The sequence below is a fragment of the Cotesia glomerata genome, linkage group LG7 (genome assembly GCF_020080835.1).
Source record: "Cotesia glomerata isolate CgM1 linkage group LG7, MPM_Cglom_v2.3, whole genome shotgun sequence".
NCBI lineage: Eukaryota > Metazoa > Arthropoda > Insecta > Hymenoptera > Braconidae > Cotesia > Cotesia glomerata.
In genome coordinates this window covers 25,407,798-25,551,976 of record NC_058164.1, presented here as the reverse complement: position 1 = coordinate 25,551,976, position 144,179 = coordinate 25,407,798, and the positions used below count along the sequence as shown (strand labels likewise).

Here is a 144,179-nt window from a genome sequence, read left to right as displayed (position 1 = left end):
ATAAAAATATTTAAAAAAGCGACTTATTACTTGTAAAAAATTGTTTTTTCTATAAATTAATTATTATTAATAATCATTTGAGCGATCTACGGAAAAAATCATGAAAAATTAATCCAAGGTCGCTAAAAGTAATTTATTCCGTTTTTTTATTCAGAAAAAATAAACAATAACTCTAATTGGCTAAAAAAAAAATTAATAACGATCTAATAACTTAGTTATACAACTATTTATGATGATCAAGATCATTATACGGATTAATGCGCATGATTCTTAGAATAGTAAAAAAAAATTCGAATTTTTAGTTTTAGCTTGTTTTATGACACTGACGCTAAGTCCAATGGCAAACTAGAGTCATTGTCAAGGATTTATGCACAATGCGATGATACTTTTGTTATCTACGTCTTAATTACTAATCTATTGTGCAGGCTAACAAAATCCAGAGTGACATTTATATTACTATTCACTTTAATCTCAGTGTAATTTCTTATTTTATTTAATTTTAATAAACTAGCGGAATTTATTCAGACAGAACGCAGACTATCATTATACGTCTGTTACATATTTCCTTTCCGATTCTCTAATGGCCTTGCTAAGACCTCGGAACCGTAACTATTGAAAGAGAATAAAACAACTCGCTGAAATTTATAGGATAAAAATGGACTTAATTATCATGTTCTTTGTTTAGATTTTAAAGTATAATTTTTTGTCGAAAAACATTTTTTTTTCTATAAAAAGCATTACTAGCTTGGACTTTTTAATGTAGCGCCATCTAGTAGTTTAAATTGGTACTAAATAAACTATCCAATATGGCCGCAAGTACCAGATGCCATATTTAACTTTAATTTGCTAATTATAATTAAACTACAAGGTATATTAAATTTTTAATAACATAATTATAGAATTTTAAGTAGCAGAAGTTAATTACAAAAAAAAATTTATTAATATTGATAAATAAAATTATATAATAAATAAAAAGGAAAAATTTGTGATTAATATAAAATACAATTTGTAGTTCTAATTGGTCTCTTTATTATTTATTTTATTGATAAAAAAAGTTTGAGGCTTATTATATTCTTTGGTAAGATTTTTCTACTAGCGAGAAGGCGTAGCCACCTATCGGTGAAACCAAGAACTAATTTATATAAAAATTACCAATCTTATACTTTAGACAAAGCTAAGAAATATTTAAGATTCAAAATAAGGTTCTATTTAAAATAATTTTGTTTTATTAATATTCTCCTGCTGAATAATAAAATAATTAATTGTCCAAATTTATATAAATTCAATTGCGAATTAAAAAAAAAAACGCGCTAATTACTATCATAACGTATTTTATTTTATAAAAAAATTTTTATACTTATATACTTTGGTTAGATTTTTCTACTAGCGAGAAGGCGTAGCCATCTAGCGGCAAAACCAAGAACTAACTTATAAAAAAAATTACAAATCAATTTGTTGTCATTTAGACAAAGCTAAAAAATATTTAAGATTCATAACAAGGTTCTATTTAAAATAATTTTGTTTTATTAATATACTTCTGCTAATAAAATAATTAACTGTCCAAATTTATATAAATTAATTCGCGAATAATAAAAATAAAACACGCTAATAACTATAATAATTTATTTTATTTTATAAAAAACTTTTATACTTATATACTTTGGTTAGATTTCTCTACTAGCGAGAAGGCGTAGCCACCTAGTGGCGAAACTAAGAACTAATTTATAAAAAAAATTACTAATCGATTTGCTGACAATATTTTTGAATCAAAACAACATTCTTTTATAATAAAACAATGCCTTAATCTTTTTTTATTAAATTTCAATCAATTAAGTTAATGTCATTAAAAACAAGCTTAAAAACGAGAAAATAATGAATTAAAACAAGATTCTGATAAAAATAATTTTATTTTTCCTATCACCAATATATCTTTCCACTCGACTAGTTTTTTATTTAATAAATAAATTTGAAAGGTATGTAAATAAAAAAAAAAAATTTTTGTAAGTCTGGTGACGTAGTTTAACAAAAAAGTTACGGTATATATTTATTAATACTTATTTATATTGGATCAACCTTGAATCAACCCTATATCGCATGATAGGGAGCCGTTCCCACTAATTTGCGGAAATAGTAATGTCAATGTAAAAATCATTACTCTATTAAATTACCGCGTAATTAAGATTACAGATGTAACTTACTTATATATTTATTTCTACACGCACATATCTTGTCACTAAGTTACACCACGTGACATCTTAATAAATAAGAAAAATATATATAAATAAATAAAGATGTTATGCAACTAAATGTGTATGTTTTAAATTTTTAAATAATTAGACATGAAATTTTTCGAATAAATCGACAGATTCCGTCACTATTTCTTAATCCTGGGGAATTTTTACGAGCATTAACAATGAGTTCAATTTTTTTTTTGTGACAGATAATTAATTTCTCAACTTATCTGATTGATTATTACAATTAATAATCAATAATTTTATTGCGAAATCCGTTTTGCAGAAATAAAAATAGTTCAGAACAGGTTTTAGTTTTAATTTATGAATAGTTCTTCGTGGTTTTGTTTGAATTTATTATTCACACGATTTATATCTAATTATTGTCATATTTGCATACGGATTATAAGATATGTGATGAAATTTTATTTATTAAAATAAAAAACATTTTTTTTCCTGATTCTAGATAAGTTATGTTTAAAAAATTCTATAAAAATCATAAGCTTTAAATAATTTGAGGAAATTCGAGGCTTTATTGGTCTGCATAGGAGTCAATCTAGCGACACGTGTCATTACGCATGATTACACATACTCGTTGCACATATACATGTATACAGAGAAGCTATGCTCGGGTAATACGTTTTATAAATTATTAAGGTAATTTAAAATTCAAATCAGCCTAAATTATTGAGAAAATTTTATTCAATTATTAAAATTTACTTGTCACTACAATTTTGCTACTTAAGTAATTTAACGATTAATCCTTCCGTCTTTTGAATTTTCATTGTATTTAATACGTTTTTTTCATTATCTATACACTGAAAAATAATGAAAATAAAGTTAGCCAACCTCTAAAAATTTTATCATTTGTTAAAAACTTCAAAAACTATAAGTGCAATTTTTTTAAAATATTTTTTAGTTATAATTTAATAAATTAAGCAAAATAAAAAAATCAAAAATGTCGGCTAAATTTATTATTATTAAAAAAAAATTAATTTGATTCAAGAGAAAAATTTTGAATCCAAGAAAACCATTTTGAAGAGTTGTATTGTCTTGAATCAAGACAAAGAATTTTTGAACCAAAAAGTTTTTCAATTAAACTAGAAATTTGAATAGCGCGCTACGCGCGCGCCTTTATTTTGGCCAATAAGGAATCAGGTCCTATTTTTTGCGAGTTTCGACTATTGACTAACTTCACACTCTTATATATTTTTATTGTAGAGATCAAAATGATGAAACTCTTTAAAATAATTTTTTTCTTGGATAAATATTATTATTATTATTATTATTATTATTATTATTATTATTATTGTTAAGAATGTGACTAAAAGATCGTTGCACTTTTTTGGCTGAGTTTGAGTTAGTTAGTAACTGAATAGTAGTTACGGAAATTATCTCGGATAGCTTAGCCGGTAGAGCGTTTGGTGCATAACCAAATGGTCCGGGTTCGATTCCCGGTCTGGGTTTTTTCGAATATTTTTCGGTTACTGAAAAATTCCCACGGTTTCATTATAATTGATCCTCGAAATTTGATACCACGATAATTGATCCCCGTAATTTTATCTCATTGTCAAATGATCCCAACCGAGTTATGCCCTTTTATCATGAACTAGAATTTAAATTTACACGTGCAAGCACGCACCTGACTATAGGATTTACATATCGATGATTTTCTGACGCAACCTCGTATCTCAAAAATGACAATTTTAGAGATCAGGTAAAAAATCCTTTATTAAAAAGTTGATGTAACGTTTTCATTGTTGCCGCTTTTCGTTGCTATGGTGACCAATTTGACAATAGTTACCATAATAACGGTTACTATGACAATAATTAGCACACCAACGGTTACTATGGTAACCATTGTCATAGTAACCGTTGCTATGGTGACGATTACCACAGCAACTGTCATCATAGCAACAGTTACTATGACAACATTTACCATAGCAACGGTTACTATGGCAACGCTTACCATGGCAACGGTTAAATATTAATGAGTTAAATTTGTGGAAATATTGATTAATTAAATTGTCGATAGTAAACATTTCGACGGAAGCGCGCAAAGTGCGTTCGATTATCTAGTAGCTTTTAAAAATTAATATTTATCTAAAAACAATATTTTTCAATTGTATATTTTAAAAATACTATCGTATTTATTATTAATCTGGTAAATATTTTTTTTCAGTAACGCGTTTATAATTATTAATTTTTCAGTTGAACCCTTTCATCTTCAAAAATCGAGATACGTGGTTGCGTTAGAAAACCCTTGATATATTTTCATGCTTATGATATATTCGACCAATCACATCACGAATAAATTGGTTTCACATACATTTCATCTCTATTTTAATATTCAAATTTTGTGTGTGTTTATTCGATATTAGACCATATTTTTGCAGGGATCAATTATCGTGGTATCAAATTCCAGGTATCAATTATCGTGTCACCATTCCCACTAAGCTCCCCCCTTTCTTTCTCCAGTTCCCAAATTTTTCTTTAATGACAAATTTAGCTCTAAATTATAGTTACAAAAGCGCTCCTTATAAAAATATTCCTTTCGGGTCATAATTTTAATAAAAACCTTATTATTATTTACTTAAATAATATACCTATAATCTAAAACGATTAAAAATAAGAACACCAATTATATTATGTATCAAATTTATTAAACCTTTAATCAGGTAACAACTTCATAATAACACTTATACCAAATCTTAACCTTAATCACTAATACTGAATATCTTAAAAACAACCACTATATAAATCATTTATCGTAAGTATTAACCACCGCATCCATATCCAACTGCGATAAAAGTTCATCGTCACTATCTCCAAAAGTGTCTTCATGATTATCAGTACCTCCATTGGCATTATTCGCTACCACATAATTTCTTTCCGGACTAAGTTGCATCTGGGACATCATTTCATCATCGCTGTCATCCAGCAAATGATCACCAAAGGTAGTCCCTGGAACTTCCTCAGTTCTAGCCAACTTAGTCTCCTGGCTTAGGTTACCTTGAGCACCAGAAGCTTCCCGCTGCACGGCGAATCCTTCGAACAAGTTATCGTCCAATTCAAAATCACTCATATCCATCAAAGTATCCGGAATTCCTCGGCTAACTTGGCTTCCTAAGTCTTGTTCCATCAATTTTGTAAGTTCCGGCGTGGTAATAAGCCTTGACTTGTCATTATAAGCAGCTACGATGCTTATGGGTGAAATGAAGAGTATAGAAGTAGTTAAGGACGCTTTTGAGCCTCGGAGATTCAGAATTCCAACGTCGCGAAGCAGAACAACAACTCCTGGCTGCAAAACATTGGAATACCTCGCGAAAATGTCCTTGTGCATCATTCCTTCGATAGAATCCGAAATGTCTTTAAGAGTAACTCGCGGATTAGCAGCAGACCAGTCAATTTTCTCGATAATTCCCGCAAGGATCGAAATTTTCTTGCTTCTTCCTAGATTCTTTATCGACGAAATGTCCTTACCGGTAAGGTAGTCTTGCGGCAATTCGTTCATCATCAGCCGCCATGCGCCGTCGGTAAACAGCTTTTTGGTATCCTGCGAGCAAAATCTAGACTCAGCCCTTCCTTCATCTGAATCATCGTTCAGGTTATCATTAAGCGCTTTGGATAAGCTTTGATTCTTTTTAGCAGCCGAGAAACTGAGCAGGCCTGCCGGCCCAGGAAATTTCCGCACTAAAGTCTTCGGAGGCTCTTTTGGCTTGGGTGATAAAGGTCGTTTGAAAGGGCTGCGGTCGTTCTTTTCGGTTAAGAGGTTCTTTCGAATGTTATTTGGCGTCTTTTTCGACATTGTGTCTAGAAGGAGGTTTTTTAGAGGTTCGCGCTCTTTTGGAGATGAAGGGGCAGCTGATCTTGACATTAGGTCTAGTAATAGGGTCTTACAAGAGGATTCTTCCGGTATGTCTTCAACCTCTGGAGGTCGATCGAATAGGTCCAAGAGAAGGTTCTTTCGGGAAGATTGCTCTTGCTCCGGGCTTTTGTTCTCGTCTGGACTTTTTTCGAGAGGTATAGAACATTGCTGGGTAAAGAGCATTGATTCATTGCTTTCGATTTCTCGTAAAGAGTCCTGGAAGTAAAGTTTTTTATCACTCGCCTGAAAGTTTTTTCAAGAATTTTTGCTTCAAGCTAATGCTTAGAATTTCAAGCTAATGCTGGGAATTTTTTTTAAACTTTCAAGAGGGCTTCAATTTTTTAGTAAAAGTGAAAACTTTTTTTTCTACACGGTCAGAAAATTTATTCTAATTTTTTTTTTTTTGATGAATTTTAGAATTTTAATTCAATTTTTGAGAATTATGTCAGATTTTTTTTATTTTTTCCTTTAGAATTCATTTAATTGAAATAAAAAAATTTATAAATTGTCAGATAGTCGCTAATTTAAGTATAATAATTTTTCATGATAAAAATAGCAGATAAATGATAATTATTTTGTTTATAAAAGAAATTTACAATTTACAAGATTTTTTCAAATTTTTATTCCATTTATTGGAAAATATTTTAGTCAAATTATAAAAAAAAAAATATTAAAGGACAATTTTGACGTTTAGAAATTTAAAAAAAAATTGAAAAAATCAATTTTGAATCAAAAAAATTTAGAAACTAAAATTGCAATTTTAAAAAATATTTTTTTTAGTTATTATTTAAATAAAGAGATAAAAGAATTAAGAATTGTTAAAAGGTCTACTAATTTTAGTATCATAAAAAAATATCTCAGAATTAATTAATTTTTTAAATACAAAACAAAAAAATAAAAAAATGACTGTTGATTTTATTGCCATAAAAAAAAAATTAAAAAATAAGGAAATTTTATTCTTGAAAAAATTACATTAAAGTTAGCAATCATTTGTCAATTTTTAAATTTTTCTTTTAACAAAATAATTTATTCTAAAAAGTTATTTTTAAAAAATAGCTTTTTTAATTTTCTTTTTAATTTCTACTTATCAATTATTTTCTCTATTTTTTATGACATTAAAGTTAGCAGTCACTTGATTATTTTTTATTTATTTTTTTAACAAATAAATTTGTTTCAAAAAATTATTTAAAAAAAAAAAATTGAATTTTTACTTTGTTAAAATTTCTGTCAATTTTTTTTTGCTATAATTTATTTATTGAAAAAATTTATTAAATTTAATAAATATCTGCTAAATTAATGACATTTAATTCATCAGTCATTTTATAATTTTAAAAAATTTTTTTAGCAAAAAAATTATTTTTAAAAAATTAAATTTTTTATTTTTAAAAATTTAAAAAATTTTTTATTTTTAAAAATTTGAAAAATTTTTTATTTTTAAAAATTAAAAAAATTTTAAAAATTTTTTATTTTTAAAAATTAAAAAAATTTTTTATTTTTAAAAATTATAAAAATTTTTCATTTTTAAAAATTTTGAAATTAAAAAAATTTTTTATTTTTAAAAATTTTTAAAATTAAAAAAATTTTTTATTTTTAAAAATTTAAAAAATTTTTTATTTTTAAAAATTTTAAATATTAAAAAAATTTTTTATTTTTAAAAATTAAAAAAATTTTTCATTTTTAAAAATTTAAAAAATTAAAAAAATTTTTTATTTTTAAAAATTTTAAAAATTAAAAAAAAATTTTTATTTTTAAAAATTAAAAAAATTTTTTATTTTTAAAAATTTTAAAAATTAAAAAAAATTTTTATTTTTAAAAATTAAAAAAATTTTTTATTTTTAAAAATTTTTTAAATTTTTTAAATTTTTTATTTTAAAAATTTTAAAAATTAAAAAATTTTTATTTTTAAAAATTAAAAAATAATTATTTTTAAAAATTTTTATTTTTAAAAATTTTAAAATTTTTTATTTTTAAAATTTTAAAAAATTTTTTAAAAATTTTAAAAATTAAAAAAAATTTTTATTTTTAAAAATTTTAAAAATTTTTTATTTTTAAAAATTTTAAAAATTAAAAAAAATTTTTTATTTTTAAAAATTAAAAAAATTAAAAAAATTTTTTATTTTTAAAAATTTTTAAGTCAATTTTTTTTGTCGGAATTTATTTAAAAAAAAATAATTCTTAAAATTTAATAAATATCTGTTAAATAAAATCTTTATTTACAAATCCAAACAAAAATAAAAAAATTAAATAAACAAATTTGTTAAAAACTATCACGAGTTTATAAATTCCGGGACCTTGACATATTAAAAAGAAGATAATAAAAATAAATCACGAATTCGTAAAAACAACACTAAAAATTCGATTGTCGTCTCAGGATAATCATAAAAACATTAAAATAAAGTAAACAGAATTTGGATAAACTCGCGCGCGGCCTTAACCTTCATTTTAATCTTTTCATTTTATTATTTTACTCTCAGAATAAATCTGGCGAATTTTGAGTCTGCTAATTATATTTTTCATATTAATCTTTATTATTTAATAAGTAATAATATATTAATAAAAAATTACAATAGAAATAAAACAATAAAACTTAGTAAATACCTCGTCGAAGTCAAAGTCTCTGTCAAACTCGGCCATGATTAATTTAAAAAAAACAAATATGTTTTTTTTTATTTTTTATAACATATTGAGATAAAAACAATTTTAATTATTCACTTCACTGATTTTAATAGTGTAGAAAAATAATTTATAGTTCTTTATTCACTTTATTGTGCTTGTAAAAAAATTGTGTAGTTTGTAAACAAATGTGTGCAGCAACTGAAGCGCCAACTGGTGTTCTGAAGTATAAACTTGTGGTGAGAAATAGAACTTATCAACCGCGGGCAATTTAAAAATTTTTTTTATTGACTATTTGAATTTTAAATTATTTTTCTAGTAATTTTTATTTTTTAATTAATTTAGTTTAAAAATTTTTAATTTAATAAATTTTCTTTATTAATAATTTTATAAAAATTTCCTTTTTAAATTTTTTTTTATAAAAAAAATTTATTAAGTAACTTAAAAAATTTTTTTTCATAAAAAAAATTTATTAAGTAACTTAAAAAATTTTTTTTCATCAAAAAAATTTATTGAGTAACTTTAAAAAATTATTTTTTTATTAATTTGATAATTTTTTAATTTTTTAAATTAATTAATACAAAAAAATTTTTTTTCAAATTTTTTTATGCTAAATTGTTTAGTAGTTTTAAAAAATTATATTTTTTAAAAAATTTTCTATTAAATTTAATAATTTTAACATTAAATCCATTTTTAATTAAATAAATTAACACAAAAAATTTTATTTTATTAATTTGATCGTTTTTTAATTTTGTAAATTAAATAATTATACAAATTAATACAAAAAAAAATATTTTTACTCTAAATTGTTGACTAATAAAAGTTATATTTTTAAAGAAATTTTCTATTTAATTTAATAATTTTTACATTTAATACATTTTTAATTAAATAAATTCAGACGAAAAAATTTTATTTTATAAATTTGATCGTTTTTTAATTTTGTAAATTTAATAATTATACAAATTAGTTATACAAAAAAATTTTTTTCAATCTTTATTATTTTAGAATTTATTTAATAAAATTTTTTTACTAAATTCCATCAAAAAATAATTTTTTTTAAAATAATTTTTATGAAATTGTTTTTATTTCTACAAAAATTACCAAAAAATCAATAAAAATGTTTTAAATCATTAATTTTTATATTTTTTTCCAAAAAAAAAACAATTAGGTAACAATAAAATCACTAAATATATTTATGCATTAAAAAATTCAAATAAAATCCATAAAAGCGCGCCAAAAATACCAAAAAAAAAATTTTATTTCTATGAAAATTCAAAATTTAAATTATAAATTTAAATCCCGCGCCAAAAATACCAAAAAAAAATTTTATATCTATGAAAATTCAAAATTTAGATTATAAATTTAAATCCCGCGCCAAAATTCCAACCAACCAGCAGCTAGAAACCATTCTAATAGGCGTAATAGGGAAATTTCAGAAACTATCGTTGGTACAAAATTATCCTACCTTCCCTTTGCACCAGAGGGCGCCAGTCCTCCATTAAGTGTACCTAGTGCGTGATATACTCCATGCTAACAAAGATCGCACTGTAGCGCTGTTATATATGTATAACCTGGGAGCGATAGTGAATATAGAAAGCAATAAAAAAGTTCAACTGAGTTACGGAATAATAAATTTAGTATACAGTCTATAGTCTCAAGTAAAATACGTTATTTACAATAATAATAATACTAATCTTAATATATATAATATAAATGATAAAAAAAAAATATTTAAAAAAGTGAGAATGTTAAGTGTTTTAACAGTTTTGTATCAATTGCCATCGATCTACTAGGTAAGCTACAAAAAAATAAATTTGCAACAAACGATTCGCTTTGTTTCGATTTTTTTCTCCATTTTCTTTTAAACTCTTTGTACAATTTCTTCCCTGCAATTGTTTGGTAGAGTTTAATTGTTTAGTTACAAATTAGTTACAAATGTAAGCTTTGTTGTAACTATATTCATGACTCAAAGCACTTATTATTAACATCCATTGTTTGTACATCGCTTTTAATTTTTTTAATAAATAAAAACTGCAAGCTAACCTTAAAAAAATTTTGGTAATTAATTAATTAATTAATTTAGAATAAAAATAAGTAATTAATTAATTAATTAATTAATTTAAAAGAAAAACAAGTAATTAATTAATTAATTAATTAATTTAAAAGAAAATCAAGTAATTAATTAATTAATTAATTTAAAAGAAAAAAAAGTAATTAATTTAAAAGAAAAACAAGTAATTAATTTTGTAATTAATTTTAAAGAAAAACAAGTAATTAATTTTAAAGAAAAAGAAGTAATTAATTTAAAAGAAAAACAAGTAATTAATTTTGTAATTAATTTAAAAGAAAAACAAGTAATTAATTTTGTAATTAATTTAAAAGAAAAATAAGTAATTAATTTTGTAATTAATCCGCTTAGTTTTAAAAAAAACAATTGCTAATTGCACCTAATTAAAATTAAGGACTAGGTGATAAAATTTTCATTAAGATCACTTGTCTTCTTAACTTACAGTTTTTTTTTTGGTTAAAAAAATTGTTAATAAATAATTAATTCGGAAATTAATCAAGGATTAATTTGTAGATGTAATTTTTGGAAGGTTTTTTTTTTTTTTCTTTAAGGATTAGGATAATTGGAATAAATTAAAAAACGAACAAAGAAAAAAACGCAACGGCATCCCCTCTAGGCAACCGACCTCTATTGATTGTTCCTCCGTACTACTGGCCTACTTTTATTCACCCTTTTTTTTCAACCCCAATATCCGAAGCATTACTTCCAGCTCTTGAAATTATCAATCTCAGTTTTTATTCGTTTCACGGTTAAGCTTCAATCCTTTTTTATCTTCAAACGGAATAAGTTAATCCCAAGAAGAAAATTTTGGGAAAAATTACCGAGAATTAATTTATGATTAATTTTTTTTTTGGACCATTTTATAAATGGTCTTTTATTCTTTATGCAATAATTACGGCAAAATTTTTATCAATAATTTCTTATGCAATATTTTATTCTAGCAATATCTTCAAATATATTTTCTCATAACAAAACTTCTCATTGCTCATCTTTTAGATGATTAATTTTATTATTTTGCTTATATTAAAATTTTTATTGTTTTTAATAGGGTAGAAGTACCGTTTTTGGCCAGTTAAAATTTGAATTAATTTATAAAAAATTCTGATATTATAACCGTATTTTTGTTGAATTTTAAAAAATTTATATTAAAACAAATTGAGTTTATTAATATAAATTAATTTCTATCGTTTATTTAAACAATAAGTGGCCATAATCGGTACAGTGGCCACAAACGGTACTTCTACCCTATTTATATTCAAAAATGTGTCATAATTTTATAATTAGATTTGTAATTGATATTAAAGAAATATTTATTTATTTTAAATAAAAGGACGCAGCACGGTAACAAGTTTTTATCCGAAAATTAATCACGGATTATTTTTCTTAAATGATGATTAATTTTTGTCAGATTAATTTATCTTGTGTTAAATTTTGTTTTGAGAAATTTTGATGTGGGTAATTTTTGCGGATTAATAAAGCCGGAGAGCTCATTTAATACTAATTATTATTATTAAAATTAAAAATAATAAAATTTGAATTTCTTTTCAATACTTTTGAATATTTTTTAATTATTTCTCTTATTAAGAAACATAATTAATATTGTAAATTAATTTGAATTTTTTATTTCTGACTCAGAAGAGTTCTTGTAGTTAAGAAATATCAATAAATAATTTTATTATTTATTTATTCTTGTAATATGAATATATATTGATAAAAAAATTAAGAGAAAAATTTTTGAGCAATAAAAATAATTTTTTTTTATTAAATAATGCGAAAAAAGGAAAAATTATCAAAATTTTTTCAAGAATTCTCTTGATATTTTACTAAAATTACTTTTTTAAGCCTTTAAAGTTATTTACAGATTAAAATCTTGAATTAAAAAATTTCGGTAAAAGTTCCGGGGAAGTAATTATACCAGAAGCCAAAAAGTTAGAATGAAGGCTCAAACTCCCTAAAAGTAATTATCAAATTACAGATTTTATCTTTTGTGCGTGGAAAATGTAAAGGAAGTTCGTCTTTTGATGGATATTTTTTTTTATATTTAAATGTCTAAGAATCCGTTCTTTTATGATGGAATTCATTTTATACTTCAAATAAATATGATGAAATATTTTACTTTGAAGATTTCAAGGATAAAGTCTTTAAATTTTGAAATTTTAATGGAATTTTGTTAAGAAATAACAAATTTTGTTAAAAATTTTTTGCTTTAATTTTTGATAAAAATTTTCTGCTTCAATTTTAAAAAAAAAATTTTTACTTTAATTTTTGTAAAAAATTTTCTGCTTCAATTTTTGATAAAAATTTTCGGCTTCAATCTTAGATAAAATTTTTCTGCTTCAATCTTAGATAAAATTTTTTTGCTTCAATCTTAGATAAAAATTTTCTGCTTCAATTTTTGATAAAAATTTTCTGCTTCAATTTTTGATAAAAATTTTCTGCTTTAATTTTTGATAAAAATTTTCTGCTTCAATCTTAGATAAAATTTTTCTGCTTCAATTTTTTATAAAAATTTTCTGCTTTAATTTTTGATAAAAATTTTCTGCTTTAATTTTTGATAAAAATTTTCTGCTTCAATCTTAGATAAAATTTTTCTGCTTCAATCTTAGATAAAATTTTTCTGCTTCAATCTTAGATAAAATTTTTCTGCTTCAATTTTTGATAAAAATTTTCTGCTTCAATCTTAGATAAAAATTTTCTGCTTCAATTTTTGATAAAAATTTTCCGTTTTTTTTTTTTTTTGGAATTTTATATTTCATTTTTCAAAAAACTTATCGGAAAAATATGATCCATATTTTCTTAGAAAATTATTAAGCATTATTATCAATCTTTTGGACTCAAATCTACAAAAATAAAAAGGTTAGCTTAAGTCACAAGAAAAAAAATTTAATAATAAAGAAAACAATAAATATTTTTGAGTCAAAAGAAAAAATTCTTAAGCTTAGATAAAATTTTTGTTCTAAAAAAAAGTTTCTTTTAACTTTGGTTCAAAAATTTTAGTCTTGCGCCAAATTATATTCTGCGTTGAATTTCTAATAGAGAAAAAACTCTAAAGACTAATTGAGCACCAGCAAAAAAAACAAAGTAAATACTTCTGAAAGCTAAACGCGTTGGAACGTAAACAATGGACCTATATTATATAGAGTCGGAATGAAGCAAGAAGAGAGAACGATTAGTCTGTAAATTAGCGACCCTAGAACACGTTCTGGACTGTCATTAAGCATTTCTCTTAAAGTACGCTCAACTAATTAAGCTTCGCAGAAAAAAGGCCTCTTGGATTGCATTAATGAAGGATGAAGGTCGCCAAGGTTAAAATTGATTGAACTTGGATCTTACGGCATGAAGCATGCATCAGCTGAAGACTTCTATAAACAAAACAAATCTGATCGTTATAAAAAGTATAAAAGTAATCTTTTACGCCAATCAATTAGGATTAAACGGTATCTGAGAGTGAATTATACCGAGCTGGCACGCAACTCAGATCGTTTGATGTAGTCACGTCATACACCCGATCTAGCTATTGTAGCTAACATCTACAATAGCAGATCTTAGCAGTACAACCCTTATTAATTGTATTTGTGCTATCATGTTGGATAAATGCCTTTTCAAGGGAATCCCCTTATTCGATAAGGTCAGGTGACTTTGGACAAGGTGAAGGTTGTTTACTAGTTTTGTCGATATTTACTATCAAGCTTTAGTCATTTTGTTGCTTGTTTTGATTGGCAATTCCTCAGCAATCTTTTTGAAGTCTTCTACGACCTTTTTTTGGATCAAATGATATGATCCATCAAAAATAGATTCAAAATGACCAAATATGTCAGCTGACCACAAATTTTTGGTATTATTGCGTTTACCATAAATTTACTGTTATAATTCTCAAATAATACGGTATTTTTGTGGTTATATTGGCCAGTTTTTTTCAACTTCCCGCTAAGAAAATTGAAAATTTTCAAAAATCGGGAAGTTATTGGTTTTATCCCGTTTTTCGAAAATCGAGTTTTCATCAGATCTCGACGTTTTGAGGTCCTAGGAAGCTTTCCTGACTATTCCCACGAGGGTGTCACTATGTCTGTATGTATGTACGTGTGTGTGTGTGTGTGTGTGTGTGTATGTGTGTAAGTATGTAAATCTCTTATAACTTTTGAACGGTTGAACCGATTTCATCGCGGTTGATGCCATTCGAAAGGGCTTCGCCAAACTTAGATTTCCTGTTAATTTGAACCGATTCGAACCGATAGATTTTGAGAAATTTGGAGAAATCTAAAAAAAAGTAGGAAAAAAAATTTTTTCTGCAGTGGTTTTTTTGGGATAACATTTAAACGGCTCAACCGATCGATTCCAAAAACTAATCAGCTCTCAACCTTGAAAAACCACGTCGATCTCCGCCAATCCGGTCAAAATCGGTTGATTCGTTCGAGAGATATCGTGAACGAAAGAAAACCGAAAAAAGTGTTTTTTCAGAGTTACTCCGAAATTTCTAGTTTGACCAATTGAAACTTAGAAATTATTTATAAGGCTTAAAAAACTACGTAGAATGCCGCCAACCGCGTAAAAATCGGTTCATTCATTCAAAAGTTATTGCGGTATGAACATTCAAAAAATAGTGTTCTATGAAACTTCTATCAGACTTTTGAGCTCAAAGAGCTCAAAAGCATAGAAAAGGTATCTTTTTGAGCTCGGAGAGCTTAAAACAACACACAGATTGTACTTTTGAGCTCGAAGAGCTCAAAAAAGCGGCCAGGTATTAACGGAATTAGCGGGAAGTTGCAGGGATGGCCTTTAGGGTCAACTGTTTTCCTAATTTTTTACTATAGTTATGCAGCATTTCTAATGCACTTTTGGTGCAAAACTACTAGAATAATACCATCTCTCACGGTTTTGGAAATACCGTAAAGATTCGGTATTTATACGATATAAATGCTGTATTTTTACCGTAATACTTGAGTTATTTTAGCCAGTTTTTTGTCGAATTATTACGAAAAAACTACGAAATAAATTCAGAATATTTACGGCAATACAATAGAAAAATTACGGTATATTAACAGCATTTACACCGTAAATGTACCGCATATTTACTGTATATCTGCGGCAGTATTGCAGAAAAAAACCGGAAAAGAAGATCCCTACTTTCTATTACCGGCAAAATACCAAAAATATGCTGCTTTACTACTATTTTTCAATAGCTTAAAATTTTTTTTTATAACATCATAAATTATCATGAATAATTTTTAAGAGGTTGATAAAATTAATTTCTCTGATTTTATTATTATTATCATTTTTTTTAGTCCAGACCGGGATTCGAACCCGGATCATCTAGTTACACGCCGAAGGCTCTACTAGTTGAGCTATCAGAGACACTATCCGTATCTATATACTCAGTCACCTAATAAAACTCACCGAGTAATGAACACAACCGTCCATATTACGGTAGAAAGCATTATATCTTTAATTATATCAGTATAAATGCGGTAAAATTGCAGTATATCTTTGGTATTTTTACCGTAGAAATACCATTTTATTATTTTAAAATTATAGTAATATTATAGTTAATACATGAATTTTTTACGGTAAAAGTTCTAGAGTTTTACGGTAATTTTATCGTATTATTTCTGAACTTTGCAGCAAAAGTACGGTAGAAATTCTGTATACCCGAGTCAGAATAATGAACCTACATAAGCCTACATGAGCCTACAGGACAATTTTTAATTGTTTTGATCGATATTTTTCTTTAATTGTTTTGATTGATCAATATAACCTCGCAAAATACACTTATACCAATATTAAATAGTACAATATAAATAAATTTAAATAGTAACTAAAAATTTATTGATAAAAAAACTTAAAAATTCAATTTATAAATTGAATAATATCGACCAAAACAATTGAAAATTATTCTGTAGGCTCATGTAGGTTCATGTAGGCTCATATAGGTTTATTATTCTGACTCGGGTAACTATAGTAAAAAAACTGGCCAAAATAACCACAGAAATACCGTATTATTTCAGAATTATAACGGTTAATTTATGGTAAACGCATTAATACCGCAAATTTACGGTATTTAAAAAACCGCGAGTGATTAAATTACCGCCACTGTAAATCCAAGTGTTTTAACAAAACACACATAAAGTAATTTGTTCCTATCTTGAAGCATTGTAGTCACTTTTAGAACAACACTTGTAAAACTCTAAAATTTTGACCGTAAAAAATCTATGTATTAACTTTAATCCTTCATAAAGAAGGCTAAGAAGCTCCTCGGCTGCCTAATTTTAAAACACAGTAACAACAAAATTTTTATACCTGATTTTTTTTAGTATTACTGCATTTTTAGGTAGATTTCTATAGAAATATAACTATTGTAGCCGGTCTCATGTTGTAATTTTAGGAAAATTTTATCATAATATGTTTTATTTTATCGAGTAATGTCGAAAAATGGCATTGGCTCAAAAGTTTATATATGTATTTATGTATGTATATATATATATATATATATATATATATATATATATATATATATATATATATATATATATATATATATATGTGATATAACGCGCCATGTCAGCAGGATTGCGCCCACAGTTCTCAACCGATCTTTATGAAATTTTGTGGGCTTATTCTGTGGATCAATACCAAGATCAAGTTCAAAGATGAGCAAAATCGGCCGGTTAGTTTACGAGTTGTGGGTGTTTGAAAATTTTTTTCATTTTCAAAAAATTTTGAATTTTGTATTTTTTATGAAAATAATCTTCCAGATGTAAAAAATAGATAAAATCTATCAAATTTATCTTAAATTTCATTTAATAACCTTCAATTTAAACTATTATTTGTTTAGTTTTGATGATTTTTTTAATTAATTCCGTGAATTTGAAAATTTTCAAAAATTTTTCAATGAACGTATTTCAGCCCTTTTTCTTTAAATAACTTTTAAGCCATAAAAGATAGCTTGAATTTATCAACTTAATGTCAAAATTCACATAATTATCTTCGATTTGAGCTATTATTCGTTACCTTTTGATACTTTTTTCAATTTATTTCGGAGTTTGGAAAATTAAAAAAAAATCAAAAATAAATTAATTTTTAGCTATTATCATCAAATAACTTTCGTCTGTTACAAATCCTATTTTTTAGGAAGATGTCTTTGAATATCTATTGGTTGTAGTCGGTCTCATATCATTATTTGCAAAAATATAATAAAAAATAAATTTTAGGACATTTTTGCCTTTTAATAACGTGTTTTTTTTTCAATATTCAAGCAAGAAATCTACCTATCCATGTCGGGTATGGCCGAATGGCGTTTTTTATAACAGACCTTAATTTCAAGTATTTTTCCTTAAAAATATTTATATTTAAGTATTTTTTAAACATAAATCAAATTTGTTATCAATTTGGCGCGCAAATTTTTTTTTAATAAGAAAAATTTTAAAAAATCTCAAAATTGTCAGTTACTGTGTTTTTAACCCTTCAGCACTCTCGCTATGAGATTTTCTCTCACGCTCATCAATAACTCAAATTTTCTTTCAAATTTCAAATGGAATGACTATGTGATTTTTTTTCTATCTGTCAAAAAATTAATATTATTTCAGATTGCAATATTATTATTTTAATTGTTCTATACTATAAAAAAATAAAATAAATTTTATTAACTCTGTGAGATATTTTCTCATCGCAATAGTAAAGTAGGGGGGTCAGAATTTAAAAAATCGGGTCTGATCGGTACAGTTCGGAGGTTCCCGTAAGAGTGCATTTGTGTTTGGATGTATTATTATTAAATATTATTTTTAAATAAGTCAATTTTTTTTTGTTTTAAGAAATTTATTTTATTTAAGTAGTTGTAGCGTGATAGGCATTTCAACAGAAAATTATGAAATTTTTTTTATTGAAAGATAAATATATTAATAATTCACTACCAAAATTTCAGATCAATTGACCGCACCGTTTTTAAGTAATTAATTTTCGAAATTGCATCTTTTACACGTAGAAGTATAGAGAGATGGTAAAGTTAGTATGAAATCTTCCGTACCACTCGAGCGGGCCAAAGATTTCATACCAACTTTACCATCTCTCTATACCTCTACGTGTAAAAGACGCAATTTCGAAAATTAATTACTTAAAAACGGTGCGGTCAATTGATCTGAAATTTTGGTAGTGAATTATTAATACATTTATCTTTCGATAAAAAAAATTTTATAATTTTCTGTTGAAATGGCTATCGCGCTACAACTATCTTAAGATTTTTTAAATTAAAGGGACTATAAGCATGCGTGCGCTTCCACATAAGGCGTGAGAGTTTTTCTCATCGCGCGAGTAATGATAGTAAATCGTTTTGCGAGAGTGCTGAAGGGTTAAAATTGGACAGCCGTCCTTTTAGGGTCAAATTAATCAAACTAATCAAGTTAATTTGAATAAATTAATTATCTCTCCTTTTTCTACTTTTTTTTTAGTATCCTGATAAATCTTTAAAATGTGAAATTATTTCCGTCATTTCTCTCGAAATTATAAATTATATATTTTCTTTTTATTGTAATCTCATGGATGTATATTGCTGATTGCTGATTGGTGTTTTCTAAATAAATAAATAATATTACTATACCCTGTTTAAGAATAGCGATTGAAAAGAATTGAAAAGCGGCCACTTGATGCAAACTGTATATCTATCTTTTCAAAAAAAAGAACTGAAATTATTGAAAAGAATTCGAATTTCATCATTTTTAATTCTTTTCAATCAATATTCTTAAACAAGCTAATTTTACAATAATAAAATTGTATTTATACGGAATACGGAAAAAAGAAAAATAGAAAAATTACATTACATAATGTAATATGGCGCTTCGTGTTAAAAACTGGAAAAATTACAGTTTTAGATTGTAATTATTAAAGATTTTATGAAAATTACATTGTAGAATGTAATATTTACGTTGAAAGCTCTGAAAATTAACATTTAAAGTTTGAATTTAGAAAAATGTTACTTCAAACTGTAATTTTTCTAGTTTTGAATTCAACGGGACACATTATTTATAATGTAATTTTTCAAGTTTTCTTTTTTCCGTGTAATAACATAAGTTATACTGCAATTTTGCCGCATTTATACTGATATAATTAAATAATAGCAAAAATTTAGTATTTTTTGTTAATTGCTACATTTAAAGTAACAAAAATGTGCAGATTATAAAATTTTCATTTTTATTTCATTAATTTGGACGTTTTTGATTCTAATCAAAGAATTATTAAAAGTAAAGCGTAGAAATTGTAGGATTTTTCAAATTTGATGAGTAAATATGCGGTAAATTTTTAATTATATCACCATAAATATTCTTAATTTTTTAGTAATAATTCAAAAAAAAAAAAAAAAAAAAAACTGGCTAAAGTAACTAAAGAGAGAGCATATCTCAAAACTTCTTTACGGATTGATCTATAGTCCAAAGCTGCTATCCGTTTCCAGTGTTTAGATAGCAAAATATCAACCCAGATATGGTTGGATAAAGTAAATATTTAATCAGTGAGTCATAGCTCTGTTTGCTCTCATCAAGCTTATTAGAAGCAAATATCCCGATAGAAAGAATCCAAAATTCGTCGACGGATCAGAAACTGGAATTAAAGCAGGGAATTTGTATCAAACGTGATTCCGAGCTAGACTATGGCTAGGGCACGTGTACACCTGTCTTTACCCTCTAGTTATCAACAGTGAGTCATCTTCGGTGTGTTCATTGTTCGCCTGTCTATATATCGACTGTCTATATCAACATGAATATGTTATGATGATAATTCGTCAGGAAAATTATCGTGACCTTTAAATGCTAGGCCAATGTACGTGTTTGACACTTTTGACTTTCAATACAAAATTTAGCCTGGTACACTGGTTCTCTGATGAACTGTCTCTATCGTTATGTACCTACTAGTCTAATTTTAGACCATTAGGATGTAAGAGAAGAGGAAGAATGTTTTGTAGATTTTAAAATGCGAAACTACTCCTCGAGACTTATATTACGGCTTAGACCGTTCTTTCATTGATGCTGGCGTCAGAATTCAGTCTTGACGTAGGTCTGGAGTTCTGCCAATTTTCGCAGAAACTTTGCAGATTCATTTTTCATACGCATTTGTCGATAGATACCGTTGGATTATTTAACAGCTTCTTTTACTTCCGGAAGCAGTTATAATCAGAGATAGGGCTAAGGAAAATTTTGATTTAAGTCTTTTTAAATCTGCTGTGTTATAGGCTTAGTAGTTTTTAATTCTGCTGGAAATATATCAATTTTAAAAATAAATTGTTAGACAAAATGTCGGAAACTAAAGAATATATTGGCTTAAAATATCCAGTGGCTAAATTATAAAAACTTACGGCGCTAATGTTATAATTTAAAATTCTGAGTTGGAAAAAAAAAATGGTTTGGTGCGACAACTAAACTAAAAGCTTGTCGGAAATTCGCCAAATTAATCTAAATAATCTATGAAGGTTATCTAAATAAAGCGCGGAATTTAAATAAATTTAATAATAATTCATCGTTTATTTGAAGCTTAACTGATTTTTTTAAATTTGCATTGTCAAAATAATTTTTGTAAAAAATTAATTTTGGCAAATGGAACACTATAAAAAAATTAGTTTCCCGCCAATTCTATACCTAAACGCTTGAAATTGCACTTATGACGTTTTTGAGCTCATAATTACAATTTGTGTGTTATTTTGAGCTCTCCGAGCTCAAAAAATAGCTTTTGTATGCTTTTGAGCCCTTCGAGCTCAAAAGTTTGATAAAATACTATTTTTTGAATTAAAACCGCAATAAATTTTGAACAAATAGACCGATTTTCACGCGGTTGGCGGCATTCGACGCAGTTTTCTCATCCCTATAAATAATCTTCAAGTTTCTGTTGATCGAACCAGAATTTTCAAAGTAATTCCAAAAAAAAATTTTATTTTGGTTTTTTTTTTTGACAACGATAACTCACGAACGAGTCAACCAATTTTGATCAGACCGGCGGCGATCGACGTGGTTTTTTGATGTTAAGAGCTGTTAAGTTTTTGGAATTGATCGAAAAAGCCGTTTAAAAGTCATACCAAAAAAAAGCATATTCAAAAAAAATTTTTTTTTTAGTTTTTTTGAGATTTCTCAAAATCTACCGGTCCAAATCGTTCCAAAGTATATTCAAAATTTAAGTTCAGTCAAGCCCTTTCGAATGGCACCAACCGCGATTAAATCGGGCTAAAAACAATAACTTCCCGATTTTTGAAAATCTTCGATTTTCTTAACGGGGAATTAAAAACGGCGATATTATCTCGCTAAGTGATGAATAAGTTAAACAGCGAATAAAATTAAGAAGACAAACATCCTGTCTGAAGTTGAATATTCTTCAGGCCGTATCAGGGAGAGTAGGTCGTTTCCATGGTAACTGGGTGCATCAGACCTGGTAAGCTGCATAGGACCTTTCAGGACACGCGTTCATTATCTCAATTGCTGATTAATGAAATAAAAACTTATGTTTGAAGCTTTAAATTTATCTCAGTTGCAAATATTGGAAAAAGCAATTGTTCTTTTGTGCTAGAAATCTTGAAAAAAAAGAAAGAGATCTGCAGTGCTGAGTTTTGTGAAGAAGTGTAAAGTTTTATAAAAATGTAAACCCATTGAAAAGTTTTCCGTAAAATATGACTGCTGTATCTATACATTATCCTGAAAAAGGTACAATAGAAAGTTGAATTTAAATTTATCAACACGAAAAATCAATGAAATACTTACAAAAAACTATAAAAATAATTTTATTCTAAATATATTTACATCAGTCGATTCCTATTCGATAACATAACATTCTTTAGCCGTAAGATTTACTGCATTGCCGGTTTACTGGTTGAGTCACGCAAAACCTTGAATCTTGACTCACCCATTGATTACAAGAAAATTTGTCCGTTTGTTGCAAAAGAAGACTAGTGGTTTTAAATAGAAGAAATTTCGTGGAATTGGCGCCCAATTTGATGACAAAAAAAAACTATCCAACAATATTCAAAATTATCGGACAGAGATAGGTTGAATGCTATCGGATCAATAAGATTAAAACGTGCGCAACAAACATTGGGTCACCCTGTATTATTCCAGGGATAGGGAGGTGCATGACCTAGTTACACTGAACAAAGTTATATAGGTCATAGACACCATTTTCATCAGGTCAAACTAACCCGCTCGCCTAGCCCCGTCATCAAATTAATTAAGATAACAATAACAATTATTATTGTGATAAATCATCAATATGCTCTAATGCAAAAATCAATTATCTGACACGTGTCTGACCCCAGGAGAAAATTACAGCCAGTTCCTGGAAGGTATTTCATAAATATTTAAGTGTTGAATCGATGACTATTACAAAATAGCATTTGGTTGCCAATTTGGTTAAATAAATCCAAGATTTTAGAAAACCCTATTATAGATAAAATGATGCAGCCGGTTATTTTCCAAGTTTATTAATGGACCGACTTTAGGTCAGTGATTATGATGATGCTAAAGCTGAAGAATGATTAGAGATGAGAAAAAAAGGGAACAAAAAAAGGAATCTCTGTTAGCTGTCATCATTGATCACACCGCTATTTTCTCGAACACCCGTTGGACGTTCTCCTCCCAGCAGAGTCGGTTTAGGTGATATGCGCAAGCGTGCTCTAGACTACTACTATCAACCACCTCAGCAACTGCACCACATATATATTATGTATGTGTGTAGGAGTACTACCACAATAGAAATGGGTATATACTATCCAAGTTTTACCTACATTCACCTTCTGCCAGTGGACGATCACCACTGTTGGTAGATTCGGGTAGTTCGCCAACAGACGCTGTCTTTTTAACGTCTTGCTCGGTCCGGTAGTGATACCATGGGATTGCTTTTATCACAAAATATGAGGACATAACCTCAGACAATTTTTTTTTATCACCTCATGTTTATTTATAGAGTTTTTATCCGTTAAAGATATTCACCAAGTGATATACTTAAGAAACATGCGGTGGTTTTTTTTTTCTGCAATTCGATAATATGAATATATTGTGATATTGTTTTTACAGTTATACTTGTGAAATATCCATCTCTACTTCAATCGATCACTTATCTTCATATTATACTGACCAACCATACTTATGAATAATTCATCAAATCAAATTGATTCTGTGACGTAAATACCTATAATCTTTTTTTAATTGTTCTATCGAAAATTCAATTAGTTGTTCAGAAGTTTTGCGTTGCCAAATTGGGTAATGTTATTTTGATGTCTAATACACTGATTATAAAACTAAACAATTAGTTGTGACAATAGACTGTTATTGTTGGATTACAGACGACAATGTTGGAAATCGGGAACAAAGGGAGAGAAATAAGGGCTTGTGCTCTTTCACAAAGACCATTCTACTAACCTATCCCGTACTAGCTTCAATTGAGAGACTACGGGATTCCCTTACATAGATTAACCCATGGCACGGCTGGAAAGTAAGTCCAAATACCCTTAGACGTAGAGTACTCCAATATCTTTTCCGTGATTATGCATCATTTGGCAAATGTTTTTTTTAATTAGCTTCTAGTCCTCTGTAAACTGAAAACGTTTTTTCCTTTTAGGATAAATCTGGATTTAAATATATTTCCTATGGAGTTATGGTAAATTGTGTGTGTTTTTTTTTTTTGTTACTTTCGCTACCATTTTGTTTGAAAGCTTTTATCACATTTGGCATCTATTACACCCAATTCATCAACCATTAGGACGTGTTCTAATGGCAAAGCTTCAACCAGCAGATTCGGTTATAGTTTAACGAATTGAAATAAGTAGATTTAGTAGCAAAGATAATTACTGTTTCAGTACCAAGTATAGTGGTGCACAAAGGAAACAGGTCGCAGAGCCGGCCCGTAAGTCCCACCGGTGCATCCTCGGCTGGGATGCCGGCTCTTCCCACTGGCAAGAATGTACTAGTGTCTGGTGGTACAGCTTATTCAACCTTGGGGGATCAGGAAATGATAGACAGTGATGTCAATGTTACTATTGAAAATTTATCATCTGGGAATACTGTTACACGTCCTACATCACTTCCTGTGCCGTCTTGTCAGCCTAGTCCACCCGACAAAATCGATTTGGAGTCCAACAATTACCGCAATAGGGTTAGAATCCTTTATCACTCCCTATTAGCTTATCAACATCCTAATTTAAGATTAGATTGTTGTGCTAATTGATTGTTTTTCTTTTTTTTTTTCGACTTTGCAGGCAAATACCAAGGTGAAATTGCTAGTGAGAAGCCATGCAATGAGGGAATCAACTTCGCCACCACGTGAACCCCACAATGGGGCTGCGTCGCCACGTAGCCCTCAACAATCTGATGCAGTTGAAAAGAAACTGGGGAACGGAAGCAACGGTGGTCTCTCACCCAATAATTCAAATTCAAAATTAAACAACGAGTCTATTTATAACAATAGTAACAATCTGAGTGCCGCCCAATCGCCAAAACAAACGCGAAATATCGCAACGTCACCAACTTGCCGTACTCCATCGAGAAATGGTCAATCTAGTCCATTACAGACACCAAAGAGTGCTAGTACATCACCAACGAATAATCGTGATAATAAAAATGACAATGGTCAACGATCTAAAGCTACCAGCCCGTTAGCTGTTACATCATCATCATCATCATCATCAAAGTGCAATAATTGCGTTAAAAACAATCACAATAATGATAAACCTGGATTATTACAAACGCCACCATCGCCTTCGAAATCAACTGGCGTTCAGTATTCACCGAAAAATCACGGACATACAAATAATTACAGTAATAACAATTGCCAGCAATCTAGAAATGATAATCGGCGTTCTCTTAGTGTTTGTAATAATCAGTGTTCAAATCAATGCTCTAGCAATACATTGACTGTCGGAAGTCGCACAAGACACAAATTACGGCATCAAAATTCATCCTCACAAGGAAGCGGTAGTTTAGACAGCGTATCGCCGTGCTTATCACGTGATAACAGCACAGAACTCTATACCGATAGCACTGGTATTGATCTCGAGCAGTTTATTGCCGTGACGATAAACCGTAATCAGAAGGACCGCTCGGTTTTGTTAAAGATAGAGCGTGAATTGATAGAATTTGCTAAAGACCACCACAAAGTTTGCCATAAATTTCCCAATATGTCGTCGTACAATCGGATGCTGGTCCACCGCGTCGCCGCATATTTCGGAATGGAACATAATGTCGATCAATCGGGTCTTAGTGTAATCGTAACACGTACTAAAAATATGAGAATACCCGACACAAGGTTCAAAGAACACATTAGGGACGATTTGATACTGACCGAAGAGCCACGTCGCAGTATACTTAAACGTGACTCTAGTTCGTTTGAAGACGGCTATAATTTCAAGTCGCCTGACAGGCTTTCGGGTGACTACTGCCGACGCAGCAAGAGTTTCGAAGAACGGGAGGAGGAGTATGAAAAAGTTCGCCGTCGGATATTCAAGGATAGCAGCGCTGAAAGCAGTGAAGTTGTATCCTGGCCATACTGGTCGTCTTCGGAAAGTTCCGATGCGTCGGCACGCTATCGATTGCTTCATCCTGGTGACCACTCTGGGCGCCACGCTCGTTTGTCTAAAGGTGAATCTTGCGACGGACGTGAAGCATTTCGTGGTGTTTTGCGTCCCTCAGTGTCTAAGTCGTTCAGTTTTGGTGGGTATACTCGTGGAATGCTATCACGTGGTGATAGTGTCACTTCGACTCGTAGCGCGGGCGCTAGACTAACTAAACAAGATTCTGGTGCTAGTATGTGCTCAAGATTGAGCCCTTCTAGCAGCGGATACAAATCACAAAGCCAACGGAGTGATACCACGATATCACCATCACCATCACCCTCGCCAATTCCGGCGAATTCTTGCAGTCATGTACAATCTAGTCAAAACAATAACAATGCCTCAATAGACACCCAATCCACTGAAACAGTCATTTGGGCGGTCACTAATATCTCAAGCGTACCACTAGGTAGCGTTATTATGAATCCACGCACCAACCAACCGTACACCAATTCAGATGGTACGCTTTATCGCTTTGATCCCGACAATCCTCCGAAGATATTCAGCGATATTGAAGAGATTCGTGAAAGCCCGTCGTCAGAGACCCCAGATAAATTTCCCGAATTACCTGAATCTCCTAGACACAATGTGCCAGTTAATAAGTATAGTTCTAAGAAGCATAAAAACTCTATTAAATCATCACCACCATCATCGGTTAGCAATAACAATGCTGTTAGTAACCGAGTAACTAGTACAGCTACGTCCCCAACTTTACCATACTCAGCTAGTCCTCCACCCGCGGCTCAACCCATTCAAGTTCAAGACTTTAACCAGCCAATTAAATCCCCGCCACCCTGCACTCACGGATCATTGAATCCGCAATACCAAAACTACCCTCAGAATACCGAATTAAATTACAATCCCCAGTATTTACAAATGCTCAACCCCAGAATATCATCCAACGGCCACCGGACTTGGCTATAAATCAGCAACAGCAGCAACAACCGCCTCCTCCACCGCCACCACCGCCCCCTGACATGGTCTTCGGGCAGAACAATGTCTACGGAAATTACCCAATGATGATGCAAACCACCGTTCATCCCCAATCGGAAGTAACTGATCTCTCCGGTTATTTCATGGGCATGAACGTCTATGAGCAGTCAAGAGCCGGGTCAGAAGCGTCGCAAACCACCCCGACGTTCCCAGCACCTCCACCGCCGCCTCCTCCACCCCTTCCGCCACCCAACGGACACAATGCTCCGAATAACCAAGCTTACTGGCAGCCGCCTAACCAAGGACAGCATCCTCAACAGCATTCTCATCCGCCTAACCAGATAGCCCCCCAGCAAATGTACTTCGTCCCTCCGTCAGGATCTACCTTGGCCTCAAACGACCGCTCTACGATCCAGCACCAAAGATTCCCCTCCAACTACACGTATAACCCCCAAACGATGACCCCACCTAACACGGGACCCAATTATCCAGTCAACGGCTACCCAATCTCCTACAATTCGATGCCAGCTGTCACTCCATCACCCACTGACTACTCCTACCAGAATCCTCTGTCCATGATGCCGACTTACTACTCAGGACAACCTGGAATGCAGCCTCCGATGATGTGGCGAGTCCCCACACCACCAACCACCCCAACGTCCAACCAAATGCCAGGTATTCCGGTGATGTACGTCAACTCAGGCACCTATCCTCCGCCAACGATGGTCACTGCTGGTTCCTACGGTCATCAGTTGTCAGGAACGGCTCCTGCCCCGCCTGGAGCCGTCTACATGACGCCATCTCTCCTCCCCAACCTGCCAAACCTCGTGTTCCGACAGAATGTACCCATGATTCGGGCGTCAACGCCTTCTGGGTCTCAACGGACCAGCAGGTCGCCCACGCCAGGTCACGAGTATCCTACCAACTCACCTAATGGACCCACTGTTAATGGCGTGGCTGGCATTGACAACAGAAACGCACAAGCACAATCGCGTTACCCACTGCCAATGTACCAGGGTCTTCATATTGTGCCAGGTAAATTGATTCATCAAGCCCTAGATCATCCTGATCAAGAATTCTAATGATCTTTTTGATACAGGGGACATTAGACTGATGCATCCAGGCATGGCGAACAATCCCCGGCTCCAGTACGCTCCTGGACCATCTCCACCAGTCGTTCAAGGTTGCCCTCGTCCCTTCAGACCTCCATCTTACTCTTCTAACTCTGGATGTCCTACGCCCAACTCTTTCGATGGAAGGAACCAAAAAATTCGCAAACAAAGGTACGAATTACTTCCTTTTGATTCTAAGTTTTGTGCTAATTTGAGGTTTGTTCAGGTCCAAGGTCACCACTTTGCCATCAAACGTCAGGTCCAATGTCTATCAAGTTTCTTCTATGCCTCCAAACCCGCCCAAAGATATGCAAGGTAACTTAACCAGTTTTAAATTGAATTTAAGTCTACTCTAGCTCTAATTTGAATTTCGCGTGCATTTATTCTTTACTGACTGTAGAAATTTTCAAAATAACACTTACTATACTAGAAAATAGCGTTTTGTGGGTTAAAAGAATTGTTTTTAGAGCTAGAAAAGATTTTTTTAACCTTCTAAATAAAATTTAGAAGTCTAATCTAGCTCTGATTTCAATTTTGCGGGTATTTTTTCTTTACTGACTGTAGAAGTTTTCAAAATAACACTTACTATACTTGAAAATGGCGTTTTGTGGGTTAAAAGAGTTGTTTTTAGAGTTAGAAAAGGTTTTTATAACCTTTTAAATAAAATTTAAAAGTCTACTCTAGCTCTGATTTGAATTTCGCGGGCATTTCTTCTTTACCGACTATAGAAATTTTCTAACACTTACTATACATGAAAATGGCGTTTTTTTTGTCAAAAGCGTTTTTTTTAAAGCTAGAGAAGATTTTTAAACCCAAAATATTCTTTTAAATCAATTCAAATGTTTTATTTGTATATTTACAAAGCTAAACCGATGGAAAATATGTCTTAAGGTATAAAATCGGTTTTTAAAATAGAGTAGAGAAAAAAGAGTAATTTTATAAATTTTACGGTTCAATTTTTAATTATTTCTTTCAGGAACCGTTAAAGTCACAATAAATCGCTAATTCATCGGCAATTGACTAGTTAATTAAAAATCACTTGAGGAATGAAAATATGATTAACAAAATTGCCACCTCTGGTACAAAAAGCAAAGAATAATAATTATTATTTTAAACAATGACTACAATGAACATACCGCAAAGTATGAATAACAATAATGATAATATGTATTATTATAATTATTGGAAAGAAAGTAAGGTTAAGTATTGATTAACAAGCAATGAAGTGATTTAAGTAATGGGTGAGAAGTAAGGTAAGGTTTTAAATGAACAATGTAAAAATGTCTTTTTTATTTTATTAATAATTAGGTTATTATTTTATTATAATTATTTATAATAATATATCATTTTGTTTGTTTTTTTTGTTTTGTTGATTTGATTAATAAAAATGTTTTTTCGATTTTAATTATTATAAAAATTTATAAACCATTAATAAAAACAAATAAATATGGAATTGCACTTACATCCCCAATTACAGTGTAAAAAATAACACGAGAATTATTAATTATAAGCTAAAGCGTTTATTTAAAATTATACTCGATAAAAATTAGCTATTAAATAATTACAGATTATATATTAAATAATATATACGATAAAAAAATATATATATATAAAAAAATGATAAATTATTTTAAACGCTATTTTACAGATATATAAACGATAAATTAATTTTTTGAAGGTTTAAAATTATAATTATTTATCTAAAAAATCTTTATAAATTTTTATAATTTCATTTTTTTATTTTTTCAAGGAAGATTTTTTAACAAATTCGATGTTAAAATTTATTTTTAATGTCACTGGATAATTAAAAAAAAAATAATTAGATTTTTAAAGCAATAAAAAAAGAGAAAAAAATTTTTTTCAAGGACGTTCATGCTTTTTATTTTATTTACTTGGAATATTTTTTAGGGATCTATTTTAATTATAATTTTAAATTTAAAAAATCCTGACCGGCCTTAAGGTTGTATGTTAAAAATCTTATTTTTAATCGTTAATAATTTTTTTAAATAATCGATTACAAAATTTATAATTATTTAGGGAGGATCATTAATTTAATTTATTGAAACTAAAAAGTATTAAATAATTTTTAAGGGGGTTAAGTAACAAATAATTTTATTTTATTGTAATAAAATCTATCTGGGTGATTTTTAAGATATTTTAATAATGCCTCTAATCGATATAAGTCTATATATAAATATTTCTAAAAATTGTCATTGAGCTTGCTAATTTTTACAATAGAAATTTTGTTATTAATCTTTTATTTAATACTCATTAAAAATTATTTTTTTATAAATTTTACGCGCGTGAATGTCGTAAAATTTAGGATAAAATTTGGGTAATTATTTACAAGTTTAATCCATTATTTTTTATTTTATTTTTTAAACTAAATTTTTATTTGATTTATTTTGAAAAATACAAAAAAAAATAAATAATAAAAAAAAAATGATGACAATTTTGAGAAATTTTACAAAATTTCAGAAAAATTTATAAATTTTTTGAAAAAATGTAATATTCATTTTTTTAATTAATTAAAAAATTAATTAATTTCAAAATTAATTAATTAATTTCAAAATAAATTAATTAATTTCAAAATTAATTCATTAATTTCAAAATAAATTGATTAATTTCAAAATAAATTAATTATTTCAATTCATTAATTTCAAAATTAATTCATTAATTTCAAAATTAATTAATTTCAAAATTAATTCATTAATTTCAAAATAAATTAATTAATTTCAAAATTAATTAATTAATTTCAAAATAAATTAATTAATTTCAAAATTAATTAATTTCAAAATTAATTCATTAATTTCAAAATTAATTCATTAAGTTGAAATTTAATTCATTAATTTAAAAATTAATTAATTTCAAAATTAATTCATTAATTTAATAATTAATTAATTTCAAAATTAATTAATTTATTTTTATTCATTTAATAAAAAATATCAAAAAAAAGATAATTTAAAAATTTTATCTAAAAACATGAAAGCCAAAATTTATTTTCAAGTTTTGACGCCAAAAAAATTCTTCAAAATCTTTATTTTTTTTTTTTTTCACGACATTTTTTATTATAAATGCGCCGTAAAAATAAGTAGGATAAAAAAAACGTTAATTAAAAAAAAAAAAATGTTAATTTAAAAATTCTGATTTAAATAAAAATAAAAATTTTTTTTTTTTTTTTAAATTAAAAAATGTTAATTGTTAATTTAAATATGGCTAAAAATAGAGTTAACCTTACTTGTAAATAATTATCAAAATTTGAATTAATATTTTATTTTTAAATTTACTTGAATTGGCGCGCTGTGCCAAGATGGCGTCGTAAGAACAGCTGTTGCTCTATTTTCACATTTAATTACTAAAAATTTCTTTAAAAATGCAAATAAATAAAGAAAAAAGGCTAAAAAATGAAATTTAATAAAAAATAAATGATATTTTGTAAATTAGGCAATAAAATATAAAATATTCAGTGACATTTAAAATTACTGTGTCAAATTGACACCGCAAATGCTACTACCACTGTTTAAAAATTTAGGTTATATTTTTCCAAACCGAATTAACTTTTTATAATTTACCAAAAAAAAAAAAGGTTGTCAGTGGTGGTAACATAAAAACGACAAATTGTTCCGTCTGACTCACGGATTGGTGTAAACATTGAGGCTCTAAAATTCGAACTGCAATTATATAAAAATAATTTTTATAATTACAAAAAAAAACAAATAATTAATGAGCTTTTAGTGTTTTAAAGTCTGTGATTAAAAAAATTATTATAAAAAAAAATCTAAAATAAATAAGAAGAATGATTCCATCCAGCTTTGCTTAATAACGGTGATTGTACTTAAGGTTAACGTGTGCCTATCTAGATTTTCGGGGATTCCCATTAGTCTACGATAGAATGAATACTCCTGGGATGCTAATTAAAATAAAATTTCATTACTGGTACACGATAAATTATTCTTTCAAATAAATAATATTAATATCGGAATTTTTTGTACCTTTGATTTTATTAGCGTAGTTTTAGAATCTAAATATTTTAATTTTAATTATTTATTTTTGGATCATTAGAGTCTATCATATCATCATTCATTTACTGTCTAGAAAAACTAATTAAAATAATAAATAGAAACATTTTTTTTCTCAGGAACTAGAATAGTTTTTAAAACAATAATTATTTTTATTTCTTCGTTGTTACTTGTAAAAATATTTGTACATAGAATCCAGTTAACTAATTAATAAAAAATGCTTTTTTTTTCTTATTGTTAGATTAAATAGAATAGTATATTAATAATTATATTATTATTATTATTATAATTATAAATACATAAATATATTATTATTAATTATTAATTATAGTAGAATCTCGATTATTTTTCTGCCGATGTTTTTTTGTTGCAGAAATATTAACCTAGCTTGTAGAAATATTGAGTTTCTACTGTAATTATATTTAAAATAAGTACTGTTAAATATAGTATTAAATTTTTTCGATAAAAATATATTTACATTTAATTAAATAAATTATTTAAACTAATACTAAAAAATACTTGTATCTCCTCTTCTTTATTTTCATTTGTTATATTGGACCAATTTAATCACGACAAATAATTTTTTCAGGTTAGTCGCTTTGCACATTAATAATTATTTAAATATATTTATATTATTGACCATTTAATATTATAAATAAATATAATTATTTATTTATTAATTACTGTTTAAGTTATGACGGCTCCCTGAAATTCTTTTAAGAAGAAATAAAGTATTACGTCATAGGAAGATTCAATTTTTGACACTAGATGGCGCCTCACAAGCTTTCTTGTATCTACTTATTTATATTTAAGGTTTATTTATGAAATTTTTTATTTTCATGTGATTTTATAGAAAATATTAATGACAATTATTGTATCACGGATGAAAATTAGGTCATTAATCAAAAAGACAGATAAGGGCTTTGGAAAATTTTTATATCTAAATTTAGTTTATTTTGACCTAAACTATCTACAAAGGAGCAGATTTAGCGATCATGCGCCACCTGTTGGAAGTTTGCAACACTTGATCAAATAAATTACACAATTTTTGGGTTTTAGTTTAAATATCAATTTTTTTCACGTAACTGAGAAAAATTTTTAGTATTTAAAAAGATTAATTAACAAATGATTTATTAGAAAATAATTTAATAAATATTTTTTAATAGGAAATTATTTCTTAAACATTCCTGCTGATTTTTGAGGTTTATTTATGAAATTTTTTATTTTTATGTGATTTTATGGAAAATATTAATGACAATTATTGTATAACGGATGAAAATTAAGTTCATTAACCTAAAAAAGACAGATAAGGGCTTTTAGAAAATTTTTTATACCAAAATTTAGTTATTTGACCTTAACTCTCTACAAAGGAGCAGATTTAGCGATCATGCGCCACCTGTTGGAAGTTTGCAACACTTGATCAAATAAATTACACGATTTTTGGGTTTTAGTTTAAATATCAATTTTTTCTCAATGTAACTGAGACAAATTTTTAGTATTTAAAAAGATTAATTAACAAATGATTTTTTAGAAAATAATTAAATAAACATTTCTTATAGAAATTATTTCTTAAACATTGTTTTGTACCAAATATTTCTTACTATTTAATAAACCATTTTAAAAATATTTAATAGGGATATTTAAATAGTTAATAATGATATATTTCAGCTAGGCTTATATTTTTAAATTTTTTATATCACAAAATCAGAGTTTAACAAAAAGAACATTTGTAAAATTGGACATAATGAGAAAATAGTGGGGTAGAAAGGTTGAGATGTTTCTTAACGTTTAACCTACAATAGTAATTAGACACGTGTCGCAAACAAACAATTATGGCGGCTCAGCGACACACATTGATATGTGTACAGGTGTCGTTGTTGCTCTACTAATCTATAGACATAACTGTTGGCTAGTGTCCAGCCATCTACCGACAAATTCTCCTAATAAATATTTATTAACTATTAATAAATGTTGTTTGGTGGTAACAAATATTTATTTAAACATTCCTCGGCCTTTTATTACCATCAACAATATTTATTTAATATAACCAACTAACTTATTTCACTTTAATAAATATTTTAATTATTAAACAATATATTTTTGCTCCCAAATTAAAAAAAAATCAATTATATTACTCCCTAACCTCTTTTATCAGCATAATTAGAATTAAAGGATAATAATAAAACAATTTTTATTAAATATCTTTATTTAGTCGTTTTATTAATTATTTACAAAAATAAAAATAACGCAGTCAGAGCGATAAAGGTCCAGAGTGTCATTAAAATCTAAACTCATTAAATTGTTTGTAAGTACTTATAAATACTTAAAAATGCCACTGTGAACCAATGCCACCGTATAACCTCAAAATAAATGAGACAAAACATAACCACGCTGCATTGAGTCTTGTATCTTAAAAATTGAACAAAGAGTAATATTGCACGTTGCGTATTTTTGAGAAAAGACGAGAAAGACCATCTCTTAAAGGGGCCGTTTTTCACTCAAAAAGCCTCTTTAGCGACTGTTTCTCAATAATTTCTCGTCTGAATAAAAAATTCTGATCATTAGTTAACATAACCTCACGTAACCATACCCGCCACCGTAACCCATGACTTTATATTCGTTCTATAGTATCTTAAACTACCAAACGCTCGGTTTAATAATTATTAATTTTGTTTTCGTTAACCTTAATTAACATATGAAGCGTTTAAGTTCAGTTTGAGACAGTTCTATGATTTCCTTCCACAATAAACATAGCAAAGTGTCTTTTACTATCAACGAGCAAACCATTTGAGCAAGAAATGTATTAACTATAGCGAATTTACGCTAATATACAATTTATTAGCTTATTATAACCTTAACTGCTGTGACTGTAAGCAGTGTGTTAGTATAAGGCCCGCTGTAAATAGACGAGCCGGTTTCAAAGTCGAAATGTTTTTGTGTCTCTTAGCAGCGTAGAACCAAGATGGCGGCTACCACAGCGATCATGAGAATCAACCCTGCGATAGCAATTCCACTGCGAAGCTTCTTTTGTGATATGCAGATGTGCCGTCCGCTTCGTCGAGATAGTCTGGCATGAATTTTCCATTAATAATAATAATTATTATTATCTTCAAACTGAAAAATTACCCTTTCTCGAAAGACATCATCAGTAAGTTCAGATTCCCTGCCAAGGTCCGAAGCTTCATTAACGTAGAGGCCGCTGTAGACTTCAATGGTCGCTATGAGTACCGCCCAAAGCGACATCTTTGGTCGTCTAATCTCCCGGTAGCTCTTCCTTCTGCTGATCCTCGTTGCAAAGATGGCGGCTGTGGGTAGTTTGGTAATTAGCGAACTCCAACCTTATTCCAAATTGATTAGAGTTTTATTTGGGCAACTTACCGTACCGGAGCATCCGTCGCCATGTTTGGTACACAGTCTCACGTTGCATTGGTAGTAAACGCTGGCAGTGTGTAAGGAAATTTATGAGCCTGAAAATTGACCTTTGCTTCGCGTTTTGTCCCTCGCTGTATGTGAATTGTCCCATTATTTCGCCGTCAATAGGACATCTGTAATGTTAAATAGGTTAGAAAGTGTTTGAGTGTTAACTTCACTCTTTTATAGGCTTTCTTTTGGTTTCATGATTCTTGATCCTCTGACAAAATATCTCCGGACAAAATATCTTAAATAATTAAATTAAACTGAGTTGAAAAAATTAACTTAACTGCTACTAGAATTTAAATTAGAGAAGCTAGCGCGCTCATATTTTTCAGCCAATAAGGAATCGGGGACCATATTTTTGCGATAATTCGATACTTACTTAACTCAGATAAATTTTTATTTTATCTATTTTAATTTAGAGGATATTGAAACAATTCATTTAAGCTCATCTAAGTTCATTTTTTCGACTCGGGTACCAATGCATAAGGATTTTTTAATTACTTTTTTCCATTGCATTATTAATTATTATCGTTGCCGAAAATCTATTTAAAATTTTATAGAACAGGTAACAAAATATATTAATAACGGATTTTGGATAGTATTATTATTAGATAACAACCAAATTTGAATACTTATTACTTATATGTATATGTATAATGTTAAACCTTGAAAATACAGATTCTTTATAAAACCAAAACCGTATTGTGCCTTTTGATCATGGATTTTTGTGATATTTAGTCTCAAGGATATTTCTCAGGGATATTTTGTCGGAGATATTTTGTCGGGGATATTTAGTTGGAAGATCAAGACGCTTGATCACGTTTTCCTTACCTCTTCATCATTGATAAGTCAAAGCTGCTCCTCCCAACCCAGACCGTCTCGACCATGCAATCCGAAATCTTCAACCCGAACATCTCTTGTTTGTCGATACCGATGACTAAGGTAAGCGGATCTCCACTCTTAACGTTTTCCGCTACGTGATGGCGGGTTGGATCTCCGCTGAATATCTTCATGGTACAACCCAGGTATTGGCGCCGTATCCTAGAATCAATTTTCATGATTAGTAATGAAGATGCTGCTGGCGCTGATGATGATGGTGATGATGATGATGATGATGATGATGATGATGATGATGGTGGAAGCAATATTTAGAAACATACCTGCAACGGCAGGGATTGGAGCATCGCAACGCGAGTTGGTCGTTCTGTAAACAACTTTGTTCCTCGTCTGATAACGGCACCCAACATGGAAACCTCTTCCTTGATTGGTAACCAGCTTCAAATGCGGTTGAACTACAATTGTGTTGAAGTACTCTATTCCTCCGTCGTCCTAGAACAAAGTTATGGTCGTTAGTAATCTGGTTCTAGGAATAGCACAAGCTATCATTTATCATGGAATGTAATTTAATAAAGAGCTATTGTTAAATGAATCATCAAAAAATGAACTATGTAATTTAGTATATTAGAGCGCAGATATCCTTGGCGAGGTCATTTGGAATAGCTTGAAGAAAGGGTCATTGGCATCTCGAATATTTATTTTCCTTTTAGCTCGCCTTCTTCGTACGCCTTCTTGGTCTTGTTGTGCTTTCAGCTTAACGATCCACTCTTATTTTATTTATTTTCTATTCTCGGAATATCTCCAGCCTCCAGGATTCGTTGTTAGGTTCGATGCCCGGTCATTTCGATTACCATTAAACTTACACCGGGAAAACTGAACTTATTTGCACTTCTATTCTAAATTTAGATTTGATTGGGCAACCTCATGTGAGAAGAAATTGGTTTATTATTTGCAAATAATTATGGGTATAGTTAGCAGACTGTAGTTTAGAGTCCTTTGAGATTGTAAGGATGTTGATGAGTAATCTTCTTGATGCCATCGCTTTTCGGTTAGCAGAAAGAGCTCTGATGAGTATCTCGCATAGAGCCATAGTAGAGAAAAGCAACAAGCAACAAGCGCAACAAGCAACCTCTATAATTTTCAACATACTTATAGTCGTAAGGTCTTGGAAGAAACTATACCAGATTCTTTGTGTCTCTACCGCCGGATGCATATTCTGTTCCGTGAGGCTCTGGTTCGCGTGCGATAAGGCTTTTCGGACCTTTTGAGCAATTTCTGCTACACTGCATTATAGCAGGTACCGGTTTTAAATAAGTGTTAACTTTCACTTCGTTGTGGTATTATATTTTGCACTAAAATCGCATTGCTTCCAATGGAAGCTATCTCGGATGTGCTACCCAGGAAGTGGATGAAGTGGAAAACTGGTTCTGATGGGGACTAATTAACAGTCTCAGTTAATTGCCGAAATATGGCTCCTTGGTCAGACACCTTCATATAAGCTAGGATCGTTTTTATTAGAAGTGGTTATTACAAAGTAGCAATGCAATCTTATGCAGTAGTTGGTTTAACAGCGTACCGGTCACATAACCTGGTCCAGTTAGGGAGCGCGGCAAAGGGAAACGTTGATCAGCCGCAGTTGGCTAACGTAATGTAAGGGATCGATAAACGCTGCTGCCAACGTAACATCATCACGCAATCGGAATATACTTTTGTGAGTAGCATTTTACAAACGCTAATCACTTTTGACATATCTCACCATGTGTACTCAGGTATGTGCCGTTAAGTATGGGGTGACAATCTTGTGCCCCGATTCTGGGCGCATTTGATGCTCCGTAATTCTTGAAGCAGTGCCTGCTCGGAAATTAGTTAATCATCCCGAGCTGTACCAATTTAAGTCGCCCAGCGTGCATAAACAGTTACAAACGTTCAAATCGTGTGAAACATCTTAAACATTTAAAACATCAGCTTAACGTATTGGACGCAAAAAATATAGATCCGATATTTTCTCAAAAAAGAATTTAATCGTTTCTTTACATACAAAAAAATTGGCTTTGGTTGATTGAAGGTAGCTTAGTAATCGAAGTCAAGTCTAGTAAAATAAGTGGACATTAATTCCTGCTGGTTCTCAGATTTTTATGCGCGCAATTTGAATTTCTAGTTTAAAAGAAAATATACAGATCAATAGTAAAAGCGAAAGTTAGAAAGAACCAACATTTACACAACTGCGTAAAAATAGCTTCATGGTGGCTAAGACTTAGCTAAAAAGCTTCCTTCCAAAGATTTGACTTGGGTTAATTTTTGCTTCTTTAAGCCTTATTTGATTAACTGAGGAAGCTACTAAATCTCAGATTGATTTTTAAGAGCTACATTCTTCATCCAATTTCGATGTCTTGGGATCTAAGCAAACTATCAGAATTTCAATTGGATTTTATTTGCATTTTGGAAAAAATATTTTGAAGATTTGAGAAGCGCTCGAAATGATTAAATTTAAACCAAAAAACTGAAATTCTCTCCAACCCGAATTACGAAAAATACATTTTTCGGTAGATCTCCATAAAATTCTAACTGTTGCATTGGCCTTTGTGTCAAAAATTTACATGAAAATTTCGTCCCTATATTAATTATTAAGTCGAGTAAGGCTTAAAAATGTCATTGATTTTGAAGTTTATATATTCTTTCTACAGACAATCAGCTTGAATGCAGAAAGTTCTAAAATGAGCTAAATTCATCAAATAGTTTAGAAATGCGTTTCATTTGAGAAAAAATCACGTGCTTTGGTGGTTTTACCAGGGAATAACTTTTTCATTAAAAAATGATAGATCGTTTTTCAGTTACATTTTATTTCTTAAAGCTTATTAAATTCTTTTTTAATTTAACCCTATAATAAATTCATACTTTTCAAGCTCTATTACAACAAACTTGAAGAAGTTGACCGTCATTAGGCAAATCAGCTTCAGACAAAGCACTTAACGTTGCGGCTTTGTAAACACAGATTACTCTTACAATTCTGTAATGAATCTTTTATGAAACTTTTGGTAGACTTGTGCTGTGCAACAATTAAGCTTTGAATGAGGAAGGTTCAAAATGATTATGCCAATCCATTGAATAGTTTAAGAAAGTGGCAGCTAATTTAGAAATTTTCTTAGATGTAAAAAAATCACGTGTTTGGTGACTTTTTATAGTAAATAATTTTTAATTCTAGAAAATGATAACTCGTTTTTCTCTGCATTTCATTTCATCAAAGCTTATAAAATTCTTCTTAATTTATCCTATAATAAATTCTACTTTTCAACAATTTAATTTAAGAAGCTGAATGTCATCTTAAATATTGTGATTAAAAATCATGGATTATAAATTAAATCTACCTTTTATTAGATTATTACTTATTTTCATTCCTTATTGGTTTGATTTGTGCTACAACACGTTGAACATGATGCAATCAACGTTTTTTAATCGTTCTGAAACGTCCAAATGAAGATTTCTAACGTCCAATATGTTAAATCTACTACTAAAATTTTAACTTTTTGATAATATCCAAGTGCCTCAAATTAGGGTGCGTCAAAATTTAATCTCTGAAAGCAACCTTTTAGGTTTGAAATTTTGTTTCTGCTTTTTAACAGCAGCTGTAGTTGGGAGAGCTTCCCGATATATTTTGGTGTGTCACACTGAATTGTGGGATGATTCACAGAGATTTTGAAACAGGAGTTTCGTTTTGGCCACAAATTTTGAAATTTTTAAGTCCCAGAAAAATTGCTTCAACCAAAACTCCCTGTTAAACAACCATGTAAGCATCAATTAAATCCTGACATATCAAAAATATCTCAGTGAAATGCCCAAACCTAACTCCCTGCTAAACTGTGAACTCAAAATTCCAATTTTAAAAGGTTGCTGTTATTTGAGGATTAAATTTTGCCGCACCCCATTGAAGAGTATTATATTGATGCAAGTGAAGCAAGATGTTGGAAATTTCGCCCTCAACAATTCCTGTTGGCATAGCATTGTTACCAAGGACCCAAGAGGCGCAAAGCCAGATATGTAATTGGCGCTGGTTGGCTCTTTGTATTCCTGCACAAACAGGGAGCTAGTTTTTGATGACAATCCTCTAGGATAGAACTTCCTCAATCCCATGGAAATCAGCGTGTTCCCTTCCACCGTGGGAAATAGTGGACGATTTACTCGATCTCGCTTAAGCAACATTCTCCGGATCCTGACAGCAGTTTCAAAGTATACTGCAACAGTCGCTGAAATGCAAACAGTACAATTAAAGCAACGCAGTGGATGAAGAATGAACTTCTCACATGAATCTCTTGTGTCTTCCCCACGCGAAGGTAGAATTTGGTGATTAGTGCTGCTAAGGAACAGAGTCAGTTAAATATTGTCATTGCCGATGAACAATTATGGGAAAGTTGTGAACTTGACTGAGGATATGTTTGTAGAAAATATTAAGCTAGTTATTGCTGGCTAGTTATAGGTAAGGATATACTTTTAATGGTAAGGATTTGATAACGGTTTGTTTGATTTAAACCCACCTGTTGGATTATATCCTTCAACTGTGGCTAATTATGCTACGCGAAATGGGCAAGAGGTATTCTAGCTTTGACGCCATTGCATTCCCCTGTGGAAGTTTATAATCATAATCCTACTGGCTTCCTGGTAAGCTTGTGGTGTTTATAATATATATACTATACTGCAAAAGAATTAATGCCTGGTAGAGGGACACTTAAAACGGGCAACCAACCTGACTAAGTTTGGCCATGGATAGATGGTTGTAACGCTGGTACCACAAGAGAACCAAGCCGTGTTAGTTATAGAGGAATAGTACTTTACGCTGAAGATATAAGAACGCGTGACGCTAACGCCATCGTCCTTATGAGTTCAACGAACTCTCCGGAGATGACATCAGTGCCTAAATCCCGCTTCCTTGTGTGTACCAATGCGTTTTTTAGCGCTTGACATCAACTGCTTTTTATCTTTAATCTCGACTGCGCATTTACTAAAGGAGGATTCATAAGAAAATGATTAATGATTACATATTTTTAGGGTCGAAAATTGTGTTGTTATTTTTAGAAATGATTTTTTAGGTTAAATATAATCTCTGTAGGAAATTTGATTTGTATCTCTTGTGTTTTTTCGTATCTTCGATACTTTTTAAGTTAGAGCTCAAAAACAATAACTGAAACAATTTTTTCGGGTAACCAATAACCTGTTAAATACTCAATAAAAAAAATTAAAACACAGTAAAAGTTTCCTGGGATTAATTAAATAATTAGGTAAAATTGTAGCCTTTTTACATGAAATAGAGATTCCACCAGCCGGTGGGAGTTAGGCTAAGAATTTAATGCAATTAATCTGATTTTACAAAAAAATTTTATTTTCATTGAATTTGATTGAAAAGAATAATAAGCTTTCGATTAAAACAATAAAAAAAAGCAGCTTTCCGGAATGCCGATGGAGATATTTTTAGATTTTTATAAAAAATCACTCAAGGAACTTGCGTTGTTTTGAAAAGTCTTGTATTTGACTCTGGCAACATCGCTTCGCGCAAAGTTACCTCATGCGCATAAGTGAATCGCGGTTTTTTAAATGCTGTAGAAAGATCTTAGTCATTTTAGTTAGACAGTAAACATAAATGAAATCAAGAAGCGGTTAGGGACACTCTTTGGTGTTGTCAAGTGTATACCGGTAATCTCAGAGTGCTATATTTTTTATTAGTCCAATTAAATGTTAATAATTATTTAATGAGTATACCATATCGGAAATTTATCATTCTCAACAAATGTTATTAATTAATTTAAAAATTAATTTTAAGATAAACTAAAAGTATTTCTACGTATTATTTTTTACAGACATTCTTTATAATTAGCAGGGTACTTAGATCTCCTTTAAAGTTTGAAATTCCCGCCAAAATTCAAAAGTTTTTGAATATCCCAAGCGGTTTAATATCTTCAATGGCGGCTTGAAGCCCTAACTAGCTGATTTCTCTCTCCACCAGTTTTGAGAATTTTCCATCGATTATAATTAACTGGTACGGATTTAAACGATTAATATTTTGGCAGGTTTATACAATTAAGTAGTATTAATCTCAATAAAAAAAGTTATTTCTACGTATTATTTTTTTTATAGACATCTCATTACACCAGGGTACTTTGATCTCCTTGGCAATGATTTCTGGGATTAAATATCAGAATTATAAAAAATTTATAAAGCTTAGTAATAATTTTAATTTATTTTGATTTTCAATCCTTTCAAATGCCAGATTAGGATAATTTCTTTGCTACTTTTGACATAAATTCAGTTTTAGAAAAAAAAATTCTGTACTCCATGAAATTTTAAATCCACTGATGCATAATTCTTACCAATAAAACAAAACCGGAAAGAAGTAGGAGAACCATGCATTTTTAGTAGCTAGTGAATGGAAATGAGTAAGCTATCAATGTTAGAGATTGGATAATGTTGTGTTGTACTTAAAAATGCTGGATAGCACTTTTGAGAATCCATTGACTTCTAGTAACGTGCTGACGAGCGGTCGAATAATAAAACAAAAACAGCAACAAATAACTGATAGTTCCCATAAAACATGCATCCGCAGGACATGAGTCTGGACGTGACCAATAGGCCCATTTCCCTGCAATTTTCATTGCGGGGTTTTATATCTGGTTAATCAATGTTTCTCTTATCCTAGATAAGATATCCTGGACAAGAAGAAACTTATTCCGACAAACCGTTCTTGCATTTCCGTTACATTCTCTTTATCCGCTTCGGCTGTAGATCGTGGATAGTCTCCTAGGATAACAATTGGCCAATCATTCTCCGATCCATAACTCGTTCTTGGCAACATACCATAACAACGAACGTGGAACAGATATTGTTTTTGCTCGGTTTTTGCTTACAACAATTATTTTTCTAAACGGTCTTTCTATCACTTAATTATCCTTCAAGGATGTAAGCTTATATTATTAAGACAATAATGAAAAATTTTGTGGCTTCAGTGTGTTTAAGTGATAAAATGGGTTTTTATAGTTAAATTTAACCTAATAGTCAATTTATAGATGATAAAGTATTTAGGGTTGCATTTAAAGAAGTTTCCCCATCTTTAGATACATAATCAATAGAAACTGACCCTTGTATCTGTCGGCGAACTATTGATATTTTGTAGAGAGGAAGTCTTCATCCCGATGATGAACATTTATCAAAGATCTTTCATTTAGAATCACCCCACATGTATTTTTTGATATATTTATCATACATATAATACAATGTTATGGTGTAATACATATAAACATATAAAAATATATGAAAAATTGATGTGGGTACTCAAACGAAAGGTTTCTAATGAGTGGTAACATCGGGATGAGCTCACTATCTTTAAAACTTCAATCATTTAAGAAAATACAGTGCAACTTAATCAATATATAAGATACATAATTAACAGAAATAATCTTGTATCTTGAGAACTATCGATTTATTTTAAAGATATAAGCTCATGTGCCTCCTAAGAAGTTACACTTCATCGTAAACTCTCATTTGAAAATCCGCATCAATTTGTGCATATATTTGGCCTTATGTATACATATATGCATATATATAGCAGCATATATATATATATATATGTATATATATATATATGCTAAGCTATGTTACTATACAAATATATGAAAGGCAATTTGATGTGGGTACTCAAATAACAGCTCTTGATAGAGTAGCAGCATTAGACAGATGAGCTATATTTTTAAAAAACGTCACTAAAATTAAAAGTTCAGTGCACAATTTAACAATATATAAGATATATAATTAAGAAATTGATCCTTTGTATCTTGTGAACGGTTGATTATTTTTTAAGATATAAGCTCATTCGATGTTATACTCATCAAACCTTTCATTTAGTACCAATATCAATTTTTTATATTTTATATATATCTATTTGTATATAATATCTATTTATATATTATATACTATATATATTATATATATGTATATATGAAAAATATATGAAAAAGATATTGATGTGGGTACTCAAATGAAAGTTCTTGATGAAGTGTAACATCGGGATGAGCTCATATCTTTTAAAATCTTCAATATTTAAGAAAATACAGTTCAATTCAACAATATATAAGATACATAACTCAGAAATGACCTAAGTATTTTGTAGAACTATGGATTTTTTTTTAAGATATAAGTTTCATTCTGATGATATACTGAGCCAGGCCTTTCATTTGAGTACCCACATCAATTTTTTCATATATTTATATATATTATATATTTTATATATATGTGATATATGAAAAATATATCAAAATGGCATGTAGGTACTCAAATGAAAGCTCTTGATGAGTGTAACATTAGTATGAGCTTATATCTTTAAAAACTTCAATATTTAAGAAAGTACAATGCAATTTAACAATATATGATACATAATTAAGAAATAATCATAGAGAGATTAACATTTTATGAAGATATGTCATTCATATTTTATCAATATCATTTTAGTATATGCATAAATATTATATATATGTATATGAAAATATATGAAAAATTGATGTGGGTACTCAAATAAAAGCTCTTGATAAGTATAACATAGTGATGAGCTTATATCTTTAAAAATGTCAATAGTTAAAAAGTACAGTGCAATTTAATAAAATTCATTATTTAATAAAGAAAAAATTTTATTTATTTATAGTTCACTAGTCACAGCAGTCACATAGTGACTGCAAAGTAGTTAGTTTAATTTAATTCTCAATCTTTTGAGGCTCAGAATTAAGAATTGAGATATGAGTGTCAGCGTCGTACGCTAGATTAGAGCAATCCTATCTAATAACAGTTATTATCTCTAAACTGAGGTAAGTGCAGACATTTTATAGTAAAAGTAGGTAATAACGATAATTTTGTTATAAAACAGTGTTTATTTTAATTTTTATAGGCCTTGAGACGCTGTTACACTTCTGCTGATCTCCACTCCCTTTCAAGCCTTTGTTTTCAGGCATTATCTTTTCACCCTTTTACTTCCATTGGTTTTAATTCAAGGTTACTGCTTTTCAACAAAATTACGTTTTATGGGACGACTGTAAAGGTTTTTTTTAATTTAAGTCATTTGAATCACAAATTACGAACGAAAGAGCATTCATGGCGAACAAAGGAATCAACTATTCTTCCATGGGAAACTAAGGTCCATTAATCTTTGATTTTTACAAATCTAATTGAAATAAAGTGTTTTGAGAATAAAGTTACGTTCTTTTGAGATAACTTTTGAAAAAAAAAATTATTTTTAAGAGTTTTTGGAATTTTTTGACAAAATTAACTAGTAAGTAAATTTTTGAGCTTCTCTAACCTTAAATATTGTGAAAATTTTCAAGGGTTACCTTTAAAATTAACAAAACAAAATATTTTGGTTTGGAAATAATATTCCAGCCTTTAAAATTTTTGAGAATTTTTGATTCATAAGTTTCAAATAATAGAGTAAAGTTTAATTATTTTTCAATAAATATTTCGGACTATAACAAAATTTTGAAAAAAATAAAAAGTATTTTGAATCAATAAAATTATTTTGTTGTTGAAAATTTTGATTAAAAAATTTTAAATATATGAGTAAAATTTATTTGTCAATAGTTCGAGATATTTGTTAAATTGCACACATTATTGCACACATTAAGAGCTTTCATTTGAATACCCACATGTATTTTTGATATATTTATCATATATACATATATATAATATATATAAATATATAAAATATATGAAAAATTGATGTGGGTACTCAAACGAAAGGTTTCAATGAGTGTAACATCGGGATGAGCTTATATTCTCTCAAAAACACATCAATATTCCAAAGAAAAGTACGAAACAGAGTACTTAACAATATCCATGATACAATACTAAGAAATGACCCAGGCCTGTAACTCATTGACAGCTTTTAGAGATACAGGCTCATTCCTGACATTACTCTCATCAAGACCTTTCATTTGAGTAGCTCACATCAATTTCACTATATATATATATATATAGCATGTTGCTATAGCAGCAGTTATATATAAGTATATATATATATATATAGCAGCAGCGTATACAGGTCGTAGTGAGTGTCGCAAAAAAACCATTATTTTTTTTTTTTGTCTCGAGTGAAAAAAATGTTAGTTTTGATGCTCTTTAAGAGCCTTCTCTCCAAAAAGGCAACTTAAAAAATTTCTTTTAAGATGTCACTCCAAATTTTTTAAAATGCAAAAATCAGAATTTTTTTCAGAATTTTGCCTGGCGTTACAGGGATAACCTTATAGACAAAAAAGACCAGGTTGTGAAAGTCCAGTTCGTACTTGAATTTTGAGAAAAGTCGCTCATAATTTTTTTCAATTTATTAGTGCATTAGTTTAGATTTTTTCATGAGCGACCTTTGTACTATTCAGGAACTAAAAATTCCATGCATTTTTTTTATTTAGTACAGAATAATCGATAAAAACTATATCACGAGATGAACTTAAAATGAAGCACAACATAGAGAAAATATAATTTTTTTTTAATATAATAACCTTATTTAATCAACTGCCAGGCGTGGAAAGTTCCTGAATCCCAAAGCTGGTCTTAGAAACCAGCTTGGTTGAGATTTGAACCTGCCATGCGTAGGTTTAGATTTTTTAAAGTTAAGATTTTTTTCAAACCAAAAGACCCCAACGTACCAACTCCCACCACTTAACATGTCGGCGATATGACCAACTAAAAGAAAAAAAAAAAAATTATGAGCTGACCTTCTAAAATTTAGAATTTTGAACTGAAACTTTTCAGAAAACTTATTTTTTTTGGTCTAATATAAATTATACCACGTAAACCAGAAAAAAATTAAATTAAAAAAATTCGATTTTTGAAATTTAAAAATTTGGAGCGACCTCTTAAAAATTTTTTCTCGAGCTGTCCTTTGGTGAGGGCTCTTAAAACATCATCAAACTAACATTTTTTCACCGAGACTCAAAAAAAAAAAATAGTCGGTTTTTTGAAAGCCACCCTTAATATATATGTGGTTATATGAAAATATGTATAAAATGTGCATGTGGGTACTCAAATGAAAAGCTTTTTGATGAGTGTAACATCAGGATAGAGCTTATAATTCTTTAAAAATGTCTAATAGTTCACCAAAAACAAGGGGAGTAATTTCTTTAATTATGTATCTAAAAATAGAGCATTTTTAATTTAAAATAATTTTTTTGAATTAAGTTAAATTCGTCAATTAAAAAATTTAGAGAATTTAACTTTCCCTAGTAAAAATAAAAGCGATTCCAAAAATTCTCTTCAAGTTGCAATAAAAACAATTGAGAAATAAGTAATAGCAGTGCGTGTAAATAAAATTACGCCACTTTTAAGAATAAAACAAACTTAAGTTAGTAGTTAGTTAAATTTGCATTGTATATTCAAATCTCCTTATCACAAATGTTTGACCAAGTCATTGTATTAGAGTTAGAGAGTACAAAGTGAAATCCTCCTTGGCACACTCTAGACAAACTCAACAAAACCGTGCAGTCTTTCCCTTTAACACTCGAGAGCAATAAGAGATGAGTAAACAAAGCCGAACCGGGAAAGTATCCTCTTTTTTCTCCCGCGCTTCTTTTGTCTCCTTCTTCTTATCTGACCATTTTGTTTTCAGTAATATATATAAACACAAATTTTTTTTCGCCATCTTGTCTGCCGCTCGTTACGCTCCTCGAGTACCTTTCTTGCGGGCGCCTATGATGTTACTTGGATACTTTCCCTCTCTTTTCCACACATGTCGGCAAATGTAAAACATTTTCTTAATATTATAGAAATACATCACATAACTTTCTATCTCTATCTTCTCTAGTTTAAAGGAAGAATCTAGGTCGCACGACTGCGCTCACCTTCGGAGCTCGGCAATGTCTGACAGAAGGTCATCAAGACAAATTCATTAAAAGCTTTAAACTAGTAATAATAAGTGTCGGTAATTAATCATCTTTATATACTCACTTAACTATTAATAACTTGTTACGCGGACGGTAGTTTTATTCTAGTTACTTTTAATTACTTACATGTTGATAAGCTTGAATATCCAGGTGGGATTTGAGCTCCCAGCACGCTTTTTTCTCCGAATATTATCGTTAAAATCTGAAAAAAAAATTTATCTTATTAGAAAAAACTATATTTTAATCATTAAAAATTTTAAACTTCAAATTTTGGGTTAAATATAAAAAATATGGAAAATTTATGAGACTTATTTTGTAGGAAATTTTAATCTCTACAAAAGATGTATCTTGGGTTTTTTTCATATTTTTAATATTTTTGAAGTTAAACCTCAAAAAATATAATTATAAAAATTGTTTAGGGTTACTGGGTGGCAATAACCTGATGCAAATTTAAAAATGATTTTTTGGTGTAAAAATTCGAGTAAAAATGATGAAATGTTTATTGTCGACAATTTAATTAATCAACATTTTTATAAATTCATCTTATTAATATTTAACCGTTGCCATAGTAACCGTTGCTATGGTAAATGTTGTCATAGTAACCGTTGCTATGGTAACCTTTGCTATGGTAATCGTTACCAAAGCAATGGTTACTATGACAACGGCTACTATAGTAACCGTTGCTATGGTAACCATTGTAATAGTAACCGTTGCTACGGTAATCGTTGCTATGGTAAAATAGTTACCATAGCAACAATTTCTATAATAATGGCTACCATAAAAACCGTTGCTATAATAATAATTGTCATAGTAACCGTTGCTATGGTAACCGTTGCCATAATAACCATTGCTATGGTAACATAGTTACCATAGCAACGATTACTACAACATAGTTACTGTAACATATACATAGTTACCATAGCAACGGTTACTACGACAATGGCTACCATAGTAACCGTTGCTGTGATAACTGTTGTCATAGTAACCGTTGCTATGGTAACCGTTGCCATTATAACCATTGCTATGGTAACATAGTAACCATTGCTATGGTGACATAGTTACCATAGCAACGATTACTATAACATAGTTACTATAACGGTTACTGTAACGTAGTTACCATAGCAACGGTTACTATGACAATGGCTACTATAGTAACCGTTGCTATGATAACTATTATCACAGTAACCGTTGCCATAGTAACTGTTGCTATGGTAACCGTTGCCATATTAACCATTGAAATGGTAACATAGTCACCATAGCAACGATTACTATAACAATGGCTTAGCCATTGTCATAGTAACCGTCTCTATGGTAACCATACCAATTGTTACTATGGCAACGGTTACTATGACAATGACTACCATAGTAACCGTTGTCATAGCAACCGTTGCTATGGTAACCGTTGCCATAGCAACCGTTGCCATAGTAACCATTGCTATGGTAACATAGTAACCATTGCTATGGTAACATAGTTACCATAGCAACGATTACTATAACATAGTTACTATAATGGTTACTGTAACATAGTTACCATAGCAACGGTTACTATGACAATGGCTACTATAGTAACCGTTGCTATGATAACTATTGTCACAGTAACCGTTGCCATAGTAACTGTTGCTATGGTAACCATTGCCATAGTAACCATTGAAATGGTAACATAGTTACCATAGCAACGATTACTATAACAATGGCTTAGCCATTGTCATAGTAACCGTTGTTATGATAACCGTTATCATAGTAACCATTGCAATGGTAACTATTGCCAAAGTGGTCACCATAGCAACGGAAAGCGACAACAATGAAAATGTCACATCAACTTTTAAAAAAGGATACCTTTTTTGTTGAGTATCAAAATTGCTTTAAAAAAGGCCTGATATAAAATTTTTATATTATATTTTTGATAATTAATCCACAAAATTAAATTTATAAAAAAAAACTAGTACCAAGGAACAAATTGAAAAACTTAAAATTGACATTTAATTTATATTCCGATTTAAGATTAAAGAGAAAGTCTATAAAAATGTCAAAATTGATTGGTAAATTATCGGATAAAATCATGATCATGATTTCAATTCAAAGTGACAAATACGTTTAGTTCTAGGAATAAAATCCTCGAATATGTTTTACAATTCCGATGATGTTTCTAAGGATGAATTAAAATGTATAATGTATATTTACGATATATTCCTCATCACGACATAACAATACGACATATATATGTATACAATATATTATTCATGTGTGTAGGAGATTCAAGGACATCCACTAGCAGCAAACCCACACTTAAAAACTATCTCTTTCCTCTTATATGTCCTTTTATAAACTTTTAGCTCTGCTGTGCTATTATTATTTTTTTTTTCCTTTCATTTTTTATTTAGCCACCAAAATAACTAGCTTTATTTATAATTATCGCTATAAATAAGGACATTCGAAAGCTAGAGACTAAATTAATCGATCCTGCGAAAATAGAAATTAATATTTTCACGGTTTGCTACCTTAACCACGCACGCATAGTTTTTATCCGTATTATTGCGAGAAAAACTCTGAGTATTCATATGGAAAGTCTTTTATTATATATTTTATATTAAAATATAAAGATTAGGAGGAGAAAAGTGTCGAGATGTGAGAAACTGATTCGTTAACAATCGGAGAAAGTTTATGTCAAATGTTTATTGTTGATAATTGCGATGAAAGTGAACTTTGTTGTTCTTCATGCCTAAAAATATAAATTCTTACTTTTTGTCGCATTAAATCGTGCATGATCATTATAATGCACATAATTTATATAAATAAAACACTATTAGAAAGAAAAATATCCCTGAACTTGTGAAAAAAATTTTTTTTTACATAAAAAACTGGATTTTTTCAAATTTTTTGAGGGACAAGCATGATAACTTTTGAAAAAATTAAAATTTTACTTCAAATTATTTTTTTATCTCTTCATTTACCTTTTTAGAATTTCCGTATTAATAATTGAAGATTAATTATTTTTTGTTTAATTTTAATTAATGTTTTTAGAGCTAAAAGTTAAAAAAATTTTTTTATGCTATAGTAAATATTTAAAAAAAATTTATTTATACAAAATAAAATTAATTTAAGATGAAATAGTTTAAAAATAAGAAATTTTTCTTGATTTAAATTAATTTTATTTTATTCAAGAATTTTTTGTCTTGATTCAAGACAAAAAAATCTTTAAAATCAGTTTTTTAATTCAAAAAAATTTATTTTTTTTAGTTTAAATTTTTAAGCAGTCTTTAATTAGTTCTTTTTTTGTAATTTACGCGTTTTGATAAAAGATGGCGTTAAATTTAAATTAAAAAAATTTTTGGCGGGAAAATTTAAATGCGCTTTAAAATTTAAATTTTAAATAAAATTTATTTATTGTCATTTTATTAAATAAATTTATTTTACGTTTGAAATAAATTAACTAAAAATAAAAAATGCTTTTAAACTTTGTTTAAAAAATTGTTTTTTTTAATTAAAAATTTATTTTTAAAAATTACGTTATATTTAGTGACAAATTTTTGCCGTGGATATGAAAGTCATAGTTTCAACAATCGTGTTTCTTGTCACTTATATATTTTATATACTCATACATATATATATATATATATATATATATATATATATATATATATATATATATATATATATATATATGTGTGTAGAAAGACAAGCTAAGAAACGAGTCTGAGCACCTGAAAGATCCGGGCCCGATATTAATTCTCTCAAAGAAAATAAAATACAATGCAATTGTGGGTGTGGTCTAGATATCTCCCGTCATATTGTACGCTCTATATTACATTTTACATTTACTCTTTTACGGTAACAATTTTATCCGATCCATTATTATAGTTAAACTATATATTCCAGTTAAAAGGCATTTTATTTGGATACTAATGTTGAAATAAGCCGCTGGGAAAATTTTTGAAAATAGGAACCGGAATAGAGTAAAATAATTTGTTTAGTTAAACAGATTTTTTACCGACTCATTTAAAAGTCAAAATGGCTGCCTGTTGCCAAATCTAAGCGCCATATTGGGCGGTGTAAAACCGGTTGGTTTTTTACGGTTTAATCTCTTGAAAAAAATACTCTGAGTCATTCGCTTGACGTTTCAATATACATTCTTTGTATTTAATAAAATTAGTAGCAAAATTATGAACTTAAAAATTTACTCTTAATTTTGGGTTAAAAATCAAAAATATCAAAAAGTTATAAAAGAGAGCATTTTTTGTAGCAATTTTGATCCTCTACAAAAAAGGTATCTTATAAATTTTTTATATCTCTGATATTTAATCCAAAAAATCAGTTTTAAATTTGCAACAGGTTAATGCCACCCAGCGGCCCAACACAATTTTTTTAATTACTGTTTTTAAGCATTAACTCAAAAAATATCGAAGATATGAAAAAAACATAAGACACATTTTTTGTAGAGAATTAAATTTTCTTTAAAAAAAGTCTTATAAAGTTTTAATATTTTTAATATCTAACCCAAAATTTGGAGTTTTAAATTCCAAAAAAAAAAAATTAAGATATCTTAGAAATGTTTTTGATCATATCTTTGATATTTAATCTACAATATTTATATAATTAAAACATAGTAAACATTTTTGTAAAACTCAACTTTTTGTTTCAATTTTAAACTCCAAATTTTGGGTCAAACATAAAAAATATCAAAAAATTATAAAAGAGAGCTTTTTTTGTAGCAATTTTGATCCTCTACAAAAAAGGTATCTTATAAATTTTTTATATCTCTGATATTTAATCCAAAAAATCAGTTTTAAATTTGCAACAGGTTATTGCCACCCAGCGGTCCAACACAATTTTTTTAATTATTGTTTTTAAGCATTAACTCAAAAAATATCGAAGATATGAAAAAAACATAAGATACATTTTTTGTAGAGAATTAAATTTCCTTTAAAAAAGTCTTATAAAGTTTTAATATTTTTAATATCTAACCCAAAATTTGGAGTTTTAAATTCCAAAAAAAAAAATTAAGAATTCTTAGAAATGTTTTTGATCATATCTTTGATATTTAATCTACAATATTTATATTATTAAAACATAGTAAACATTTTTGTAAAACTCAACTTTTTGTTTCAATTTTAAACTCCAAATTTTGGGTCAAATATAAAAAATATAAAAAAATTATAAAAGAGAGCTTTTTTGTAGCAATTTTGATGCTCTACAAAAAAGGTATCTTATAAATTTTTCATATCTCTGATATTTAATCCAAAAAATCAGTTTTTAATTTGCAACAGGTTATTGCCACCCAGCGGCCCAACGCAATTTTTATAATTATTGTTTTTAAGCTCTAACTCAAAAAATATCAAAGATATGAAAAAAACATAAGATACACTTTTTGTAGAGAATTAAATTTCCTACAAAAGAAGTCTTACAGAGTTTTTATATTTTTAATATTGAACCCAAAATTTGGAAGTTTAAATTCCAAAAAAAAATTAAGAATTCTTAGAAATGTTTTGGATCATATTTTTGATATTTAATCTACAATATTGATATAATTAAAACATTTAAAAAATTTATGACACTTTTTTTGCAAAAAATTTAAATTACCCCCAAAAAAAATTTTTTATAAATCTTTAAAAATTCAACGAAAAAAATAAAGTTTGATTAAAAAATATATCGAAGAAAAAAAAAATCATTAATAAAAAAAACTTGTTAATTACAATGATAAAAGTGAGTAAACAAAAACTCTAAAAGCCAGTGATCATAAAAACTAACAAAGAAGATACGGTTAATAATAAATATAATAAAACACCTAAATGTAGCGATTACCACAAACGGATTCACACCGCGACACAATTGCGCGTCAGATTGTTCACTAGGCCACAGAATTATAGTTCGAGTTAAAATAAGTAATATTAAATTATTTGGATTACGCAACGAGGTAAATTACAGGGCATTACCTAACTTTGTTAGGCTCTGCAGTCTATTGGGTGCGTTATTATTTTCTCAGACTAGACAAATTACCACACTGTTATACTGTATTACTGATTTTCGGAGCTCATATCAAGTACCTGTTCATCAGTTTTCACTTAATATAATTCTACTAGTCATTATTTTTTGGCCTGTTAATGTATAAGTGTGTACTTGATATTGTAATCAGTCAATTAATATTATAATAGAGAAGAAAAGCCAATTGATCAAAGAATTTTGGGCATTCAACTTTTAAATAACTATTATGTCAACTCAATTGTGTAACCTAACATTCTTTAGGCTTTTATTCTTTAGTCATTCATCTGTGGTAGGATATACGCATACACATTCAATATACGTGGATAGAATTTAATATTTCTACCTGACTTGATTTCCATATCATTATAAATTGTAAGTGTGAATCATTTGAAGAAATCGATAGTGTTAATAAATATTTTTGAGTTTTATAATATTGATTTTTTTTTTTTAATTATAAAGAATCAAAATATTTTTTTATAAAAAATTTTAATAATTATTTTATAAAATTTTTTAATTATTAAGAATCAAAAAAAATTTTTTCTTATTAATTTTTTATAAAAAATTTTAATAATTATTTTTTTATAAAAAATTTTAATAATTATGTTATAAATTTTGTTTATTTATTTATTAAGAATCAAAAAAAAATTCTTTTATTAATTATTAATTTTTTATAAAAAATTTCAATAATTATTTTATAAATTTTTTTTTTTCATTATAAAGAATCAAAAAAAAATTCTTTCTTAATAATTTTTTATAAAAAAATTTTAATAATTATTTTATAAATTTTTTTTTAATTATTTATTAAGAATCAAAAATTCTTTCTTATTAATTTTTATAAATAATTATTAAAAATATTTTTAATTATTAAATTAAAAATTTTTCTTATTAATTTTTTATAAAAAATTTTAATAATTATTTTTTTATAAAAAATTTTAATAATTATTTCTTTATAAAAAATTTTAATAATTATTTTTTATAAAAAATCTTAATAATTATGTTATAAATTTTGTTTATTTATTTATTAAGAATCAAAAAAAAATTTTTTTGTATTAATTATTAATTTTTTTTTTAAATTTCAATAATTATTTTATAAATTATGTTTTTTAATTATAAAGAATCAAAAAAAAATTCTTTCTTATTAATTTCTTATAAAAAATTTTAATAATTTTTTTATAAATTTTTTCCTAATTATTAAGAATCAAAAAAATTTTTTCTTATTAATTTTTTATAAAAAATTTTAATAATTATTTTTTTATAAAAAATTTCAATAATTATTTTATAAATTTTTTTTTTAATTATAAAGAATCAAAAAAAAATTCTTTCTTATTAATTTTTTATAAAAAAATTTTAATAATTATTTTATAAATTTTTTTTTAATTACTAAGAATCAAAAAAATTCTTTCTTATTAACTTTTTATAAATAATTATTTAAAAAAATATTTTTTAATTATTAAGAATTAAAAAAAATTTTTTCTTATTAATTTTTTATAAAAAATTTTAATAATTATTTTATAAATTTTGTTTATTTATTTATTAATAATCTAAAAAAATTTTTTTTTATTAATTATTAATTTTTTATAAAAAATTTCAATAATTATTTTATAAATTTTTTTTTTTTAATTATTAAGAATCAAAAAAATTCTTTCTTAATAATTTTTTTATAAAAAATTTTAATAATTGTTTTATAAATTTTTTTTAGATTTAAAATTGGTTACCTCTTATGAAAAAATACAATTTTTACTAAAAAATATAAAATTTCAAAGCGAAGGATAATTTTTAAAAGAATAATTATTTATTATTATTATTTATAAAAAAATGAGTGTTAGATTGCCGATGTGTTATCGATATTTATATTGAAAGTAGACTTACCGATATATAAAAAAAAATGTAACTCCACTGGTTCATACCTGAAATAAAAGAGAAAGCAGTTAATAATTTAATAATATAATTATTCAATTAATCCCGTCTAAGACCACATATAAATCGGGTTCTCTAATTTGCAAGTTTTTAGAGAATAAATTTTTCAACATAGGCATACATGAATAATAAATAATTACCATTTCGATAGTTAACTATTTTATGTAGATTTACGTAATGAATATTTTCCTTTTAAATTACATACAATAGAGATATTATACCGCTCGGCTTGTCAGAAAATTGTTTTATGCTTTATTATCCACTAATCGATTAGTTTTTTTCTTTTTTATAAGTATAATGTTATGTGGATGTGTGTAATTTGTATTTTATGTGGTGTTGGATGAATTTAATTATCTAGGCTTTGAGAAGAGTTATTAGATTTTAAAAATAGTCAAAAAGTTCCGGGTTCGATTCCAAGTCAATGTCAATTTATCTTTAATATTTTATTGTTTTAATTATTGACAATATTAATTTAAAATAATAATTTTTTTGATACAATAAAACATTTCATTTATTATAATAAAATATACAATATTTTATTCTCAATAATTTTTTTATAATGTATTGTCATTCTAAAAAAAAATTTGGCGCTAATATATACTCTGGTAAGGTTTTTCTGCTAGCGAGAAGGCGTAGCCACCTAGCGGCGAAACCAAGAACTAACTTATAATAAAAAAAAAAGTACCCGCTAATTTTTAAACCAAGCTAAAAAAACAAATTTAAAGACAAAAATTTCTTTAAAAAATATTTGTATTTAATTTACTAATTTTTTTTTTTTGATGAAATTATTTTTTTCTTTTAAATTTCATTTATTATAATAAAATATACAATATTTTATTAGTATTAGTTCTTTTATAATGAATTTCATTCTAAAAAAAATTTTTGCGCTTATATATACTTTGGTAAAATCTTTCTGCTAGCGAGAAGACGTAGCCACCTACCGGTCAAACCAAGAACTAACTTATTTCAAAAAAATACCCGCTAATTTTTAAACCAAGCTAAAAAATCAAATTTAAAGACAAAAAGTTCTTTAAAAAATATTTTTCTTAAATTAACCATTTTTTTTTATCAAATTATTTTTTTACAATTTTAAATTATTACAATAAAATTCACAATATTTTACTTTCAATAATTATTTTTATCATGTATTTGATTCTAAAAAAAAAAAATTTGCGCTTTTATATACTCTGGTAAAATTTTTCTGTTAGCGAGAAGGCGTAGCCACCTAGCGGAAAAACCAAGAACTAACTTAAAATAAAAAAAATACTCGCTAATTTTGTTTATATCAAGCTAAAATAACTAATTTAAAGACACAAAATTCTTAAAAAAAAAAAAATTTGCGCTAATATATACATTGGTAAGATTTTTCTGCTAGCGAGAAGGCGTAGCCACCTAGCGGCAAAACCAAGAACTAACTTAAAATAAAAAAAAAATACTCGCTAATTTTATATAAATCAAGCTAAAATAACTAATTTAAGGACAAAAAATTTTGGGCTAATATATACTCTGGTAAGATTTTTCTGCTAGCGAGAGGGCGTAGCCACCTATCGGCAAAACCAAAAACTACCAATTTAAAAAATACCTACTAATTTTTAAACTAAGCTGAAAAAAAAATTTAGAGACAAAAAATTATTAAAAAAAAAATATTTTTCTGGAATTAATTAAATTTCTTTCTTTAGAATATTGCAAAATTAATTTTTCTATCAAATGTCTGTAAAATTTTTCTATTTCTTTCTTACAAAAAATGTAAGAACATTAATTTTTAGATCTTTAATTTAACCAATTAAAAATTTCCGAATAAAATATCTAAAGCTTGTTTATAATAATCACGAAGAATAAATTTATAAAAATTATCCACACATATAATAACAAACTATAATACTTAACCAGGGAGAAAGTTAATACACACACGCGAGAGCAAACTTTTGCGTTCACTTTTTACGTTCTTAAATACGTGATATAAAACAAAGTACTAACTAAATAAAGTACCAACTCCTAAATCCCTCTAATTACTAAACCAAAACCAAAAATCAATCCAAAATCCCCATCAAAGTTCAAAACCCAGAAAAACCATCCAAAAAAATGTTTCACACCAAGGAATCGGTCCATCAACCGAAAAGGCTCATCATCAGTTACGTAACCGTACTTTTTATAAATAAAGTGGCCATACGATCAACAATCTACCGTGGAAGAGTAATTTGAACGCGCTGAAGCGTTGAAAAAAACTAGTGAATAAAAAAATTACCGTTTATTATTATCACTACCCATATCATTTAATTATAAATAACAGAATAAAGGCAATTATAAATGAAATAACATTTTTTAAATCGATAAAAAAAATTTGTAGACCGAAGCCTTGACGTATTTGGCGACGTATCATTACAGGTATTACGTGTAAAGCCGTATAGTTGTTCGTCGAGAGTAAGAGGAGTACTTCTCGTTAAGGCGAGAAGACGTTCCAAGGCGACGCTTTTTTAAATTTATTTTTAAACATTACCAATCCTTGAGCTTATTTTTTTATTGCATAATATTCTATGTTTTTATGTTAATTTATAAAATTATGCAGCCACCCACATTTGCATTAGATGACCATGGACGACGCCCATTGTTTTTATTTAATAAAAAAATTTTTTTTAAAATAAACTTACCAATTTTTAAAGGTAATTTATCCATTTTTTAAATTAAAAATCCCCGACTAAGTCATTAGTTACGAAAATGGCGATTTTAAGACCGGAGATTTCAACGAGCGACCAAAATGGCGTCGGGCTTAATTTAAATACTTAATAAAAAAAAAATATAAAAGAGTTTTATTTAAATAAAAAATAAATTAATGATAATTCACATCACATTCACTAATTTATAGAATTTTTTGTTTTTAATTTGGACATGGGCCGCCATTTCATGTCACGCATGGCCGGCGGGATAATTTGAATTTTTATTTTTGACCATAACACTCATTAAATAAAAATATCCACTTTTAGATAAACAATTTGTGGAAATAACAATAATAAATAAAAAATACGTGCGTTAAGCCCGACGCGAGACTCGAGACTAACTCTGAGAATTTACCTCTATCACATTTTACCTGGTGTGATGGTGTGAGTGCACACCAACCGGTTGTAAGGAGGTCTTTGTCTGACACAGCTGTAACTATACTGGGAATCGTTTTGTGATGGTTGGGAGTATTGGGAGGGGGGGGGGGTAAAGTATGAGGCAGGTAAAAAATAAAAATAGAGACACATACCTGAGACCCGACGACCTGGAAGGGAGATGGAGGCAGATGGGCGGAAGGACTGTTCTTGAGAGCGAGAGAGATGTTTCCGCTGTTTATTTAACCGTCTAGACCTTGCTGAAAAACCGAGAGGTTTTTTGGATTTCTATATTTGTACCGATTCCGTCATTGGTTGGTTACGTCACGGGTTTTATAATTATAAAGCGAGTGGGAGGGTTATTTCAATTAGAATTGTTGGATGAGTGATTTGATAAGGTTTGGAGATTAGATTAGATTATAGGCAAAGGTGTGCATGGTTTTTCGGCAGAAAATTTGTGGGTTAAAATTTTGCGAGTTAATTTTTTAAAAATTTTTTCGGCGGTTTATTTATTTTTTTATTATTATTGATTAAAAAAATTAGATTAAATTTTGAATTGTTCGCGCTAGGAATTTTGGAGTTATTCCGAAAAAACACTTTTTTTGGTTTTCTTTCGTTCACGATATCTCTCGAATGAATCAACCGATTTTGACCGGACTGGTGGCGATCGACGTGGTTTTTTGAGGTTAAGAGCTGATTAGTTTTTGGAATTGAACCTTTGAGCCGTTTGAAAGTTTTTCCAAAAAAACTACATTTGAAAAAAAATTTTTTTTCAGTTTTTTTAAGATTTCTCAAAATCTATTGATCTGAATCATTCCAAATAGTTTTTAAAATCTAAGTTTTGTCAAGCCCTTTCGAATGGCACCAACCGTGATGAAATCGGTCAAGCCGTTCAAAAGTTATAAGCGGTTCACATACTTTCACACACACACACACACACACACACACACACACACACACACATACATACAGACACTATGACAACCTCGCGGGGATAGTCAGAGAAGCTTCCTATGATCTTTAAACGTCGAGATCTGATGAAAACTCGATTTTTGCAAAACGGGGTGAAAACAATAACTTCCCGATTTTTGAAAATCTTCGATTTTCTTAGCGGGAAGTTAAAAATTAGGAAAACGGTTGACCCTAAAGGCCAGCCCTGCAACTTTCCGCTAATTCCGTTAATACCTGGCCGCTTTTTTGAGCTCTTCGAGCTCAAAAGTACAATCTGTGTGTTGTTTTAAGCTCTCCGAGCTCAAAAAGATACCTTTTCTATGCTTTTGAGCTCTTTGAGCTCAAAAGTCTGATAGAAGTTTCATAGAACACTATTTTTTGAATGTTCATACCGCAATAACTTTTGAATGAATGAACCGATTTTTACGCGGTTGGCGGCATTCTACATAGTTTTTTAAGCCTTATAAATAATTTCTAAGTTTCAATTGTTCAAACTAGAAATTTCGGAGTAACTCTGAAAAAAACACTTTTTTCGGTTTTCTTTCGTTCACGATATCTCTCGAACGAATCAACCGATTTTGACCGGATTGGCGGAGATCGACGTGGTTTTTCAAGGTTGAGAGCTGATTAGTTTTTGGAATCGATCGGTTGAGCCGTTTAAAAGTTATCCCAAAAAAACCACTTCAGAAAAAATTTTTTTTCCTACTTTTTTTTAGATTTCTCCAAATTTCTCAAAATCTATCGGTCCGAATCGGTTCAAATTAACAGGAAATCTAAGTTTGGCGAAGCCCTTTCGAATGGCACCAACCGCGATGAAATCGGTTCAACCGTTCAAAAGTTATAAGAGGTTTACATACTTACACACACACACACACACATACATACAGACATAGTGACACCCTCGCGGGAATAGTCAGGAAAGCTTCCTAGGACCTCAAAACGTCGAGATCTGATGAAAACTCGATTTTCGAAAAACGGGGTAAAACCAATAACTTCCCGATTTTTGAAAATTGTCAATTTTCTTAGCGGGAAGTTAAAAATTTTCGATTTTTTCAAAATTCTACAGTAGAATACTCCCTTAAGATTTCCCTTTTCTTTTGAATATTTTTTTTTTCAGTTTTAAATGACGTTGAGAGACTTTAAATATTATTATTTTCTTGTTAAAGTTATTTAATATTTTGTTCATTGTTAAATTTCATATGCTATTTTTATATAGTACTCAGTACATATCCTTTGTATTATCTTTAGGCCGTTAGAGGACTTTGTCCTACGGCCTTGTCAATAAATTACAAATTACAAAAAGAAGCAAAATAAAAACAATTGTTTTAAGATATAAAATTCACATGAATAAAATTTTTTTCACCTACGACACATTTTTTTTTCCTTTAAAATTAATTAAAAATGCAGTAATAAAAAAAATAGAAATATCAACTATAAATCAGAATAATTTTTTTTTTTAATTTAAAGATTTGAAAAATAATTTTGAAATAAAAATAAATTAATACAATCACGCAATTCTGGAAAATAAAATAAAAACAATTATAAAATATTGCTTAAAGTAAATGATAGATTACCAAATAATTTATTAAGACACTGTACAATAAAGAATAGTCGAATTGAACTATATTTCTATGATAGCCATTATTTCTAAGCTGTTTAATTTCAGAAACAGTAACAGATTCATTACTCAAAGGGTTGACTGTACATCTGTACATCCTTTTCACCCTGGGCCTGTCTTCTGACGTACTGAGCGTTGGTGTAGGGCTCGTAGTAGTAGTACTGGTAGTCAATTCGTTCGTTCATCAGGTTATGGATTTTGTTCTCCAGCTTACGCAGCTTCTGCTTCTCCTGCTCTTCCCAGATGAAGAACATTTGTTTCTCGTACTCTTGTTGATCTGATGGGAAAACGTAGCGGGCTAGCCATCTTGATATTGGATGCTAAAAAAATTTATTTTATATTTTATTAATAAATTTTAATTTCAATTGTTTTAATCAATTTTTTTGCCCTCCGGGCGGAAAGTGGCAACTTTCGTCCCGCTGCGCTAAACTAAGTTGCCACTTTCCGCCTTCGTCGGACAAAAAAATAGTATACACTCCTCGGGAAGTAAATAAGAAAGCCTCAGATCACATGTTTGTTGACCTCGGCTTCGCCTCGGCAACAACAATTACATGTGATCTGAGACATTTCTTACTTTACTTCCCTAGGTGTGTAATATACTATTATTGATTTAAAATTTTTGTTTCAAGTTTAAAAATTTTTTATATTAATTTTTAGAACTAAAAAATTATTTTTTTTAATGCAAATATTCATTGAATAAATTATTTTCAATTTTTTTTAATAAATTCATTTAAGTAATATTAAATTATTTTATAATTGTGAGTACTCTATATTTGACTATTGTGCGGCAGTTTACACGGATATAACGTGTCAACAGCAAATTAGGTTACAGAGAAAGTTAAATGCTTGTGTTCGCTGCATTTTCAAAATATCCAGGTATGAGCATGTAACACCGTATTATGCAGATCTGCACTGGTTAACACTTAAGACTCGGAGAGATTTCTTTTTGTCGTGTCTCGTTTATAAAGCCTTATATTTAAATCAGAAGCCACTTATTGGCAGTCTGTTACATATTCGTGAGCCTCGTCTCCGTAGGGGTGATGTGCGTCAGGATTATCTTGAGTTGCCGAGCTGTCATAGTACGAAATATGATAAGTCTTTTTTAGTTAGTGCAGTCAGAGCTTGGAATCGGTTACCTAATCAATGTACGTCACAGCCTGATTTTCAAACTTTCAGACAAGCCTGTTATGAGTTTTTGCTGAGTGAAGAGAATGTTTTTGATGGTCTTTAGAATTGATGGATGATGGGACGTAATAGCTAATGTAATTTAATAATAATGATTTGTTATAATTTGTTTAAAACTGTTTTACACTATTGTATGAAAATTTTTGTATTTATCTTGGAGGGCCGCAAGGAGTCTTGACTCCATGGCCTTAATAAATAAATAATAATAATGATAATAATAGTAAATATTTTTTTAACATTTCAAAAATTTTTTGAACCAGTAAAAACATTTTTTTTAGTTTAAGAAAATTAAAAATTATATTTTTTAGTAATTTATTTAATTTTCTAACTGAAAGTACTAAATAAAAAATTATTATGAATTTTTATGAAATTATAATTTTTTAAAGCTTCTAAAGATGTAATTTTTCAAATAAATTTTTTTTTGCTGTAATTTATAAGTTAAAAAATAAAAAAATTAAATGATCCTAAATTAGATAAAATAAAAAAAATTACCCGATAATACTCCCAATGTTTAGGTTCATATCCTTCAGGAATTTCCTTGAGCGTAGCAGGTCCAATGAAAACATTAATGCAAAAAACGGCAATCGAGAGCGGAACCACCCCGATCAAGGTGTAGAAATGCAGCAAGTCTTTTGTTTTATGCCAGTGCCAACGTGATGGTCCGAGGGGAAAAACTCGGTGGTGATCACCGGACATGTATCTAGTGACCGCTGAAAAAAATATAAAAATGTCAATTTTATTTAAATGGTCATTTATTAAATTATATAAATATTAAATTAATGTTAATTCAAGTTTAATTTCAAGGTACTATTTTTGATAATTTATTATAGAAAAGTTAAATCATAACAAAAATTGTTTTGGTTAGAATTGCGTAACGACAGTGCTTGATAATTGTAATAATAGCCTATAAGACCAAAAATTAAGATTAAAATATCAAAAAGAAGAACTAGAGAATGTTATATACCATTTAGCGGAGGCTGACTTGGTTTTATTAACTTGCTTGTAGACAAAATCTGTCCTGTATTACGGAGGAGTCCACTCCACGCCGCCATGTTTTAGATTCCGATCGACAAGTAAGGTAGAAAATAGTTACATTATTCTCGAAGACAATTTTTCGATTGGTGGTGACATCTATGAGAGGATGGGAAAAGAATTGTAAGTTGGCGGGAATTTTTTAATTTTTTTATTTTATTTAATAATCAAATTTGTTAAAAAAAATATGACACTGAAGTTAGCAGACGTCTAAAAAGTTTTCATTTTTTTTATTAATTAAACTACAACTAAAAAGGCCATTCGGCAGCCGAAATGGAAGTAGATTTCATAACAATAAAAAAAAACTACTAGGAAATATACAAAAAAAAAAAAATCTGTCATTACACAGATTTTCGCATCATATTTTTAAATATGACGAAATTCCTGATTTATTAATGGAAAATTCATATATTTTTTATTTCTTACATTAAAGGATAATCTGTAACATTCCTACAACGAACAGAAAAAACAGAAACGATTGCAAGAGTAAAATTTCTTAAAAAGATCCAAAGATGGATTTTTGCTTTAAAAAAAAATGTGAGCACATAAATTGAAGTTTAATTTCTCAGGTTTTAGAGGCAATTTACAGGAATCGAATAACTCGACGCGTTCAAAAGTTATTTGAGGGAGAAGTAGTGAAAGTATCAAATTTTCAAAATTTTTAAAATTTTAAATGCTGTAATTTCTAAACTATCTAACCGATTAAGCTCATATTTGAACTTGACCTTCCTAATAGTCGATAGAATAAGTATGTTGAGTTTCATTGAGATCCCTTAAATTGTTGACGCTATCGTCGTGACAAGCAAGCATATCGTATATATATATATGTATATATATATATATATATATACTATATATATATATATACATACATATATAAACTTTCGAAACCATATGTATTTTCTGACTCAGTTCGTCGAGTTAGGTCGAAATATAACAAAATTTATGGAAATTTACGTCATAAGGACAAATACAATAGTTAGATTTTTATGAAATCTACTAAAAAGTATTTCTAAAAAATTACACTTAGTTTTTCAAGTTTTTTATATGTAAAAATTTTTAACTTACCGCTAAGAAAATCGAAGATTTTCAAAAATCGGGAAGTTAAATTTTTGAAATGTGGTTTTTTTGGAATAACTTTTATACGGCTTGACCGATCAATTCTAAAAACTAATCAGCTCTTAACGTTAAAAAAACACGTCGATTGCCGCTAGCCCGGTCGAAATCGGTTAATTCGTTCGTGAGTTATCGTTAACGAAAAAAATCGAAAAAATCGTTTTTTAGGAATTACTTTAAAATTCCTTGTTTGATCAATTTAAAATTTAAAAGTTCTTCATGAGGCTTTAAAAACTGCGTTAAATCCCACCAACCGTGAAAAAATCGGTTTATTCATTCAAAAGTTATTGCGGTTTAAAAATTCGAAAAATAGTGTTTTATTCAACTAGCATATTTTTGAGCGTGGAGAGCTCAAAATGATATGAAAATTATATTTTTGAGCTCGAAGAGCTCAAAAATGTAATAAGTGTAGGTTTGTGCGCTTAAGTATGAAATGAGCGGGAAGTTGCAGGGATGGCCTGTAGGGTCAACCGTTTTCCTAATTTTTTAACTTCCCGCTAAGAAAATCGAAGATTTTCAAAAATCGGGAAATTATTGTTTTCACCCCGTTTTGCAAAAATCGAGTTTTCATCAGATCTCGACGTTTGAAGGTCACAGGAAGCTTCCCTGACTATCCCCGCGAGGTTGTCACGGTGTCTGTATGTATGTGTGTGTGTGTGTGTGAAAGTATGTGAACCGCTTATAACTTTTGAACGGCTTGACCGATTTCATCGCGGTTGGTGCCATTCGAAAGGGCTTGACCAAACTCAGATTTTGAAAACTATTTGGACCGATTCAGATCAATAGATTTTGAGAAATCTTCAAAAAACTGAAAAAAAAATTTTTTTCAAATGTGGTTTTTTTGGAATAACTTTTAAACGGCTTAAAGGTTCAATTCCAAAAACTAATCAGCTCTTAACTTCAAAAAACCACGTCGATCGCCACCAGTCCGGTCAAAATCGGTCGATTCGTTCGAGAGATATCGTGAACGAAAGAAAACCGAAAAAAGTGTTTTTTCGGAATAACTCCAAAATTCCTAGCGCGATCAATTCAAAGATTGAGATTCTTTGTGAGGCTTAAAAACTGCGTCGAATGCTTCGAACCGCGGAAGAATCGGTTTATTCATTCAAAAGTTATTGCGGTTTAAAAATTCCAAAAATAGTGTCTTATCAAATCTCTATCAGACTTTTGAGCTCGAAGAGCTCAAAAGCATAGGAAAGCAATCTCTTTGAGCTCGGAGAGCTCAAAATAACCCATAAATTGTATTTTTAAGCTCGAAGAGCTCAAAAACGTCATTGGTGCAATTTTAAGCGCCTAAGTATGGAATTAGCGGGAAATTGTAGGGATGGCCTTCAGGGTCAACCGTTTTTCTAATTTTTTTTTTAATTGTTTAATTGAAATTTTTTCACTAAAAAATTTCTAAAAATTTTGAATTGTCGGCTAACTTCATTTTCAAAAAAAAATTGCTTTTTTAATTTTTACAATTTTTACACACCAATTTTCTTTTTAATTCTATTTAAAAAATTTATTTATTAAAAATTGCATTTTTAATTTTTTTTATTTTCCCCATGCCAATTTTTAAAAAATTTTATTTAATAAAAAAATTTGTTTCAAAAAATTATTTTTAAAAATTGTATTTTTAATTTTTCAACATTTTTCCATGACAATTTTTTTTTTAATTTTATTAAATAAAAAAATTTCTTCCAAAAAATAATTAAAAAAAATTAGTATTTTTAATTTTTTTTTTAATTTTACGATGTCAATTTTTATTTATTAAAAACTTTATATAAAATTAAGTATTAAATGTCTGCTAATAAATTAATTTTTATAAAAATTTTTATCCTTTAAAGGATGATAAAGAAGAGATTGCAGATGGCGCATCAGTTGCGGAACTATTATAATAAAGCTATTATAGCAGCCATTGATAGTAGCGCGTCTTACCTTAACCACAATTAAGCCAATAGAATATGTTCTTAAAATTATTTCACGGGCCTGCAAGAAGATGGCGGCTCCGTATAAATGGAGAAGGGTGAAAAAATAAAAATAGATTCATAACCACTGATAAAGCCAAAAAGTGAAAATAAACAAACCAACAAAGTAATTAAGTGTCAAATAATGATTCTAATAACAATAAACAAGCATAAGACCTAAGTTATTTAAAATAATAACTTAGATTAGTAGAGTTAGTAATAATGACCAGTGAAACAAAGGAACAGATCAATAATGACGATGTAAGTAATCTTTTATTCTTTTTCTAGTAAATATAATAAATTATCCTGGTTAGAAAAAATAATTAAAAATTGATAATTATCAATTATTATCATTCAAAATTAATCTTTATTTTTTAAAGAGAATTTAAAATTATTGGAAAGATTCAAAAGTATCAAAAGTAATTAAAGTTTATGTTGTTTATATGGGTTTTTTTTTTTTTTTTTTTAAATACTATGCGTGTATTTTTGTTTGTAGCTTTTTAAAACCGATGAAAACAGCCTGAGTTCTTCAATAAGCTTGAGTATCGGCGAATGTTCCGTTCGCCTAAGAGAAAAGCCTCCGGTTGTTGACCAGGATGTTAACCAGCCTCAACAGAATGATGGAAAATGGTGGGTTAAAAAACCTAAAAAGGTGGAAGAACCTAAGACTAGAGTTTCTAAGGATGCTACGCATTCTTCGATGAAGGAGTTTCTTGAGAAAGAAAAAATGTGCAAGGTAATTTACAATTTTAATAAAAAATTTCGAAATAAATTGTAATTTAAAAAACAACAAATTAGAAAAACGGTTGACCCTGAAGGCCATCCCTGCAACTTCCCGCTAATTCCATACTTAGGCGCTTAAAATTCCACCAATGACATTTTTGAGCTCTTCGAGCTTAAAAATACAATTTATGGGTTATTTTGAGCTCTCCAAGCTCAAAGAGATTGTTTTCCTATGCTTTTGAGCTCTTCGAGCTCAAAAGTCTGATAGAGATTTGATAAGACACTATTTTTTGAATTTTTAAACCGCAATAACTTTTGAATGAATAAACCGATTTTCACGCGGTTGGCAGCATTCGACGCAGTTTTTCAAGCCTCACAAAGAATCTTAAATTTTGAATTGATCGCGCTAGGAATTTTGGAGTTATTCCGAAAAAACACTTTTTTCGGTTTTCTTTCGTTCACGATATCTCTCGAACGAATCAACCGATTTTGACCGGACTGGTGGCGATCGACGTGGTTTTTTGAGGTTAAGAGCTGATTAGTTTTTGGAATTGAACCTTTAAGCCGTTTAAAAGTTATTCCAAAAAAACCACATTTGAAAAAAATTTTTTTTTCAGTTTTTTGAAGATTTCTCAAAATCTATTGATCTGAATCGGTCCAAATAGTTTTCAAAATCTAAGTTTGGTCAAGCCCTTTCGAATGGCACCAACCGCGATGAAATCGGTCAAGCCGTTCAAAAGTTATAAGCGGTTCACATACTTTCACACACACACACACACACACACACACACATACATACATACATACATACATACATACAGACACCGTGACAACCTCGCGGGGATAGTCAGGGAAGCATCCTGTGACCTTCAAACGTCGAGATCTGATGAAAACTCGATTTTTGCTAAACGGGGTGAAAACAATAACCCCGATTTTTGAAAATCTTCGATTTTCTTAGCGGGAAGTTAAAAAATTAGAAAAACGGTTGACCCTAAAGGCCAACCCTGCAACTTCCCGCTCATTTCATACTTAAGCGCACAAACCTACACTTATTACATTTTTGAGCTCTTCGAGCTCAAAAATATAATTTTCGTATCATTTTGAGCTCTCCACGCTCAAAAATTTGCTAGAAGTTGAATAAAACACTATTTTTCGAATTTTTAAACCGCAATAACTTTTGAATGAGTGAACCGATTTTTTCGCGGTTGGTGGCATTTAACGCAGTTTTTAAAGCCTCATGAAGAACTTTTAAGTTAAAATTGATCGAACAAGGAATTTCAAAGTAATTCCCAAAAAACGATTTTTTCGATTTTTTTCGTTAACGATAACTCACGAACGAATTAACCGATTTAGACCGGGCTATCGGCAATCGACGTGTTTTTTTAACGTTAAGAGCTGATTAGTTTTTAGAATTGATCGGTCAAGCCGTATAAAAGTTATTCTAAAAAAACCACATTTCAAAAAAATTTTTTTTGCAGTTTTTTTGAGATTTCTTAAAATTTACTGGTTTGAATCGATCCAAATTGTGCTCAAAATCTAAGTTTAGTCAAGCCCTTTCGAATGGCGCCAACTGCGATGAAATCGGTCAAGCTGTTCAAAAGTTATGAGAGGTTTACATACGGACGTGCACACATACACACACACACACACACACACACACACACACACACACACACACACACACACACACACACACACACACACACACACACACACACACACACACACACACATACATACATACAGACATAGTGACAACATCGCGGGGGTAGTCAGGGAAGCTTCCTGTGACCTTCAAACGTCAAGATCTGATGAAAACTCGATTTTTGCAAAACGGGGTGAAACCAATAACTTCCCGATTTTTGAAAATTTTCAATTTTCTTAGCGGGAAGTTAAAAATATTTTATTAGAGAAAGATAAACGTAAAATGCTTTTTAAATATTTTTTTTAGTCACTTTTTTCTTTTCAAACTATTAATTTAAAATTAGTTTAATAGTAAATAACTTACTTTATAGTAAATAACACTTTATAGTAAATAACTTATTAAATTATAATTTGTAATATTAAAAATATTTGTTTTAAAAATTATTTATATTTTTGATTGCAACCTTCCTTAAAAATTTAATATCTAAATTTTTGTAATTTTCCAGATTCAAAACAACACATCAAAAGACAAAGATGACACCCTCTGCGACATCTTGGCATCAACAGCCTTCGACAAATACCCCTCAGACTTCGAGAACGCGACTGACGAGGACATCGGAAGTTTCCTGGAAGAAATGAGCAAGATAGCAGGCGCCCTGAGCCCTAATTCCGCCCCAGAACGCACAAAATCAACAGAATCCAGTAAAATAACAACCGAAGAAGAAAAATCAGTGGAAGAACTGCTAGAAGAAGCCGAAAAACTCGTCCGTGAGAACGTAGGGCTCTCCAAAAGCGCTTCCAGGTCAGACACCCTGGTTCCCGATGAGAAATCCCGCTCAGCTGACGACCTGGATCGGGCCCATAACCTGGAGGACGACATCTTCCAGTTGATCGAGCAAGAAGTCCACCGGGAGATCCGCAAGAGCCCCAGGAGCCCTAAAAAGACTTCCCCTAGCCCCGACTGCGAGGTAGTTTACGAAAACGTAAATTTGAAACCAAAAGGACTCGGCCTTCAACGTCAAAGATTCGAAGAGCAGAAGGTTGAAGTTTCCAGTTCTTCTGATTTAGATGATCCAATAGAGCGCCATTCTAAGTCAGAGGATCTTAAGAACACCAAGAAGGCCAGCCAGGATGACCAGAACCTCAGGAAGGAGATTACTGATGTTGACAAGGACTTCTTTGATGACTTGCTAAGAAAATCAAGGGACAAAGCTGAAGGGAAGATTTCCTCCAGTTCGAGTTTTGGCCAAGAAGACTTCTCGCACTTTCTCAAAATTCTGCAGAATCAAGATCACAGTGATGCCAAGCCTCCAGCTGAAAGCTTGATCACTTGTCTGCCCAATGATCCCAAGAATTCAACCTACCCAGAGAAGGAAATCACGGAGATTTTGGAGCGGGAGCTGACCAAGGTTGCTGAAGATGGAAAAGAAGGAAGTAAACGAGGTAAGTCGTCAGATAATTCACGATTGTCAAGGAAATCTAGCCGAGATCGCGGTATTGATATTACAAAGGTCATTAATAATCAAAACGAGCTATATTCCGTGGGATTGACTCCTAGATTAGAGTTATTTGCCGATGCAATTCCTAAATTGATTGCCGAAAAAACAGACTCTGCTTTTAGCGAGAATTCTGCAGTACCGACTGATAAATTTTCTAGCCAAGATTTAAAACTTCAAATAGTTCCCGTAAATTTAGCGACTAAAAGTAATTCTGTGACTAAGATTAAGAATCCAAAACCTGAAGCGAAAGGTTTAGGTCCTTCAAAAAGCTGCGATCAATTGTCGAGACCAATGAAATCCTTTCGTTCTTTGGACGACATTAATTCGCGAACAGATGCCAAAAAATTCCCGCCAAAATCAAAGCGAACTTCTTCGACGACTAATGTCAGTATTAAGCCGAATTTAACAACGCTAGCTTCTAGGGTGAAATTTTCGGTTAAACCGGTGAAGAACCGTACGTTGAAAAGAAGCGATTCTACGGATGGGAGGAATTCATTAGCGGGAGGAGATTCTAAGTTGAATTTTAAGAAAGATGACTGGGAGGTGCTGTTTAATGAGGAGAAGCACAAGAATGTGCTTCTGAGGAATCAGATCGAGGCAGAAGCTAGGCAGTACAAGCAACAGATAGAAGGAATGAGGGTGTCCTTTGAAGAAGAGCTTTTCGCGGTAAAGAAGGCTAATATTATTCTAAAAGCACAAATTGATGAGCTAAGTTTGAAGAGGACTGAAGTTCCGATTAGTTCTAAGGGAGATACGAGGGTTTTGTTGTTGGAAAAGGAGTTGGAGAAGCAGGAGAGCTTGTTGAAGACTTATGAAGGGGAGAACAAGCGCCTGATGGCGGAGGCAAAGAAGTTCCAGGAGGAAAAGCGGGTTTGGGAGAAGGGGGAGAAGAAAGAGGTTAGGAATCTTGAGGATGAGACGCTTAAGTTGAATGATATTATCAAAGATTTGAGGGAGGAGATCTTGAAGTTCAATTTTGAGGTCTCGGATTTGAGGCAGAAGAACAGTGAGGCTGCGATGAAGAATGATGACCTTCAGCAGCAGAATAGTCTGGTTTGTGAGGAGCTTAGTATGTACAAAGAGCAGCTGAAGACCAAAGACAGGTTTATTAGTGAGAAATTGAGCGCTTGGAGCGCTGAAGAAGCGGAGAGTAGGAGGAGGATGGAGGAAATGCGGATTGAGCTGAATTCTAAGAATGAGAAGCTTAAGTTTGCTAATGAGGAGCTTAGGAGGTTCCATGAAGCGATTGGACCTTTGGAAAAAGAGCTGCTGGATTTGAGGACTAGGGAGCAGAGTTTGCTGGAGAAGATTCAGGTGTCACGGAGTCACGTTGAGCGTGAGAAGGTTTTGACCCAGAAATTGAAGGACCAGGTGATTCTGGATAATAAAAAGATCTTGGATCTTAATAGGCAGGTTAGGGAAATGGAACGGATTTTAAAGCGGAAGAATCCTGATTCGGTGTCTGCGTTGATTCTTACGGCAAAGTCTGACAATGAGAGGATTAATATTGAGAAAGTAAGGCTGCTTGAGGACAGAATTGCGTCCCTTGAAGGGGAGATTCGAGCGAAAGAAGAGTACGGACAGGAAAAATTGACGGAGTTACAGAAGAAGTTTGTGGAAATGAAGGAGAAGTATGCTAATCAGGTTAAGGAGCTGGAGGAGAAGATTAAGGAGGGAAGCCAGAGGGAGAAAGTGAGGAGAGATGTGTCGGTTCAAGTGGCGCCGTCTGTGGAGAGTCGAGGAAGTGAAGCGAGGAGAGATTCGGAAGAGAAAAGAGAGAGGAGAGATTCTAAGAGTGGAAAAGTTGGTAAGGAGGATGCCCATTTGTTGGCGACTATAAGAGGACTAAAGATGGAGCTCCAGGGGAAAGATAAGATGTTCGGGAAGCTTACTAGGGAAATGGCGGAGCTTCAGAAGATGAATCGGAAGTTGCAGAAGGAACGGGAGAAGTTATTTAATGATAGGAAGAACTTTAAGATTGAAGAAAGGAAGATTTGTAGTTCAGGAGTGGTAAGGAGTGAGGATCACAATTCTAATTATCAAAATGGACATGTTAATGGCAAGCTTACGGGTTCGACATCTAGGTTGTACGATCCTTCGGTTTATTCGGAAAATGGAGAAGAAAATGGTGGAGGAAAACGTCTGCAGGAGGAGAATGAGTTCTTGAAGGAGGAATTGGCGAAAGTTAATAAGGAGTTTTTGGGACTGAAGACTAAGAGGTTGCATGACTTGAATCTGCTGCAGGATGAGCATGATCGGGAGCTGGCGGAACTGGTTAAGGAGTACAGTGATAAGTTTGGAGATTCTAAGGTTGTGAAGCTTCAAGGACAGATTAGTAATCAAGGAGCTGTGATTGGGCGGCTGAAGGAGCAGATTGAGGAACTGAAGGATTATAAGGAGCAGGTTCTGGTTCTGAAGGTGGAAAGGGAGCACTTGGAGAATAAGGTTAAGGTGCTGAATGAGAAGGTGAAATATTTGTCGACTCCTGGGACGGAGCAGCTGCAGCTTCTGCAGGAGAAGATCACCATTTTGCAGCAGAGACACGAGAGCAGGGAAATGACGCTGCAGAATTTGGTGAGGGAGTTGTTGAGGAGCAAGACTCAGTGCCGGGATTGTAGGGGTGAAAAAGGGAAGAATAGGCAGTTGTGCTACTTCAGGCAGGAACTTGATCATATCTTGGCGATGCTTCAAGAAATCGCCAATGTTTAGAATTTTGTATTTAGAGTTTGACTAGATTTTTTTATTTTGCTGTCTGTTTTTTGGGTTACTTTTTTGAGGATTTAAGTGATAGCGAGCCAAAATACCTGATGTCCAACCGATCGGTTTCCATTTAGTTTTGGGTGCAATCAAAATGGAGTTTTGGTTGGTTGGAATCACTGCCAAAGATTATGCCGTGTTTTATTTAACTAAAAAATAAAAACAAAATCTTGCCATGAAATTTTATTTTTAATAATCAAGTTGATCTTCCAAAAGTAGATGAACTTTCACAAATAATAGTATAATTTAATTCCTATAATGAATCTAGATATTCCTTATTTATTTTTAAAATAATATATTTTTGAGTATTTTATATTAGACTAAGAATATTATCATACATGTTTATTAACTATTTATATTTATAGAAAATTTCAACTGATAGGTTATAATTGACACGATCAACGAATTTCACGCTCAAAAACATTCTTTTTCACTTTAACCTAGGCACAAACAACGGACTACCGTTTCTATCAATAATTATCAGTATTGCACATATTGTTTGTAATTTAGCTTTAATAATAAATGTACAAAGTCTTCAGTTATTTATAATTCATTGCTGGATGGTTTGTGAATCTAATATCTATTAAATAAAATTTATTATTGAAACTTTGTCGAGTTTTTTGTTCCTTAACCTTGTATTTCACAACTTAGCAAGTAACTCACGACAAAATGGTGTCTGGAATCAAAATGGACGTCAGAACTTGCATACAGCGCTCCTGTGGTCGTTTCCGTAACTAGACCTTGGAATCGACGGAGGTAAGCTTGAAAATTGGTATAAGGGGGAATTTTTTAATTTTTGAATAAATAACAGGTAATATAAGACACAAAAAATATTTATTTATTCATCAATAACAGGATACAGAGAACTACACTAAATATATAATATGTAATATATAGTCATAATTTTTTAATAATGAGTAATAATTATCTGGCTGTAAATATTTTTGGAACTACAGGACTAGTTAGGATTTAGGCCAGAATATAGATAAATATAGAGTGCCAGAATTGCCAGTTATATTTCAGCTTAAGATAATGTTTACCAGGCTGCAAGACGAGCTTGGGGGATGATGGACCTGTAACAGAAATAAATAACCATCAGCACTACAGAAGAGTTTCAAAATAAATTTGTTAAATTACCTAAAGTAGCTAGCCTTGCCCTGGAAGATAGAAGCAGCGTAGATAGTAAACAAACCAGCTACAAGAGCCTGTTTGATAAACTCGTAGTCATATTTAGCACTAATTTCTGGCAACTTGAAGTAGTTAACTCGGATCTGATCTTCTCCTGATACCCTGATTGTATCAGCTTTGCGATCATCAGTTAGCCGTTCCCTAGAGATGGACTCTCGTCGAATTCGGCTGACTAACGGAGCACGTTGAGCATTGTTATCATGGACCCTCCGTTCATTTTGAGTTTTGCGAGTTCTTGAGCTTTCTGCTTCATGTTTTCCTATACTTTCTGCTCTAGTAGCAGAAAAACGTTGATCCCGTGCATCACGTCCTCGGATTTCAGATACCCTGCGTTCGTCGCGGACTCGGGAACCTTCAACAGATCTTTTTTTGCGATTTTCTGAGAGTTCTGCAGTAGAACGACGCTCATCTCGCGATTCGCGAGCTCTAGATGCTTCTACAACTCGTCGTTCACGTGAATCTAACGATCTAGAAGCTGCACGACGTTCGTCTCGCGATTCGCGAGCTCTAGATGCTTCTATAACTCGTCGTTCCCGTGAATCTAGCGATCTAGAAGCTGCACGATGTTCGTCTCGCGATTCTTGAATTCTAGATGTTTCTACAATTCGCCTTTCACGTGAATCTAATGATCTAGAGGCTGCACGACGTTCATCTCGTGATTCGCGAACTCGAGAAGCTCCAACAATTCGTTGCTCACGTGAATCTAGTGATCTAGAAGCCATACGACGTTCATTTCGCGATTTACGAGTTTGGTCAAGACGTCTAGTTGATTCGCGAGCTTGATCAAGTCGTCTAGTTGATTCACGAACTCTAGAAGCTTCAACAATTCGTCGCTCACGTGAATCTAGTGATCTAGAAACTCCACGACGTTCATCTCGTGATTCGCGGGCTTGATCAAGACGTCTAGTTGATTCGCGAGCTCTAAAAGCTTCAACAATTCGTCGTTCACGTGAATTTAGTGATCTAGAAGCCAAATGACGTTCATCTCGTGATTCTCGAACTCTAGATGCTTCTAAAACTCGTCGTTCACGTGAATCTAACGATCTAGAAGCCACACGACGTTCGTCTCGAGATTCACGAACTCTAAAAACTTCAGCAAGCCGTCTCTCCACTGCTCTAGAATCTACTCGTCGATCTCGCGAATTTTCCTGAGTTTCAAGCCGTCTACTCCGCGAAACGTCTCGGTTTCGTAGATCCCGAACTCTAGTCTCCTCAACTCGTCGATCCCGAACTGAAGCGCGGATTTCTCCGCGATTGTGACGGCTTTCAGCTTTCTGACGGCTTTCAGCATTTCGGATTCTAGCAAAACTCTCCAATTGCCTATCGCGGTTCAGTCTTTGGCTCTCTCTTAAGTTTCTGCTCAGTCTTCGACTCTCCAACCGAGCATCGACTTCTCGACGAGCTATTCGTCGAGCATCGACGCGATCTAGGGACCTGGATCGTGATATTCTTGACTGATCCAGCTTGTAGGGGTCGATTCGGTGGTCAAATTCAAGTCCTTTGGCAGCCGGGTCGTCAGCAAACGATCGGAAGAGCATGGCTAGCTCATTTGGGCAAGCGTCAACTCTGGAAATCATAATTAAAGAACAATTAGAAGTAATATCAAAGGAATTGGACAAGATAAGATAAATCGACATTCTAATTAGCAAATTGTCAGACTCAATTTTAGAAAATCTTGCATTTGTACGAAAAAACAATTAATTCAAAATTTATTATCACTTTAAAAAACAATATTTTGGTTTGGATTATTCAAATAATTTATAATTAGAATATTTCTACAATCTTATAAAAAATAAGAAGTTATACCAATTGCTAATTTAACCGTCGAAATGTTTGATGACTTACTCATGTGGTGCAGTGTGCTTCAGTTCAGGACCAGCCAGGCTTCCAGATCTTCCAGCTCGGTCTCTGGACACTAGGCCCAAAGTCATGCAAGCCAGAGACACCACCATCAGACCAACATACTGCCAGGAGCGAACTGGTAGAACTGTGAATCGTGTTCGCCTCATCTGCAAGGAAGATTAGCAGAATTAGTGATGATGATGATGATGATGATGATGACGGCGATGGTGACGATGATGATGGTGTAATGCAATACTTACTGTTGAATAGATTCCGCTTGTCGATTGTCGGTTCCTTGGTTGAGAATTGAAGGATACTCCACCAATGTTCCGAGTACTGTGATGCTCCAGCAGAGGAAACCCTCGTATTTATACTCTCGATCTAGTGCGAGCGCTATAATTCAATTTAATTCCAATCGGGAGTTATCAGCGGCGAACACATGCGACCACCTTTTGCTTGGTGAGCCGTGCGTTTAACCATAAATGTGGGGGCGTAATGTACCGGTTAAGAATCTGAAGCAATCATTCTCTTTTCAAATGCTCTGTCCAATCAGCCGGAAAATTGGGTACTCTATTTTTAAATTATTAGTGTCCTCTATAAAATTATTTATGAAGCATCTGGCGGTGCTGATAAGCTGGAATCGGTCAAGGTTGCTAAAAATAGATTGGGTAATATTGATTTTAAATTTTAAGTTTCATTTTAGATATGTTTTATTTAAAAATAGCTTTTAAATTTACATTAAAATAAATAAAATAAGAGGTCAGATATAAAATCTTGGATACAAATTTGATAACACTTAAAATGTACACGGAGAAATTAAATCCTGGTGAATAATAAAAATAATATTCTTTTTTTGTAAATCTTATGCTTGTAAGCTCTTAAGTTATCTTATAAATAAATATGTACAAATGGAATCTCATGTTTATATTTCTTTTTACAAAATTACCTTTAATTTATTCACGTTATCATATAATTAAAGGCAAATCAAAACTCTATTTCTGTGGAAAAATTAGGTGATAAGTTTGATTTTCATGCCAAAAAAATTTTTCCACAGATTTTTTGATCTTCTTAGCAGAATTCTATAATAAATAGGCTACAAATAATATAATCTATAAATATACAAGTCAAAACTGGCCGATCAGCAGAAGAACCCTAGCAATCCAAAAATGACAACCAAGCTTGGAAGAATCTTGATCCCAGCAGAAGTGACGACTTTTTTTGAGCAGACGGTTCTTTTTGGCTCAACCAAAGCAGTGTAGTTTGGAAACTCTCTGACTACAGAAGGCAACGCCAATTTATCGTCGCGCCTGCGGCAGAAGGTCATGTGCCTGCCTCGGTAGAAGCTTCGTTCAATGCTCCTAGCAAGGAGTTCCTCAGTCCAGGGCAAGTTTTGGAGATGTTCTGCCAAAGTCCTGCCGCGGAACTCTTCTGGGTTGTCAATCACCAACCTAGTGAAGATTACGTCCTCATCTTCAGTTTCCAAGAAGTCGTCCATGGCCTTCAAAGCAGACTGGGCTTCTCTGATGACCTCTTGGTCCACTTCATCTCTGGGTCTGACCGCTGGGTACACTGGAAGTTGCTGGACTGTAGACGGTTGCATCACTCCGTCAGTTCTGGAAGAAAGCAAATTAGTCAGCATCAATTCTAGCTAATGCAAAGCTAACATAATCATTAAGATTGGAAGCTTACCCAGAAGTCAGGAAGAGCTTCTCCAAATTGTCCAAAGAAACTCCCTTGAAGTCATAAACTCCGAGAGTCTTGAAGAAATCTTTTGGTGGAGATGTGCTATAGCAGCCTGCCAACTGGGTTCGCGGATAATAAACCACAAAAGCCAGGCACATTTCCTGTGTGGCGGCGTATCCGCCCATAGTCGGCCGCGTTCTGTCTTCAGTTCCGTAAACGCATTCGGTGACCAATTCATCACCGGGTAGAATTTTAACTTCCTCTTGCAAACTGTGGGATTGCTGGTAATCGAAATCAAAACGGTTCTCTCTGATAATGTGCGGGAGTTCTTTGCCTTCTCTGATGTGCTTTAAACTCATCTTCCTTCCTGCCAGATGCGAGTGCAGGACAACAGACACCGCATTGACCCCTTCTTTTGGAAGCAGCTGAAAAGATCATTCAAAGTTAAGCATTGTTCAATTCAAATTGGGTGATAGTTAAATTCAAACCTACCGCGTCGGTACAGCGAGTATCGCAGTAACCAGCAGTAGCATATTCCTTCTGCTTCGGCGGGATAAGATGCAACGGAGACACAGCAATCCCCGAAACGAATATCCCAGCTTCTTGTGGCCGAAGTTCTGAGGTCAAATGGAGCCTCACTCCGCTGCTATCAACCGCTTTCTTCAAGCCTGGGTTGTTGTAATGCACCTGCAACATGTAGTACGAGCCTTCTTGGTGCTCCGCCACTGGCAGTCCCACGTGTTCCGGCAGCCAATCACCTGAAACAAATTACCATCATCATCAGTTGGTATCCTAGAAGATAACCTCAAGATAATCTATCAATGGACACTACCTTTGCTGCCGCGGGTCCAAACGACGATAGGTTGGATGCAAGAGTCCCACTCTCTTGGCATGATCGACGTATAGCAAGCAGTCCCAACAATCCGTGCGTGCTCTTTCAACGTCGGGGATGTAGAAGCGCATTCGTAGAGGATTATGTGATGCACTAGATCTTCGTTGCCTTTGTCTATCAGCGGCTCATACTGGAATATAATTTAGATTATCATCAATACAAAAGGACAATTTGGATTAGAAGACTAAATTAGAAGACAAGGTATTAGATACTCACCCCGATCATATGGTGCTTCTCTCTAACCGGAGCTGCGAAAATCTTGCACCAGTAGACAGTATTGTCTTTTCCGTCCACGGCGAACTGGTTCAACTTGACGTCCCAATGTCTGACTCCAACAGATTTAGCAGGTGCTTTTCTGTCCGCTGGAGCTCTGATTCTCAGCTTGCGGGATCCTCGGGGCTCATGGTGCCACACTGGGGTGCTCAATTCGGGGTCTGACTCGTGCATCGCCCAGATCACTCTCACACTATCTTCCTATAAAGGTGAAGATAAAAATTGTTGATTATTAGAAGCTATAAAGTTGAAATTAAGGAGAAACTTATAGGTAGCTTACGGTTAAGTGGTAATCGTCTGGATCGCAGGTTTGCCATGCCCGTGAGAACGTAACCGAGGTGTGGGTGTCGTTCTGAAAGCCCTCGATTATCTTAACATCTTGGGAGGCGTCTGTGATCGGAGATGCATTGGCATCATCATCACCGTGTGAATCCTAAAAAAAAAAAAAAAAAAAAAAAAATGTGAATATGAGTAAGAAGATCTATTGAATAAGAAGATCCAGAATTGTAAAATCTCGTGGGAATTCTATTGGGACGAATTGGGGCTTAGATACACAAAGAGTTAACGGAAAATCCCAGCCAGGTTTTGAATCGCGGCTTGCTTGCTACCTGCAGACAGCTTTGAGGTTTTATGGGACCTAAGTATCTCATAAATTAAACTTGTACCTGTTAGTGTGGTAGGGTCTTGAGCTCTTCCTGCGAATAACGAATCTAAATTGCGTCATGCTCCGCAATTCCGTCACGGATCGGAGGATGTTAGAGAACATCTTGTTAACTCATTGATTTTTATCGCGATTATTCACTGCCGCTAATTAGTCATATGCTCGGTTCAAGGCCAGGATAATTTGACTTGAGGCTAAAAGTGAGGATTAGGATTAGAGGAGCTGACTGATGACTAGCAGATTTGGTCATTAAGCTAGTATGCTCTAGTCTTTCTAATGCGGAAAGAATGGAAGAGAAGTGATGGAGTGGCATTGAAGAAAAACATATTGGGTAGATTGGGTATACACCCAATAATGATGGCATCTACATGATCCGTGTGTGTAAGCAGAAGGTATGTTTCATTTTATTGATACGACCGGTTTACATACCATAAGATCACCAGTCGTAAATCATCGCCTGGATTATGTCAGGATGTCGCTTCAAGTATGCTAATGAGTACACCCTCTTTGAATTACTTTTATTGCATGCTATCCTTTGATATTCTTGAGATTTAGATTTAGGATTGTGTTTTAGTTTGGAGAAGGGGATTCATGGGAAATATGGGTGCGTTGAGAACCGAGATGGAAACAATGATTCCGGGGAAAATTATTTTAGTTATCATACCATCATTTTTTTCTGGTTTTTAATTCTTTGTTTGATTTATTGATGAGGAAAAAATTGTTTTAAGGGATATATGATTCTTGAGATGAATTTCGAGTAATTAAAAAAAATATATCTGCTTAAAGATTATATCTGATAGAGATCTCGGAAGGTCTAAAGGAAGAGTGCAAAATACGTTATTTGGCATGAGATCACTGGTTGCTTGTCCAGCCGACCCAAGGCCTCCAGATACGTCGGCCCCCCGGTGAGACTCTTCTATTCCCTTTGCCGAAGAAATACCAATATGTATATACATTTGGAAGGAAATTTTATGGTAAATTCATGAGAAAAATTTCATACTGTAGATATGTAGAATTATTGTTGGACATTTCAATGGAAAATTATTTTCATAGGTTTTATATTATTGAAAAACTAGATTTTAATAAGATTGAATGTTTTATTAAATTTATTTCATTGAAAATATATGTAGAATACTAGCTAATAGTCAAAAAAAAATTCCGAATATCATTAAAGTACATTTTTACAAATAATACTTAACTAATTGGATAAAATTAATTAAAGTTTGGAGAATCCAAAAGTGCACGGCTCATAACGCTCATTTATTTTTTGAGAAAAAAATTAATTGTGTAATTGATTAAAAGAAAATAAAAAATTAAGTAATTTTTTATAGGGTTTTTTTTTTTTTTTTTTTTTTAAATATCGATGCCCGTTTTTCTTATCATATGCGCATGCAGTTCAAAAAAATCTAGCTTGATCAAGTGGCGCCAAAATTTTTACCTGACAGAAATAAGAAAAATTTGTTTGTTTTTGTACGTGTTTATCGAAGTGATTTTAATAAAAATTCAATTTTAAAAAAAATACGTAAACTAGGCTACTGATATGAAGTACGGCACCAGTTCATTGAATTCTTAAACTAATAAAAAAAATCTGGTTTCGAAATATCAATTTGTTCGGGAATAATTGGTGTTACATCCAAAATAGGGTGACATCAGGACGTCCACGTAATTTTTTTTCAAAACGTTTTTTTTTTCTTCAAAATAGCAACATGAAATCATTTTAAAAAGTAAAAGATAGTTTAAAGCTAAATTATAGCTAAATTTGTCATTAAAGACAAATTTTGGGAACTGGGGAAATAAAGGATAAAGGGGGAGGGGGGACCTTACTCGGTAGGAATTTTCGGTAACCGAAAAAATAATTCAGACAGCCCAGACCGGGACTCGAACCCGGATCGTTTGGTTACGCGCCAAAGGCTCTACCAGTTAAGCTATCCGGGACATCGTCCGTAACTACCATTCAGTCACCTAATAATGTATTTTTAGTATCTTTGTAAGTGTTGTTAGAATAAACTATAATTAAGCAACAACTGATCACCAAAATGTGTAATTTTTTATACAGCTGATGTCTGAGAGCGATTGCAGCGCCGCCTCAAAGGAAGGTGGATAATACCAAAACTTGGAGAAATTTTGACTAAAAATTCCGGTTGATTTTTTAGTAATTTAAAAACATTTTATTTTACTGTAATTTTTAATATTAAATAAAAAATAATTATTCATTTTAATTTTTCACGTTTATTATTTTCCATCATAACTAGAATTTTATTTGCGCGCGCAAGCATATATTTTCATATATTTTCATGCTTATAATATATTTGACCACTTTACGAATAGTTTGCAACAAATATTTATCGTAATTTTATTATAAGGATCAATGCTCTTATAACCCTCGTCGCAGTTTCGGAATTACTATGAAATCACAGTGAATTCACAGTGAAATCGTCTTCACCGTAAATCTATTGTGGGTTCACGGTAATTTCATAGTGAATTCACAGTGATTTTGTGCCATTTCGTCACTATGGTTTAGTGGTGGTATCACTGTAGATTCATGGTAGTCTCACAGAGATAACACCGTGAGTTCACAATAGTTCCACAGTGAATTCATAGTAATTTCACTGTCGTTTTACCATGATTTAACCGTGACTTCAGAATGATCTGATAGTTGTAACACCGTTAGTTCATGATAGAGTTTCACTGTGAATTCATAGTAATTTCACTGTGAACTCATTGGGTCCGGGGTAAGAAAATTGTATATGATTAATATATAATTACATCTAATTTAAATATAATTATGTATAATGGTTTTTGTGATTATATATAATCATGTATAATTATATATAACTATATATAATCATGTATAATTATACATAATTATATGTAATGGTTTTTGCGATTTCGAATAATTATATATGATTAATATATAATTATATGTAATAATATGAGATGGTTTTGCAATTTCGAAAAAATTATTTATGATTCTTATATAATTATATGTAACGAAAAAAAAAAAATAGTCATTTCTATAACATATGCAGGACTTGTAGTTCACACGAACATATTTTCTCGCGATGTTCTCTTAGGTCAATTGGTAGCAAGTCAGTCTTCCGAGCATGAGGTTCGCGGTTCGATTCCTGCTCCCGACAGATATTTTTTTTCATGGAAATAATTATATACAATTATTTTTAAGATGGTGAATGCACTGTGAATTCACCATAAATTCACTGTGGATTCATTGTGAATTCACCATAAATTCACTGTGGATTCATTGTGAATTCACCGTAGATTCACTGTGGATTCATTGTAAATTAACAGTGGTACCACTCTAAACTCACAGCATTACCACTGTGAGATGACCATAAAACTACAGTAACCGAATGGCACAAAATTATGGTGATTTCACCGTAATTTCATCATGGTCGCACTATCTTTTTACTATAATCTCACTAAAATTTCACTGTGATTTTACAGTGATTCCGAAACCGCGAGGGAATTAATAGTAACTGATGACACTTTATTAACCCACTTTCTTTTTCTCCCCAATAATAATTACATCAATCAAAACCTTCCCGAATTATTCTACCATAAATCCTTTAATTTTTGCAACCGTTACTTCCGTTTGCCCCAACATCTAAAACTCCTTTACTTCCTTGCTTAAATTTTCCCCTTAAAATTATTTCAGAATTTTTAAAAGAGCAGAAGAAGACCTGGATGCAAATTCAGGCTAGACTGAGCTTAATAATTGCCTAAATTCAAATTTGTGCCACTCATTTGCGAGTCTTCGAAACAATTCAATTGAAATGGCTGAAAAAGCAACCGAAGGCTGTCTATCACTGAGATCTGACTTAGGCATGACGGAGGATACCCCCTGGACCCAATCGGGCGGATTCCGGTCGGGTGGATTCGAATCTGGCCATCTGCGGGGCATCCATCAACCGGGCCTCGGATCTCTCGAGAAAAAACAATAAAATGAATTGACGGAAGATCATTATCGAGATCAAGACGGAAAAGGATAATAGTATTGGTATCGTTTTAATTCAAGGGATAGACACGGTCAGGAATAAAAAATAAGACTTATTACGTATTTTATCTCAATCTAAAGTTGTTATTTGTTTTTTATTCGAAATGTCGCTTATATTAGTGGATAGTTGCCGAGATGGAAATAAATTTAATTAAGATTAGCCGTTCTTAGAACCGAGTTGAGAATCTGTTAAAGAATTTAAGAAATACAGGTTATGTCTGACCTCCGGCTCCTTTTATCTCACTCACTATTTTGTTATCTAATTCCCATAAAAATAAACCACAGGCTGACCACTAAACTATTATTTCTCACAAAAACCGCTTAAGAAGGCGAATAATCTGGAATTCAGGTGTCTTTTGTTTAAAGAATCAACTATTCCATAAAAAACGCCCTTTATCCCCATAAAAATCCCGTCCTCCGGCTTCTTAATCTTACTTTAATTCATCCTCTTTTTATTCATTTTCACCTTCTTCTCTTTTTGCTTTCTTACTCTTTCGGGCCCGGTTTAGTTACCAACACTCTTTTCTCTTTTTTGCAGCGACAGGTTCCGAATAACCGAGAACGCCGAATAAAACCAGATACTCAAAAATACTTAATCTACACTTTGTGTTTTGAATGTTTACAATTTTTATTTAAGAACAGCTTCAAATTTCAATTTAATTGTTATTTACATTTAAAAATTCAAAATTATGAGCTAAATATCAAAAATACGAAAAAATTATAAGGAATCTTTTGAACTTCCCGCTCAAAAAATCGAAGATTTTCAAAAATTGGAAAGTTATTGTTTTTACAATAAACAGTTTCCTCAAGCTTAGATTTTCTGTGAATTTGAATCGATTCGGACCGAGAAATTTTGAGAAATCTCAAAAAAATTGAAAAAAAAAATTTTTTTGAATAGGGTTTTTTTTGGTATGACTTTTAAACGGCTTTGCCGATCAATTCCAAAAACTAATCAGTTTTTAACATAAAAAAACCACGTCGATTGCCGCCATCCCGGTTGAAATCGGTTAATTCGTTCGAGAGATATATCGCGAGAGAAAAAAAACCAAAAAAAGTGTTTTTTTGGAATGACTTCGAAAATTCTAGTTCAATAAATATAAACTTAAAGATTATTTATGGGGATAAAAAAACTGCGTCGAATGCCGCCAACCGCGTAAAAATCGGTTCATTTATTCAAAAGTTATTGCAGTTTGAATTCAAAAATTAGTGTTTTATCAGACTTTTGAGCTCAAAAAGCTCAAAAACATAGAAAAGCTATTTCTTTGAGCTTGGAGAGCTCAAAATAACTACATAAATCGTATTTTTGAGCTCGAAGAGCTCAAAAACATCATAAGTGCAATTTTGATCGCCTAGGTATGAAATTGGCGGGAAATTGTTGGGATGGCCTTCGAGGTCAACTATTTTCCTCATTTTTTTGAACAAATCTTATCCCTAACAAAAAATGTTTCTTATCTTTATTTATATATCTGATATTTTCCCTAAAACTTTGAGTTCTTATTTATAAGCTAAGAATTTTTCTAAAAAAAATTTTTCCACTAGAAAAATTTCAAATTTTGAACAAAATATCACAGATTCAAAAAAATCATGAGACACTTTTTATTGTAACTTAAATTTGCTACAAAAAAAGCTTTCTTATCATTTTTTTCTATCTCCAATATATTGCCTAGAAATTTTTATTTTTTGTCAGCCTATAAAAATCTAAAATTAGTAAATATTCAAATTTTGGCGCGTAATTTTATGGCGGGAAAGCTTTTTAATTTCAAATCTAAATTTGTAAATTTTCAAGGTAAAAATAAAATAAAACATCAGATACTAAACTAAAGCTTCTTAAATTTCCAAAATCAAGGGTTTTATAATTCTTGATCTTTCGACAAAATATCTTAAACAATTAAATTACCAACATATAAGCTTGTAACCATGTTGTGCCCTTTTATCGTGGATTTATTTATTTATTTATTTCTTTTATTAAAACTCAACAGTTCAGAGGGCCAATAACAAGGTTACTCAATAGATACAGAGTTGAAGATAGTAACAGAGTATAAACAATATTATATAATATATAATGACTATACAAACCAAAGCTTTAATTCTTAGATGCTAATTAATTCCTTAAATTAATTAAATAATCAATGTTTTCAATGTTTTGACCAGAAGCTAAAGGAAAGTAAAAAATAGAAACAAAAGATAGTTACACATTCTTAGATATGATTATGATAGGCTTACAATATTTATATATTTATTTGTCATTCATTTATCAACAATTGTTACTGGATTTTGTGTGATATTTAGTCTCGGGGATATTTTATCCGGGGATATTTTTTTTTTTAGATATTTTTTCAGAGGATCAAGACGCCTGATACCAAAATAAAAACCCATAAAAAAACGTATACTTACCAAGAGATTGACAACACCAGAATGGTCATCCACCCAGGTCAGAATAATATCCGCTCCCTTCATGTGTCCATTGTCATTAAACCCAATCCCAACGTACCCCTTAGTCCTAGCAGTGACTCTAAATGTAACCACATCTTCTCCAGAAATGTCCCATTCCAGCAGGACATCACCAAGGTCATCCAGGACCTCGTGCCTGGTAAAATTTAACTTAACTTTTAAATCACCTCTTCGAACGCGCTTCTGTCTCTTGATTTCCCCTTTCACAAAACTCGGCTGAAAAACTTCCTCAGTCTTCCTATTAACACTTCTCTTCCTCCTTCCAAATCCCTCCAGCAAATCCAGCATCCGATTGCTCTTAACAAGCTCGAAATCTCTGTTCTGGTTCTGCTCTTTAAGATTAGGAATCTCCAGACCATCTACGTTCAAAATCTTGCTCTTAAAATGCTTTTTTCCAATTGTCCAGTTGTCATCGACATCCAGCTTCTGCTTCTTGTAATCCCCGATTTTAAAAGGCACCTTGGGAGCTCTTCTGGCCCTGGGCCGCATCGCCTGGTCCATGTCTTCGACATAAAGGTCCAGGAGGTCGGCTTCAACCGCCAGGAAAAGCGTCAGGAAAATCCACACTTTCATTGTCACTTTATCAAAACATTTCTTCACTAAATTTAAATTCACTCTTCACTATTCGACACTGACATGTTAAACGTACGACAGTTGTGCCGGTACTAATTTAAACACGCTACTCTGTCGGTTTCCTACCAAGAATTACATAGACACATGCACACACGCACACACGCACACCAATGCACACCCAGCCGGTGTGAAGCATCAGGCATCAGTTTCTGAGCCGAATTGACGCAGCTGCTTACCTGTTTAGCTTCGGGACTACTCGGTTGCCTTCGGCTACAACTGCTGTTTGTTCACAGCCCCCGAAATAAAATTCGACGGGAACCGTTGGGCCTCTAAGGCCCTCTAGAGCCTTCCCCACTCTTCGGGCTTGTTTCTTTGTCTAATGGGCCTTAGCTGGTTTTAACTTCAGGCCCTCAGGCAAAATCCCCCAGCTACCGTTTATTTTAATGACAATTGTCCTGGGACTGATATCAGGTAGGACTAATGTAATATGTAATATGTAATATGTAATCTGTTGCATATTTCTTTTTTGATTTAAATGGAGATTCTGGAGACGGTTGGATTACAATTTGGAGTATCAGAATTTATTTTACTTCTCAGGTATAAAATGGGCAAAGCCTGTTTATTTTGTCGAATAGAAGTTCCGATGGAATTTTGGGAATAATGGGACCCGAGAAATTGCAATGTTTTCTGGGAATTTTTTTTTTTTAAATATCTTAAATATGGGCTCCACATGAGGAAAATTTGGGAAGAGTTTTCAAAAGTTAAATTTTATTTTTTTAAGTTAAAGTAATTTTAAAAGATTAAAAGTTAATTTAAGGTATTTTTTAAAAGTTAGGTTTAACTTTAACAATTTTTAATTGATTTTATTTATAGAATTTTTAAAAGTTTTGTTTTTTAAAGTTGAAGTTATATTAAAAGGTTTGAAGATTTTTAGAAATTTCATTAATTTTTATAAGGCAGGTTTAAGGTAATATTCAGATCTCAGTTAATAAATAACAAAATACTTACAGGTTGTTTAAGATTAGTTATTTATTTAATATGTCTAAATTGTATCAAATTGTAACAAACCATGTTTTACATGTCAACAATATATGTGCAAATAAAGAATTATAAAATACAAATTTTTTATCTTAAAATCTTGCAAGCTTAGAATATCTAAGTAATTTTAGAAGTTAAAGTTATTTTAAGAGATTTAAATATTTTTAAAAGTTTTAGTAATTTTTAAAAGTTAGATTGAATTTCGACAATTTTTAATTGATTTTATTTATAGAATTTTTAAAAGTTTTGTTTTTTAAAATTAAAGTAATTTTAAAGATTTAAAGATTTTTTAAAGTTTTAGCTATTTTTTAAAGTTGGATTTAACTTCTACAATTTTTAATTGATTTTATTTCTCCGGAAATTTTATTTATACTGTCGAAAAAAAACTGCGGAATTCTTTATTTTTTAAATAAAAAATTTTTAATGATTATAAAATTAGAATTTAGAATTTTAAAAATTAAAACAACCTTTTTAGTTTGGTAAAAAAAATTTTATTAAAAATATTGCATAAATATTTTTTTTTTTAATTTTTAAAAGTAGCTTTTTTGATAAATTCTCTGAATAATAATTTATTTGTTTAAAAATCCTAAAAATTGCCGTATAAAAGTTAATTTCAGCAACATTTAAGTAATTAATTTTATCTAATTAAACGTAGAATTTTTAGGCATTTTTTTTAAATTTTTGAGTAAACATAATTCGTTTTATCAGATAAAAATAAAAAAAATAGTTTTTTTAAATTTTGAATTATAAGACACTAAAAAATTTAATTTTTTCACAGTAAAATTCACTCCGAGAATTTTATAAGTATTATTAAAAAAAAACTCCGCAAAATTTTTTTATTTTTTTTAATAAAAATAAAAAATGGTTAATTATTATAAAATAAGTATTTAAAGATTTAAAAATTAAAATAACTTTTTTAGTTTAATAAATAATTTTTAATTAAAAAAAAAATTGCATAAATTTCTACATGTATTTTTTATTAAAAAATTCTCTCAAAAATAATTCGTTAAAAAATCCTAAAAATTGATTAATTTTATTTAATTTAACCTAGTAATATTATTAATTTATTATTTTTAATTTTTCTCAAGATTTATCAACAAAAAAACAAAATAATCTTTATAAAAATTCGATTTATTATTTTCAAAATTTAATTTTTAAAAAAATATAATTAATATTTACAAAATTAATTTTCTAAATTATTTTAAACTTTCAGGTGAATAAAAATTATTTTTTTTAATTAAAAATTTTCAATTTTTCTAAAAAAATAAGCACATTTTTCGGAGCATCAGAACTTAAAATATTTTTCTCATTAAAAATTTCTATTTTTAGTGACAAAAAAATTTTGATCATTTTAGCCTCACTAATTACTTATTAATTAAAGCGCATTGTAATCCCTTAATTGCGGCATTTGTTCCTGAGAAATGATAATAAGGATGTCGATAAAGGAAGTTGTTATTTCGAAAATAAAAAATAAGTGTAGCCAGGTTCCAGGTTAAGACTTTTTATGAATATGATTTAAAAATACGGTGGAAAGATCTAGACAGTTTCCTGCGGAAGTGTTTTTGTAATCGGATCCAAAGTGAATAGAATCGAGCGGGCCGGACCGGAGAGAAATACACATATACATCCACATGAAATATATAATGTATAAATATATCAAGAGGGAGTTGAGTTTCCAGTGTATGAATGTATAGTAAGAGGGATGTAAAACCAACTGCAGCAGATGTGAACTTATGGCACGCGCCCCTCTAACCAGTGGCTCTCAATTGTTCCTGTACTTTATATGTATTGTCCAGGACACTTTTTCCAACGGCTGGAAGCTCAAGATGGAATTTGTGAATTTTTGTCCTTATTTTTCGGTTGGAAAATTTAGAAACAGGCGCAATAAGGTCAAGGGGAGTGGGTTAAAGGTCCAGGTTATTATTACAGTAGCGGCTAGAGTAGTTTTATCAAGCATTTGCCGCACGTGCGGAGCCAAGTGGATCAGATTACCCGCATTATGTATTTTTCACTTGATAGGAAACTCTATCCTTTGAATAAGATAGGGTTTACACGATCCGATCCGATCATTTATAAGCGAAACTTTATTTTTTTCGGAAGTTGAGGGTTATCTGTCTTAATGCTCGTAAAAATGTGCGTTTTTTTAACTTTTCAATGGGAAAATAATTTAAAAAAAAAAATAGAAGATTTTTAATTAGAAAAAATGAATTTTTATTTAGCTCATAGTTTAAAGTAAAAAATTATTAATAAATAATTTAGGAAATTTTAATTATATTTTTGAAAAAATTAAACTTTGGAATAATAAATCGAATTTTTATAAAGATTATTTTGTTTAAAAATTCTGAAAAAAATTAGAAATAATCTATATAATTAAGAGAATAAGCAAAATTTTGTGGCCAGTGTATTTGTATGATAAAATAGATTTTTATGGTTAAATTTGGTATTGTTGGAAAAGTATTGATCTGGAGTTGTGCCTTTTCAAGGTTTCATATCATTCTCACCAATAGTAAATTTATGATGATAAGAACTTAGGCTGCATTCGAAAATTTTCTATCTCTAGATACATAATTAAGAAATGACCTTGTATCTTGTGAACTATTGACATTTTTAAAGATATAAGCTCATCCCGATGTTACACTAGTCAAGAGCTTTCATTTGAGTACCCACATGCATTTTTGATCTATTTTTCATATATTTATATATATATATATATATATATATCCGAACAAAAACAGTTTCACTGTAAAAAAGTCGCGCCAAGTCCACGTTCATAAGACTATTAGGAAAAAAAAATTTTTTTTTTTTCTTTAAAAAAAGATACAAAATTAAAAAATCCAAGTAACCGATATGATTGTTTTTGATTTTCGGAAATTAAAAAAAATTTTATTGTAAATTTAAAAATTAAAAAAAAAATTTTAGAACGTATTTAGCGTGCGTGGTTGCAAAATATTTTACTTTTAATGAAATTCGTAAAATCTATTTACTAGGACTTTAAAAAAATTGAAATAGACAATGACGCACACCAAGTACGTTCTAAAATTTTTAATTTTTAAATTTACAATAAAATTTTTTTAATTTCCGAAAATCAAAACAATCATATCGGTTACTTGATTTTTAATTTTGTCTTTAAAGAAAAAAAATTTTTTTTCCTAATAGTCTTATGAACGTGGACTTGGCGCGACTTTTACAGTGAAACTGTTTTTGTTCGATTTTAGTATTTTTGTAATTATAATGAAAATTTACAATCGGTACCAACTTAAATCTCGTGTTGACTGCATTTTTACTGCAAACTATCCCCTTGAAGCTACAGTTTATGTAGATGTAATTCCAGTGCACTCTGGCGGCCGTAAATGTAAGCTGTGAATTACTTTTTTTAACTATAGTTGCTTATCTATAGGAGGATTACTACACATTTTTATTTTATCTAGTCTGTGGCGCTGACCTTTCTCCATCAAAAAAAAGTCAGGATCGAAATTTGTGAGCGAGCTATAGTATGTGCTGATAAAATTTAATAATTTCAAGTAAATAAATTGTTATAAGTGAATATAATTAATTAATACGGTGAAGTAAATTATGAATTACTGTTATGATAAACAAATTGGATAAAAAAAGTACCGTAGAATTAAATAAAATTTCGCAGCCTCAAAAAACCGTTCTGCTTACAGTAAACACAGTCGGTAGTCTGGCGCTCCGTTTACAACGGATTTGAACGGAACTTGGCGCCAGATTCTACCGAATCTGTGGATATATAAATTTCACAGCTTGCATCTACACCCGCCAGGGTGCGCTGCAATTATTTTTACATAAACTGTAGCTTCAAGGGGATAGTTTGCTATAAAAAATGCAGCCAACTTGAGATTTAAGTTGGTACCAATTGCAAATTTTTATTATAATTACAAAAAATACTGAAATCCGAACAAAAACAGTTTCACTGTAAAAAAATCGCGCCAAGTCCACGTTCATAAGACTATTAAGAAAAAAAAAAATTTTTTTTTTCTTTACAAAAAGATATAAAATAAAAAAATTAAAAAATCCAAGTAACCGATATGATTGTATATGATTTTCGGAAATTAAAAAAAAATTTTGTTGTAAATTTAAAAATTAAGAAAAAAATTTTGGAACGTACTTGGTGTGCGTCATTGTGTATTTCAATTTTTTTAAAGTCCTAGTAAATAGATTTTACGAATTTCATGAAAAGTAAAATATTTTGCAACCACGCACACTAAATACGTTCCAAAATCTTTTTCTTAATTTTTAAATTTACAAACAATTTCCGAAAATCATATACAATCATATCGGTTACTTGGATTTTTTAATTTTTCTATTTTATATCTTTTTGTAAAGAAAAAAAAAATTTTTTTTTTTCTTAATCCACAGATTCGGTAGAATTTGGCGCCAAGTTCCGTTCAAATCCGTTGTAAACGGAGCGCCAGACTACCGACTGTGTTTACTGTGAGCAGAACGGTTTTTTGAGGCTGCGAAATTTTATTTAATTCTAAAATACTTTTTTTACCCAATTTGTTTATTATAACAGTAATTCATAATTTATTTCACCGTATTAATTAATTATATTCACTTATAACAATTTATTTACTTGAAATTATTAAATTTTATCAGCACATACTATAGCTCGCTCACAAATTTCGATCCTAACTTTTTTTTGATGGAGAAAGGTCAGCGCCACAGACTAGATAAAATAAAAATGTGTAGTAATCCTCCTATAGATACGCAACTACAGTTAAAAAAAGTAATTCACAGGTTACATTTACGGCCGCCAGGGTGCACTGGAATTATATCTACATAAACTGTAGCTTCAAGGGGATAGTTTGCAGTAAAAAATGCTGCCAACGCGAGATTTAAGTTGGTATTAATTGTAAATTTTCATTATAATTACTAAAATCCGAACAAAAACAGTTTCACTGTAAAAAAATCGCGCCAAGTCCACGTTCATAAGACTATTAGGAAAAAAAATTTTTTCTTTACAAAAGATACAAAATAAAATCCAAGTAACCGATATGATTGTTTTTGATTTTCGGAAATTAAAAAAAATTTTATTGTAAATTTAAAAATTAAAAAAAAATTTTAGAACGTACTTGGTGTGCGTCATTGTGTATTTCAATTTTTTTAAAGTCCTAGCAAATAGATTTTACGAATTTCATTAAAAGTAAAATATTTTGCAACCACGCACACTAAATACGTTCTAAATTTTTTTTTTTAATTTTTAAATTTACAATAAAATTTTTTTTAATTTCCGAAAATCAAAAACAATCATATCGGTTACTTGGATTTTTTTATTTTTTTATTTTGTATCTTTTTGTAAAGAAAAAAAAATTTTTTTTTTCCTAATAGTCTTATGAACGTGGACTTGGCGCGATTTTTTTACAGTGAAACTGTTTTTGTTCGGATAGTCTTATGAACGTGGACTTGGCGCGATTTTTTTTATAGTGAAACTGTTTTTGTTCGGATTGCATTATCACCGATAAAGTCCCGAAATAAGTATGCCAGGAATGCGTAAAAATCATAAGTAACAATTGATCGGAAAAATCAAAGATATTTGGGCAAATGTTTTCTTTAGGGATATACTTTGTAAGATCTCATACATTATACCTCCACACATGCACTAGCACATAACAAATAAGTATATAAACGCATACAAATACAGAGTTACAATGCGATGCCGAAAGGTCTAGTGCCCAGTCTGTTATACTATATGCTACTCGACAGAGGTAGTAATAACAATAATATAATAGTAATAGGCTACGTCATAGCTTCTATTCCCACTGGGAATATATTGGGAGGTATATATAGTCTAGTTCTTTTTGCGGCAAGGGCAAGTACGCAACGACCAGCTGCGTTTACAATTGACATCCTCTTCTTTGTCTGTTATGATATTCCTCTATGTCTTTATCTTCCTTCATCCTATGGCTACTTTTCCCTCCGATTTTTTTCCGTCGTTGATTTGTTTATTATTCGAGTTAATCATTGTCTATTTATTTTAATTTCATCATGCTTAATATAGTTTAATTGTCCAACTTGTCGGCTGTAATATAATTTTTATTTTTCCTATCAAAATTTTTTTAATAAAATTAATTGATAGGAAATTTGGAATTATCTATGTGAGTGTTGATTTAGATTAATTTAGTGGGCCTCTCTTTCTGCCTGGGGGCTGCGGAAGAACCGCAGAATTTTTACAACCAGTAAACTACAGCCGGTAGATCCCAAACTGGTTTTCGCGGCCAATTAATTCGATTCTCGAGACACGCCGAAACTCGACGAGACTTTACTTCTAAGATGTTTATGTATATAGATATATACCGGGATTGGATGTATGTAAGCCTGGGGCTTATGGACAAAAAGATAATACGCAAGCCACAAATATATACCCCGGAGAAAGCCATTTGTATTTCATTAAGCAGCTATAGCTGCTCTTAATAATTACCAGAAGACCTAAATCTTTGATATCGCGATTTATTGGTTCCTTAAGTTATTTTATGAAGCTGGAAAATTTGATCATTTTTTACGCAGAAAAAACCAAAATTTGAATTTTTTAAAATTTTCAAATAAATTTGAATAATTTTATTAGAAAAATTTTTTTAATTTGCAAGACACTGAAAAATTTGCAGAAGAACATTTTTAATTAATTTAATTCGTATTTTTTTTAATAAAGTTATTCATAGTCTAGTCAACAAGTTCAAAAATGTGAAAAATAGAGATAAAGGTCCTAAAAATATGAGTGATGGCACATTCGATTCGGAATCACCTTTAGAAAAATGTTTTTGAAGGATTTTGGTGCAGGCAAAAAATTGCAATTGTTATTAACAAAATAAGATGAAAAAAAAATTTTATATTTATATTTATTACATTATGAAAAATTGAAAAATTAAAGTAAGGATCAATCTATGTCCAAAAAATAAAAAAAATTGAATTAATTTATTATTTAATACTTCCACATCGTGCATTTGATATATAAATGCTTAAAATTACGATATTATGCATCTGCATAACTTTACCTTATTTAGAAGTTGCAAAAAACAAAAAAAAATTTGTTTTTGAAATTCAAAAATTCACATTTTTGAAAAAAAACTAAAACCCCGTTTTAAAAATATCAGGATCTTTTAAAATTAGTACAAGGTACTATACAAAAAAAAAAATTAGTAAAACGGTTCACCCTAAAGGCCATCCCTGCAACTTCCCGCTAATTCCATACCTGGGCGGTTAAAATTGTACTTATGACGTCTTTGAGATTTTTGAGCTCAAAATTATATGCTTAATTAATCAATAACTTTTCAGAAAAACAATTAACTTTTTTTTTTTTTTATAAAATTGAGTAAAATTTCGTAAATAGCTTTCTTTAAAATAAAAATCTTAATCCTACACGGGAAAAAATTTCTGGGAAAATTTACGATACAACTATTGTAAAGCTGGACTATACTTTTATTACTATTAATTGTCAAATATTTTAGAAGAAGAAATACTATTTATTCATGATAAAATACGATATTACTATTGTAAAAAGTAAGAGATGAAAATTTCCAGTGCTGCCTCTGTATCTTTCCAATAGAACTATAGCAAATTTTACAATAGTTGAATTGGAATGTTTCTCAATTAGTGTGAGTGATGGCCGTGCACAGCGCTAGACTCCGAGTTTATGTAAATGTTAAAGGATATGGGTCTTAATTTACCTCGGATAGCGTAGAGGGAGAGTCTCTGGCTGCCAACACAGAGTTCTGGGTTCGATTCCCAGATAGTACGAAAATGTCGGTTTCTTTTTTCGATTACTGTACAGGTACCAATTAGTCCAACCTTCTATCTCTCTCCCTCCCTAATATTTCTTTTAAAAAAACCAACTGTGAATTTTTACAATAGTTGAATTGTAAAGTTCACAAACACATATTGTATAATTTGCTCTATAGTATTCGACTTTTTAAGACTCTTGCTAGTCTTATTTGCTGGATAAAATTTACAATAGTAGATCGTAAAAATTACTAAATGAGAAGTATAGTCCACCGTTACTATTTTATTTAGTAAAAATTACAATAGTAAAATAGTAAAAACTCCTTCAATTTTCTTTCCGTGTACTTTTCTCAAAATTATATTAACAATTCCATTAAATAACGAAAAACTGTAATAATTATGATTAACAACCTTGCAGTCACTACGTGACTGCCGTGACTTGTAAACAATAAAAAATTAGTAAAACGGTTCACCCTAAAGGCCATCCCTGCAACTTCCCGCTAATTCCATACCTGGGCGCTTAAAATTGTACTTATGACGTTTTTGAGATTTTTGAGCTCAAAATATAATTTATGTGATATTTTGAGCTCGCTGAGCTCAAAGAGATAGTATTTTTAAGCATTTGAGCTCTTCGAGCTCAAAAGTCTGATAGAAGTTTCATAGAACACTACTTTTGGAATTTTCAAACCGCCATAACTTTTGAATGGATCAACCGATTTTCACGCGGTTGGCGGCATTCGACGCAGTTTTATCAGCCCCATAAAAAATTTTCAGGTTTTAATTGATCGAACCAAAAATTTCGGAGTTATTTCAAAAAAACACTTTTTTTGGTTTTGTTTCGTTCACGGTATCTCTCGAACGAATAAACCGATTTCGACCAGCTTGGTGGCTTTTTATTGTATAGAGTTGATTAGTTTTTGGAATCGATCGGTAGATCCGTTTAAAAGTTATCCAAAAAAAACCACATTTAAAAAATTTTTTTTCTTAGTTTTTTTGAGATTTCTCAAAATCTACTGATCTGAATCGGTCCAAATTATACTCAAAATCTAAGTTTGGCCAAGCCCTTTTAAATGGCACCAACCGCGATAAAATCGGATGAGCCGTTCAAAAGTTATAAGCGGTTCACATACTTTCACACACACACACACACATATACATACAGACACCGTGAAAACCTCACGGGAGTAGTCAGGGAAGCTTCCTGTGACCTTCAAACGTCGAGATCTGATAAAAACTCGATTTTTGCAAAACAGGGTGAAAACAATAACTTCCCGATTTTTAAAACCTTCGATTTTCTTAGCGGGAAGTTAAAAAAGTTGAGTCAAATTTTTTATGGCGCTCGTTATTTTTGACGATTTTCCAAAATTCAAAATTTTACAAATTTAACATTTTCCAAAATTTTATTCTAAAATATTTTTTTTTCAATAGCCCCAAGTAACCTCTTTCGAACAAACCAATGGCCATTCCTGTATCTATAATAGCGTTGGAGATATTACAAAAATAAAATTGAAAAACTGTAAAAATCGCGAAATTTTGAATTTGCAGATCTTTTGAAAAAAATTTTTTTATTTTTTTTCCTTCAGCAGAACTTCTTTATATGATAACAGAAACCTTCTGAACAAAATTTGTCCAAATTAAAAAGAGTCGATTCCAATTATTGTACGATTTAATATTGAATTACCCATAACCTTTTTAAGTTTAATAAAAAATTTTTAATATTTAAAAAAAAATTGCATAAATTTCTACTAAAATTTTTAAACAAATAAATAATAATATTTGTTTAAAAATCATAAAAATTAATTAATTTTGAACGAGAATTGCGTTCAAAATGTTTTTCAGAAAAAAAGTAATGAAAGTTTGATTAGTTAAAATTTGGAATTGTAATTTTTGAACTATTTAACTAATTTGGCTCATAATTAATTTTTACTTTGATCATTGTCCAAAAAATTACTGTATTAATTTCTATTAACATTGTAAATTTCTATAAAATTCTAAAAAAATATTGAACATTTATAAAATCAACCTACAGCAGAGTGTTTTATAAAAAACCTTCCCAGGAGAATTAAATATTCCGCGACATGGTCATTGAAGGTTATAACACCCATAAAAAGGATTATTTGTATTCATAGTACAAAATAATTCTCGAACGTCACTGTACTGGTGTTGTCTCAAGTTCTACGCAGCTCGATATCGAATTGAAAATCTTAGCGGGTCTTGAGAAAATTTGTAATTATTTTTGTTCCCAACATAACAATTGTACGCTTTAAAACTCAAACAGAGTGCATGTTTAACAACCACAACTGTGTGTCCCGCGATCAGAATTCAAAGCGTCTTAATATAATTTAACATCCATACATACATACATGTGCGGTAGTGCATACGATTGCTTTCGTGACTGGATAATTCTCCTATCGCAATTATTCTTAAACAGAAGGAAGAATTAAAAAACTATGTTTATGCTTATGCATTCACCTGTTCGAGCGCTTTACACCTGCCCACTCTTCGCCCGCTTAACGTTGGATCAACATCTGCCCATTTAACTAATTTCGTAAATCCAAATTCTTTGTACAAACATTTTCTTTTTTGCCTCTTGCTCTAGGGTAAGTGTGGGTATTACTGCAGGTGTAGGTATTACTGCACATTTTCTTCTTTTAATTATCAATAAATGGGTTATGACTTTTTTGATTAAAAAAAAATTATTTCTGTTAATTTAAACTTTTCGGAAAATAACTGCATAGTGGTTTTATATGTATGACAATTATTCAATTTGTTATTAATTAATAAAAATTAGAAAAACGGTTGACCCTGAAGGCCATCCCTGCAACTTCCCGCTACTTCCATACTTAGGCGCTTAACATTCCACCAATGACATTTTTGAGCTCTTCGAGCTCAAAAATACAATTTATGGGTTATTTTGAGCTTTCCGAGCTCAAAGAGATTACTTTCCTATGCTTTAAAGCTCTTCGAGCTTAAAAGTCTGATAGAGATTTGATAAGACACTATTTTTTGAATTTTTAAACCGCAATAACTTTTGAATGAATAAACCGATTTTCACGCGGTTGGCAGCATTCGACGCAGTTTTTCAAGCCTCACAAAGAATCTCAAATTTTGAATTGATCGCGCTAGGAATTTCGGAGTTATTCCAAAAAAAAACACTTTTTTTGGTTTTCTTTCGTTCACGATATCTCTCGAACGAATCAACCGATTTTGACCGGACTGGTGGCCATTGACGTGGTTTTTTGAGGTTAAGAGCTGATTAGTTTTTGGAATTGAATCATCAAGCCGTTTAAAAGTTATTCCAAAAAAACCACATTTGAAAAAAATTTTTTTTTCAGTTTTTTGAAGATTTCTCAAAATCTATTGATCTGAATCGGTCCAAATAGTTTTTAAAATCTAAGTTTGGTCAAGCCCTTTCGAATGGCACCAACCGCGATGAAATCGGTCAAGCTGTTCAAAAGTTATAAGCGGTTCACATACTTTCACACACACACACACACACATACATACAGACACCGTGACAACCTCGCGGGGATAGTCAGGGAAGCTTCCTGTGACCTTCAAACGTCGAGATCTGATGAAAACTCGGTTTTTGCAAAACGGGGTGAAAACAATAACTTCCCGATTTTTGAAAATCTTCGATTTTCGTAGCAGGAAATTAAAAATCTCTTTTTATTTCTTGCTTAGTTTTTATTTTTCACTATTTAAAGTCATAGTACAGAAAATTAAATTAAAAAAATTAGAATTTACAGGATTTATATATATTTTACATTATTTTTCTGGAACATTAAGACCCATAGCACGATTTGTTTAAAAAAAAAAAAAAAACAAATTGGATAAAAGAATAAAGTGAATGATCCCGATAGGACAAAGACCTGCCGTTTCCGTTTGACGGTTCAAGCTTAATACAATATTCGGTGTTTTGCAAATTGAACTTGACCTTGTGAAAATCTAAATTCACACGGTGCCCAGTTTTAATAAAATTTTCTCAAGATAATAATAACTTTTTTTTTTAAACAAAAGTTTGACTCATTATTAACCCAAAATAAAATCAACAATGAGAGAAACAAATATTTTCGTTAAAGAATAAGCATTTAAAAAGAAGTCTAAATGCATGTATTACTGCAGGTCTTAAAGTAGCTTGCTCCTATTACTGCGTGTCCATTACTGCAACTGATCCAGTTACTGCGTACCTATTACTGCAGAACGGCTATATTTTAGGATTTACTTAAAAATGAACAAAAACTTATCAAAAATAAAATTTATTAGAGGTTGTCATGGCGTCTGTATGTATGTGTGTGTGTGTGTGTGTGTGTGTGTGTGTGTGTGTGTGTGTGTGTGTGTGTGTGTGTGTGTGTGTGAAAGTATGTGAACCGCTTATAACTTTTGAACGGCTTGACCGATTTCATCGCGGTTGGTGCCATTCAAAAGGGCTTGACCAAACTTAGATTTTGAAAACTATTTGGACCGATTCAGATCAATAGATTTTGAGAAATCTTCAAAAAACTGAAAAAAAAATTTTTTTCAAATGTGGTTTTTTTGGAATAACTTTTAAACGGCTTGATGGTTCAATTCCAAAAACTAATCAGCTCTTAACCTCGAAAAACCACGTCGATCGCCACCAGTCCGGTCAAAATCGGTTGATTCATTCGAGAGATATCGTGAACGAAAGAAAACCGAAAAAAGTGTTTTTTTGGAATAACTCCGAAATTCCTAGCACGATCAATTTAAAATTTGAGATTCTTTGTGAGGCTTGAAAAACTGCGTCGAATGCTGCCAACTGCGTGAAAATCGGTTTATTCATTCAAAAGTTATTGCGGTTTAAAAGTTCAAAAAATAGTGTCTTATCAAATCTCTATCAGACTTTTGAGCTCGAAGAGCTCAAAAGCATAGGAAAACAATCTCTTTGAGCTTGGAGAGCTCAAAATAACCCATAAATTGTATTTTTAAGCTCGAAGATCTCAAAAACGTCATTGGTGGAATTTTAAGCGCCTAAGTATGGAATTAGCGGGAAGTTGCAGGGATGGCCTTCAGGGTCAACCGTTTTCCTAATTTTTTTTCTTTTTTATGAGATTAATTTTATAGCATAGAGAATATTATGTAAATTTATCATTTAAAGAAAGTTCGAGCGTAACTAATGAGTCAAAATAATAATAAAATTTTTTTTTAATTTTAGTCTTCCCAATATTTGTCAAAATTCGTTATTTTAATTTAAAATAATTTAAACAATTTAATAATTGATAATTTTTACTTATTTAATTAAGTCAAGTAATAAATTGACTTTCGTATTTATTACTTGCCGGAATAAATAAACAGATTTGGCAATAGCTCGCTTAATTATACCTATAACAGAAACGTGGATGAGTGTGTGAGTTAAACATTTCTCTCTCTTTAACTATACTTCTATCCTTTTCTTTTTTTTCAGCTGTTGACGCGATGTTGTCAAATCTTTATTCGAATAAATGGCTGACGATAAACGAGTTACAAACATAAAATTTGACTTTAAATATTTCAAAAATTATATCGGTAATGTATTATTATTAAATTGTTTTTATATTTTGCAATAATCCAAGTTTCTTGTGGATAGTTTGTTATCCGTTAAAGTTGGGAGGTTGATATTGAAATAAATAATTAAAGTCTCGACATAAGTTTGTCCGCCATAAGAGCCCGTGTATAAGGAGATAAAATATGTGATTTTTTAAATTTAATATCTATGTAACTAAACGGTGAATCTTTTTTAAATTTTGGGATTAGATGAATGACATATTTATTTATACATATACTTAATTTCAAAAGTCAAAGTTGGAAATTATTTTTTACATTAGATTCGCTCGAACTTCCTTAAAATTATCAATATCGCTAATAATTCCCTTTCTTGCCGGTAGAAACTCAATTGTAGGTACAGTAGCATTTATTTGTATTTATAGTCGGTAAGAAGAGTGTCTGTTGATAAGGAAGTAAACGTTTGGAAAGTGAGTTAGCTGTAGGTAAAAGAGAATTATTGATTAGAAGGTTCAAGGTTCCGCCGATAGAGTTTTTTTTTAAGGATATAATCTTGAATATCGGTTAGAGTATTATAATCTATATTAAGAGAATAAGAAAAATTTTGTAACCAGTGTATTTATATAATAAAATGGGTTTTCATGGTTAAATTTAATATCGGAAAAGTCTTGACTTGAATTTGTGCCTTTTTAAGGTTTTATATCATTTTCACCGATATTTAATATATTATGATAAGTATTTAGGCTCCGTGCAAAAATGCTCTATTTCTAGGAACATTATCAAGAAATCACCTTGTATCTTGTGAATTATTGACATTTTTAAAGATATAAGTTCATCCCGATGATACACTCATCAAGACCTTTTATTTGAATACCCACATCAATTTTTCATATATTTATATATATTATATATATATGAATATATGAAAAATATATGAAAATGCATGTGGGTACTCAAATGAAAGCTCTTGATGAGTCCGATAGCGGGATGAGCTTATATCTTTAAAAACGTCAATATTTAAGAAAGTACAGTGCAATTTAACAATATATAAGATACATATTTAAGAAATTACCTTATATCTTGTGAACTATTGACATTTTTGAAGATACAAGATCATCCTGATGTTACACTCATCAAGACCTTTCATTTGAGTACCCACATCAATTTTTCATATATTTATATATTATATTATATATGTATGTATGAGAAATATATAAAAATGCATGTGGGTACTCAAATAAAAGCTCCTGATGAGTGTAACATCGGGATGAGTTTATATCTTCAAAAACGTCAATATTTAAGAAAGTACAATGCAATTTAACAAAAATCAGTATTTAATAAAGTAAAATTTTATTTATTAACTTCCCGCTAAGAAAATCGAAGATTTTCAAAAATCGGGAAGTTATTGTTTTCACCCCGTTTTGCAAAAAGTTTTCATCAGATCTCGACGTTTGAAGGTCACAGGAAGCTTCCGTGACTATCCCCGCCAGGTTGTCACTATATCTGTATGTGTGTGTGTGTGTTTGTGTGTGTGTGTGAAAGTATGTGAACCGCTTATAACTTTTGAACGGCTCATCCGATTTTATCGCAGTTGGCGCCATTTGAAAGGGCTTGGCTAAACTTAGATTTTGAGTATAATTTGGACCAATTCGGATCAGTAGATTTTGAGAAATCTTAAAAAAACTAATAAAAAAAATTTTTTCAAATGTGGTTTTTTTTGGATAACTTTTAAACGGATCTACCGATCGATTCCAAAAACTAATCAACTCTATACAATAAAAAGCCACCAAGCTGGTCGAAATCGGTTTATTCGTTCGCGAGATACCGTGAACGAAACAAAACCAAAAAAAGTGTTTTTTTGAAATAACTCCGAAATTTTTGATTCGATCAATTAAAAATTGAAAATTATTTATGAGGCTGATAAAACTGCGTCGAATGCCGCCATTCACGTGAAAATCGGTTGATCCATTTAAAAGTTATTGCGGTTTGAAAATTCCAAAAGTAGTGTTCTATGAAACTTCTATCAGACTTTTGAGCTCGAAGAGCTCAAATGCTTAAAAATACTATCTCTTTGAGCTCAGCGAGCTCAAAATATCACATAAATTATATTTTGAGCTCAAAAATCTCAAAAACGTCATAAGTACAATTTTAAGCGCCCAGGTATGGAATTAGCGGGAAGTTGCAGGGATGGCCTTTAGGGTGAACCGTTTTACTAATTTTTTATTGTTTACAAGTCACGGCAGTCACGTAGTGACTGCAAGGTTGTTAATCATAATTATTACAGTTTTTCGTTATTTAATGGAATTGTTAATATAATTTTGAGAAAAGTACGATTAAGTTTTTTATTTTAAAGAAAACTATTTACGAAATTTTACTCAATTTTATAAAAAAAAAAAATAATTAATTGTTTTTCTGAAAAGTTATTGATTAATTAAGCATATAATTTTTCCAAAAAAATACTAATTAAAAGAAAAATCATTGATATTTTTGAAAAATAAGTCGGGGGCATAAATAAATTATTTATGAAAAATTGGGAATCAAAAAATTCATACAAAAAATATTATTAATTTTTTATTTGAATTTATAGTTAAAAAACCATTTTTAATTTAGCAAAAACAGGTTTTAAAATAAAAATTCTCTAAACTTTTCTTAAAAAAATGATGCATAAGTAAAAATTATGACTTAATTTTTTGCAAAATGAGTATTTAACGTAAATACTATAATTTCTTATTACCAACGAATCGTTTACTTTACAAAAAACAAAAGAAAGTCATTTTGATACCCGCATCCTCAACCCAATGCCTCCACAATAAAAACACTGTTCAACAAAGATATCCAAAGCAAATTTTTATTATTAAAACGCAAAAAAAAACCAATCCTCCAAAGTAAAAAACTCTTAAGACTAAAGTAAAATAGAATGCTATATTCACTAGGCATACAGCAGAGGGGTTGGGTAAAAAAGTATGAGAAATCTCGAAGCTAACGCATTGGCATGTACCTACACGTAGTCGCGTGTGTCCCCGAGGGTCGTTAAATAATTCACCGCATCTGGAGCGGCAGTCGTTGTGCTCATACGAACCTCTGTGTGTGTGCGACACACGCTCAAGGAGCGATCAAATATTAACATGCACCTCAACGCAGCCTTCCTTCCTTCCTTCCATCCGGTAGAAAAACAAGGAAGATATCTTACCTAGAATTCGCGATTTGCTTCGGGCCAATCATAATCATGATCATGATCATCCAAGCGAATTGTCCAGGGTATCCAGTTGCAAACAGAAACCAGATCAGTCGCTGCGGTCTCTTTTTTCGTTTCATTAGCTGATACCCTCGAAGCTCTAACAAGGGTGGCGCCAAGTCGCTGGTCAACGAGCCGTGTCATCTGGCCTAATCATCATTCTAATTATCTCGGTAACCCAATCCCAAGGGGGAGACTTGGGACTGGCTTCTTATATCCCTCTGCTTGTTCTTGCTTCTTCTCAGTTGTCTATTCTCACCCCAACGCCTGAAAGTCTTGATCTCACCCAAAGACACCCAACTGGGGTTGGGCGCCATTATCTACGCAGACTTGCCCGCGACAACCGCCTATCTAAGTTTAACAATTAACGGAAAAATAAATTAGTCGCTAACGAGTCTGAGTTAACGTCTTCACCACCCGTTGGATGATAATCATTATCGTAGACATAGACAATGTATTGAACGCCCTCGGATTTCTTTAGTGTCACTGTTGACAGGGGTGTGTTTGTCATACGTCGATAGACGTCAACTTTTATGTCAAGTGTAATGTGCAGAGGGCGTGATACAGATATTGCCGTAGAAAGTTGCTGCCAGGAAAGTGTGACAAGGTGGTTTGAGAAGGGGCGAACACTACTTGAGATAAATATTTTAGGAATTTGTCCTACGTTGTTGTCTTGTTTGGGTGAACGATAAAGGGATTCGAGAAATTTGCATCCCTCTGTTACTTTTTACGTCATATTTTGATCCAAGCGACGGCTATATATTATCAATTGATTTTTAGGAGGGTAAAAGTTTTAGCTATGAGGTGTCTAGTGATGAAGATTTAATTAGAAATTCTGATCTGATGGATTTAGCGATGGTTCGTAGTAAATACTAGTGCGGTGTATGTGGGAACTGGGGTATGTCGTCTGGTTGCGAAAAGCGCTGCGTAACTGGGATAAAACGCCTAGTGAGTTCATTAATGGATTAAGAGTCACGATCGATACGAATTAACCGGGTTGGTACGTTGAATTGCTTTCACTATTTGTTTTTTTTTTTTGTATTTTTAACGTTATTTGTGGAGTACGTTGTTTTAATTCACTCAGGAGTAAGTCTAGTTGCTGATTTTTGATAAAATTGAAAACCCATTTTTTGATTTTTGGGATCAATTCTGCTTTTATGCTTAATATGGTTATATTAGGCTATAAATTAGAACCATTTTATGGCTTAGTAGTGGATTAAGCTCAAAACCTTCAAGAAATAATGTAGAAAGTCAAAAAAATGATTATTTTCAATTTAGAACTCACCTTATTAAATTTAAGTCTCTTATAGGGAGAAGATTAAGAGATCATGCGACATCTGTTGGCGATTTTCAACACTAAATTTGATAGAAAAGTTGTAGATAGGCAAATATGACTATTTTTTACCAGATATGAGCATATACAGTCATGTAAAAAAATGACTAAATTGATCAATTGAAAAAGTAAAAAAAAAGCTGTTTTTAGTAGATTTCATAGAAATCTAACTATTGCAATGGTCCTCATGACGAAACTTTTGAAAAATTTTGCTATATTCCTACTAAACTCGACGAGCTGAGTCAGAAAGTACACATGGTTCAAAAGTTTATATATATATATATATATATATATATACTAAAGGTGTTTTCATGACCGAATTGTACATATATAATGAGTGTTTTTTCATGCCGTCTAGGTCAAATAACTAGCAGATGTTGTTCAAGTCAAGAGATAGATACTTCCATCTTCCCTTATTGGTTGAGAGATATCCTCTCTGTATATAAGTTCGATGGAAATCCATCAAACTTGAATACTAGTAAAGCTGTAAGCTTGTAGTATCCATTCGAGTACTAAAGATGTTAATTAATTGAAAGAAATTAAAGAAATTATTTTGAATGAGAGTAAAGACAGACTTTTGAAAAAATAAATGGGGTTGGTTGCCAAGCCAGGAATCGAACCTGGATCTCCCTGATAATATGTCAGGAGCTCTACCAGTTAAGCTACCGGGCCCCTTCCACCATCCACCTTTCTCAGTCCATTCTTATACTCGCAATACTTACTTTACTATCCCTTCCCTTTTACCCGAGTTACGTACTATGATGGTAGTAGTACTTTTATTTAGGCAATATTATTAAATTACTAAAGGTGTTTTCATGACCGAATTGTATATATATATATATAATGAGTGTTTTTTCATGCCATCTAGGTCAAATAACTAGTAGATGTTGTTCAAGTCAACAACTTGAACAATATCTACTAGTTATTTGACCTAGACGGCATGAAAAAACACTCGTTATATATATATATATATATATATATATATATATATATGCGATATAACGCGGCTTGTCACGACGATAGCGTCGCCAATTTACAACGGATCTTTACCAAACTCAACATACTTATTCTACAGATAGATACTGAAGTCAAGTTCGAAGATGAGCTTAATCGGTCAAGTATTTTAGAAATGCCAGGATTTAAAAATTTTTAAAATTATAAAAATTCATATTTCTTCACTTTCTTACTCGAATAACTTTGGAGTGAGATAACTTATTGAATCTCTGTAAATTGCATCTGAAAGCTCATTAAATAAGCTTTAATTTGAGTATCATATTATTTCTGTACTCCCAAAATTATGTCTTATTCCGCTATGCTAATTATGAAATTTGCTATTGCATTCGTTTTATAAAATTTTTAATTTAATTTTTTTCATTAGAACGCTATCATTGTAGTGATTACAATAAAAATTATACGTTAAAATTCAATTGTAATTTTGATTGATAAGTAATAAATTGAAATCTACTTCCATTTCAGCTGCCGAATGGTCTTTTTTTTGGACTTACGTGGAAAATATGGATATTTAATGTAATCTTGAAGTCTAAATCCGGGGTTTTGATGTTGATTGTTATTTGTGATCAGCTGTAGGGTCTGATGTGACCTGACCCTTGTGCGATAAGCATGACAAAAAAGCGAATCATTGAACAGAATTAAGTTATTTGAAGCCCTCGTTGCAACATCTCCATATCTAATGTAATTCACAGTAGTGGCTTCATCAGCCTGGTCTCCAGCCCGGAACTAACTACAAATACCATAGCTGGATATCTAACTTTGTGTTTTTTTTTTTATATTCTTTCATCCCCTAGCTTTTTTTTTGCATTAGCAAGTTATGGCGACAGTATTTGCATGTAAACGAGTGAGTGTGTCGTTATAATTCTTTATTTTACAGCCTCCGTTACCTCATCTGGGTCATGTAGCCCGGGGATAATACATTGGCATTATGGAGCAGTAGAATGATGGTAATGGTGGGTTAAATCTTCTCATGTTTGCTCTTTGTATATATAAGAACCTTCAGCGGTACATCCCGAGGTAGTTAAAGGGATGTTTGTGTTTAGGTCGTGTGACGGTTTATCAAATTGCTAGTTTGTGACTTTGCGAATATGAGGGTCCCGGGGTGTACACCTTGCTGAATGGAGGCTTATAACAACAAGGTGTTTCTAAAGTTTGAGATCCTTAGATTTGAATTAACTTCTGATCCATTAAATCAGGCTGAAGTAACATTAAAATTGAAATTACTTAAGACGACAATTGCCGAACATTTACAATTGATTCAGATTGTTGATATGACGAGCGTGTAGCTACCGTCTCAGTGGTCTTCATATGGGGGATGAATTTTAAAACTACCCTTCTGGGAATTCTGATGTGGGTGTGAATGTGTGCTCCAAGAAATCAGACTAGTAGACCCTTGCGACGATAGTGGTGAAAGTACACGTCCTATGGGACGATGAAAATTGTCGGCTGATACTTGAATTTAAAGTGGATCACAATCGTACCTTGTAGTTGGTAATTTTAAATATATATGTGCTCTATTGGATTTTATGATTCTTTAAAATATATTTTGGGATTCATTTTATAGGAGTCGGAGTTTAATTTTTTGAACAGCTTGGCTGATTTGATCGCAGTTGGCGCCATTTGAGAGGGTTTGACTAAACTTAGATTTTGAATACAATTTGGACCGATTTAAACCGGTAGATTTTAAAAAAATGCCATTTGGCCATACCCGACATGGATAGGTAGATTTCTTGTTTGAATATTGAAAAAAAAACACGTTATTAAAAGGCAAAAATGTCCTAAAATTTATTTTTTATTATATTTTTGCAAATAATGATATGAGACCGACTACAACCAATAGATATTCAAAGACATCTTCCTAAAAAATAGGATTTGTAACAGACGAAAGTCATTTGATGATAATAGCTAAAAATTAATTTATTTTTGATTTTTTTTTAATTTTCCAAACTCCGAAATAAATTGAAAAAAGTATCAAAAGGTAACGAATAATAGCTCAAATCGAAGATAATTATGTGAATTTTGACATAAAGTTGATAAATTCAAGCTATCTTTTATGGCTTAAAAATTATTTAAAGAAAAAGGGCTGAAATACGTTCATTGAAAAATTTTTGAAAATTTTCAAATTCACGGAATTAATTAAAAAAATCATCAAAACTAGACAAATAATAGTTTAAATTGAAGGTTATTAAATGAAATTTAAGATAAATTTGATAGATTTTATCTATTTTTTACATCTGGAAGATTATTTTCATAAAAAATACAAAATTCAAAATTTTTTGAAAATGAAAAAAATTTTCAAACACCCACAACTCGTAAACTAACCGGCCGATTTTGCTCATCTTTGAACTTGATCTTGGTATTGATCCACAGAATAAGCCCACAAAATTTCATAAAGATCGGTTGAGAACTGTGGGCGCAATCCTGCTGACATGGCGCGTTATATCACATATATATATATATACATACATAAATACATATATAAACTTTTGAGCCAATGCCATTTTTCGACATTACTCGATAAAATAAAACATATTATGATAAAATTTTCCTAAAATTACAACATGAGACCGGCTACAATAGTTATATTTCTATAGAAATCTACCTAAAAATCTCAAAAAAACTACAAAAAAAATTTTTTTCAAATATGGTTTTTTTTGGAATTACTTTTAAACGGCTTTGCCGATCGATTCCAAAAACTAATCAACTTTTGACATAAAAAAATGACGTCGATCGCCGCCAGCCTGGTCAAAATCGGTTGATTCGTTCGTTAGTTATCGTTGTCGAAAAAAAAAAACCAAAAAAAATGTTTTTTTGGAATTACTTTGAAATTTTTGGTTCGATTAATATAAACTTAAATATTCTTTATGAGGCTGAAAAAACTGCGTTGAATGCCGCCAAACGCATACAAATCGGTTGATTTATTCAAAAGTTATCGTGGTTTGAAAATCCAAAAAATAGTGTTTTATTAAACTCCGATCATACTTTTGAGCTCGAAGAGTTCAAAATGACACTAAATTATATTTTTGACCTTGAAGAGCTCAAAAACGTAATAAGTGCAATTCCGATCAACCTTTTTCCTAATTTATGAGATAAGTTCGAATTTTAAAATCTTCCAAAACAATTTTAAAAAATTATCATAAATCAAAAGTAAAATAAAAAAATATCATCAGATTTAACGATTCTTCAGGGAAAAATTTAACTTTGGGGTCGATATCTTTCCCGTTGAATTTGGGTAGCTTCAGCTCGAATTGGTTGTAAAGTAGGTTGCAGCCTCTGATTAGTTTCCCATGTCAATGGTAGGGATCAAAGCCAAATAGTTGTGAACTCCAGGCAGTTATGGACACGAAAATTCAGAATTCAAAGCATGCCTGAAGAATGAATATCTAAGAAGGAATTATTTATAAAATCGTAATTTGCTAGCGGACAAAGCAGTGAATATTTGGTATAAATGTGTCCCAGTTGGGTATTGATGATCAGTGAGGTTCTAAGGGAATTTCGATCAGTAACCGAACCAGACATAGCCATTGGCCAGCTGGTGCTTGAGTCCCACGGGAAATGATGGCACTTTGCGAGGACCGAATGGAAATCACCTCAGCTAGGAGAATACATCAGCTGAAATAGACTCAGAAAGAGAATTCTGTTATTAAATTTAAGCAACAAGCCCGAGTAAATCTCAATGTCAGCAACACTTGGGAGCTAGGGCCTAAGGATTTTCGGCACCAGGGAATCTTTAATTATGCTAAGTAACGTCTTTGGAGGCAAAGCCAGTGAAGCACTCGTGCAACGGTCATAATATTTAATCACTACTCGTTTATTTTCTCCCTTTAAGCCCGTCTTGAGGTAGCAAAAAGCTTCGTAGAATTATTGTCCAAGCTATCTTTTCTCCAGCACTCTCAGTTCCACCAGAATAGAGACTTATGCTGCTGTCAGCTAGCATAAAATTCACGGAAGCATTTCGCCGATTGTTGCACAAACAAAAACTTGATGATAAAACTCCCAACAGTGTAAAAATATCTCCAAGCTAGACAGAGATGACAAAAAATAATCAGCGAAGTGAAATCCACCCTCCTCAACCCTTCCCATCCGATCTTAAAGATTACGGAACAAACGAGCACCTCGGTGAATGGGTGAATGGGGTGCCAACGTGGCTCAGGCATCCCTTTTAAGGTCTCCCAGAAACACCACCGACATTTCTTCCCAGGGTTGTCGCGATCTTTCCGCCCAACTGGGTCCGTCTTTTCAATAAACTAAAGAGTTTCATTTCTATCAATCCCACTCTGACATTTATTACCAAAGGCATACTATACACAATTGGTAAAAAACGTTTACGATCAGATGGAATTAGAATACTTTCTACCAGAATTTAATCCAGATTTTTCGCTACCACCCCTTATAGATGCAACAAACAGCGACTTTATGATCATCCCCGACAGTAAACTTGCCGTCTTATTTTCCCTTTAATAGCAGGGGTGAGTTTCATTTTTTGACACCCGGTGTATTTGATTCCACCCTTGTAATAAACCCCAGGGGTTACCTCCACACAGTACTAAGACTCCCTACATGTCATAGTCATATCGACACCTCACTCTCTCACTCCCAGCGTGCTACCCCCTCAACCCATAGCTCGAAGGGTGCCTCGAGGTAATTTACTTTCGTATTTTCTTCTTCATGACAAGATCCCCCCACCCTATATCTTTCTTATATTTTTTCCTTCCTCGTACATCAAATATCTAACATTCCTGTCTTGTAGCTTCTTGTACCCACCACTGTATTAGATACTTCCATTCTGCTTATTGATCTTCTCCTCACACCAATTGATACCTGAAGAAACCCCAAGACACCGGTAACAAGATTCCTCCTCCTACATGTCATTTCTTGGTTTCTTGTCTGTTAATCCCATTAATTTAGCTTTGTAGCTGCTTTTCAGGTCGCTGGCTCCTTCAGATGACGTGAATGCACCACTATCATCAAAATAGATCCACCCGAATTAGGAAAGGTCAAGGTTCAACGTAAAATTAGCAATAGTGATGGTGATGGTGATGGTGATGATGGTAACTTGATTTAGAATTCTCTACATCAGCGCTTGGAAATTCCAGCTATTGTCGACATTAACCAAGTCAACCCCTTCTGAAGGTGTCCTGTCAACACGTCGGGGACAAAACTTATCCTAAGAAGCCTTTAAGAACACAAACACACACCAACAAATTTTTGGAGGGGTTATAAAAGTTTCGCATGCGCAGATAACGTAAAAACTGCCCGCCTCCAAGTTGCCGCCCCGTGTCGCAGCTTTAGCACCCCTTTAACCCCGGTGACCCTCATCTCTTTCTCACTTTCCTTGAAACTTTGCTTGGCTTCTTCTTCGCTCCTTGAATCTTCCTCCCTTTGCCCGCCAAACCTCACCCTTTCTTTGTCTGGCGTTTCTTAAGCCTTCAAGGGTCACCCCCAAGACCTTTTTCTGGAGCATGTCTCGGTAAACGTGCTACCAACCACCTAGGTGGTGTATCGCCCATCACCTATCAGCCATCACACCTATAATAGTTTTTTTTTTTTTTTTTTTTTTTTTTTTGGGCGCCATGTGAATCATTTCTAGGCATTAGATTGTAAACAAATAATTGTTATAACGTTTGCGTGTGTACATGTGCTTGTGTGTGCTTAACCGGTTTATACAAAACCGTCGATCAAATCTTTCAATCCGGGAATCTAATTGGGACGCCACCAGGTAATTGTCCAACCTCGGTAATTGGTCCAATTAATTTGAAACGTAAAAGTCCGATTATTACCAGTTGGTGTGCACTCATCACTTTTCAGACACAAATAGCCAACACTCTGTGTCTGTCATTGTGATCATTACATCGCGAAAAAAATAAACAAACGGATGGTAAAATAAAATAACGAGTAGTGTAAAAAAAAAAAAAAAAAAATTACTGTCTAGATATATCATATAAAATGGTGGTGAAAATAGCACAACACTTGAAACACTATTTTCGGATTAAAAGTAATCGAACGGATCGCACCACTCAGGTTCGAATCGAAATGCATTTCGTTCATTATCTCTATATCAAAATTTTAACGCGACGATCTCGTTGAAAATATTTTTGTCCATACGAGCGATTATAAACCAGTTTTTATCCTCGGCATTCCCCTTGCGCTCAATGTTTTAACTCTCGACACTGGATGTTGATGCTCCAATGAAAATAATAAGCTAACGGGGTTAAGTATTATTTTAATGAGTGATTTGGTAAACTAGTGATGAACACCCAGTAGCATTGGTGGATGGAATAAATTACGAGTGGTGATTGAAAGAGGGGCTGTATGAAGGGTAGCAAACCGATGGGGGGACATTGTTGGTCATACGGGCTTAGGATTATGAGGGGGCTTTGGGGGTCGAGATTCTGCAGATACATTTTGATCGATAGTATCGTTTCGACGCTTGCATGACTCATTTCTGGGAATTGCCAGTGAATTTTAGAAAATTTTTCACCCTTGTTTGGCGAATTGCGCTGCTCCAGTCCTCTAGCCCCTATTCGAGGGTCGTCTTTGTTTGGGTTCATTCCTTCTGACAGTGTCGTTGCGAGATGTTTGCTATCTAGTGAAAAGTATTTTGTGAGAATAGTGATGCATAATATTTGTGAGAATGACGAGTTTGAATTTGGTAAAAAGGATTGTGGTTGATTTGTGATGGTGATGGTGATGGTGTTGATGGTGATGATGATGGTGGCTAATTTTTATCAGTGTCTATATCTTGCCGTTTATTTTTCAGATTGGAGCAACGAGGTTCATTATCCAGACGGAGCAACAAGGAAAAAAGGGCGACGAAGAAAGTGACAGAGGCGGATGAAGATGATGAAGACAGACAAGGAAAGATCGAGCGTTAATCGAGGAGGTTTGTTAAAAATGTGATATGTCAATGTGTATATCTATATTTGAACGGACTTGGGAAAAAAGAGAGGGCGAGAAAGACAGTGGTGGGAGTTGCCACGCGTGTGTAAGTTCGAGATACTTTTTCCCCACTGCTGGAAAAACGAATCCCCCACCGTATTGTGGAAAACAGCTCGGTAGTTGTGGGGGTTTCTCTGCCAGTTGGGAGCTGGGGGCTGGGGGCGGCCTCAAAAATACACCGCAACCACACCGCTTGGTTCCACCGCAGAAGCCGCCACCGCCTTCCACCGCCGTACCCAAAACGAGACCGCGCGAGTTAAACACCCTGACTACCTCAAGAGAGAACGACGAGTGAGAGGATATTACCCGAGCTTCCGACCAACCAACTAACCAACCGACCAGTTAACCAACTAGTTCCAGGATACACTGATCATTTAAGTGTCTTGACTGTCCGCCAAACCACTTTGCGACCGAGTCATCTTCCGCGAGCGTGGTTGTGATTGTGCTTTCGTTGTGAGGCTGTGATAGTGCGGTCAATTTACTGGCCAGTGAAGTCGTTAGTGGTCGGCAAAGCTAACTTACCGGTGATTCTTGCTAGACGTCACCATTGGGACAATTCAGCATCATCATCTAGGATTTTCATCATTGATTCTTGCTGATCTTGGTCAGCTTCTAGAATTCTGGACTTTAAGTCCACCCAATAAGCTTTTGAACGTCTTTCCGTGATGATTCATCAGCACCATCATCATCATCTGGAAGTCTAAAAGCATATTTAAGCTCGGTTTTGTGATTCGTAACCAACGAAAGTAAAATCAGTGTAAGTAAATAGCAAAACAGAAGACGGCTAATAAAACGGTAGCTTATTTGAGAATGTCTCAAAGACGGGAAAGGGAATGATAAGAAAGAACCTTTCGGATTCCAATAAAACGAATTTTCTCCGCGACTTGCCATTGAAGAGAAGAATTTGCAAACGGATGCTACTACAACTTTCCGTCTTAAACTTATCCGTCGCGGGATAATGAAATAAGGATCAAAGCGATCGGTTGTTTGTACTTGCAGAAGGGAGCTGAATAAAACAAATTCAATTTAAAATACGTTTGCGGGACAACTTGTCAGATTCATCCTAGTGAATTAATTGCCAATGACAGTCTCATGACGAATCCCCTGAGAGATGTCCGCCCGGAGGAGCGTCCTCTTGGTCTAGACTATCCGGATCAGGCCCGGCTTAGGCCCACGCAAAACGGGAACCAGCAGATCAACGCCATCAGCTCCAGGCTCAGGAAAACCAGAGGATCTTCACGGAGAAGAATGCATCTGGCGGAGAATCCTTCCACTACTGCAAGCTCTGTTCCAGACTACGCGCTCACGGCTGATCTTCTTGCGGAGCGGACCCTTGATGGGTTGCTGGCTGAGCATCCTGGAGAACTTATCCGAACAGGTTTCTTGATCGTCGCTGATGATGAGGGAGCTTCAAGAAATGATTTGTAATAGTGGGTTTTTGATTCCAGGGAGTCCTCACGTTGTCTGCACTGTTTTGCCCAATCATTGGCGGTCCAACAAGACGCTGCCGGTGGCTTTCAAGGTCGTGGCTCTAGGAGAAGTTGGGGATGGAACCATCGTCACCATTAGAGCTGGAAATGATGAGAACTGCTGTGCGGAATTGAGGAACTCGACGGCGTTGATGAAGAACCAGGTGGCGAAATTCAACGACCTGAGGTTTGTCGGTCGCAGTGGCAGAGGTAAGCTTACTTTTTTGTTATCCTTGCAAAAAAAAAATTTTGTTAAGATAACCTAAGATATTTTGTGGTAACACATGAATTTGTTACCAGGGATAATAAATTATATGTTAAAATAATGAAATTTAGGTTATAAGTTATTGATATGTTATAACAAAACAGTTTTGTTACTAAAGCAAAATCTTTAAGTTCGACAAATTACTTTAGTTGGTATAACAAATTTTTTTGTTGAAACAGCAAAATTATTCTATTTGTTGAAGTAATAAAGAGAATTTGTAATAATAACAATGAGAATTTGTTGGAATAACAAATAAATTTGTTACAGTAAATTTTACAAGAATACATTTAAAAATATGCTATAATTAGCTATAGCTGATTTGGAAAATATTTTGGCAACAAATTAGTTTTGTTGTTGCAACAAAATCACTTTGTAACAGCAACAAAATCATTTTATTGCAGCAACAAAGTCATTTTGTGACAGCAACAAAATTTTTGTTAGAGAATCAAATTGATTTTGTGATTTAACAAACTGTTAGTACAACTTAAAACATTTTGTTGATGCAACTAATCTATTTGCTATAACTACACTCATTTGTCACCACAACAAATTTTTAAGTTATCCCGTCTTTTGTTATAACAACAAAACAGTTTTGTTACTATAGCAAAATCTTTAAGTTGATTCGACAAAATACTTTAGTTGGTAAAACAAATTTTTTTGTTGAAACAGTAAAATTATTCTATTAAAATAACAAAGAGAATTTGTTGGAGTAACAATGACAATTTGTTGAAGTAATAAAGAGAATTTGTAATAATAACAAAATAAATTTGTCACAGTAAATTTTATAAGCATACATATAAAAATATGCTATAGTCAGCTATAATTTTTGAAAATATTTTAGCAACAAATTAGTTTTGTTATTGCAACAAAATCACTTTGTAACAGCAACAAAATCATTTTATTGCAGCACCAAAGTTATTTTGTGAGAGCAACAAAATTTTTTTTAGAGAATAAAATTGATTTTGTGATTTAACAAACTGTTAGTACAACTTGAAACATTTTGTTAATGCAACTAATGGATTTGCTATAACTACACACATTTGTTACCACACCATATTTTCAGTCATGCATGTGAGTTTACTAGAACTTGAAGAGGCAAGATGATTCCTTGTCATCACTTATTCACCTAGCAAATATATTTAGCCTTGTAAATCGAAGCCGGTGAATTTTTCAGTATTTATTTAAAAGCGTATTTCCATAGCATCAAAGCCGTACCGTCGGCGGACACGAGATTTTTAATTCTCATCTCGGTGGGTTGTAAATAATTCAGATCTCTCCTTGAGAAGAGAAAACCTTAAACCCCGGGTGATGTCTGGATGAAGAAGAGAAGAGAGCAAGTCTTGAGGTTCTTTTCTCGAGCGACCTAGGGTTGAAAGAAAAATTTAGGGAGTCTGGACTTGTAAATAATGCGTCCTAATAATCACAGCCATTACCGGTTAGAAAGAAGGTACAGACCGTCGGAGGAAATCGAGTGAAGAACCTCTGCTGAGTGATGGGACCCAAGTCTTGAAAAGATTTGTTTTATTTTTATTTAAAGTGTTTTCTGTTTTTTCTTCAACGTTCACTGTTAACGACTTCTTTAATTCGTTTAATTTCCCACCCGTTATTTCACGGTAGACCGATTTAGGGGGATGACAGCTCCTTTGAGTGCGCTATAACGAGGGGGCGTGTTACGTCGAAAAAATGATTTTTGGTATTTGTTTAAAAAAACATTTATAATGTTTGGCGCTCGATTATAAGCTCGGAGCTTAGCTAGAAAAAATCTCCAGGATTGTTTTTCCGGTGGAATGTTTTTTTCCCCGGATGAGGAGGACATCGCGTATGTGCATTTCGCGAATTGTTGGGCTTCCGTGGCACACAGAGGCAAGGGGCCAGAGTGGTTGGCTATAAGCGGCTTTGGTTTCCATGGCAGTAAGCCCTCATTACTGCATTACGGGCAGCCCCTAACTATCACGAGTATAGGTAACGGTTTGCCTCGAGATTCTAAGAGTAACCTGTACTGCCTCTGATTGTTCCCATTCCGTAGACCCTCGCTTGCTGTTGATCGGCAACTATTGTAATCGCCTATTTATTCTTCCGTCTCAATATTTTTTTTTTGCTAATCCTTGAATTCTGGTATTAATTATTTTTAATGAGAAGTTTTGATGGATTTTTTCGAGTCATAAGACTATTTTTATTTTTATTTATTTATTAAATTTATATGCCAAGGCTTAGTCGAATGGCAGTAATACAAAGTTTGGATATTATTGATGAGTAATAATTAAATAGTGTAGTTAGAATAAAGGAGAAATACTATAGTATAGTGCAATACAATAAATTAAATAAATAACATATAAGTATATTCAAAATTTGTAAAAAAAAAAAAAAAAAAAAAAAGCGGCAGAGGGATTCGAACCCGCGACCTTGTAATGATTTTTAAAACAATTTTGATTATAATAATTATTTAAATGCTCAAAGTGGGTGAAATATTGAAGATATGAAAAAAAGATACCTTTTTTGTAGGAAATTAAATTTTTTATAAGAAAAGTATCATGAATTTTTCATAATTTTGATATTGAATTATTTAAAAAAAATATTTGAGAAATTTTGATAGTGATGATAATGGAATTAAGATCCTAGTATAAAGGATGTCTATAAAAAAATAATACGTAGAAATACTTTTTTTGTAACACCAACCACGAAACTTGGATTTTCGAGCTATAGTTAGGAGGGGTAAAATGATGGATATCTGGCCATCTATAGTTAAGTCTACTTTTCACGCACACATAAGGATAAGTGACATCTCTCTCTTTATCTGTCTCTACATTTCCGCATGGATGCTAAAAAGTACTACAGGATATTTAGTTTCGTTTATTTCCTACAATCGTCCGCCAGGGAGAGTATAAATCGAAAAAAAAAAAATCTTGGCAACAAGTCGATTCTTGTAAGCAATTTTACTAATATTTTAGTTTGTCATTTATTTACGTGTGACAGTTCATAAATGAATAAAATTTTATTTGCATCCTCTCAAATCCGAGTTTCGCCGTTGCTATTACAAAAAATTTTGTTCGATACAAATCCGCAAAAGTTGGCATTTTGGTAATAAACTTGAAGTGATGACACTCGTCTGAGATTATAAATACATTCTCAACAAAACCTCGTACGTTTTATCTGGTCTCGCTTTGCTCGACCGATAACAACGTACTCGGTTTTGTTGAGAAAGCACTCATAATTTCAGCCTTGTGGCGTCACTTCAAGCTTACCAAAATACTTACCTTTGCGCATACGTATCGAAAATAACTATTTTATTGAATTAATACTACTTAATTGTATGAACCTGCAAAATATAGTCGTTCAAATCCGTACCAGTTAATTATAATCGATGGAAAATTCTTAAAACTGGTGAGAGAGAAATCAGCTGTTAGAACTGAAGCCGCCATTGAAGATATTAAACCGCGGGATATTCAAAACTTTTGAATTTTGGCGGGAATTTCAAACTTTAAGGAGATCTAAGTACCCTGCTAGTATAAAGAATGTCTATAAAAAAATAATACGTAGAAATACTTTTGTTATCTTAAAATTAATTTTTAAATTAATTAATAACATTTGTTGAGGAAATTTCCGATAAATTTACTCATTAAATAATTATTAACATTTAATTGACTAATAAAAAATATAGCACTCTGAATTACCGGTATACACTTGACAACACAAAAAGAGTGTCCCTAACCTTCAAATTTATTTATGTTTACTGTCTAACTAAAATTACTAAGATCTTCTAGCATTTAAAAAACCGCGGTTACTTATGCGCATGAGTAACTGCGCAAGCGGTGTTGCCAAGTCAAGTACAAGACTTGAAAGAACGCGAGTTCCGTGTTTTTTTATAAAAAATCTAAAATATCTCCGTAATACGTTCGGAAAGCTACTTTTTTATTGTTTTAATCGAAAGCTTATTATTTTTTCAATCAAATTCAATGAAAATAAATTTTTTTTTAAATCGTTAATTGCATTAAATTCTTAACCAAATACCGGCTGGTGGAATCTCTATTTCATGTAAAAATGACAATTTTATCTAATTATTTAATTAAATCCCGGAAACTTACTGTTTTTTAATTTTTTTATTAATTATTCTACGAAGATTAAATTTACAAATTCTTAGGAAGTTTTAAAAATTATAATTTTTTTTATCTCTAATATTTAAATTCTAAAAGAAAAAAGTTTTTGTGTACTTGATGAAGATAAAATTTTCTATAAATATTCTATCGACAAAAAATACAGTACTAATTCACCTAAAATAATTCATCGATAATAACAACATATGATTTGAAAAAAAAAAAAAAAAAAAACGGGATAAAAAATTCAATAAATCTGGAATAAATCTAAGCAGAAATATTAATCTGTAAAAACATAAACATGACAAATAATTTAAAAAATTTATCATTGTCTTCAAATCGGATCTACTTTCATAACATCGAAAGCTTTCTTCAATCCGATCAGAAGCCCATAGTTCAGGATTCTACCTGTCGATACAACCCTTTCCTCCACTTGCGACTCCGCTTCCTCAATCGCAGAAATTGTGAAGTAAAATTTCCGTTACAACGCATCAGTTTCTTTTTATTTTTATCCTCGCAATAAAACACAGGTAACGCCAGTATTTATGCGTTTCTGCTGTTCGTTTCGCCATCCACAATTGTTATGTGAGCCACTCACCCCAAGCCACCCCTTCCTCCTTACTCTCCTCGCTTCCGAAGTAGCAGCAGCAGTTATTCTGCTGGTCGAGGATTCTCATCGTCGAGGTTGACGTTAATCCCCCGTCTGCTGAAAAAATAAAACATGCAAGGAGTTTAGAGGGGCCAGAACGCTCCGGGTGAAGAAGGGGTTGACCATACACACCCCTGCACAGTTATGATAATTTTATTTCAAGCTTGCTTACTCCCGGACGTCTCAAAAGTCGCTAACAGATTAGAATTCGCGATAAATTTCTTTATTTCTTTAGAAAAAAATTCTGGACCAGCAAAAAAAAAATTAAAGCTGAATAATCTATATTATTAAGAGAATAAGGAAAATTTTGTGGACAGTGTATTTTATATGATAAAATGAGTTTTTATGGTTAAATTTGGTATCATTAGAAAGGTCATGCCCTGGAGTTGTGCCTTTTCAAGGTTTCAAATCACTCTCACCAATAGTCAATTTATGATGATAAGCATTTAGACTGCATTTGAAAATGCTCTATCTTTAGATACATAATTAAGAAATTACCTCTTATCTTGTAAAATATTGACATTTTATAAGATATAAGCTCATCCCGCTGTTACACTCATCAAGACCTTTTATTTAAGTACCCACATCAATTATTCATATATTTTATATATTTATATATATTATATATATGTACATATGAAAAATATATCAAACATGCATGTGGGTATTCAAATAAAAGCTCTTGATGAGTGTAACATCGCGATGAGCTTATATCTTTAAAAACTTCAATAGATAACAAAGTACAGTGCAATTTAACAAATATCTTGTGAACTATTGACATTTTGAAAAATATAAGCTCATTTCGATGTTACACTCATCAAGACCTTTCATTTAAGTACCCACATCAATTTTCCATGTATTTTATATATTTAAATATTATATATATATATATATATATATATATATATATATATATATATATATATATATATGTATATATGAAAAATATATCAAAAATACATGTGGGTACTCAAATGAAAGCTTTTGATGAGTATGATATCGGGATGAGCTTATATTTTTAAAAACTTCAATATTTAAGAAAGTACAGTGCAATTTAACAAATATCTTGTGAACTATTGACATTTTTTAAGATATAAGCTCATCCCGCTGTTACACTCATCAAGACCTTTTATTTAAGTACCCACATCAATTATTCATATATTTTATATATTTATATATATTATATATATGTACATATGAAAAATATATCAAACATGCATGTGGGTATTCAAATAAAAGCTCTTGATGAGTGTAACATCGCGATGAGCTTATATCTTTAAAAACTTCAATAGATAACAAAGTACAGTGCAATTTAACAAATATCTTGTGAACTATTGACATTTTGAAAAATATAAGCTCATTTCGATGTTACACTCATCAAGACCTTTCATTTAAGTACCCACATCAATTTTCCATGTATTTTATATATTTAAATATTATATATATATATATATATATATATATATATATATATATATATATATATATATATATATATATATATATATATATATATATATATATGTATATATGGAAAATATATCAAAAATACATGTGGGTACTCAAATGAAAGCTTTTGATGAGTATGATATCGGGATGAGCTTATATTTTTAAAAACTTCAATATTCAAGAAAGTACAGTGCAATTTAACAAATATCTTGTGAACTATTGACATTTTTTAAGATATAAGCTCATCTCGATGTTAAACTCATCAAGACCTTTTATTTGAGTACCCACATCAATTTTTCATATATTTTATATATTTATATATCTTATATATATGTATATATGAAAAATATATCAAAAATGCATATGGGTACTCAAATGAAAGCTCTTGATGAGTGTAACATCGGGATGAGCTTATATCTTCAAAAACATCAATTTAATAAAATAATATTTTATTTATTTAAGAAAAAAAATATGTGGTTTCTGAATAAAGTCAAAAAAAAAATTTATTTTAGGTTTTATAAATTTATAAAATCGTAATCGCAACAATTAAACCCCAAATAAAATCCAAGACACTTTTGTTTCTCTCTTCGGTATTATTTTTGTTGCCAATTAAAAATTAAAAATAAAAGCTCCCCTTAAGTTCGGAGCTAAAGCTAAGGGTGAGAAGGGATTTCTGCGGATGACTGCATTACTCCGAGTTTTTCTACCGATTAAGCATCACTTTTTTCCTGCTTCTTGCTTATATCGGTAGCAATAATTTACCTTTTTTATATGAATAAATAAATATATACATGTATACATATATACTTATTGTTTTATTTCCGTATTATAATTTTCGTACGAAAGTTTGACAGTATAAGGACTCGGATCGAACTCATCTTGTTTTCTGCTCTCGTGATCATCAATAAATTCATTCGTCCATTTAACGACGATATTCCGTCGTGAAACTTTTCTCGTAATACTCCCTCACGTTTCAATATTATCCAAATATTTTATACGTGTGCTTGCGGAAGATGGCTGATATATATTAATGTTAATTTAAGCTATTAAATCTTATCAAAAGGTATTCAGAGCTTATTTTTCTTCGTTAAAATTTTAAAATAACAAAAACAACTTTTTAAAATTTTACATCTTTTTTTGACTTTAGAATTCCATCAATTATAAGCTATAATTATGTGACTAAAACTAATACTATAGTAAAATTTATCTTATAATATAAAAGAATAACTCATTAACAACATCCCCCGAGTCGAAATTCGAGTTCCGTTTTAACCGTAATTTTTTCCCATCTCAATTTTACGGTCAAAACAGACTTGGCGCTGTATTGATAGCTCATTTTTACCTTAACTAGTGGAGTTTTGTCCCATTCTACCACGATTACGGTCAAACCAGGCTTGACATAATGATAATAATAATAATAATAATAATAATAATAAATAATAAATTAAATTTTAAAATTCTTAGGGGTCTAGGTTCAAATCCAACTGAAATCCCATTTATTTATTTTTAACTTCCCGCTAAGAAAATTGAAAATTTTCAAAAATCGGGAAGTTATTGGTTTTACCCCGTTTTTCGAAAATCGAGTTTTCATCAGATCTCGACGTTTTGAGGTCCTAGGAAGCTTTCCTGACTATTCCCGCGAGGGTGTCACTATGTCTGTATGTATGTATCCGAACAAAAACAGTTTCACTGTAAAAAAGTCGCGCCAAGTCCACGTTCATAAGACTATTAGGAAAAAAAAATTTTTTTTTTTCTTTACAAAAAAATACAAAATAAAAAAATTAAAAAATCTAAGTAACCGATATGATTGTTTATGATTTTCGGAAATTAAAAAAAATTTTATTGTAAATTTAAAAATAAAAAAAAAAATTTTAGAACGTATTTAGTGTGCGTGGTTGCAAAATATTTTACTTTTAATGAAATTCGTAAAATCTATTTACTAGGACTTTAAAAAAATTGAAATACACAATGACGCACACCAAGTACGTTCTAAAATTTTTTTTTTAATTTTTAAATTTACAATAAAATTTTTTTTAATTTCCGAAAATCATAAACAATCATATCGGTTACTTGGATTTTTTAATTTTTTTATTTTGTATCTTTTTGTAAAGAAAAAAAAAATTTTTTTTTCCTAATAGTCTTATGAACGTGGACTTGGCGCGACTTTTTTACAGTGAAACTGTTTTTGTTCGGATTTTAGTATTTTTTGTAATTATAATGAAAATTTACAATTGATAACAACTTAAATCTCGTGTTGACTGCATTTTTTACTGCAAACTATCCCCTTGAAGCTACAGTTTATGTAGATGTAATTCCAGTGCACCCTGGCGGCCATAGATGCAAGCTACGAATCACTTTTTTTTACTGTAGTTGCGTGTCTATAGGAAGGATTACTACACATATTCATTTTATCTAGTCTGTGGCGCTGATATTCCCCATCGAAAAAAAGTCAGGATCGAAATTTCTGGGCTTACTATAGTTTGTGCTGATAAAATTTAATAATTTTAAGTGAATTAAGTGTTATAATTGATTATAATTAATTAATATCAGTAAAATAAAGTATAAATTACTTTTATAATATATCATTTTGGAAAAAGGAGAACCATATAATTAAATAAAATTTTGCAACCTCGAAATACCGTTCTGCTTACAGTAAACACAGTCGGTAGTCTGGCGCTCCATTTACAACGGGATTTTTGAACGGAACTTGGCGCCAGATTCTACCGAATCTGTGGATGTGTATGTGTGTGTGTGTGTAAGTATGTAAACCTCTTATAACTTTTGAACGGTTGAACCGATTTCATCGCGGTTGGTGCCATTCGAAAGGACTTCGCGCTATGAGGCGTGCAAAAAACTAATTAAAAAACACAAATAAAGGATTTAGTATGCTGACAACACGATCTTGATAAACTTAGGTGTTAATTAATAACGAACATGAACAAAATTTTTTCTTAAAACTATAATAATAAATATGTTAGTTAATAACAAACATTAAATGAATTTGTTGTTAAAACTATTAAAACAAAATTTGACCCGGATACAAGTTAGTGCGGCTGAAAAGTTACTAGGAGAGAAAAATCGATTTTTTTATTGATTGAAAAAAATTTTCTTTACAAATTAGTAAAATATAAACTTTCAATAATAAATTAGGACTGAATTAGAGAAATTTTTAAATTAAAGTGACCATTTTGGCCAATGATTGAAATAAATCGACTACGTCTACGCCGTAGTTCAAATAATTGCTTCTCCAGTGATGTGTTTAACCAGACCGAAGTAAGTCTGTTTGATAAAGACGTCTCCCGTAAAAAAGTGTACCATATGTGTGTATATTTTGGATCACGCGATTTAGTTTATACAACCGAGCATATATGCGAGAGTTAATTCGGTCGTAGCCTTTCCCTGGTAGCGTTTTCTGTTCTCTCACAGCTCATGTGATACAGCTCGTGATTCCGGCAGTCAAAACGTCAGAATCTTAAAAGACTACAAACACTCGTGGAATAACGATCCTGAATAAGTCACCCTCCGACGGCTGGCTCGTTTTGCCAGCAAACAGGGGAGTTTTTAACGCTGCATGATCCTTGGGTAAACTCCGTCTGTGCGATGTGCCAGTGAGTTTCATATCCATAACACACATACATACACCAGCTTATAATATAATGTAAGATGTAAAATTTATAATGTATGATGTGTGATATGTATAAACATATAGTTTCATATTTCTCGCAGAAAAAAAAAATTACTAAAAAAAATTATTTTTCTTAATTCAAGAAATTTATTTTAAATTAATCAGACTAAAAATTCTCTATTTCTAAATACATAATTAAGAAATTACCTTGTTTCTTGTGAACTATTGACATTTTTAAAGATATAAGCTCATCCCGATGTTACACTCGTCAAGAGCTTTTATTTAAGTACCCACATCAATTATTCATATATTTTATATATTTATATATATTATATATATGTACATATGAAAAATATATCAAACATGCATGTAGGTATTCAAATAAAAGCTCTTGATGAGTGTAACATCGGAATGAGCTTATATCTTTAAAAATGTCAATAATTAAAAAAGTACAGTGCAATTTAACAATGTATAAGATACATAATTAAGAAATGACCTTGTATCTTGTGAACTATTGACATTTTTAAAGATATAAGCTCATCCCGATGTTACACTCGTCAAGAGTTTTCATTTGAGTACCCACATGTATTTTTGATATATTTTTCATATATATATATATATATATATATAATATATATAAATAAATGAATAATTGATGTGGGTACTCAAATGAAAGCTCTTGATGAGTGTAACATCGGAATGAGCTTATATCTTCAAAAATGTCAATAGTTAAAAAAGTACAGTGCAATTTAACAATATATAAGATACATAATTAAGAAATGACCTTGTATCTTGTGAACTATTGACATTTTTAAAGATATAAACGCATCCCGATGTTATACTCGTCAAGAGCTTTCATTTGAGAATCCACATGCATTTTGATATATTTTCATATATTTATATATATATATATATATATATATATATATATATATATATATATATATATATATATATAAATAAATGAATAATTGATGTGGGTACTCAAATGAAAGCTCTTGATGAGTGTAACATCGGAATGAGCTTATATCTTCAAAAATGTCAATAGTTAAAAAAGTACAGTGCAATTTAACAATATATAAGATACATAATTAAGAAATGACCTTGTATCTTGTGAACTATTGACATTTTTAAAGATATAAGCTCATCCCGACGTTACACTCATCAATACCATTCATTTGAGTACCCACATCAATTTTTCATATATTTTATATATTTATGTATATTATATATATGCATGTATGAAAAATATATAAAAATGCATGTGGGTACTCAAATGAACGCTCTTGATGAGTGTAACATCGGGACGAGCTTATATCTTTAAAAATGTCAATAGTTAAAAAAGTACAGTGCAATTTCTTGAATCCAGATATCTTTATTTTCTGTGCAGTTTAAAATCTCTCGACTGCTTTCAGGCCTCTTTGGTATTCCTTAGTTGTTTTATGCTCGGTAATATTCTTGCATGGTGTTTAACTTTATCTCAGACGTATTTAAAGTGAGGTTGACGTTATGTTGAAGCTACGAGGGGATAATTCTTCCAGTGAGTTACACATAATGCCTCATAAACAGCCCCTAAAACGCCTAAACGTCGACAATTCACGTCATCCTGTTGTGACGTCACCGAATTATAATAAACTATCAGCTTGTTACTTTATCATCATTTTCCTCAACAAGGATTATTAAAAATTTATTAAAAAAAATTTTTATTCACATTTTTCTAAGATTTTATTTCTTTATCATACAATTTCACAATACCCGCATGAAAAAGCTATATATCCTTCATCATGTACAAAAAATTATATTTTACATATATAAAAATATATGTGATTATATAAGGACCCATATGCAAAATTTTGCCGTTTCATATATACAATAATGATATGTGTAGTATTATGTATTGATGTTATACTCATAACATATATTTCAATTATATTTTCAGCTATATATGATTAAATATATCGTACATATTATAATCAACACTATATTATAAATAGTATAAGAACAATGTATTTTTCAGTATAATTTAAAATATACTTTAAATTATATGTTCAATATAATTTTAATATTGGCATTGGTACCAAAATTACAATAGAATGCTAAGGCCAAATAATTCTCTGAAAAAAAGTTATAAAAAAAAAGAAAATATTTCGTGATGTGTTACTAATTTACTGAAATTCAGATTTTCTTCGACCGTAAACTCGATTGATCAAGTTGCTCTTGAAACTTAAGATATACGACAAACTATTAATTTTTTTTTTTTTTTTTAATCTTTCCGTTTTGACCTATTTCGACATATCATAAATATCTGGTATTATGCATGGTATTTTATAATAAAATAATATATATTGCCATATAATTGAAATATTATAAATGAAAGTATACAGTAATAATCTATCTCAACATATATTTTTTGCCCTCCGGGCGGAAAGTGGCAACTTTCGTCCCGCTGCGCTAAACTAAGTTGCCGCTTTCCGCCTTCGTCGGACAAAAAAATAGTATACACTCCTCGGGAAGTAAATAAGAAAGCCTCAGATCACATGTTTGTTGACCTCGGCTTCGACTCTTCCAACAATTACCTGTGGTCTGAGACATTCTTACTTTACTTCCTAGGTGTGTAATATACTATTACGAAAAATATATTTATCTATTATATAGTTTTCTATATAAGTAATTTTTATATAATAATAGTATATTTTATAACATATACTAAGTAATATACAGCACTAATATATTTGAACTTATATTGAATCAAATATATCTTCATTATATTAACAAAACATTTATTATTTTATATATATAATTTTGCCGCTATATATGATCACATATTCCCCATATAACTTTCCATATATGTTCAGCCATATATAGTTTTTTCATGCGGGTACAGTCAACGCTCTCTGTATTTGACTCACCCATACAGGACCATTCTCTGTATTTGACTCGTCCTTGTCCATAAGAGCGGTCAAATACAGAGAGGTCCAATACAGAGAGCGTTGACTGTATGATCTTAAAATTTCTTCCAAAAAATCTTCGCAGCTTCATTAATTCGACTTAGGAACATTAATTGGGCGCCAGATATCAATCACGAATGGTAGGTCATCATTATACCTGCCTTTATACTTCAATCTATTGGTATACGTCGGATCTGGAATATTTTACAAATAAATATTATCATTATTTTATTGTTAATTGGCCATAGAGTCAAAGCTCCTTTCGGCCATCCAAGATACAGAAAAAATATATAAATATATATATTATACAGTATAACATAATATATAAAATATAGTACATAAAATAATAGCAGCAGTGTAAATAATAGAAAAAAAAAAACCGGTAAAAAAGAGCAGATACTCTCCTCAGGAGGAAAAATAATAATAATTACATTAATAATTATAATCATTGCAACCACAAAGTTAAAAAGTTACCTGACATGGGTGAAATTCTCATTGAAGCGTCAGCTAGCTCCATAAAGCTGACAATTACCATCAAAATCAATAAGTACACTTTAAAACTCCCTTTAAAGTTAATTTTTAAAATTAAAAAGTGATATTACTTTAATTTCACCAAAAATTATTAGCCGTCTTATCTATCCAAGAGCACAGAACGCATTAAGCAGTTTATCTTAAAAAAAAATTACTTTTACTTGTCATTAGAGACGTATAGATAAAGCTAAATTTATACATCCGCTACGACTGCGAGTTAAATTATTTTTTGATCTAAATTTATTAAAGTTGTTTCAAAAATAAAAAATTGAAGAGATCAGAACAATTTAGAGTATATCAAAAAAATTTTTTAGTAGCCTTAATGACTTAATTTGTAAGCAGAAGAACTCTTGAAATTTCTATGGTCCGGCTAGCGGACCATAGAAAGAGAGGCTAGTTATAAACACACGCTTTACCTATTGACAAATTACGTATGTGCTTGTGTGAGTATGGAGCAGCATAAAGCCCGTGTTAAATGTCGTGGTTCACCATAAAAACCAAAGCGTCACCCTCGTGTACTCAGCCCGGCAATAATAAAATAAAACAACGTACTTTTACGTCCCTCTAAACAGTGAATATACAAATATTTGGGCATCCACGTGGAATTTGTAGTTTCCCATCTCTCTATCCACTATTTATCCAGGCTGGCGCCTTGTTATAAGGTGTACAAGCCATTTGTCGCGACGTCTCTTATTTTTCCATCTTTTTTTTTTGTTACACCTCCCCAACCGACTGTTTACACTTTCGATTCTTATTTTTTTCTAATTCTGCCCTTTATAAGCACAAAGAGAACTTAGGTGAGATTTACGAATAAAATGAACCGTGGCTGGAAAAAATAGCGGTAGCCGAGAAATAATACTGGAGAATTGCTCCCGGAATTGGATTTGAATAATGAAAGGAGGGAAACCGAGAAACCAAAGCGAAAGCCGCACCTTTATGGTTTTTCATTCGTCCCGCGGTTCGTAACGTCCCGTCGAGCCGTCTTGCCTCTACAATTCTGGGTTATACGTTTATGGCTGGAGGATGAATGCATTTAGACGGAAATTTCATGAAACGTTAAGCGATAAAATATGACAACAACTGGGTTTTAAAATTTTTAATCCTTTGACAAAATATCCCCGGACAAAATATCTTAAATGATTACAATTTTTGATAAAACAATTTAAAACAATAGATTTAAAAAAAATTATTGCAGAAAAAAATTTTGTTAAAATAACCTAAGATATGTTGTGGTAACAAATGAATTTGTTAACATAGGGATAACAAATTATATGTTTAGATAACAAAATTTAGGTTATAAAGTTATTGATATGTTATAAAAACAAAACAGTTTTGTTACTATAGCAAAATCTTTAAGATTCGACAAAATACTTTAATTAGTATGACAAATTTTTTTGATGAAACAGCAAAACTATTCTATTAAAATAACAAAGAGAATTTGTTGGGATAACAATGACAATTAGTCGAAATAATAAAGAGAATTTTTAATAATAACAATGAGAATTTGTTGGAGTAATAAATGAATTTGTTACAGTAAATTTTATAAGAATACATTTAAAAATATGCTATAATTAGCTATAGCTGATTTGAAAAATATTTTGGCAACAAATTAGTTTTGTTATTGCAACAAAATCACTTTGTAACAGCAACAAAATCATTTTATTGCAGTAACAAAGTCATTTTGTGACAGCAACAAAATAATTTTGTTAGAGCAATAAATTGATTTTGTGATTAAACAAACTGTTAGTACAACTTAAAACATTTTGTTGATGCAACTAATAGATTTGCTGTAACTACACTCATTTGTTACCACAACATATTTTTTAGTTATCCCGTCTTTTGTTATAACAACAAAACAGTTTTGTTACTATAGCAAAATCTTTAAGATTCGACAAAATACTTTAATTAGTATGACAAATTTTTTTGATGAAACAGCAAAACTATTCTATTAAAATAACAAAGAGAATTTGTTGTAGTAACAAATAAATTTGTTACAGTAAATTTTATAAGAATACATTTAAAAATATGCTATAATTAGCTATAGCTGATTTGAAAAATATTTTGGCAACAAATTAATTTTGTTATTGCAACAAAATCACTTTGTAACAGCAACAAAATCATTTTATTGCAGTAACAAAGTCATTTTGTGACAGCAACAAAATAATTTTGTTAGAGCAAAAATTGATTTTGTGATTCAACAAACTGGTAGTACAACATCAAACATTTAGTTGATGCAACTAATAGATTTACTTTAACTACACTAATTTGTTATAACATATTTTTCAGTTATCCCAACAACTGACTAAAGTTATTTTCAGGAAAAAGTTTCACGCTGACCATAATGCTGCAAACATCACCACCCCAAGTAGCGACACTGTCCAAGGCGATAAAAGTAACCGTCGATGGACCACGAGAGCCTAGATCTAAAACAAGTAAGTAGTAATCATTATTTTTGATTACCTAAAGGACAATTCACCAAAAAATGTGACAAAAGCTTGAAAATTATCATAAAGCAAAATTATCAAAAAGAGAATCTAAAGCATGCCTCTCACGTTCCAGGACACCAGGCCTTTCATCCCTACCACTTCGGACCACGGCCATTTCCCTTCGGACATCCGCAGGATCCGTTGGGATTCAAACTGTCCGGTAAGTTCTTAGGCGTTGGCTCCAAGCTCGAGGCACTATATCACTTTAAATTTCTACATCTACTAGCTCACTAAACTAGTCTTCTATCCACCCCAGGCTCTATCACTGATGTACCTTGTACAGAATTTCCCATCCTTATCGCTCTTGCGTCCTAGGTCTCCTTGCACACCCTCAACACATTCCTCTCGCTTGATTCACTTCTCGCCGAGGCACCCAAGCTTGCAACGTGTCTTCTTGTCGATAGGTAACGAAGTTTGCAACCTAACTCCGCTCCCATTCCTCGGTAGATTCAGGTAGATGAGAAGGGTGGCTCCTTCTATCCTTATATTCCGTCCTTATTCGTTACTTGGTGGCTTACTTCTACTGATTCCCTCGCTCGAGCCGTAAAGGGTGTCAAAATTGAACTGCCGTCAGACTCAAAATTGAGTTTTCTCACGGATGTACTACCCAGAGACTCTGATTAAATACAGTAGCTGGCCTTTTTATTAAACTCATTCAAGTAAAAAACATCACTTTTGAAGATAGACTACTTTTAGCTTTGCTGTGGCAGTATCACGGGAAGTTCTTGATCGATTCAATCGTTTAGTTCCATAAATTGTGCAGAATCTTAGATACTTTGGATTCTATAAGCCAGGAATCAAGCGATACCTTTGTTGGGATGATAAACGCCGCACGGAAAAAAATGAATAGTAGATGCAACATGATGCAGTCTTGGTAAATGAACATGAGAAAAATCATGTGGCAGTAACATGATTTGTCATGTTTCGGCTACATGGCAATCATGTTGCGGTAGCATGAGAAATATCATGTGGCAGCAACATGATAGCACTATTACACACTAATATTACATACAATATTATAAATCCGAAAAAATCTAGTTGCTTAATGATAAATAATTTTTCTGAACCATAAATATTTAGTTGTTGCAGCTTAATTTTATACTATTAAGGCTACATGAAAATCATGTTGCTGCCACATGATTTTTCTCATGCTACCGCTACATGATTGTCATGTAGCTGAAACATGAAAATCATGTTGCTGCAACATGATTTCATCATGTTTATTCACCAAGACTGCATCATGTTACATTTACTATTTATTTCTTTCCGTCTGAATAAACATGATGAAATCATGTGGCAGCAACATGATTTTCATGTTTCAGCTATATGACAATCATGTTGCGGTAGCATGAGAAAAATCATGTGGCAGCAACATGATTTTCATGTTTCAGCTATATGACAATCATGTTGCGGTAGCATGAGAAAAATCATGTGGCAGCAACATGATTTTCATGTAGCCTTAATAGGAGAAAAATTGTATATAATTTGAATAAAAAAAGATATCGTTTACAAACTGTATAATTCGATAATTTACTCTTATTTTCAGCTGCAATATTATAAATCCTTAAAAACCTAGTTACTTTATTATAAATAATGTTTCTGAAGCATAAGTATTTAGTTGATGCAGCTTAATTTTGTGCTATTAAGGCTACATGACAGATCATGTTGCTAACACATGATTTTTCTCATGCTAACGCAACATGATTGTCATGTAGCCAAAACATCATAAATCATCTGGCTGCAACATGATTTTTCTCATGCTAACGCAACATGATTGTCATGTAGCCAAAACATCATAAATCATCTGGCTGCAACATGATTTTATCATGTTGCATTTACTATTTATTTTTTTTCGTGCGAAATGTTAAAATGGTTGGGCGCCAAATGGGCAAAATATCGATGTTATGACAGTAATTCAGGTTTTGAGTGTACACCAGTAGTTTATTTATCATAAATTAATTCTCTTTATCCGTTGGTAGTGTTTGTTATCCATATTTTCCAGTCAGTCAACAAAATAAACAGTAGAGGAGGTTGTAAAAACTTTAAAACGTTTGAAATTCCAACTGGATTAAAGCCTGGAAAATTTTGATGGGACTAGGCGCTAGGCCTGCGGGGATCATTTGAGGACAGAGAGTAACTGATACTGGTGCACCAACAGTGTATTGTTTCGGCATGATAAGCGGCTTAACGGAGCTTCTGCGTCCCCTCCTCTTTCCCTTCGCGTCTCCGCTATAGAACTCACCACCCTCCGGGCATAAGCATCCCGGAATCGCGTCACTCTCGCTCTTCCTGGAAAACGATAGATTTCTGGTCCGTCCCATGCCCCCCCCCCTCCTCCCCAACTGATCAATTTCCATTCTATTCATTCACCGTTTGATTGAAATTTTTATTACTTTCTCTTTTTAAGCTACTCTCCCGCAAAAACGCAAAAACGCCGCCTGATGGCTAATTGCTGAAACTTTATGCAGATAACCCGTTGATACTCATGTAGGTGCATACGTTAACCCTTTGGCGAGCGAGTTCTCATGCTGACCCACAGGTTGCGCCACTGTCCAGTTCAGTCCAGTCAATTCCCACTCCAGGCAATTGGCGTGTGTATCGTGTATCATGCGGGCATGTATGATGGTAAATGCAGGAACACGTCAACAGAAGAGGGTGTATCGTTGGCGCGAAGGGTAAGTTTTGTAGGGTGGTTTATTAGATATCCGCGGCTCGAGGGGTTCAGGGTTGATAAGGAGCTACGACGCCAATGAAGTTTAGTGTAACAGCAAGTGAGCAAGGTTACACAGGAGCTGAGACGGGATCCATCGAGCGACTGGGTTGTTAAGGTGCCCATTGAGGTGTAACTAGGGTGATGTTATTAAATTTCGTTCGGGCTACCTCAGCAGCTTGGGGATGTATTTTATAGGGTTTCCTCAAGGGTCCTGACGTCGACTCAAAGTCCGGCACATTTTAACAGTTCTTCAGTACACCCCATGTTTCTTTTTTATCAAATTACGCTACGAGAGATGACACTTGAAGTTATTGTTTCCCAATTTGATGGATTTGATACATAAAAATGATTTTGTTGAAATAACTAAAGACGGGATAACTGAAAAATATGTAACAAATTAGTGTAGTTATAGGAAATTAGTTGCATTAACAAAATGTTTAAAGTTGTACTAACAAGTTGGTTAAATCACAAATTTGTTGCTCTCACAAAATAATTTTGTTGCAATAACAAAACTGATTTATTGCCAAAATATTTTCCAAATCAGCTATAGCTGATTATAGCGTATTTTTAAATGTATTCTTATAAAATTTACTGTAATAGATTTGTTTGTTATTCCAACAAATTTTCTTTGTTATTATTACAAATTCTCTATATTACTTCAACGAATTGTCATTGTTATTCCAACAAATTTTCTTTGTTATTTTAATAAAATAATTTTGCTGTTTCATCAAAAAAATTTGTTATACCAACTTAAGTATTTTGTCGAATCAATTTAAAGATTTTGCTATAGTAACAAAACTATTTTATTTTTATAACATATCAATAACTTGTTATAACCTGAATTTTGTTATTTTAACATATAATTTGTTACCACACATATCTTAGGTTATTTTGACAAAATTTTTTTTGAAAAGCATCTAATAAATTTCTTAATGAAAATTTGAATACCAAGGCTTGAGATTATCAGGCGTTCAGATTGTCCAGACCCTCGTTCAAAGCTTCCCATCAGAAAAAGTGATAGGCAGTGATAGTGAAGGGGAATGAAAAATCGCGAGCTTGAGACTCGAGTTAACAAGAATGGCACAAGAAAGTCCCTAGTCTTTTCTTTCCGTTACGCGTCTCTTAGCGTTCACTCACCAAACCCTCCTCATGTCAATTAACCGCTTTGGTGGGATGGTTAGACCCGGAAAAATGGCAACCCCTGTTTCAATAAGGTAGCCTTTACCTCATTTAGGGTAGATTGTTACGACGCTCACTTTAAAACTCCTCCTTGTAACAGAAAAACTTTCCTTATTTTTTCATTTCCGATCAGTTCGCCTTAAATTCGCATAATTTAAATCCCCCAAAACAGGCTCGTTATTCCGGACAATTCAAAAACTACTTATGAATACTCCTTAAAGTTATAAAATTAAACGCTAGAATATTATCATCGATTCGTTGGTGTGTTACTTTATGTGCGAGCCTGCTTTCTAGATTGTAGTGGTGTAGTGTTGAAGACCTTTAGCAGGATAGCGTTTTAGGGGTAGAGACGCGATAATGAGAACGGGCGTAAAGGGTGGGTGTGCAAAGACACCCGGAGCGACCGCTTCTGCAACTAACGGGCGGAAGGAGGGCTGAGAAAAGAGAACGAGAGACATAGTTTTAACACAAGGGGTTCACTAACTCTCTAGATATAGCTTGGAGACCTAGGAGGCTAGAGGAGAAGGAGGGTCTTAGATTTTAAGGTAGAAGAGTGTAGAACGGGACTAAAGAAACACAAGAGAGGTTAAAGTGAAAAGCGAGGATAAGGGTTGAGAAACTTCGACAAGGGTTAGTGTAGAATAAGAAAGGGCTGTTGCTTTTGCCACTGCTTTTAACCGGCCCGTTTTGCATAGATTTGAATAGATAAGAGACAGGAAAATACGCGAATTAATTTATTATGTATCTACAGGGCTTAAGAATGATCCACGCCCTCGGATTAGAGACAAACAATTCGCCCGGAGATTTTAAATTCAGAGCTTGGACTCTGATGCTTGAATCAGTTGCAGGAATCGTGAATCGATGAATTGGGGAGGTGTTACGAGCAGAAAACAATTTTGTTACAATAATGTGTGGTAACAAATGAATTTGGTAACATAAAAATCAATTAGATGTTAAAATAACTAAATTTAGGTTATAAGTTATTGATATGTTATACGAAATACTTCAGTTGGTACAACAAATTTTTTTGTTAAAACAGCAAAATTATTCTATTAAAATAACAAAGAGAATTTGTTGGAGTAACAATGATAATTTGTTGAAGTAATATGGAGAATTTGTAATAATAACAATGACAATTTGTTGGAATAACAAATAAATTTGTTACAGTAAATTTTATAAGAATACATTTACAAATATGCTATAATCAGCTATAGCTAATTTGGAAAATATTTTGGCAACTAATTAGTTTTGTTATTGCAACAAAATTACTTTGTAACAGCAACAAAATCATTTTATTGCAGCAACAAAGTCATTTTGTGACAGCAAAAAAATTATTTTGTTGGAGCAACAAATTGATTTTGTGATTTAACAAACTTGTTAGTACAACTTTAAACATTTTGTTAATGCAACTAATGGATTTTCTATTACTACACTAATTAGTTACAACATATTTTTCAGTTATCCCATCTTTAATCATTCCAACAAAATTTTTTTTATCCATCTACGAATTAAAAAATTCCATATCTTTCAATTGCACTAAAATTTCCATCGGAAGATGATCAAACCCATAATTTATCATCCTAATTTGAGCCGTGAGTGCGTGGGAAGCCGTTACATCAATTCTCACCCTAAGCGACCTGAAACCCTTTTGCATCTAATTTCTTAGCGTTAGCTATAACCCTCCTCTCATTAGTCTTCATTTGTTTTCAGAATTATCACCCAGAATCCCTTTCCCAACTTTTAAGACGCTGTGGTCATTATTTCCCCGTAAATTTTATTAAATCTCCCTCAGAAATAATTCAATTCCTAAAAACATTCAAAAAAAGAACAGTGGTGGTCTCTATCAGCCGCTGCATGAATCTCATTGTTTAAAAATCCTCTTTTATATTCCAAGCCTTCTTTCGCATCAGCATTGCACCGTTAGCAGCGCCACATCGCGCAAAAGAGTCGAGTTAATAAACTGCGCCCCCACGTGAGAATTTTTCGAGTTCAAACTTTCCACACAGACACACACCCACACCTTTAAACATTACCGCGTGGTTTTTTTTCAACCCTACCTCGTCAACCGGGAAAAGCTCGTTGTGGGGGTTTGCGGGCAGCCAATCCGGTAGGCCGCAATCTCCGCGAGATACGCCCACGCGCCAGTGACTCGGTTTCCTACCCCACCTGGTCCATGATATTCCCCTCAATTTTTCCCCTTTAACTCCCTCCCTTCTAACCTTTTATTTTCTCCTCCAGCAGAACTGTTGCCTCAATCACGAACCCCTGACCCTCGAACCCGCTTATAACCGTCACGTTTTACACAGTGTCCCACTGGGTTGACTGTTATCCCATTCCATCACTCCCCCAACTACCCTCCAGCTCCACGCTCGCGGACAGTACTGGCATCGGAGCTTTTACGGAATTTTTGAACCGTTCCGCACAGATGACGATATAATCTGCTATTGATCAACCAACCCTCTCTCTCACTCTCAGCCACGGTGACACCGCACCGTTAAGCTCTTTGTCTCTCTATTCTCATACTCTTTATCATCAGGTAGTCGCTCGTTCTGCCACAAAATTCATGTGATATCCCGCCGCTGCCACACGTTTTGCATTCTCAATCATTTATAAATCCTCCAATTCTTGCATTATCCGCTAATTCCTCTCCCAATTCCTCCCAACCATTTTTACCAACCATTTCAGGGCTATCAATTCCATCCTTTGATATCTCATTCATTAATTTGCTTCATATTCACTCCAATTAGGCCTGCAACATCTCAGTCTGGAGCAAAACGGACAATGGGGTGGACCACCACGCGGTTCTATGCCTCCGCACTGTTTACCACCACCACCAGGTCACCTTTCGCAGCCACAGCATCCGCCGACAGCAACCTCGGCCTTCAACCCTTTTCATCATGCCATTGAGCAGAGATCTCGGCTTCCAGCTCCTGGTCCAACTGCTGGTAAGTCACTCACTTCCTCTCCTACTTATCATGGCTCCAAGATTATAATTCTAATCCACTTCTTCTTTTAGAATCAAGGAACGAATTGGCTCCACTGAGTGTCTCTGTAAGGGAGGCGCCTCCAACAGACTCACCTAGTACTGGTCCGGGATTGCTGACCACTGCAGTGGCATCACCAACTCCTCCAGCTGAGCCAGCGGCTGCAAGTCCTTCTCACCCACATTTCCAAAGTAAGTAATCCTTAGTGCTGCATTAGACCAATTTCTGACAGAGTTATCTTCTAGGTTTGCATCTGCTACGAGCGAATTCCCTTTTTGGGTCAATATTCGCGCCGTTTTTGCCACAATCATCCTGGCTCTACAATCCGCTGTCGACTTACCAGCAGCAGTATATACTAGAACCGGATTGGCATACCCTAGCTCTAAGAATGGCGCAGCAACGTCTCCAACGGCCAGGACAGAGTCTGGAAGACTTGAGAAAACTCAGAAGCTCCAGTGATGATGGTGACCAAGATGGTGATGCTTCTACGGACAGGCCTCAGGATGTTGGAGATGCTGATGTTGATGCTGATGTTGACAGTCCGGAAGGTAGCATCGAAGTTGATGATCCCAGTGATCAAGATCCGAAGATTGAGGAGGTCAGGAGTGAAGATTCTCAAGCTGATTCTCCAAGATTGTCTAGTAGAGACAGCAAGGATGAATCTTTCCTGGAGAAAAGGTTAAGACCCACTGTGGAAAATTTGAATGATGATACTGAAGATCGCCTTGATCCGGAACACAGACATGATTTGACGGTGAAGATCAAGCTTGAAGGAACGGTTGATCTTACCACCAAAAGAAACTCGGATAAGGAAAATATGGGCCAAGATCTTACTACTAGGAAAAAAGAGGAGGATATTGATGAAAAGGAATCGGTTAGACCAAGGAAAGACAGAAGTCCTCAACCGAGACACGTTTGGAGACCTTATTGATTTGGAAATTCTAGGACTTCGGAGGACTAACCAGGGTACGCTCGTAATCGATTAGTCTGTACAAATTTAATTTTAAATAAAATCAATCCTTATCAACCTATATATATTTACAGTTATATATTATATATATAATGACTCATATTATCAAGAGTCGGACAATTGTTTTCAATCGATTGCAAGTTTATATAGTGCAATATCGTCGTTGTAAATAAATAAATTAGAATTTAAGACGGTAATATTGACTTTTATTTTAAGCTATACGGCTTTGTTTAACGACAGTTCAATCCAAATTTATCACAATCATCAATTCTATTCTGTTAATGTCAATTTCAATTGGATTTGGTGTAAACTTTAGAAGGGTTCTTTTGTAATTAGGTGGTTGGAATTCATTATTTTAACAGGTTATGGGCCCAGATACCCAAAATGGATTTTTTCACAATTTTTACTGGTTAGACGATTTAATTTGTGAATGGCAAAATTTAAATGCAATTTGAGGGAACCCTATCAAAAAAATCTACATGAGTTTATATGAAAATTCACATAGGAAGTATGGATTCTTACAGGAATCCACATAGGAATTTGTGGATACATTGATTCCTGTATGGAAAATCCACATAGGAAATATGAATTTCTATAGGAATCCACATAGGAACCTGTGGGTTCATGAATTCCTGTATGGGAAGTCTACATCGGAAGTATGGATTCCTATTGTGAATTTATATAAGTGGAATAAATATATACCTTGTAAGAACGTGACTTAGGCCAGTGAGCAGCGTAGAAGACTGTCAACCATGAGGTACCGGGTTCAAGTCCATCAGACGCCAGCAGTTTGTTCATTAGATAAAATTACAAAATTCGTTTTTCAGAACTAATTACAATTAATAATTAATTAATAGCAATTAATTTTAACAGGTTATGGGCCCCAATGCCTAAAACGAATTTTTCTATAATTTTTCCTGTTTAAACAATTTAATTCATCAATGTCAGAGTTTAAATGCATTTTGTGGGAAGTTCTGACCTTTTTTTTGTAGAATCAATAAAGCTATAAAACAAAATTAAATACCTGATCAAAGAAACGAATAGTAAGTATTTAAATAGCAACTAATGCTATTATTATAGTAACTATTGTTATTATAAACGTCACTGAATGTAAAAGAGTGACAAATGTCAATTCGGATTCAATAATTTGTCTGATGCAATTGAACAGGGATTCATGGAGCAGGAATGTGCATAGCGCGTGGCAAAAAGCCATTCTCAAATTCTCTGTTTCAAATAACTATACACAGAACATTTACACAGATTTATAAATACATCTATACAGGTAGTGGACATACGACTACATTTATATAATACATTTGTACGGTGAAAAGGGCACGGGCATGATTGATGGAAAATACAAAGCTAGCCACACACGTCGGAAAATCGAGAGATAAAAATCCCACAAAAACTAGTTTTATACATTATTATTCTACTATTTTACATCAAAGACCTCTCGATTCAATAACCACTCAAAATTACTAATCATATATCCAAGAGCTGAGCACACTTTTACCCCCACTACCTATTTTAGAGGCAAAAAATCAGTCAATAGCAATAACAATAACAATCAAGTAAACGTTGGGCGCCAGATTGGTCAGTTAGAGGTTTTTATTTCCCTCAGAAAAAAAAACAGCGAGGTTATGTCGTCAAATCGATCCTCTTTTTTCCTCCTATTCGTGCGTTGAATACCTCTTTTTTTTTCCTGTAAATCCGCGGATACACGCTGCTGGTCGGGTTATCGCAACAAACTACCCCAATGACGACACGATTAAAATTTCACGGTGGTGCGAGGTGATACTGGCAGCAGCATCAGGACAAGAGAATCGAGAGGACAGTATTGGACAGCAAGGACACTAAAGCAAGCCTCTCTCTTGCTCTCGCTGGCGAAGAGGATGCAAACAGTGTAAAAGTGAGGGAATAAATGAGAGAGCGATGGATTTCATGTATATCGCTTGTCATATAGCCATGAGTACACGCTCGAGCTGGGGAAGAGAGTCGGTGCAGTTTTAGGGTGGCCAAAGGGGGTTGGAGGGATAATAGCGGTGGTCTTGATGGCCTCTGAGTATTTTGGCACAGCAACCCTTCACTCCGCGCCTGATTCATCCGGTCCGGGTGATTGGTACCTGACCACAACCACCCCCAAGTTTTTAATACTCCCTCACCTGGATGCAAGCGAAACGGAGCAAGAGAATGGTGGATCCTCTTTTGGTTCGTCAACGTCATGGACAATCAATTGATCCATCGATTGATGGATAAAATCTCCGCCGACAAAGAATACGTCTGATTTGTTTCTTTTGATAAGATCAATGTTGTTCTGCTGGTGAATGATGGTCAGCTTTGATGCTAGCTGATGGATTCTGGTCCTTGATTTGCAATCCTAGTTGTCAAATTTCACTGACAAGTTATTGACTCTGTCGACTGGTCGAATAGCGCCCCTATCAAAAAAATCTACATAAGTTTATGTGGAAATCCACATAGGAAGTATGATTTTCTATAGGAATCCACATAGGAACCTGTGGGTTGATGGATTCCTGTATGGAAAATCCACATCAGAAGTATAGATTCTTATAGTGAATTTATATAAATGGAATAAACATAGACCTTGTAAGAACGTGACTTAGGCCAGTGAGTAGCGCAGAAGACTGTCAACCATAAGGTACCGGGTTCAAGTCCATCAGACGCCAGCAGTTTTTTCATCAGATAAAATTACAAAATCCGTTTTTCAGAATTAATTTCAGTAAATAATTAATTAATAGCAATTACTTCATAATTATTTTTAATTTTTTAAATAAATTTTTTTTCGCATGATTAATATGGGAATCTATGTAGGATCCTGCCCTAGATTCCTATATAAGAAATCATATGAAAATCCATCCGAAAACGCCATTTGGGAATCCAGGCTGGTTTTCCATATGGATTTTTTTTATAGGAGCCCAATAGGGTGAAGAAAATGGACCTGGAGATGCATACGGTAAATTGCTGGGAAGATGATAATTAATAGACTGAAAGGAGCGGAAACAAGTTTAGTTCTGGGGATAAAAGAAAGGGACTGGGTGAAATAAGGACCTGGGACGATCAGACTAATCGGATTACCGGTCTTGGGTGATGCTGCTAAAAATAAAAGGGTTTTCCTCGAGAAAAGGAACCCGGTAAAATATCTGGCGCGTAAATAAATTATAGAGCTCCGCAAAAAGTCTCGCGAGGATCTCGACATCCTGAAACGTAGTTCCGGGCAGTAGAGAAATAAGAGCCGGGTGTGAGTATATCTCACCACTTTGTTTAGTTTTTTTCACCGTCGGACGTGTACGGTAGGAAAGACTACCTCTTTCTTCTTTCCCGTAACTCTTTTTCTTTGTACCTTCTCTGTTCCGTTCTTTTCAGCTGGTAGATTTTGTTAGCTTTTTTTAGCCTCAACCCGAGCACTTTAGATAATAAGGCCAGGGTGCCGCTGCGAAAGGGTAAATTGGGTATTCGTCCGAGGAATTATCTCTCTAATTTCTTTAACACAAGCCTCTTTTCCCATTTTTGTAACTCATGCCCGTCTTAGCCATTACACGGAAAGAAAAATGTAGAAATCGTTCCTATTGTAATTAAATATTTTTCTATACCATTTTAGGAGTGATTACTTAGATTATGGGAATTCTACCCATAATTTTTGGAAAATATTTCTATAACAATGGAAATGGTTCCTATAATTACAGAAACGATACCTATAATAGGTGTAATATTATCGGCATGATTCCCATTATATAGGAATGATTCCCATTATATAGGAATGATTCCCATAATATATAAGAATAGTTTCTATATTATAGGAATGGTTTCCATAATTATAGGAATAAGCGCTAGATATTATAGAAACCATTCTCGTATATTATAGAAACTATTCCTATAATATTATAGTGATGATGTCTATAATATTGAAGTAATATTTTTTCACACAACGGTACAAGAATAACTTTTCTAATCTACAGAAAAACGATAAAGTTTCTGAGACGTTGAAAATTTAATGTTATTACACTCGTAAAAAAATATTTTATTGATCATTCGATGAATTTTGACCACTTTAAAGCATTTGAAAATAGTAATTTCGATAATTTTACTTACTTCTCAATAACATCATTTTAAATATGTTAAGTAACTAATATTGTTCATATAAACAATAAAAGTTACATACCTAAAAGGTGGATTCAATTAATTTTCAACGTATGTATTGTAAATAAATAATTTGTTTTAAAAATAAAATAAAATTGTTAAAATAAACAATTAATTTCCATATTTATTTTGCTTCTGTAATTGTATAGTGATAAAATATCCCTCTTATTAGAAAAACTTTAGAATTGCTACAATATTTTTCAATATTAACTAACACAATTATTACTGAGTTGGAATAAACGATTTAAGATTAAGTACACACGTGAATAAAAATTATGAAAAAGA

General features: G+C 31.6%; 7 protein-coding genes, 2 long non-coding RNA genes, 1 other non-coding gene and 1 pseudogene across 16 annotated transcripts; 5 read left to right on the top strand and 6 right to left on the bottom strand.

Moving 5' to 3' along the window:
• Positions 1 to 3,625: 3,625 nt before the first annotated feature.
• Trnam-cau lies at positions 3,626 to 3,697 on the top strand. Its single transcript has one exon. It is a non-coding gene; the product is annotated as a tRNA-Met (tRNA).
• Positions 3,698 to 4,872: 1,175 nt separating this feature from the next.
• Positions 4,873 to 8,845, bottom strand: LOC123269987. Its single transcript, XM_044735944.1, has 2 exons — positions 8,698 to 8,845; positions 4,873 to 6,315 (listed from the first exon to the last, which is right to left on the bottom strand). The coding sequence occupies exons 1-2, from the start codon at positions 8,731 to 8,733 to the stop codon at positions 4,993 to 4,995; spliced, it is 1,359 nt and encodes a 452-aa protein (XP_044591879.1). The 5' UTR covers positions 8,734 to 8,845; the 3' UTR covers positions 4,873 to 4,992.
• Positions 8,846 to 23,524: 14,679 nt separating this feature from the next.
• Positions 23,525 to 29,466, top strand: LOC123269986 (R3H domain-containing protein 2). Its single transcript, XM_044735943.1, is given in 8 exon segments — positions 23,525 to 23,918; positions 24,081 to 24,229; positions 24,594 to 24,889; positions 24,993 to 27,201; positions 27,204 to 28,310; positions 28,375 to 28,558; positions 28,614 to 28,702; positions 29,364 to 29,466. Coding segments are annotated over 7 exon segments (3,930 nt in total). The 5' UTR covers positions 23,525 to 23,918; positions 24,081 to 24,213; the 3' UTR covers positions 29,393 to 29,466.
• Positions 29,467 to 35,187: 5,721 nt separating this feature from the next.
• On the bottom strand, positions 35,188 to 40,788 carry LOC123269780 (annotated as a pseudogene).
• Positions 40,789 to 40,837: 49 nt separating this feature from the next.
• LOC123269417 lies at positions 40,838 to 60,003 on the bottom strand. The gene is made up of 4 exons (XR_006510405.1): positions 59,102 to 60,003; positions 56,406 to 56,443; positions 48,684 to 48,759; positions 40,838 to 40,901 (listed from the first exon to the last, which is right to left on the bottom strand). It is a non-coding gene; the product is annotated as an uncharacterized LOC123269417 (long non-coding RNA).
• Positions 44,921 to 58,050, top strand: LOC123269418. Its single transcript, XR_006510406.1, has 3 exons — positions 44,921 to 44,931; positions 50,059 to 50,069; positions 57,816 to 58,050. It is a non-coding gene; the product is annotated as an uncharacterized LOC123269418 (long non-coding RNA).
• Positions 60,004 to 62,040: 2,037 nt separating the features above from the next.
• Positions 62,041 to 64,412, bottom strand: LOC123269360 (NADH dehydrogenase [ubiquinone] 1 beta subcomplex subunit 5, mitochondrial). Its single transcript, XM_044734983.1, has 3 exons — positions 64,261 to 64,412; positions 63,789 to 64,006; positions 62,041 to 62,431 (listed from the first exon to the last, which is right to left on the bottom strand). Exons 1-3 carry the CDS (start codon positions 64,346 to 64,348, stop codon positions 62,177 to 62,179), a joined length of 561 nt encoding a protein of 186 aa, XP_044590918.1. The 5' UTR covers positions 64,349 to 64,412; the 3' UTR covers positions 62,041 to 62,176.
• A 3,041-nt stretch (positions 64,413 to 67,453) lies between these two features.
• On the top strand, positions 67,454 to 74,625 carry LOC123268644 (centrosomal protein of 162 kDa). The gene is made up of 3 exons (XM_044733897.1): positions 67,454 to 67,654; positions 67,890 to 68,129; positions 70,267 to 74,625. Exons 1-3 carry the CDS (start codon positions 67,616 to 67,618, stop codon positions 73,966 to 73,968), a joined length of 3,981 nt encoding a protein of 1,326 aa, XP_044589832.1. The 5' UTR covers positions 67,454 to 67,615; the 3' UTR covers positions 73,969 to 74,625.
• A 208-nt stretch (positions 74,626 to 74,833) lies between these two features.
• LOC123268803 (uncharacterized protein DDB_G0283697-like) lies at positions 74,834 to 77,418 on the bottom strand. Of its 2 annotated transcripts, XM_044734161.1 has the most exons (5): positions 77,307 to 77,418; positions 77,050 to 77,213; positions 75,976 to 76,770; positions 75,154 to 75,945; positions 74,834 to 75,089 (listed from the first exon to the last, which is right to left on the bottom strand). In XM_044734161.1, the coding sequence occupies exons 2-5, from the start codon at positions 77,211 to 77,213 to the stop codon at positions 75,053 to 75,055; spliced, it is 1,788 nt and encodes a 595-aa protein (XP_044590096.1). In that variant the 5' UTR covers positions 77,307 to 77,418; the 3' UTR covers positions 74,834 to 75,052. The 2 variants fall into 2 exon arrangements, with proteins under 2 accessions (XP_044590096.1, XP_044590095.1); XM_044734160.1 differs by having other exon boundaries at positions 75,154 to 76,770.
• Positions 77,419 to 77,836: 418 nt separating this feature from the next.
• Positions 77,837 to 87,712, bottom strand: LOC123268802 (MOXD1 homolog 1-like). Its single transcript, XM_044734159.1, has 7 exons — positions 86,962 to 87,712; positions 80,175 to 80,327; positions 79,838 to 80,095; positions 79,562 to 79,751; positions 79,222 to 79,487; positions 78,736 to 79,154; positions 77,837 to 78,659 (listed from the first exon to the last, which is right to left on the bottom strand). The coding sequence occupies exons 1-7, from the start codon at positions 87,589 to 87,591 to the stop codon at positions 78,185 to 78,187; spliced, it is 2,391 nt and encodes a 796-aa protein (XP_044590094.1). The 5' UTR covers positions 87,592 to 87,712; the 3' UTR covers positions 77,837 to 78,184.
• Positions 87,713 to 112,731: 25,019 nt separating this feature from the next.
• Positions 112,732 to 139,936, top strand: LOC123268883 (segmentation protein Runt-like). 6 transcript variants are annotated; one of them, XM_044734313.1, is made up of 8 exons: positions 112,732 to 112,911; positions 114,202 to 115,758; positions 115,829 to 116,059; positions 131,726 to 131,839; positions 131,967 to 132,053; positions 138,533 to 138,730; positions 138,802 to 138,960; positions 139,015 to 139,936. In XM_044734313.1, the coding sequence occupies exons 2-8, from the start codon at positions 115,473 to 115,475 to the stop codon at positions 139,698 to 139,700; spliced, it is 1,761 nt and encodes a 586-aa protein (XP_044590248.1). In that variant the 5' UTR covers positions 112,732 to 112,911; positions 114,202 to 115,472; the 3' UTR covers positions 139,701 to 139,936. The 6 variants fall into 6 exon arrangements, with proteins under 6 accessions (XP_044590248.1, XP_044590245.1, XP_044590242.1 ...); XM_044734310.1 differs by lacking the exon at positions 112,732 to 112,911 and adding an exon at positions 112,920 to 113,041; XM_044734307.1 differs by lacking the exon at positions 112,732 to 112,911 and adding an exon at positions 112,920 to 113,160.
• Positions 139,937 to 144,179: the final 4,243 nt, after the last annotated feature.

Bases quoted from the DNA above. Each gene is read 5' to 3' on its own strand.
- LOC123269987 (XM_044735944.1), bottom strand. From the start codon at position 8,733: ATGGCCGAGTTTGACAGAGACTTTGACTTCGACGAG. The intron at 6,316-8,697 runs GTATTTACTAAG...CTTTACTTCCAG, and splicing joins GAGACTTTGACTTCGACGAG to GACTCTTTACGAGAAATCGA.
- LOC123269360 (XM_044734983.1), bottom strand. From the start codon at position 64,348: ATGGCGGCGTGGAGTGGACTCCTCCGTAATACAGGACAGATTTTGTCT. The intron at 64,007-64,260 runs GTATATAACATT...TATTTTTTTCAG, and splicing joins AAGTCAGCCTCCGCTAAATG to CGGTCACTAGATACATGTCC. The intron at 62,432-63,788 runs GTAATTTTTTTT...AAATTTTTTTAG, and splicing joins AACATTGGGAGTATTATCGG to CATCCAATATCAAGATGGCT.
- LOC123268644 (XM_044733897.1), top strand. From the start codon at position 67,616: ATGACCAGTGAAACAAAGGAACAGATCAATAATGACGAT. The intron at 67,655-67,889 runs GTAAGTAATCTT...TTTTGTTTGTAG, and splicing joins AACAGATCAATAATGACGAT to CTTTTTAAAACCGATGAAAA. The intron at 68,130-70,266 runs GTAATTTACAAT...GTAATTTTCCAG, and splicing joins AGAAAGAAAAAATGTGCAAG to ATTCAAAACAACACATCAAA.
- LOC123268803 (XM_044734160.1), bottom strand. From the start codon at position 77,213: ATGAGGCGAACACGATTCACAGTTCTACCAGTTCGCTCCTGGCAGTAT. The intron at 76,771-77,049 runs GTAAGTCATCAA...TATGATTTCCAG, and splicing joins AAGCACACTGCACCACATGA to AGTTGACGCTTGCCCAAATG. The intron at 75,090-75,153 runs GTAATTTAACAA...TTTCTGTTACAG, and splicing joins GGCAAGGCTAGCTACTTTAG to GTCCATCATCCCCCAAGCTC.
- LOC123268802 (XM_044734159.1), bottom strand. From the start codon at position 87,591: ATGAAAGTGTGGATTTTCCTGACGCTTTTCCTGGCGGTTGAAGCCGAC. The intron at 80,328-86,961 runs GTAAGTATACGT...TTTTTTTTTTAG, and splicing joins CTGGTGTTGTCAATCTCTTG to GATTCACACGGTGATGATGA. The intron at 79,488-79,561 runs GTAGTGTCCATT...AATTTGTTTCAG, and splicing joins TTGGACCCGCGGCAGCAAAG to GTGATTGGCTGCCGGAACAC.
- LOC123268883 (XM_044734313.1), top strand. From the start codon at position 115,473: ATGACGAATCCCCTGAGAGATGTCCGCCCGGAGGAGCGTCCTCTTGGT. The intron at 116,060-131,725 runs GTAAGCTTACTT...AGTTATTTTCAG, and splicing joins TGTCGGTCGCAGTGGCAGAG to GAAAAAGTTTCACGCTGACC. The intron at 131,840-131,966 runs GTAAGTAGTAAT...CTCACGTTCCAG, and splicing joins AGAGCCTAGATCTAAAACAA to GACACCAGGCCTTTCATCCC.